This window comes from Prionailurus viverrinus, chromosome A1 (assembly GCF_022837055.1).
Source record: "Prionailurus viverrinus isolate Anna chromosome A1, UM_Priviv_1.0, whole genome shotgun sequence".
Lineage (NCBI taxonomy): Eukaryota > Metazoa > Chordata > Mammalia > Carnivora > Felidae > Prionailurus > Prionailurus viverrinus.
The window spans coordinates 89,076,531-89,220,709 of record NC_062561.1 but is presented as its reverse complement, the minus strand read 5'-3'; positions in this window follow the sequence as shown (position 1 = coordinate 89,220,709).

The window sequence follows — 144,179 nt, the reverse complement described above, 5'->3', positions numbered from 1 at the left end:
TAATGAAAAAGAAGGTATTTCAATTTTATAAAATCTGAGACCAATTCCTGAAAGTTGTAAGGTTAAAAAGCATGGAATGAAAAAAGTTGGCTTAGGGGCGCCTGGGTGGCTCACTTGCGTAAGCATCTGACTCTTGATTTCAGCTCAGGTCAGGATCTCAGGGTTTGTGGGTCGGAGCCCCCTGTTGGGCTCTCTGTGGACAGTGCAGAGTCTGCTTGGGATTCTCTTTCTTGGTCTCCCTACAGCTCCCCTGCTCTCTCTCTCTCTCTCTCAAAATAAATAAATATTAAAAAAGAAAGAAAAGAAAAAAGTTTCTTTAAAAACCAAAAAGAGCACAGAGTACATAGACTTTAACACTAGTGAAAGAATTTAAATTTTAAAAATATTTTTAAATGAATCCAATCAGCATCATATGGCCACTTTATAAACTCAGCACATGAGGCACACCTGGGTGGCTCAGTTGGTTAAGTGGCTGACTTCTGCTCAGGTCATGATCTCACGGTTTGTGGCAAGCCAGGCATTGGGCTCTGTGCTGACAGCTCGGAGCCTGGAGCCTGCTTTGGTTTCTGTGTCTCCCTCTCTCTCTCTGCCCCTCCCCTGCTTGCACTTTCTGTTTCTCTGTCTCTCAAAAATAAATTTAAAAAAACATTAAAAAATGTTTTTAATGAGCACATGAAAAGGCACTCTAGTCACCAGGGAAATACAAATCAAAAGCACAAGCCACCCCTCGGGCCTGCTGGCACAGTGGTAATGGAAAAGACAGACACTAACAAGTGCGGGTGAGGACTGCTGGGGGAGCACGAAGGGCTCCGATCTGGTTGCAAACCAGCCTGGCAGCACCCTCCTTACATGCACAGCCGCCATGGGACCCCACAACAGCACTCCCAGGGATACACCCAAGAGAAGTGAACACGCACGACCACACAATTACTACACACGGTGGCACTACCCGTCACCGCCAAACTGTGGAAACAACCCAAACGTCCCTCAGTTGCTGCATGGACAGAATGTGATCCTACCCATACTGTGAAATATTATTTGGCCTGGCTTTCTGACTCACGCTACAACCTGGATTAACCTCAAACAGATGACCTAGGTCAAAGAGGTCAGTTGCTACAGGCGACATGTACAATTCCAGACATTGTATGAAATGCCCAGACTAGGCAAATCCACAGAGACAGAAAGTAAACTGGAATTTGCTGGGGGCTGGGGGAAGGAGGGCTGGGGACTGACCACTGATGGGCATGAGGGTTTTTTCCTAAGATGTGAAAAGGTCATGGTCACGCAACTCTGTGAATACACTAAAAGCCATTGAATTACACACCTTAAAAGAGACCCAGGTGCCTATGTAGGCAAGTAGGTGGACGGACTGATCAGTCAGTCACCATACCAGACTGCCTATACCAGCAGGGGACAGGAAGAGCTGATTTAGTATCCCCTTTTCAATCCCAGTCCTGCTCCGGTCCTGGCCAGCCAGTGGTGAACTCCATTGTCCCATTCTGATGTCCTTGACAGGTGGAAATTTAAGGCCTCAGCTACAAGACAACTTTGTTCTGAGCCGGTCTGTGTTCAAGGAGATTCACTGCAAAGCTGTGTCACCTGCAGAGAAAACACAAAGCAGCTCCCATGCCCGGCTAAGGGCTGTGGGGCTGATGACAGGTGGCCCACCACCGCCAGCTCTGGTGTGGGGGGCGACGAGGCTCATTAGTTGCATGGAGACAGCGGCCCATGGGGAGGCTGGGAGGCTGGCCTCCGCCGGAAGTGAGGCAGGCAGCTCCCCTCGAGTACGTCTCTCTCCTCCTAATTACAGTCAGCTCCCTCCTCCTACCTAATTCCTTTGCTCTGACACCTGCAGACGTCCTCTGGCTTCTGTTCAACGCCACTCTCCTGGCAACGTCAGAACGCATGCTCGCCTTCTGTGTGGTCCCAGAAGCACAAAGCTTTCCCACCCTGCGGTTCTGGGTGAACGTACCTCTTTGTGCACGCTCTGTCTGTATTTTCATCAACCAACAGACACCTAATCTTCATAATGAAATGAATTTGTCTCATGTTCAGCCCCAAAATAGACTTACCAATGACAGATACTTCATTTCTTCCTCATATTTCCATTGCCCTTAAGGAAAAGTTTCATAAGTAATTAAATTGATTTTCCTTTCTGCTTGGGACACAGATCTATTCAGGAGCAGCAAGGGGAGAAAAAGCATGATTTGTCGGCGAGGATGCCCCCGGGAGGCTGAAGGGCCGAGTGCTCACAGTAAGCCTCTGCAGACGGGGAGCCAAGTGTGCCCCGTCTGTCTTCCTAATTGACATGTGCTGTATACATGGCATCCAGAAGGGTTTCGTGGGCGCTTTCTGGATCCAAAAAGACTCTTAAATATTAATATCACTTGAATCCTTCTTGAATACTATTCAATTCCTATTATTGAAGCCCGACCTTAGATGCCTGACATTAATGGCATTGCCAGGCAGCCACGAGTGTAAGCAGAGTAACCATTTCTAATTACCCACAAGAGAGTCCCTGAAACTCCCCAAAGAAACCAGCAGCGGTGGGGATGTTTGGGGCCTTCAGAAGTCAGTAAGACATCTTTATAAAGAACGAGGAAAGAAACACCTCAAAACAAATTTAAAACAAAGCTGGCTCCATTGCTGATATTTAATGTGACCAGCATCCAGAGCAGCCTGATTTCCAAATGCAAAAGGGAAGAATGAAAGATTTGCGGTATCCCTGACTCCTCCCAGGCCTGGAGTCCAACCTGCTGAAAGGCGCCATGACCTTGGCCAGTTGTCTTCACTTAATGAGTCTGGCTCTCCCGGCTGGAACACGGAATCCTTTTCCAGACTGAATCCACATACCACACTGGGCACAGCCCCTGACATGCCTGGAGTGGGTATTCCTGCTGAAACAATCCTAAGGTCTCCTTTTTCTTCCAGGGAGTGGGAAGAAGAGGGAGAAAGGGCTGACCATCCAGGTCTGGGTTTTGTAAGTTAACTTAGCACAACATCAGTGTTTAACTGTGAAGAATCAGCTGGCTATCTGCAAAGCACACACAAGCCCCAACCCTACAGGAAGTAGCCCGTCTGCAGAGGACCACCCACCTGGGTCCCCCAAAGCCAAAAGGGTCACCAGCTCTGACCTGAGTTCAGGAAGGCGACACAATCCCTCTCTGCCACTCACCGTCTTAGAAACAAGAACTGGGGGTCACCACTGCCTTCAGGAGCCTAGCCACATCAGAGGCCATGCAGAGACACCCCTCAAGTCCATATGACACTGACCTGCAGTGACGCTAAGTCCACATTTCCAGAAGGCTCTTGGACACCCCAGGGGACCCCATGGAGACTACTCACTAGACCCTCCAGGAACCCACAGCGTATCAGGAAACGTACCCATCATTCGTCATCTGAGTCCAATAGACCCTCTTCATTTTTCTGTATTGTTGAGTCCTTTTACAGAGAATTCACAGAATTAAAAAAAGAGGGAGGGGAAAGACCTTTGTATGATTCTTAACATGGTGCTAAACACAGGACGTCCAACTCTCCCCACACTTTCCTAGCTGTGAAATAGGCAACCTCCCCCGCAAGCAGCAACTCTTCACCCTGGTCAGGCCTGGGGCAGTCACGCTGGTATCGGAAACACTGGTGACGACGTCCAGACTCTTCCCCCGCGGTGCCTCACTCGTCAGAACTCATGCTTCTTCCTGCTCTTACCCTGTGGAAACACCACCATGGCTCCAGGTCCCACCGTCTTCTCCCACATGTTCTGACATGTCCCGGCTTCTGGTTCTTTCATTTGCTTTGTTCAAACCCAATCAGAACCTGAGATTTCAAATGCATCTCCAAAAGGTTTTCCCGGATTGTTGCCTGTAGTTCTTGTATTTGTTTTCAACATTCAATACTTTTGAAATTGTTGTGGCTTTCAATTTTGTTGAAGAAGACACCACCACATTCTTTGCTGCACAATTGCCAAGAATTTTCACTTTTGACTTATGGACACCAAGTGAGTAGACTGATCAGCCAGTGATTTTCTGCATTTACATGGCTTCTTCTTCCCCCTTCCAATCACCTCAGTTTGTCAGTGACATCCAAGTGTGATCCACAGATCATGGAAAATAGAATACGGACATATCTTTTTAGCAGGAGGGACTGTCCTCATACTCGCCACAGATTATTATGTGATGAAGTCCTTCCTGCTGAATGACTAACTGGACGAGAAAGCATGCTTCCTTCATGTCATGAGAATTCTACCATCAGCTCACTGACGCCTGCACCTGAGAGGCAATCACTGAACGTGGCCGGGAAATCTAGACGGTGCTCTCCGCCTTTCTGCACCCAACCTCCAATTCCCAGCACAGAGGGAAGGGTCTTCCTCTGCCACCTTGCTCTTCATCATGAAGGTGGAATACAAATAATTCTAAATGCGCTACGTGCAGAGGCGTCTGGGGGGCTCAGTCGGTTAAGCGTCCAATGGGTCACCATGCCAGGACACATCCAACAACAGAGTCCTACCCAGCAGCATTGTGTGACAATGTGGACAAGCATCTAAGCACTAAGAGAAGGCACTCACGAAGTCTGGAATTTGGAATTTGTGTGATTCTGTTTGCATGCAATTCTTTTTTTTTTCAATATATGAAATTTATTGTCAAATTGGTTTCCATACAACACCCAGTGCTCATCCCAAAAGGTGCCCTCCAATACCCATCACCCACCCTCCGCACCCTCCCACCCCCCATCAACCCGCAGTTTGTTCTCAGTTTTTAAGAGTCTTATGCTTTGGCTCTCTCCCACTCTAACCTCTTTTTTTTTTCCTTCCCCTCCCCCATGGGTTTCTGTTAAGTTTCTCAGGATCCACATAAGAGTGAAAACATATGGTATCTGTCTTTCTCTGTATGGCTTATTTCACTTAGCATCACACTCTCCAGTTCCATCCACGTTGCTACAAAGGGCCATATTTCGTTCTTTCTTATTGCCATGTAGTACTCCATTGTGTATATAAACCACAATTTCTTTATCCATTCATCAGTTGATGGACATTTAGGCTCTTTCCATAATTTGGCTATTGTTGAGAGTGCTGCTATAAACATTGGGGTACAAGTGCCCCTATGCATCAGTACTCCTGTATCCCTTGGGTAAATTCCTAGCAGTGCTATTGCTGGGTCATAGGGTAGATCTATTTTTAACTTTCTGAGGAACCTCCACACTGTTGTCCAGAGTGGCTGCACCAATTTGCATTCCCACCAACAGTGCAAGAGGGTTCCCATTTCTCCACATCCTCTCCAGCATCTATAGTCTCCTGATTTGTTCATTTTGGCCACTCTGACTGGCGTGAGGTGATATCTGAGTGTGGTTTTGATTTGTATCTCCCTGATGAGGAGCGACGTTGAGCATCTTTTCATGTGCCTGTTGGCCATCTGGATGTCTCCTTTAGAGAAGTGTCTATTCATGTTTTCTGCCCATTTCTTCACTGAGTTATTTGTTTTTTGGGTGTGGAGTTTGGTGAGCTCTTTATAGATTTTGGATACTAGCCCTTTGTCCGATATGTCATTTGCAAATATCTTTTCCCATTCCGTTGGTTGCCTTTTAGTTTTGTTGGTTGTTTCCTTTGCTGTGCAGAAGCTTTTTATCTTCATAAGGTCTCAGTAATTCACTTTTGCTTCTAATTCCCTTGCCTTTGGGGATGTGTCAAGTAAGAGATTGCTACGGCTGAGGTCAGAGAGGTCTTTTCCTGCTTTCTCCTCTAAGGTTTTGATGGTTTCCTGTCTGACATTCAGGTCCTTTATCCATTTTGAGTTTATTTTTGTGAATGGTGTGAGAAAGTGGTCTAGTTTCCACCTTCTGCATGTTGCTGTCCAGTTCTCCCAGCACCATTTGTTAAAGAGACTGTCTTTTTTCCATTGGATGTTCTTTCCTGCTTTGTCAAAGATTAGTTGGCCATACGTTAATGGGTCTAGTTCTGGGGTTTCTATTCTATTCCATTGATCTAGGTGTCTGTTTTCGTGCCAATACCATGCTGTCTTGATGATGACAGCTTTGTAGTGGAGGCTAAAGACTGGGATTGTGATGCTTCCTGCTTTGGGCTTCTTCTTCAAAATTACTTTGGCTATTCAGGGCCTTTTGTGGTTCCATATGAATTTTAGGATTGCTTGTTCTAGTTTTGAGAAGAATGCTGGTGCAATTTTGATTGGGATTGCACTGAATGTGTAGATAGCTTTGGGTAGTATTGACATTTTGACAATATTTATTCTTCCAATCCATGAGCAGGGAATGTCTTTCCATTTCTTTATATCTTCTTCAATTGCCTTCATAAGCTTTCTGTAGTTTTCAGCATACAAATCTTTTACATCTTTGGTTAGATTTATTCCTAGGTATTTTATGCTTCTTGGTGCAATTGTGAATGGGATCAGTTTCTTTATTTGTCTTTCTGTTGCTTCATTGTTAGTGTATAAGAATGCAACTGATTTCTGTACATTGATTTTGTATCCTGCAACTTTGCTGAATTCATGTATCAGTTCTAGTAGAGTTTTGGTGGAGTCTATCAGATTTTCCATGTGTAATGTCATGTCATCTGCAAAAAGTGAAAGCTTGACTTCATCTTTGCCAATTTTGATGCCTTTGATTTCCTTTTGTTGTCTGATTGCTGATGCTAGCACTTCCAACACTATGTTAAACAACAGCGGTGAGAGTGGGCATCCCTGTCGTGTTCCTGATCTCAGGGATAAAGCTCTCAGTTTTTCTCCATTGAGGATGATGTTAGCTGTGGGCTTTTAATAAATGGCTTTTATGATGTTTAAGTATGTTCCTTCTATCCCGACTTTCTCGAGGGTTTTTATTAAGAAAGGGTGCTGAATTTTGTTAAAGGCCTTTTCTACATCGATTGACAGGATCATATGGTTCTTATCTTTTCTTTTATTAATGTGATGTATGACGTTGATTGATTTGCGAATGTTGAACCAGCCCTGCATCCCAGGAATGAATCCCACATGATCATGGTGAATAATCCTTTTTATATGCTGTTGAATTTGATTTGCTAGTATCTTATTGAGAAGTTTGCATCCATATTCTTCAGGGATATTGGCCTGTAGTTCTCTGTTTTTACTGGGTCTCTGTCTGGTTTAGGAATCAAAGTAATACTGGCTTCATAGAATGGGTCTGGAAGTTTTCCTTCCCTTTCTATTTCTTGGAATAGCTTGAGAAGGATAGGTATTATCTCTGCTTTAAACGTCTGGTAGAACTCCCCTGGGAAGCCATCTGGTCCTGGACTCTTATTTTTTGGGAGATTTTTGATAACCGATTCAATTTCTTCGCTGGTTATGGGTCTGTTCAAGCTTTCTATTTCCTCCTGATTGAGTTTTGGAAAAGTGTGGGTGTTTAGGAATTTGTCCATTTCTTCCAGGTTGTCCCTGTTGGCATATAATTTTTCATAGTATTCCCTGATAATTGTTTGTATCTCTGAGGGATTGGTTGTAATAATTCCATTTTCATTCATGATTTTATCTATTTGGGTCATCTCCCTTTTCTTTTTGAGAAGCCTGGCTAGAGGTTTGTCAATTTTGTTTATTTTTTCAAAAAACCAACTCTTGGTTTCGTTGATCTGCTCTACAGTTTTTTTAGATTCTATATTGTTTATTTCTGCTCTGATCTTTATTATTTCTCTTCTTCTGCTGGGTTTAGGCTGCCTTTGCTGTTCTGCTTCTAGTTCCTTAAGTGTGCTGTTAGATTTTGTATTTGGGATTTTTCTTGTTTCTTGAGATAGGCCTGAATTGCAATGTATTTTCCTCTCAGGACTGCCTTTGCTGCATCCCAGAGCGTTTGGATTGTTTTATTTTCATTTTCGTTTGTTTCCATATATTTTTTAATGTCTTCTCTAATTGCCTGGTTGACCCACCCATTCCTTAGTAGGGTGTTCTTTAACCTCCATGCTTTTGGAGGTTTTCCAGACTTTTTTCTGTGGTTGATTTCAAGCTTCATAGCATTGTGGTCCGAAAGTATGCATGGTATAATTTCAATTCTTGTATACTTATGAAGGGCTGTTTTGTGACCCAGTATATGATCTATCTTGGAGAATGTTCCATGTGCACTCGAGAAGAAAGTATATTCTGTTGCTTTGGGATGCAGAGTCCTAAATATATCTGTCAAGTCCATCTGATCCAATGTCTCATTCAGGGCCCTTGTTTCTTTATTGACTGTGTGTCTAGATGATCTATCCATTTCTGTAAGTGGAGTGTTAAAGTCCCCTGCAATTACCACATTCTTATCAATAAGGTTGCTTATGTTTATGAGTAATTGTTTTGTATATTTGGGGGCTCCGGTATTCGGCCCATGGACATTTATAATTGTTAGCTCTTCCTGATGGAGAGACCCTGTAATTATTATATAATGCCCTTCTTCATCTCTTGTTATAGCCTTTAATTTAAAGTCTAGTTTGTCTGATATAAGTATGGCTACTCCAGCTTTCTTTTGGCTTCCAGTAGCATGATAAATAGTTCTCCATCCCCTCACTCTCAATCTGAAGATGTCCTCAGGTCTCAAATGAGTCTCTTGTAGACAGAAAATAGATGGGTCTTGTTTTTTTATCCATTCTGATACCCTATGTCTTTTGGTTGGTGCATTTAATCCATTTACATTCACTGTTATTATAGAAAGATATGGGTTTGGAGTCATTGTGATGTCTGTATGTTTTATGCTTGTAGTGATGTCTCTGGTACTTTGTCTCACGGGATCCCCCTTAGGATCTCTTGTAGGGTTGGTTTAGTGGTGACGAATTCCTTCGTCAGGTTTGGGATAGACCTTTATCTCTCCTTCTATTCTGAATGACAAACTTGCTGGATAAAAGATTCTTGGTTGCATATTTTTTCTGTTCAACACATTGAAGATCTCGTGCCAATCCTTTCTGGCCTGCCAAGTTTCAAAAGAGAGATCAGTCACGAGTCTTATAGGTCTCCCTTTATATGTTAGAGCACGTTTATCCCTTGCTGATTTCAGAATTTGCTCTTTATCCTTGTATTTTGCTAGTTTCACTATGATATGTCGTGCAGAAGATCGATTCAAGTTACGTCTGAAGGGAGTTCTCTGTGCCTCTTGGATTTCAGTACCTTTTTCCTTCCCCAGTTCAGGGAAGTTCTCAGCTATGATTTCTTCAAGTACCCCTTCAGCACCTTTCCCTCTCTCTTCCTCCTCTGGAATACCAATTATGCGTATATTATTTCTTTTTAGTGTATCACTTAGTTCTCTAATTTTACCCTCATACTCCTGGATTTTTTTATCTCTCTTTTTCTCAGCTTCCTCTTTTTCCATAAGTTTATCTTCTAGTTCACCTATTCTCTCCTCTGCCTCTTCAATCCGAGCTGTGGTCATTTCCATTTTATTTTGCATCTCGTTTAAAGCGTTTTTTCAGCTCCTCCTGACTGTTCCTTAGTCCCTTGATCTCTGTAGGAAGAGATTCTCTGCTGACCTGTATACTGTTTTCAAGCCCAGCGATTAATTTTATGACTATTATTCTAAATTCACTTTCTGTTATATTATTTAAATCCTTTTTGATCAGTTCATTAGCTGTTGTTATTTCCTGGAGATTCTTTTGAGGGGAATTCTTCCGCTTGGTCATTTTGGATAGTCCCTGGAGTGGTACGGACCTGCAGGGCACTTCCCCTGTGCTGTGGTGTATAACTGGAGTTGGTGGGCGGGGTCGCAGTCAGACCTGATGTCTGCCCCCAGCCCACTGCTGGGACCACAGTCAGACTGGTGTGTGCCTTCTCTTACCCTCTCCTAGGGGTGGGATTCACTGTGGGGTGGTGTGGCCCATCTGGGCTACTTGCACACTGCCAGGCTTGTGATGCTGGGGATCTGGCATATTAGCTGGGGTGGGTAGGCAAGGTGCACAGGGGGCAGGAGGGGCAGGCCTAGCTCGCTTCTCCTTTGGTGATCCACTTCAGGAGGGGCCCTGTGGCAGTGGGAGGGAGTCAGACCCGCTGCGGAGGGGTGGCTCTGCAGAAGCACAGCTTTGGGTGTTTGCGCAGAGCAAGCAAGTTCCCTGGCAGTAACTGGTTCCCTTTGGGATTTTGGCTGAGGGATGGGCGGGGGAGATGGCGCTGGCTAGCGCCTTTGTTCCCCGCCAAACTGAGCTCTGTCTTCCGGGGCTCAGCAACTCTCCCTCCCTTTGTCCTCCAGCCTTCCCACTTTCCGAGCAGAGCTGTTAACTTATGACCTCCCAGATGCTAAGTCGCGCTTGCTGTGGGAACACACTCCATCTGGCCCCTCTGCTTTTGCAAACCAGACTCGGGGGCTCTGCTTGGCTGGCAGGCTGCCCCTCCGCCCTGCCTCCCTCCCGCTAGTCCATGCAGCATGCACCGCCTCTCCGACCTTCCTACCCTCTTTCATGGGCCTCTCGTCTGCGCTTGGCTCCAGAGACTCCATTCTGTTAGTCTTCTTGTGGTTTTCTTGGTTATTTAGGCAGATGTAGGTGGAATCTAAGTGATCAGCAGGACGCACGGTGAGCCCAGCATCCTCCTATGCCGCCATCTTCCTATAGATCTCATTTTTATCCCTTTTTAGAAGAAATGTTTTCTGAAGTTTTAAATTATTTTTTGTCACCTATATATTTTTCTGTAACATTAGCAAGTATACAGTTTTATTAATGATGCAAAAAGTATAGTATTGGGACAGAAAACACATTTGGTTATCATAATGCTTGTAGACTTATTTCTTCTATTAAACTGATCATGTTGAAGATCTTTTAATGTTGCATTTGGCTTCAGTTTCAGTATCATTGCTCGGTGTCACTTTTTTTAAATTTTATTTTTTATTTTTTAAAATTTACATCCAAATTAGTTAGCATATAGTGCAATAATGATTTCAGGAGTAGATTCCTTAGTGCCCCTTACCTATTTAGCCCATTCCCCCTCCCACAACCCCTTCTGTAACCCTCAGTTTGTTCTCCATATTTATGAGTCTCTTCTGTTTTGTCCCCCTCCCTGTTTTTATATTATTTTTGTTTCCCTTCCCTTATGTTCATCTCTTTTGTCTCTTGAAGTCCTCATATGAGTGAAGTCATATGAATTTTGTCTTTGTCTGACTAATTTCACTTAGCATAATACCCTCCAGTTTCACCCACGTAGTTGCAAATGGCAAGATTTCATTTTTTGATTGCTGAGTAATACTCCATTGTATATATATATATACCACATATTCTTTATCCATTCATCCATCGATGGACACTTGGGCTCTTTCCATACTTCGGCTATTGTGGATAGTGATGCTATAAACATGTGGGTGCATGTGTCCGTTTGAAACAGCACACCTATATCCCGTGGATAAATGCCCAGTAGTGCAATTGCTTGGTTGTAGAGTAGTTCTATTTTTAGATTTTTGAGGTACCTCCATACTGTTTTCTAGAGTGGCTACACCAGGTTGCATTCCCACCAACAATGCAAAAGAGATCCTCTTTCTCCACATCCTTGCCAACATCCGTTGTTGCCTGAGTTGTTAATGTTAGCCATCTTGACAGGTGTAAGGTGGTATCTCATTGTGGTTTTGATTTGTATTTCTCTGATGATGAGTGATGTTGACCATTTTTTCATGTGTCGGTTGGCCATCTGGATGTCTTCCTTGTAGAAGTGTTTATTCATGTCTTTTGCCCATTTTTTCACTGGATTATTGTTTTTTGGGTGTTGAATTTGATAAGTGATTTATAGATTTTGGATACTAACCCTTTGTCTGATATGTCATTTGCAAATATCTTCTCCCATTCTGTTGGTTGCCTTTTAGTTTTGCTGACTGATTCCTTGGCTGTGCAGAAGCTTTTTATTTTGATGAGGTCCCAGTAGTTCATTTTTGTTTTTGTTTCCCTTGCCTCTGGAGACATGTTGAGTAAGAAGTTGCTGTGGCTAAGGTCAAAGAGGTTTTTGCCTGCTTTCTCCTCGAGGATTTTTATGGCTTCCTGTCTTATATTGAGGTCTTTCATCCCTTTTGAGTTTATTTTTGTGCATGGTGTAAGAAAGTGGTCCAGGTTCATTCTTCTGCATGTCGCTGTCCAGTTTTTCCAGCACCAGTTGCTGAAGAGACTGTCTTTATTCCATTGGATATTCTTTCCTGCTTTGTCAGAGATTAGTTGGCCATAAGTTTGTGGGTCCATTTCTGGGTTCTCTATTCTGTTCCATCAGTGTCACTTTCAATTATAGATACTAGAAACCTATATGTGTTAAGAAGGACAGAAGGATGTCAATATTTTGCATACATATTTTTAATAAAGTCACAGCTTTGTCTTTGAGTCAAGGAATAGTACAATCTTAATTGAGTTTCAGAGTAGGTGTTAATTTTACTATTAGAAAAAATTTCATCCTTAGCTGGAATTGACTTTTCTGATTATAAAATTTATTGTAAGTGCGAAGGCTTGCAATTATTCATTGATGTTATTTACCATATGGGAATATGATAATTTTTACTTTTATATTTCACATTCATTTAATGGGACTCCGAAAAGAAATTTCTTTTTTTTCAAACTCTGAAGAAAATACTTTTTATTTGTCATGTATATTTGAGAACTGTTGATTGTCAACATTTGAGTCTCTAACCAGGCTTTCAAAACAATGTACTTGAATGTCAACTGAAGGAAAACAAAACAAGCAAACACAGAAAGACTCCTAGAATTTACTATAGGATTAAAAACTTGTATAGAGGACTGTAAATTCCTAAATAAAGACTTTCAACAATGTTATGGGGAAGAAATGTCTGAGCTTTGGTGGAAGAAATGGGAAAAAACAATCTGCCATCATTTATAGCTTGCTGCATTTTTTCAGAAGTTTTAGAAGTCATTAATTGTAATATATTAATCTCTGTGTCATGGACTTTTGGAAGAAATAACTATGTTGTGGACTGTGTTATTCATTTTTCGAATTATTCCTGTAAAAATATGTATTGAATATCTACTGTATGTCAAGCATTGTGGCAAACTTTGGAAATTCAGTGATGATTTATACATAGTCCCTGCCTTCAAGGAGCTCCAATAATAGTAGAAGGATGGGGCTAGAAAATTAGCATCCTGGCAATGGTAGAAGTTGTACACAGAATTCTGAGGCTAGATAATAGTTCTCTGACACCTTGGGGATGGTGGTAAGAGTAGTTCAGTAAAGCTTCCTGGAGGAAGAACACATGAATTGAGTCTTGAATGACAAGGGGGAATTATCCCAGTGCAGGTCGTAGGAAGAGGGACTGGGAGTAGAGAGGAGGAGAGGAGGGCAGAGAGAGCAACATATGCCCAGGAAAGTTATGTGGTTGGAGAATTAAACTTATTGAGAACATTGCTGGTATTGATCATCTTTTAACATAGCTAAAGACTGTATTTCCTATTTATTTATTTATTTATTTATTTATTTTGCTTCTATTGGCCATTAAATATTTCTGGGGTGATAGATCCCTCGAAGTTGATATATTATGAATAGACAATGAATTATTTCTCATGAAAATGCATGCTGTGTGCATACACATGAAAATCTGAAAAGAATTTCAAGAGATAATGTCCATCCCAGAAACCCAGGTTAAGAAACCATCTATTTGTTAGTAATAGAGTTACATTTCAGTTAGTAATAGAGGTTGCAGTTAAGAATCTGAAATCTTTAAATTAGGAATCCTTTGGTGAAGGGGGTTGATCTAATAACATCTGTGCTAGACAAAGCAAACACTGGTTCCAAAATTGTTTAGTCATCAGTTTATGTCCTATTTTTAGCTTCTTTATAATTTACTTCCTCATTTTGCCTCACAGTAGGCATGAAGAAAGATTCCAGGATTACATAGATGTATTACAGAGAGATTAAGTGATGAGTTCAGGTTTATGTGGTTAGAAAGCAGGTCTGATTCCAAAGGCAATATTATTTCCATTTTTGTTCTCCTAAGTAGAAAATACGTGTATAAGATTAGAGCCTCCAGTAAGAGAAGTGTGAGTTTTTATCTTTATATTGAATGTTAGAGGTTAGGTGACCTAACCAGGGTCTCACAACTAGCAAGATGAGGAGCCAGAACTATTACTTACATCCTGATTTCCATTTGATAAATAAGAATATACTGCCCTAAAATGAAGAAGAGAGATAAATAACTAGGTATTACAGTAATGGCCTTGAAAAAAAGTTAGTTACTTTAGTAAGCCAATATTTTGTCATTTGCAGAGTACCTACTTTCTTTTAGGCACTTTATGCATATCTTGTTTAATTCTCACAAAATTCCTGCAAGGAGGTATAATTATCTCAGTTTTATATATGAGAAAATTGGGATTCCAAAATAAGGGGTAAAGCTATGGTTCCACAACCCATAAGTAGTAGAACTGGAACTGCAATCCAAGTCTATCTGGCTCTGTGTCCATACCGACGGGACTACTCCACTCTGCCTCCTAGTAAGTTAAAATAACTCAAACTTTCTTTTGTTATTGAGGAAGAGGTAATGCATATTTTAATTTTCAGACAAATGAATGGAACAAACGTGCACATTTATTTCTAATTACTGCAGAAATATGGGGTTAATGAAGTTTCTCATCTTGGGCATGTCTATGCACTCATTGAGTAAATTAATGTTGAAGAGTAAGGACTAAAATAGCAATTAGTATATGCTTGTCTCCTAGTAGGCATTCAATAAATATTTGTAGTCCAAATGAGTGGAAACATTTTATGAATACATTTTAGGTTGAAATATTAGAACGTAGGCTATTGGAAGCTGACTATGTAAACAGAAATAAAGGAGAAAATGAAGAAACTTTTGACATTTCACAAACAAGATGTCCTAGCTGAATAGGGCTTGAACACAGTTAATGTAGTGGGAATGGAACAAGCTCATTAAAACCTCATTTGGGATACTTCTGGGGAAGGCAGAAGAGTAGGAGTATCTTAAGCTTACCTTGTCCCATGGATCCAACTAGATAACATGTACATGAGTGTAAATAACCCAGAAAACAACCTGACGTCTGGCATAACAGACTCCCTGCAGCTAAGTGTGAAGAAGAGGCCATATCAAAGAAGACAGGAAAGGCAGAGACATGACTGGGAGCTATATGGATCTGCAGGACGAAAGAAGGGAATACTGCTGCAGGCGCAGAAAGGAGAAAGAAACAGATTCTTCTATTCCCAGGGGTGGAGAACCTACATGAGGAAGATGAGTCCCCATAATATTTGGCTTTGAAAGCCAGAGAGGCTGAATTTATGAGTTTTTACAATCAGTGGGGATTAACACCTGGAACTTTAAAAATCAGTGGGCTCAGCTTTGGGAGAGCCAGGAGGACTAGAGGAAACTGAATCCTTTCCCTTAAAAAGATATCAGAATCAACAGCTCCTTACAGATACAGTATAGAAGCATTTTGAAAAAAAAATGCCTAGGGTATATAGGAGAGAGATTTGTTTAATAATCTCTGCATGTGTACTGAAGGGGCAGGGATTTCTGGGAGACTTCTCCAGCAACAAAGGAGCTGGTGGGTGCCATTTCCATCTCTGCCTCCCAGACTAGACACAGGGACATCTGCAGGAACCAGCATGACACCATCACTACTAACTTGCTAATGGCATGCCCTGCCTCTGAGTTCTGTGGTCACGCTCCTCAAGCCAGGCCTTGCCTTGGTTCCTGGTCTCCTCCCATGGAAGACCCATGCAAACCTTGAAAACACCGTATACACCACCACCTCCAACTTTGCCTTGGTCCCTGTTTGCTGGAGGTCCCCTCTCACAGCGGACTGTGTTAGAGACCTTGCTGGTACAGGGTGCCCCACTGCTTTATTCTCCTGCAGACCTGCTCCCTCCAAATTGCTCTTGGCTGGAGCCCATCTAGAATGCCACAAGCCTGGCAGTGTGCAAGAACCTTAACAGTGACTCTTTCCCTGGGGAGAAGAGAAGATAACCACACACACCAGTCTGACTATGGTCCCGGCAGTGGGCTGGGACAGATGTTTGGTCTGATTGCAGATCCCACCCATCAGTGAAAACTCCTCAGGGGACAACACAAGAAAAGTGATATAGTTTGGTTCTGTTGCATCTCTGGCAAATTCTTGGTCTGATTAACTCAAGCTTAAGATGGCCCCAGATTGGCTCACTAACAACACAAGGACCAAACACTGCCTACAATGGGCAAAGAAAGCCATGCAGATGACTGGACTGAAGGCAAATTCAGGTCAGCCACAACAGCCAGGCACATGCAGTAGACATAGGAGACCCCTTGAGCACCAGATTCTAGTGAACATGGGATATTGCATTGCTGGGCACTGTAATGCCCTTCATAAGGCCACTACTTCCAAGAAGAGGGGACATAGCTTTTCTAACACATAGAAACAGACACAGAAAGTTAGACAAAATGAAGACACAGAACAATATGTCCCAAATGAAAGAATAGGACAAAATCACAGCAAGAGACCCAAACCAAATGGAATTAAGTAATATGCCTGATAAAGAATTTAAACTAATTGTCATAAAAATAATATATTTGAGAAAAGAGTAGAGGAGTTAAGTGAGATCCTTAACAAAGAGATAGACAACGTAAAAAAGAACCAATTAGAGATGCAGAGCTCAATAACCGAAATTAAAAGTAACACTAGATGAAGTAAACAGTAGACTAGAGATGGCAGAAGAATGTGTCAGCAACCAGGAGACAGGGTAATGGAAAGCAGTCAAGCTCAACAAGAAAGGGAAAAAGATGATAAAAATGAAAATAGACTCCAGAAACTCAGTAACAGCATCAAACATAATAATACTTATATTCTAGGGATCCCAAAAAGAGAAGAGAGAAATGGGGAAGGACATTTCTTTGAAGAAATAATAACTGAAAATATCCAAAATCTGGGTAAGGAAACAGAAACTGAGATCCAAGAGGCACAGAGGGCTACCAATAGAAACTGCCCAAGGGTGTCCACCTTGAGACACATAGTAATTAAAATGGCATAAAGTGTTGATAGAGAATTTTAAAAGCAGCAAGAGAAAAGAAAAATGCTACATATAAGAAAATCTCATAAGGCTATCAGCTGACTTTTTTTTGGCAGAAACCTTGCAGGCCATGAGGGAGTGGCATGACATTGCAAGTGCTAAAAGAAAACCTTGTAGCCAAGAACACTCTATCCAGCAAGGCTATAATTCTGAATAGGAGAGATAAAGAGTTTCCTAGACAAACAAGAGTTAAAAAGAAATTCATCACCCTAAACCAGCATTACAAAAATTTAAAGGGGACTCTGAGTGGAAAGGAAAGAAAGACCAGGGGTAAGGAAAGGAAAAGAATGGAACATAGAAGTAAGAAAAGTGGGAAGCTCAAAAGCAGTAAAAATAAGTTTAGCTATGAAAATCAGTCAAGGCATTCACAAAGTAAAAAGATATAAAGTATCTGATACCATGTACCTAAAACATGAGTGGGAAAGGAATAAAGAATGTGTTCAAATGTAAGTGACTATCAACTTAATGTAGATTTCTATATGAAGAAAATGTTATATACAAATATAATGGTAACCACAAATCTAAGTGCAGTAATAGATATGCAAAAAAATGAAGATAAAGGAATCCAAGTGTATCACTAAAGAAAACCACCAAACTGTGGGATGAAAGAACAAGAGAACAAAGAGAACTACAAACACAAACGCAGAACAAATAACAAAGTGGTAATAAGTTACATACCTATCTATAATTCCTTTGAATGGAAATGGACTAAATGCTCCAGTCAAAAGACATAGGATGATGAAATGGCGAGAAAGCAAGACCCATCATATGTTGCCCATATGAGACTCACTTTAGATCTGAAGACACATGTAGATTGAAAGTGAAGGAATGGAGAAGCATTTATCATTCAAATGGAAGTGAAAAGAAAGCTGAGGTAGCAATACTACTATCAGAGCAAAGACTGTAACAAGAGACAAAGAGGGACACTACATGATCATAAAAGGAACAATCTAAGAAGACGATGGAACAATTGTAAATATGTATGCACCCATAATGGGAGCACACAAATACATAAGGCAGCTAATAACAAACATAAAAGAATTAATAAACAGTAATACAATAATAGTAGGGACTTTCATACACCATTCAGATCAATGGATAGATGATTGAAACAGAAAATCAAAAAGGAAATAGTGGCTTTGAATGACACTTTGGACCAGATGGATCTAACAGATATATTCAGAACATGCCATCCGAAAACAGCAGAATACACATTGTTTTCATGTGCACATGGGACATTCTCCAGAATAGGTCACATATTAGGCCACAAAACAAGTCTCAACAAATTCAAAAAGATCAAAATCATACAGTGCATCTTTTCTAACCACAACACTGTGACACTAGAAATCAATCACAAGAAAAAAGTCTGGAAAGAACACAAATACATGGAGTTAAATAGCAGGCTGCTAAATAATAAATGGGTAAACCAAAAAATCCAAGAAGAAACAAAAAAATACATGGAGACAAATGAAAATGAAAAGACAGTGCTCCAAAATCTTTGGAATGCAGCAAATGTGGTTCTAAGGGAATTTTATACATATACAGGCCTACCTCAAGAAACAGGAAAAATCCCAAATAAATAACCCAACCTTATACCAAAAGCATCTAGAAGAAGACCAAACAAAACCCAAATCCAGCAGAAGAAAGGAAATAATAATGATTAGAGCAGAAATAAATGATACAGAAACTAAAAAACAAAAAACAAAAAAAAATAGTAGAACATCAATGAAACCAGAAACTGCTTCTTGGGAAAGAACAAAATTAAGCCTTTAGCTGGACTTATCCCCATCCCTGAAAAAAAGAGGACTCGATAAACAAAACAGGAGGGGCGCCTGGGTGGGTCAGTTGGGTACGTGCCAGACAGCATATTGTACACCTGAAACTAATATAATACTGTATGTCAACTATACTAGAATTAAAATTAAATTCAAAAAAGGGAATAATGAAGGTTTTGTCATTTTGAGTGTGAGGTGTGGCAAAAAGGCCAAGTAGAAATGACTAGTGGATGGCTGAAGCTATAATTCTGATTGCTAGTCCTTCTACTGCGTTGCTGTCCTATTCATACTCTCTTTGAGAGCTGTCAACATCCCCTTCTCTGTTGAGGACCCTGGCACATGTGAGTGTTGTGGGACACACAGTGGTGATATGTGCCTCTGTCTCACATGGATGTGATTTTACACACACCAACTGAAGGACATGAGTGTGTGGGGAACAGACAGTGTGGACTTCCCTGATCGACTTGCCTCCAGATGAGGCAGCATCTACAGATCCTGAAACTCATAGTTGGAAGTGGTACCCTGAGGTGACCCCGTATTTCCCACAGCATTATTGGAGGTTCACGGGACCCGAGGACATTGGATTCTCCCAATCAGATAGGGATCCTATAAGCCCCCTCCCCATTTATACTGCATCTACTAAGTGCTCCCAGGGATGCACAACTAGGCAATTTGAGCAGTTGTACCATCTCAGGTTCTCTCCATGACCAGGAATGAAGCCTGTGTCATCCTGCCCATCCTCCAGGCCGTCACTCTCCCCATGACTGGGCGGGATGTTGCCTAGGTCCCTCCTTGCAACTCATACTCCGCGTTCCCCTTCCTCTTCCCTTCCCAGATATACTCCGTTTCTATTCTTCTGACAGCCTCCACAATTATACTGTTCTCAAATACGAGGAAAGAAAGATGATTTCCTGGCACCACTCAATCAATCCCTGATCTCTCCTGTTTGGAGAGCACCTGTCATGCATCTGGGCTGCTGGGTACTGAGAGGGAGAGAGTACTGACAGCATCCACATATCCAGTGTCCATTCTGTCACTGAGATGACCTTCTTTAGGACACATTTTAGCCAAAAACAACCTCAATATTTCCCTTAACCTTAAAATATGTTAAGCAAACCTGTTGTCAATCATTTCTACTATTTTCAAAAAATCTGGAAACACTATTGCATGGGGAGATCTGTATTGATCTCAGTTCAAATGGTAGCTAATGCACATACATTCAGGTACTAGACACTTGTGTACTATTCAACATGGATCTTGTGTTGATATAGAAATGTTTCTTAATTTCTATAGTTATTATACTATGATTGACTTAAGGAATTTAAATTTGTATACATTAAATCACTGAAAAAACTGCCTAACATTTTATACTGTTCTGGTTGTACAGGACAGTGAATGAAAAAATTATTCTCAATCAACTTAGTGAGTAAATTTCCATGGTACCTTCCTCTGGTACGGGAAGAGTGTGCACCTGATGTGCGACCAGAAGAAATCTCCTTTCTTTATGGATATGGTTGTCCTGGGTGGCACATCTTGTGCTTCATTGCTATGGTAATTTCCTGGGAAATGCAAAGAATTAGAGAGTAAGTTTGGCATCTTGCTGGCAGAAGACCATAGAACAATTCATCATACTTTACACATATTCGACCTCCCCACTATCCCTACTCGCCAGCTTCCCAACAAATCTCATGCTTTCAAAATGGACTTAGGAAGATGTCGATCTTTGGTTTGCATTGAAAACAGCCAACAACCAGGTTTGGTGGGCCAATCCTGTAACTTAGCAGAGAGACATTAATAGAAATGCAGTAAAGCGCAGTCACCACACCTGATGGCCAGGGTTGACATCACATTAAGAATCTGCATGTACCTGACAGAGGTAGGAGAGGGCTCTGTTCCTCAGTTTCCTGTTCTCATATGTGAACATGTTAATATGCTATGCTCACTTGTGTGCTGTGATGGGGCTGAAAGTGATGTACTACAAGTGAAACCTCAAGAACAGTAAAGTGTGCTGCTTCACAATTCACAAGATTTGGGTCTAAATTAAACTCGAGTCATAATTTGACTCTGTTTATATGCATAGTGTCTTAGGATAACTACCTTAAGTTGTTCATTTGCCAAAGCCTTCAGACTACATCAAGTCCCTCTTTCCACTGGCAGATGGACATGAATGTGAGTGGGGATTCTCTCAACACACTGGTGAGGTTCTCTTTCCCCACCTTGCAGTACACAATGTACCCTTCTCTGTTCTTTGGAAGAGAGCCAAGTGCTCACAGTGATGCTCAGTCTCTGAAGACGTTCATCTCTTTGAATTACACTTTTTGCCAAGCAAACAGAACTACAACTATGGTCAGTGGTGGGTGCCTGATTTTCCATCTGAGAAAATCAGGTTTATTCTCCGCAACAGTACCTGAAGATAAATGTTAGAATCCCATTCTAAGCAGGTGGAAAAAGGAGAGACTTCTCCCCAGCTAGACTTGTCAGTTCCTGCTTTCTCCAATTCCTACTGGATCTAGGTGTGGCAGGTGGCTGCATGGCAAGCCACCTGCAGAAGGAAGAGACCCTGCCCCACCACACTGTGACTCGAGTGATGTTGGAAAGATTCACTGTGGAGCCTCAGATGAAGAGTGCTGTGTGTGAGGAAAGTGGCAAGAATGATGTACCGTGACCAATCATGCCACAAGACCTGCCAGGAGGTGAGGTCCTGTTGTCACTGACTCTGTGACAGATATTGTCCTACATGTGATTTGTTTTCCTGGTACATTGACATCTGTTGGGCGTACAATGAACACATTTAAATTGTACTGTATGATGCACTTTTATATGCATACACATTCATGATGTAATGGTGATACGATTTTTTTATTGAGATATCGACACCATTAATTATAATGTTTAGGGAGGTATATACATCATGGAAACACACTGTACACCAAACTCTCTCTCTCACACACACACACGCTCACACACAGACACACAGACACACAAGCACTGAGAGTTACATAACATGGATTCACATGTAGACACACCTACCTCCCTGAACACAAACATACACCACTTAATGGCACTACCACTGCTTCCACAGATGCTATGTGACCATAGGTCTTTTCTGGGAAAACCCCTTTGGACTGCCATATGTCTTATTCTAATTACAGCAGGAGCTGGAATCAGGGTGGCTCTGCACAAGAAATCTGCAAGAAAGCCACACTATTCTCATCTTCCAGATTTCTCCTCCCAAGTGAGGGGCTCCAGAATACATACCACTTTCACATTCCAGTGGGGTGCTCTGCAATGTCATAAAAGAACACACTGTGAGGGTCAGATCATGCTGTGTTTTGTTTGCACAACTCTTTAGTTATCTTAGTGACATGAGCAAATGAGATGGGAAAGAGCAATAGAGGCCAGCGAACCCCAAAGCAAGAGCAGAGCAAACATAATCATAGACAAAGGCATCAAAGATTCCTAGAGGGTATACGTCCCAAACCCTTTTTAAAATTTTTAAATGTCTATTTATTTTTGAGAGAGAGACAGAGTGAAGCTGGGAGAGGGTCAGAGAGAGAAGGAGACACAGAATCCGAAGCAGGTTCCAGGCTCTGAGCTGTCAGCACACCCCCTTATGTGCTGCTCGACCTCATGCTCCGTGAGATCATGACCTGAGCGAAATTTGAACACTTAAACGACTGAGCCACCCATGTACTCCCCTAGTCGATTTGGAAAAATGATATCCAAGAATGAAAATTCGCTGCTGGTGAAGAGCTCACTATCCTGCAGATGGTACCTGATTCCGCTATTTTGAAACACCTTTGTAACCATGTATCTGTTGGTAATGGACTGTCACTGGACATTGTCACTTTTAACTAAGTGGTATATACCAATCAGTGTGCACACACTGAGAGTCATGTACCTTAATTCTATTTAAGGAGAAATAAAATAATCTTCATTCTTACACAAGGAAAGGCAAGCTTACCTCCGAAGTCAATGTGGTATCTCCGTCTCTGCTGTCAATGGAAACTTCTTCTGTCCAGTCACTGATGGAACCTAACAAGATACACAGATAGTTTCAGGACGCCAGTGGGACTGCTCAGGAATTTTTTCTGGGTTTTTGCTTCATGGAGTTATTGACACAAGTATATGGAGATGGGTGGTTCCTGAGTATCAACTGACCTGCTGCTGGGTCATCCTTGGTAGATAAAGAAAGGTAAAGGAAAGGAGCAAGGAAGGAAATAGAAACAGGGACTCTGAATTTTAGCTGCAGGGAATCTCACCAATGTGAAATATTGGAAACAGTGAGATGCATGCTATGCTTTGCTGATGGAGTCCTATGACCCAATGCCTATTTGAAGTTCAGGAAATGATCCTGCATTGTGGACAATTTGAAGACAATGTGTGTGCCCTGGCTGTGCTGGAGATATGCAACCAGGGTGGTGGGAACAATCCTCACTACCAAAGTTTACTCTGCGTTCCTGTTTACCAGGGTCCTTTTAGTGTGCACTACAAGGTTTGAGTATGTCTTAAGGCTTATGATACTGTTATGACATTGACTAGAAATCTTCCTGATTCTTCTCTGCCCGGACTCCATATGAGAGACGATCCTAGGTGTGAAAGATATCTGGCCAGTTATTTTTCCTCCATCTCCATCTCCAGAAAGGGAATATGAAACAAACGTACAGGTACAGCAGTTCTGAGGGAAGAATGTACTGTTGTAGGCAGTGTGTGCAATAGTGACTTAGAGTCCTGGAAATTGGACACCTGCATTCTGTGTAAGTAGCACTTGTCTTCTGAAGAAACACAAATTCCACACACATCACATCACATCACAGGGAAACAACCCACGACCCTCATACACAAAAAACACACCACCTAAATGACCTCCGTGCTGTCAGGAACTGTGGAACAAGGTTACATTTTTACCATACAATCCGTTTTTCTCACAAAACCCCATCCGCCACTCCCAGCAGGAACCCAGAAATCAGGGATTCTCTCCAGACCAAAACAGATGTGAAAGCCTCACCCTCAGAGTCAGCAAGAGTTGTTCTCAAGAAGTTTCCAATTCCAGAATATATACTATGAACCATTACTGTGGTCTCACCCTGCAATTACAGAAAAGGCAACAGTGTGAGGTTCGCATCATCCTGTGCACAGGGTTTGCATGTGGATTTTGTTCTCAGGGTGATGTTAGCAGCTAGTCGGAATGCAGGTTTTGAGTCAATGACTTCAAACAATCATACAAAGGTGACCTGTGAAAAGGCTCCTGTTTTCAAGGCCACATCTCGCAAGTCACTTTAATCAGCACATACAAAATTCTTTTCCACAGAGGAAAATTATCTCCTGACAAATGCTGACTACCATACAGTTTCTCACTGGTAGTGTCATTATTACTTTTTTCCCTTGGGAAAATCATATCAGTTGGTGATAGAATCTCAGGAAAAACCTTGAGCAGTAGTAAATTGGATATAACCTCACGGATGGCCAAGCACAGATGTTCATATCTTAATTCCTTTGAAATCGAAGTAAAGCAATAGTGCTCTTTCAGAAAATATCTTTACCTGAGGAAGAGTTATGGGTGCTTCCTCCGCCTTTGTGCTGGGAAGCTCTTGCATCAGGCCCTCGGGGGCAGCTAGGAGGAATCAGAGCAACTGTCAAGACACTGGTGGGGCAGCTCAGGAACTAGTCAGAGGTTTTACTGATTGAACATGAGGCGAGTGTGTGCATGTGGGTGAAGAGTAATTATGGACTGTGCTGCAGCTGGGCATTCTCTAGGGGGACCAAGGATGGCACAGAAAAGGAGCAGGAAAGATATGGGCAACAGGGCTTTTGTCTTTCTAGCAAAGACAATCCTGATGAAGGTGAGATAGTTAATGAAAGTTATGGAAGCCGTGAAGTACCTTGTATATCAAGATTGAGTCTCATAGCCTCTCTTGATGGCTTGAAGGTCAGCCAGGTTATCACTGTCTTCCTCTTTGAAAATCTGTTCTTCCTCCAGAATCCTCATCGTGTATCTGCTAGGATTTTATATTCAGCATGTCTACTTTGCAATTTGTCATTGATGAAAGGCAACTTTGAATGTGAAGCTGTATTTCATCCTAGGAAATAATCCTTTTAGATTTCCTCATGAGTCATTTGTCATAAAAATTATTACATCTACAAGCCTTGAAAATACTGACATCCCACCATGTGAAAGAAAACACTATCAATCTCCTAATATACTCCTCCCACTTTCTTTGGTGTATACAATTTATGTGTGTCCAGTGAGTCAGTGGCTGTCCATCATGGCCCATGCCATCCAACACATGAGAAGTTCCTTACTGAGGGGAGGCCTGGAATGAGCACTGAAAATCTCTACCATTGCCATGCAGGAGGTTTGAAATAAGAGTGCTAGACACATAGCTTACCACCCAGTTTTACTTTGAAGTCCTGTTTCAGAATGGCCTGTGCTTACAGTATTATAGTATTTATTTCCTTTTGTGTTCAGGTTTATTCCCTTAGTTTGAGAAAGTTCATGGGCAGGGGAAGAGCACAGAGAGAGAGAGAGAGAGAGAGAGGGAGAGAGAGAGCATCCCAATCAGGTTCCATGCTATCAGCACGGAGTTTGACAAGGTGCTCGATCTCCAGAACCTTGACAGCATAACCTGGGCCATAATAGAGTCAGACACTGAACAGACTGTGCCACACAACAGCCCCCAGAATTGGAGCATTTCTAATGCTTATGAGAATGTTATCAAATACACTAAGTGATCTCTCTTTTCCTTTTCTGCTATTGCCCATGTGTAAGCAATGACCTCATCTATGAGAGATGTGGACCGACACTGTCCTCCATGCAGCATCACAGCTTCCCGAATCTCTGGGCTGACCATAAGAATGTAGCCTTTCTATGTGCATTTGAGACCAATGGCATGCCCAAATTATCTGCACCTACTTTTGTGCCCTGCTTATGTGACCATTTAGGCCACTGTGTAAGTTTGGGAAGTGATTGGGCCTTGTAGAGTCTAGCATTTCCAGGCAGCTACACATTGCTAAAATTCATTTCCTCTGTGACTAATGGTGTCATGGCTGAGTGCTAGGTGTATATTAGTAGTCCAGAGCAACTGGGGACTGACTCCTGGGTTCAGACCTTGGCTTTCCATGTAATAGGGCAAGGGTTTGGGTCATACAGAATACATGATCATAGTGCTTTACTGGACATTCTCTCTCCATACACCTTAACCATCATAACCAGGAGGAACCCAGAACAAGGATGCAACCTTCTTTATCCCTTAGAGTTTTCAACAAAGACTGATTTTCCTGAATATGTACACTTTTCCTTTGCCCCAGTGTCAGTCTGTAGTTGAGAAAATAAAACACGATGAAGATCACACCATCCTATACACTTTGGCACAGGTCTTTTGTTTGGTGAAGATCAGGAATTAAAAGATTGGGTACACTGGTTGCGTTATTGCCCACCCCCAAGTTAAGGAGGACACATGTAAGGATTTTGTGCTTTTTATGGAAGATGTGTCAAGTTCATTCTTATTACCAAAGGCAAAATTCTCTTTAGGAGGAACACGCCCTGCTGAAGAAAGTGTTCACTTGCATATGGTTTGAAATGGGGGATGTCATGTTTTATTGCCCCTTCATAGCTGCTGTCACTTGGTAATAGACTTTCACTCAGCATTCCCCCAAGCAAGGAAACTGCATATCTCATCGTTAAGGTTATTAGATTTCCCTCCCTGTATTCAATTGAAGAGGTAAGAAAGGAAGTAACATTTCTATCTCAGAGAAAGTGGGGCGAGATTACCTCAGAAAGAGATGGGACTACTTCCTCTTCCCTACCTCTAGGAAGGTCCTCAGATGGCCCCTCTCTGGCATGTAGGAGAACACAGAGTACCCGTCAGGACATTGGTTGTGCTGCTCAGGAATGACTCAGTGTTTTGCTTGAGTGGACATGGAGCCACAGTGCATGAATGTGATTCCTGAACAAGCAAGGCCTGAGCTGCTGGTCCAATGTCCTTGGTGTACAAAGAAAGAGGAGAGGAGAGGAGCAGGAAGGAAAGGAGAAAGAGAGCCTTTTCTTTCAAGCCAAAGGGATCTACTTGGTGTAAAATCATCAGTCTCAAATAGGGAAACAATCAATGCACACTGTGTTTCAATGACAGAGTCCCCTGACTTGTCCTGCCCACTTGAAAGGACAGCCACATTCCCACTATTTCACCTGTCACAGGACCATTTCATGTTCCAGGCCTGCATATATGCCACTACTGAATTTGTCTTCTATTTTGTTGCGTTATTAGGTTTGTATAGGATGAAATACACATCAATTTGATCCTTCTATGACTGTGCAAGCACACACTGAGTGGTATTCTTTACACAAATAACGATATGGACTCAGTGCTAACATCTCCAACACATTTCCATTCTATCTTAAATACCCTCTCTCTCCCTTCCCACTTCTCCAGCCATCCTACTTTCCACTTTCTGAGTTTATGCATTTGTCTACTCTAGTTTCCTCATGTATGTGTATGTCTTTCCAGGTGTGTCTTCTTTAAAAAAACATATTACTTTTTCAAGGTCCATCCATTTTGTAGCATATTGTAAAAATTATGATTTTTTATTTCTGAATAGTTTTCCATTGTCTGCACGGTTCATATTTTATTTATCCTCTCACCACTTGATGGACTTTTGGATGTTGTCTCTATGGCTACTGGTAAAACTGCTATTGTGGACATATGGTGCATGATTTCTGTCTGTTACTTTAATGGGGATACTTGTCATTCTGCATTTGTCAATCTCATAGAATCCTAAAACACATAGAAGGTGTTTCAACCTAAACTGTGGACTTGACTTCATAAGAAGTATTGATGTTCTTTCATGAATTGTGACATATGTAATATCCTCATGTATGATGTTGTGAATGGGGGAAAGTGGAGGGGTGGTATATTGGAATTTGCTGTATTATCTGTTCAAACTTTATGTTAAGTGAACCTGTTGTCAATCATGTCTACTATTTTCTCAAAATCTGGAAACACTGTTTCAGGGGAAATCTATATTGATCTCTGTTCAAAAGGTAGCCAATGTGCATACATTCAGGTACTAGACACTGTGTACCATTCAACATGGACCTGAATTGATACAGAAATGCTTCCTAATTTCTATAGTTATTGTACTATGATTGACTTAAGGAATTTAAATTTGTAGCCATGAAATCACTGAAAAACCTGCCTAACATTTTATACTGTTCTGGTTGTACAGGACAGTGAATGAAAAAATTATTCTGAATCAACTTAGTAAATTTCTACAGTACCTTCCTCTGGTACAGGAAGAGTGTACACCCTGATGTGCGACCAGAAGCGGTCTCTTTTCTTTATGGATATTGTTGTCTTGAGCGGCACATCTTCTGCTTCATTGCTACAATGATTTCCTGGGTAATTCAGAGAAATAGAGAATAAGGTTGGCATCTTGCTGGCAGAAGACCATAGAACAATTGGTGATACTTTACTCATAGTTCAACCTTCCATTCTCCCTACACTCAACATCTGCTTGATAAATTTCATGCATCAAAAAATGGACTTAGGAAGATGTTGAGCTTTGGTTTGCACTGAAAACGGCCCACAGCCAGTTTGGTGGGCCAATCCTGTTATTTAGCAGAGACATTAAGAGAAATGCAGTAAAGCACAGTCACCACATGTTATGGCCAGGGTTGACATCACAATAAGAATCTACACACACCTGACAGAGGTAGGAGAGGACTCCGTTCCTCCATTTCCTGTTCTCACATGTGAACGTGTTAATATGCTGTGCTCATTTGTGTGCTGTGATGGGGCTAAAAGTGATGTACTACAAGTGAATCCTCGAGAACGATAAATGTTGGGTGCTTCACAATTGCTCTGTAAGTGTTCTGTTACTGCATGTATGCAGAAGGAGCTAGACAAATAATGGTTTACTCCAGAGAGGAGAGTTGGAGGGCTGTATCATGTCGGAGGGTGTAAGTTCAGTCTCTCACCTTCCCATGGGAATGATTCTCTACAGTTCAGAGAGTACGTATATTATCTACTCTAGTCATCCCCATGTCAGCACTGTTGGGAGGGCAAGCAGTGGCTGTCACTCATATTTTACAGTGGTGGAGACAGTAATAAGGGACACAAAGTGACCTGATTGGAGTGTCTGCCATGATGTGTGATGAATCCTGGACTGCAAGGTAGTTAGCTCTCTGGGTCAGAGATCCCTGACCACCTGAGATCTTCCCAGGGTCTGTGAGGAAGTGCTCTGGACCTCTGAATCAAGAGCTGTCCTCACTTACAGACATCCTCCTGTCCCAAAGTTTCTATGGGAGACAGTGGGTGCTTGGCAGGAGGGGTCTGTGCTACAAAAATAATCTGAATCCTAACCCAGCATCCTGCCTCTCTGTTTCAGTTGACAGAAAATATGGTGCAGTTTTTCCAAATCAAGCCCCAATGGAAGACCAGGGAAGTGCACCTTTGGCCATCCTCCCCTAGCTCTTCAGAAAGTCACCTCACTCACCCACGGCATTCCCAATAGCCATTTGACCACTCACATGGACGAGTGATCTTCTTGGTACCAAAGCTGATTCAAAATTTTGGGATTCCAAACCAACTGCCACACTAGGACTCAGACAAGAATTCACTACCCTTCAACTGGCCAACCCTGGATAAGAAGTTCATGGGGATGAACAGGAAAGTTACCATCTGTGCTGGGGCTTGCTAATGAAATGAATTGTCTACAATGCTCAGAGTCTTACTACTGATCTGAGGAAAATCCTGAGGGCCCTGGAATGAGTTCTGGCCTAGAGGCCTAGAGCAAGCTTGGATGCAGTGGCTGCAGAAACACCTCCTTGCTCCTTTCTTCCTCTCCCATATCTAGTCTTTATTCTTAGATCTCTTTATCCTATCTGGACAGTGTACATGCAGAGGGAAGATTCCTGTCTCTTCTTAGAGGTCTCCTCCTTGTGCACAGCCTGGAAACCCCACTTCAGTCTCCCTTTGATGGTTATCAGACAGTCCATTATTTAGTTGCCAAATATTCATTCCACTGACCCAGTGGCATGTTCCCTTCTCCATTGCACTCAGGCATCACCCAGACAGCTCATGGTCTCTTCCATATCATCCCAGGAAAATACCCAAGAAATCCCAGTTTATTTCCTTCTAAAATGTTCCGATTTAGACTACTCATATTTACATTCAGACTTTGACATCTGCATTGAGGAAAGTTGAGCTCAAATGCCCTTCCATGTCATGTCTGTTGCTGGGGTGGAATCAAGATTCTCCTGACCCAATGAGAGCCGTGTGGGTGCATTCACTGTGTGTGTTCCCAGTAAGACTGTGTACATAATAGGCATTCACAAATAGCACAGTTTTCAGTATTGAGGAAGATCTTTATGAAAGCCAGATCCATGGAAAAATCAAATGTAGAACTTAAGTATTACAGCAAAATAAGATACTACATTCATAGAACTCAGTTGAAGGGGTGGAGGTGAACACCAAGAGAAAAGTTCAGTAAAAAATAGCCTACCTGAAAGAACAGAATTCAGAAAATCAATAGGAACATACTTAAAGAACAGCAGTTCACATTTCCTGTCATGGGGAACTTCTTACCAGTGACCAAACTGCAACAGCTCAGCTCGCACAGTGACAGGAAAGGAAGCAAAGGTGCATCATCACATCTCCATGGCAATGAGTTATCAGAGAACTTTCAGAGTGAAGGCACCTCTACATTCTGTGGGTCCAGCTTGCTCCTGTCTGACCTAGTGTGTGTCCTCACAGGCAAGTGGGCCATTTAAGATGGTATGTTTGGTTTCAAAACCTGATTCCTATCCCACACCATATTCTTCTCTGTTTGTGAAGACAGGGATAACAGAAAAAAATGTCCTCCCTTCTAATGAAGTTAACAGTGAAATTTTCAGTTTGGAGAGGAATAAATGGAACATGTTCAGAACAAAAAGAGATTCCTTTCTTGAGTAGAAATCGCGGCTCATCCCATTTCTGCAATTCCTTATTAATGGGACATATTTAGACAAAACAATTCACATTTGTTCTAGAGAGAAAATGAGCATCAATAGGAATTCAATTTTAAAATGTCATATTACTCTTTCAGCACATAACTATCAAGTTATATCTTATCCTGTATTACATATCTTTACATTGTATGAAACAATATCTGTACATTTAGTTAACTCTTCTGAACTCCATGAATATTGTCACTGGTGCAATACATATTCACGGAGCAATTAATAAAGTAAGACTCGATGTATTCAGTAAAAATATAATCAAGGCTATTTTTGTCTCAATGTATTTATTACTGTGTTTATTGATTCCTTTATTTCCTTATGTATTTAGTTATTAATTTATTTGAAGAGCTTGAGATGGGGAGAGGGTATGAGGTAGAGAGGGGAAACCATAGCATGCTTCATGCTAGCACGGAGGTCGACATGGAGCATAGTCCCAGGGTCCTGGCATGATGACCTGAGAGAAATCAAGATTCGGACATTCAACAGGTGGAGCCACCCAGGTGCCATCTGCTAAATGAATAGTGTCACATAACAAAACTATACAATTATATATGTGTTCTGTCTCTTCATTCATCCGGTAATTACCACAATCCTCACCATATGGTCATGAAAGCCATAGGCATGAAGGAGAGCAGCCACACAAAATATGGAACAAGTGAATTTTATCACATAAATGGAGAGTGTTGCCATATTTAAAATGCAGTAGGTACCCTTCAAGGAATAGAATGCTATGCAACAAAACTCTCTCAATGTGGATTCATCCAAGTACCCAGAAGGAATCAATCTAATGGGGCATGAATGAAGTATAAAACTGGCATAATATCCATGGTGCTTATTTTCACCAAGGATTAGCCCATTGAGGGTCAACTGGTTGGTAAAGAACTGCCAATATTACACTGCTTTGAACAAAGGATGTTTTCAATTGGGAGAGAGCTTCTCTGTATCTAATAACTGGTTTAAAAATGAAGTAATAAATGAAGAGTATGTCAGTAAATCTAGGTAAAACCCTCTGAAAATTCTTGTTGTGGTGGCAGTGGCACATGGTTGCTGAATTAATACACCTCAAAGGACATCCAGAAGTGTTAACGCTTCTGACTTCCAGAGGCAAAACCCAGAATACAGGAGAATGGGGCAGATTGAAAACTCTGATGTTAATGTAGGTTCTAAGTTAGCATTTCATTTTGTATGAGTGTGTTTTCAAAAGACCTTCCCCTTGCAAATGCTGGCAGGATACACTCACTTGACTTTGCTCATGGTCATAGATTGAGGAATTTGACAGGGAATGTGGGGATGCATCTTTTCAGCTCTATGATGTTGGGGCCTCAGTAAGAAAAGCCTGCTGGCACTGAGCTGGAATCCTCTGGATGTGACTCCTTCTCATGTTGGTTCCCAAAAATGCATTTGGCTGGAGGACCTCCGTGTGACTTCCCATTGGCCTAGGCTTTACCAGCACATGTAGGCTTCTTAAAGGCTGAGGGCTCCACAGGGTGGTGAAACCAGTGACCCAGCAGGGGCTCACGGAATTTTTCCAGCATAAATGTGGAAGTTACACAGCATTATTTTTAGGGTTCCTGTCCAAGTCATGTAAGCACTAGTGTGTCCTCTGATCCCAGGGAAGGGAATAAACCCACCTTTCACTAGGAAGCATGCCAAAACAATTGCAAGCTGGTTTGTTATCTTGCCACATGGATAGACAAGTCTTACAGCTTACTAGCTGTCATCCCATTCCAAAGTCTGTGGTGCAGGCCATGTTGCCCTTTGGCACAGGGCCCAAGTAGAAGAACAGCATGGGTTGAACTCCTGCCTCCACCCTCATGAGCTGTTTTGGAAGGAAACACATTTAGAAATACTTCCAGAATGGTTATAAGACAATAAAATGGAATGCATATGAAGAATTGTTCTATCAGGGACTCATGTCCTCCACTGACACATCAGGACCTGATCTGTCAGAGGCCCTTCGCATAGATATATGCAATGTGCAGCGTCCACATATCAATTATGCTGCACCGAAGCTAAAAATGAAATCACAGCAATAAAAGCCAAAATCAATCCTCTAGCTTTCTACTTATTGCCCTCATGGTAAATTTCTGCCTTGAACTACAAATTCTGAGACGGTAGTATTCAAAGTGTCTTGCCATTATTTCCATGAAATTCATTATTTGAACATCATAGTTTATTTTGTGTATTTTAAGTTATTATTTAATTTTTGAGAAGGGGAGGGGCAGAGGATCCAAAGCGGCTTCTGTGCTGACTGTAGAGAGCTCGAGTTGGAGCTCGAACCCATGTACCGTGAGATCATGTCCTGACTCAATGTGAGAAACTTAACCAACTGAGACCCCCTGACTACCCCCTGGAAATCTTACTTTATATTTGAGGAAAAGTAGAATTCTGACTAAAATATTTTCACATTTCATTTGATTTCTTTAGGCATTAGAATATGATTTGCAATATTAGTGAATCAGTAAACCTCAAATAGCAGACAAAATATTTAGTTTTTCATTCCAATGCTAAAGTCTTTTGAGCCACACTAGGCCTCGGTTCTCTACCTTGGGCCTTCATGATGCATGTAATTTCCACATGAATATAGGTATTATGTAACTTGTAAGCATTATATGATATGAAGTAATAAATCCACAATATATCATGGAATATAAACATTTGAAACAAAGTTTTTGTCCTTCCAATCCTGTCCAATATAAAAACCATTTTTATGGGTATGTATTCAGGCTTTTTCTGCCGTTCATAAATAAATATATATTTGTCCATATGTATGTGCATTTTATACCAGTGAGATTAACTCACATTATCCTGTTGTGCAAGTTGTCATTTACAGGAAACCATTAAGAGCATCTTTGTAAATCCGTAACACAGTGACCTCACTCATGTGAACATATGCTCAGTATTCCACTGCACACACCATTAGAAGCAATTCACCTTGAACCAGTTTTTTTTGTTGTTACAATTTTGCCGTGTGAGAATCCTCTGTATATTTGTTGACGTATAATGAAGAATTCTGTGGATGAGGCTTCTAGAAGTGGGAATATGTAGTGTCAATTTTGAACAAATCTACTTGTAGAAGTATCCTGGATGAAGACATACGAGGTGGTGATGGTCAAGGACACCAGAGGACATACCAGGTGGATGGCACATGTAAGTCCATGAAATCCCATACTGAGGATGGGAGGCAGAGAGTTGGCTGGAGAACAAAGCAGGCTTGAAAGCATACAGGGATCATGAGAGACTTAGGAGGGAATGATACACAGGGAAATCAGGAGGAGGGAATGAGTGAAAACATGACAAGGAAAGAGAGTATTCAGGAAAGGCAACCAGCTCAGTCCCTGGTGGGTGGAAGGGAGGACAAATAATTATGATGCATGGAGTCTGTTTGGGGAGGCAAGGTGGATGCTGTCACATAGTTTCAAACTGAGTATGTAATTGATCCCCTTTCCTTATTGTCAAAAACTGTGGAGCATATAAAGCACTATGTGGGGATATAATAGTTTGGGTCAATTCTTGGCAATAGAAGGGGAGAGCCGTCCATGAACACGGGTAGCAAACCACGCATAGGGTGTAGGGAGCATCAATTGGAAAGTGGGGTCACTGGAAGAGAAAGCCTGGAGTTGGAAAAAGTGGGGCTTCAAGTCAGTGAAGTCAGATGTGGAAGAGACACAACGCTGAGAGGGTGAGGGAGCCCACTGTCTTCTATTATTTTAAGAGTTTAACTGTCACCAAGGCAGTTTATTTCGATTTTGACTTGATGGAAAGTAAAAAGGAAGGAGGTAGGGTGTAGAGGTACTATCCCCTCCTGTCCAAAGTGAGGGTGTGGTGACTATTCCAGAACAGAAGAGAAACCACATTCGCTCTCACTCTTACCCTGCAGGTTCCTGCACTACATGATACTCCCAGTTCCTCCTCACTTATTTAACATGATTGGTCGCCATTGTTATCATACTCCATCCCTTATACAGCCCCCAGTGTTAGTGCAGCTCCCCTCAGTGACCGCCCTGCCTCAGCAAATCCCCCATGCTGCTTCCTGTGCCCATGAATCCACAGCTGCTTCTGGCTGCAGGTGCCAGTGGCCCTGGGCACTGTTCGTGTTGTGAATTTAGGAGACTCGCTCCAGGGTGTCCCTACTTTAGACCTTCCCTGATCTTTCATTCTTGGACCCCTCTCTGTAATCCATAGTTATGCTTTCTCCTGTCTGTAGTACATACTCACTGTTTACTCAGTGTCCTTCAAGTTAAAAAATATCTTTTATACTTACACAGATAGTAAAATACAAGTTAGAAGGTAGGCCACATCAGATGTCCTACCGCCTTTTTCAATGCTTTCAATGATTTTTTTATACAAGAAAAAAATCACCAGTTTTAAAAAATTTTCATTCATATTCTTCAGTGAGTTTGCATTTTTTTAACACAGAGACTGCACACATCTGAAGAGGTTTACTCAGCCATTTTACTTTTGTGCTGGTATTAGAATCATTTTCATTATTTGTGCACCTGGGTGTCTCAGGCATTTGAACATCTGACTTCACTCAGGTGATGATCTCAGTGTTCCTGAGTTTGGGATCAGGATCAGTGTCTGTACTGATGAGACTGATTCATTCTGTGCCTCCTTCTCTCTCTGCCCTTCCCCACCTCTCTGTCTCTCTCTCACAAATAAACATTTAAAGAATTACAAAAACAATCACTTTCATTATTTTGAAATCATGAACATGTATTCTTATATAATTCATATTAAGACAATGAATAGAAGTGTTATTTTATAAACTTTGATGGTTTTGCTGAATTCTCCTACCAGTATGTTATATTAAGGTAAATACCCTGAGCTGATTGTAATGGATTTCATGTCTCACCTGAAAAACCTCACTACTTCTCACTGCACATTCTTCTGGCAGTACTTACATTCATGGTGTAGTGGTAAGAAAGTGAAAAGAAATATTAAATCATGTCTGTCATTGCAATTACCTTTGATGTTTTACCCTGTATCAATTTTAGATAACAGAAAAGAAATAAAATTATTTACTTTTTAAACCTTCATCTGATTTTTGAGGAGGTAACAGTTTCTTATGATTTTTTGATATTTAAAAGAATATCATGGAAAAGAGTATGTGCTAGGATAATATCCAGCAAGCAAAGTGTAATTACGAAGTATCACTCTTAAAAGCACATGCTCAGGGGCGCCTGGGTGGCTCAGTCAGTTGAGTGTCTGACTTGGGCTCAGGTCATGATCTCACAGCTTGTGAGTTGGTGCCACACGTCAGGCTCTGTGCTGACAGCTCAGAGCCTGGAGACTGCTTTGGATTCTGTGTCTACTTCTCTCTCTGCCCCTAACCTACTAGCATTCTGTCTCTGTCTCTCTCAAAAATAAATGAACATTAAAAAAAAAATTTAAAAGCACATGCACAAGGGCGCCTGGGTGGCTCAGTCAGTTAAGCATCCAAATTCAGCTCAGGTCATGATTTAACAGTCTGTGAGTTTGAGCCCCGTGTCATGCTGTGTGCTGACAGCTCAGAGCCTAGAGCCTGCTTTGGATTCTGTGTCTCCATCTGTCTCTGCCCCTCTCCTGCTCATGCTCTGTCTCTGTCTCAAAAATAAATAAAAAACATTAATTTTTTTTAAATAGCACATGCACAATGACAAGACAAAGAAGGTACACAAAAAGCATAACCTCAGTAAGGCATGACACAGACAAGGTGCCAAATTCCCACAAGCTCTATGTGACACTATCCGAATAACAAAATACAAATGACACAATCCTGCCTCACTACCTCCCAGGGTTACAAGACATATCTTGAGCTTTCCTGGAGAGAAAATCCAATTCCAGAAACGTCTGTAGGAGACTGAAGGGGAAAGCCAGCAGCAGGCCTGAACCAACATCAGAGGAGAAATTCTCCAAGTGTGAAGACAAATATCAGCACATGGGGAGACCTTACCCCTGACCACAGGATAGGCAGGTGTCACACACAGTGCTGTGGGCACACGGGGTTCATGAGTTGACAGAAGAGCTCTGGAGACACTACAGTGAAGGGAAGAGAGACAGGAAGGGGACATTTCACATCTGCCTGCCACAAGGGATAAGGAAAAACCGAAGAAGATACAACCAAACTCTCACTCACAATCATAGAAAAGATCTATGAGATAAAACTAAAAAAATTGTCTAGTTAACACATATTATCATTTTTTTGTAAAAGAACATAACAACCACGGACTAAACTCTTGAAAAAGCTTGAAGGATGCAACGATGTACAAGATAAAGAGTGACAAGGAGACAACAGCCATGAGAAAATAAAGATGAAAACATGTAAATGTACAATTATTTTATAGACCACTAATGCAAAGATAAATCATGTGCATTTTGATAGGCAATGTGTGAAAATTGTAGCCACAGCAATAGATGAACATGGCTTTGCATTAGAGTGATATAAGTGACATGAGCCTCAGTTTCTGTATATTTAAAGACAGTGGTGGTGATGTGGCCACAGAAATGCACACATTCCTGATACCAGGGAATGGAGTGTTTACAGTGGCACATGTTATGTGATACAGTACCCATGAAAATGCACAGTAGCAGGATCACTACAGACAGGAAGGAATTGGAAGGTATGAAGAGTTGAGTGCAGGGGGGACAATGGCCTGACTGCTGGTGCCTCAAGGTTTCTCTGCAGAATGTGGAAATACTATCAACTTCATCATGGTGGTGGTGACCAAAACCCATAAATGTACTTAGCATCATTTAATATCTATTGTTTAAATGTTCTCCAGGCCCTGGTGCTCACATGCATGTGCTCCTGGGACCTCTGTGTTACCTCAGGCAACACTATAATCTGGGTATCACTCCTTCCTCAAGGACTGGTCTCAACACAGAGAGGACTCCCCCATTGGAGCCTCCACAGAAGCTTTCCAATTAAAGAGGGTCAAAGATAAGGTCTATGGGATCAGGGGGTTTTGTCTTACGTTCTCGCTATCAGAGAAACACTAACAGTAGCTGTTCCCACTGCCATGAGAGAGAGCACAGTGATAGTCTTGTCCTCAGGCTGCAGCCCAGAGTTGAGCGGAAGCCCTGCATTGGCTGAAACATCTCTGGATTCAGAGGAGCAGTTGGGGATCCAAGATCCCAACTGTGTACTTGAGTGGGAGTAGTCATACAGGAAGGAGCACATGTGCACACAGGGCAAGCCCTGATCAGCACTGCACTGAGGGGATGGAGCCCTGTGGCCCAGCCTTGATTTGGGGCCAGAAGGACCTAGCTCTTGTCTCCACCATGGCATGGGTCCTCCTCACCCTCCTCCATGATGTCACAGGTCACGTGAGGGGAGTTCTCACTGTCTCCATACCAACCAGTACCCACAGGCCCTACCTGAGTCTTGTCTCCTCCAACAGTGGTCACCAGCCTCCCAACTGCAGCCCTATGAAGAAATTCCTAATAAGGATTGAAAATGAGAAAATGGTGGGCAAGAACAGGAGCGCTGCATGCCCATGTCTGAAGAATGTCATAAAGAATTTACAAAGAATGCCCCAGGGGCTGGAACCAGGCCCTCCCAATATGGTTCAGAGACAACAGCAGGTGAGAAGGGCTGGGTTCCCACACTCAGGCACCTGAAATGTGTGAAGACCAAGGACAGGCTGTTGAAAGAACATGGAGGAGTTCAGAGTTGATGTCCTGTGGGATGTGAGAGGCTCCCAGCAGCCAGCAGTGTGCTCCAGATTCCCTGGGTGAACACAGGATGGGTGGCAACAGCCACATGGAGACATTTCTCTGTGACTATCTTCGCTGTGTGTCCTACACTTGACTTTTTTTCTTTTAAGTGTGTGTGTGTATGTGTGTGTGCGTGTATTATTAGTATATGAACAAACGTCAAAACATAGCCTGACACCAAAGCCAGCAAATCAGTATCTGGGAATGTACTGCCTCTCTGTACTTTATTTTTCCCATTACATGACATGCCCTGAGTAGAGAAGCTGCAAAATGACATACACGAAGCTTTTGTCACGATACCAATTCTCCAAACCATTAATTCTGTAACAAAATGAAGGATTGAAATCAGATGCAAGTTATGTGGCAGTAGGGAAAAACTCTGACATGAATGCATCACACATGGACAAAATGAATGTGTCACCTAAATTACTTACCAATGAAGTAATACGAGGTTTGCACTATTTGACAGAGGTGAAAACACCTTAAGTTGCCGTGGTTGTACATTCTTGCCCTTCCCAAAGATGGGGATTCCTCTTGGGAGTGAGATCCTAAGAGAATCAGAGTGTATTGAAACAACCATATGTAGAAATTAGACAGGGACCTGTGAGCTGCAAAACCCAGGTGGGGCTTTCAAGTGCCTGCCCTGTGACCAGTAGAGGGTGCTGTGCTACCACCCTGAGGCCCCCTACTCAACTGCTTAAAGGAGACCATTCAGTCATAGGAGCCAGGGCCTGTGTGTTGGGCTCTGTGATCCCTGCTGGAGACTCAGCAGGTGTTTCCCCCTGTCCTGGCAGAGTCTCTTGAGCAGGTACGTGTGTGTTGTGTCAGCAGGCACATCATTCCAGGATTCTCCCCATGGGTGAAGACAACCCCCATCCACTTCAGGGTGTGGTGTGGGCTGAATTCCAGCACCAGGGCTCAGAGAGGTATTGGCAGCCATTGAATGAAGCCCATTTGCATGGACAGCCCCTCATATGGCAGGGGATGGAGGAGAAAAGGAGGCCCAGGGCAACCCAGCCCAATGTGGGGACCAGAGGCAGGGTGACCATGGCCTGGACTCCAGTCCTCCTCTTGTTACTCTCTCACTGCACAGGTCCAGCAAGGACTTCGGGACACAAAGACATCCTTGAGCTTGTGAGAGGAGTATTGTCACTATTTTTGAGAAAATTTACTGTTTATTCCCAATCACCCATGAGTGTTTGCGTTTTTAGGTTCTGTATCCCAGTGAGATGACTCAGCCACCCTCCAGGTCTGCAACCCTGGGATCTAAACCCAGCCTCAACTACATGCTGAGCAGGGGCTTCAGTGCTGGCAGCTATTATATCAGTTGGTTCCAGAAAAAGCCAAGTTGGCCTCCCCTGTATCTCCTGTGGTTCTATTCAGACTCAGTAAGCACCACGGCTCCGAAGTCACTAGCCACCTCTCTGAACCCACAGATGGCTCAGCCAATGCAGAGCTTCGGCTCATGTCTGGGCTGCATCCTGACAATCAGGCTGACTGTTACTGTGCTATAGCTCATGGCTGGGGAGCAGCTACCATTACTCAAAGTGTCTCAGATGATGAGGAAGGGAGATAAAATACTTGCTCCTTCAGACCTTGACTCTGAGCTTCTTTTCAGTGAGAAACTGATGTGGAGACACATGCACGGGACGCTGTTCTACTGAAAGACCTGTCAGTAAACTAGGGTAAGAGTGGCACCTGGGTAGTTCAGTCTGTGAAGAGTAAGAATCTGGACTTCAGATCAGGTCACTGTCTCACTACCATCAGATTGAGCCTCACATCAGGCTCTGTGCAGTGTGTGAAGCCCCCATGGGATTCTCTCTCTTTCTCTCTCTTCCACCCCTTCTCAAAATTGAATAAACACTAAAAAACTGGGGTAAGAGGCTCATGTTTGAATGTAAAGTGAGACAGCATAGGACATCCCAGGAAGACAGGGATGGATAAGGTGTCAGAGCCCAACTGCACATCCCCATGGGTTCTGGAGATGAAAAGGAATAAACACTGTCTCTGCACCTGAACGTGTTACCAGTGAAAATTCATCCACATGTCACTTTCATCATGTTGTTGCATACAGTGTGATTTTGTGTCACTATTAATTTATCCATAGCTGACACAATGACAATAACCCTGGTCCAAGACAGTGTCTTCCCTATGCATGATGCTGGACTGTATCCTATAGAATCCCCCTGACAATACAGCTGACACCCTCCCTCCTCTGCTCCCCTGTGCCTCACTGTCCCTCAGGCTTCAGTATCTCCCTTTGGTGCTTCAGGTCTGAACTCCATGTTCATATAAGATTTCAGAGAAAATGGAAATGATATTGTTGCAGTTTCTAGTCTCATGGGCCCATCTCTAGGGAGGAGAATGAGCAGAAAAAAAGAACTGCAAGTTTTCCCCAACATTTTCCTTCCTTGTTTTGTCATTTGACAAGACCTGGGTTACTTCTTTTAAAGATTATTTAATTATTTTCAGAGAAAGAGAGAGAGAGAATAAGCAGGAGAGGGGTAGAGAGAGAGAGAGAGAGAGAGACTATCCCTAGTCATGTGCTGTGCTGCCAGCACAGAGTCCAATGCAGGGCTCTATCTCACTAATATGGAGATCATGATCTGAGCCAAAAGCAAGACTTGGATGCTTAACCAACTGAGCCACTCAGGTGCCCCAAGACCTCGACTTCTGATTCTACACATCGTTACCATGTCTGGTCTCATTTAGTCCTCAAGAAAACCTGTTCCAGGGATAAAGTTTTTGAGATAATTGCCTTTAAATGCAAGATGCATGACAACTATCTCGCAAGATGTTCAGAACCAATAAGAGGAACATTAGGCCATCTCGTCCCATTTTTGATAACACACACACACACACACACACACACACACACACACACACGCATGCACAGAAACACACACAAAATATTCTCTCTCTGAGGGTACGGTATCCTGGATTTGGCAGTTTCTTGGGATTCTCAGTCCTGCCAGAAATCAGGATCAACCTGGGCTCACCCAGCCGTCCTCAGTGTCAGATTGTCCATCATCAGAAAACAATAGGACACCATGTGTGACTGCGGTCCTGACACTAAGGCAGTCAGGACATGCCCTGAGCACCTGCTCTCCCGGGAGGAGGCTAGTGCTCAGGAATCCCAAGGCCAGTCCCTATCCCCTGGTCAGTTAAGCTTCTGACCATCTTTAGGCTCCAGTCAGCACCTAAGGTTGATCAGTACATTGACTCTGGGACAGCAGTCTCAGTGTTGCTCCCAGAGACATCAAGTCTCATGGGGACATGAGATACACATGCCCTGTACACTCAGGGCGGGGCTGTCACTCCATCACCCCACAGTGAGACCTCCAGTCAGGCTGGACTCTATTAATGTTTGTTCAGTCTTAACCTAGGGCCACAGGGCCTGGGACCTCAGGGACACATTATCTACACCTCTCCAACCCTGTAATGTGACCTTTGACAATAAACTTCTGGAACCCATAAGCTTTAGATAATAGAAAATCCGTTCCTTCTTTCAAGGGTGACTGAATGAGCAATTGCTTATCATGAAAAAGCTGGACACAAGTCACAGGGACTGTAGAAGTCCCCACCCTAGAGATCTGTCAGTGTCTGGTAATCCTATCAATGAAATGGCTCTGAATGTCATGGGAACAGTCCTCTCAAGGAGTCCAAGGGACTTCGAACAGAGCTTTCTTCCCTATAGGACCAGAGCCATGATATAAAATTTATAAGTATACACCTATATGTATGTCTATAACGATATATGTATATCTAAGTCCATACCTACATCTACACCATCTACATCTACACCTATGTCCCTATCTATCTATCTATCTATCTATCTAATAAGAACTGGAATAAAGAATCAAAGAAGTTTCCAAAAACTTTGAGATTCTGTTGGATCTAAAAATGTAAGTTAATCCTTTTCCATTCTTGTTCCATGAGTAATTTAACCAAAAATTCCATCCGTATATTCTCTGCAATAAAAACAGATCTGGAAAAGAATATTCACGGTTACACCAGCATCTTCACAACTAATGAGGGAAATACCCTCCTGATGAGGAGGCTACCCACACAAGGATGCACAGGACAGTCCCCACGGTGAGGATCATGAGACCAAACCTTAGCCTGGTTGAGACTGTTGGCCAGGCCCTGAAGCAAACGCTAACCCTGACCAGAAGACTACAATATGCCCTGAAATCAGCCCTCTGGGAAGATCACTGTTCGACTGTTGTTTCAGACACTGTGTCCTCATGTGGCTCATCCTAACCCTAGCCATGGTTCATGCCTTTAGGGGGCCCAACATCTAGGGCTCAGAAAAGAACAGAATGCAGGCCTGTGTCCAGCACAGAATGATTCAGTGAGTAGCACTAAGGTTCCCCATGCTGCTTCCAAGGCTGCCCACACACTCGGCTGGCCCCCAAGCCCAAACCCTCTGACTGACAAGCCCCCTGACACACACCCTCAATTAAGCCTTCCTGGGGAAACACTAAACTGATATTGCTTCCAGACCTTTCTCAGCATAGGATTTAACCCTAACCCTAGGCTTCGCTCTGGCCTTAGAGTTCTCCTTTCCTGGCTCTGAGAAATGAATGGACCTAAGGCTCCTGGATGGTGCCACATTAGTCAGGGAGGCAGGCAGATGATCACCATAACATTTTCATGTCTGGGATAGAGTTCCAGGAAGGAATGAGGAGCTGAAACATAAGCCTGTCCCATAAGACTGGCCAACCCCTGAACCCAACTTTAAGTCTGACCTGCATTCTCACATGTGCCCTCAAGTCATTACATGAGGAGATCACTGCACTGCTCACAGTTTGCACCCTGCAACCACCTGGGACGGAACCCTAACTCTAAGCATGCCTCCGGCTCTAAGGGGGTCCACCAAACATGTGTGAGGAGAGAAGTACTTTGGGGCATTTGACTGGTGCAATATGGTGAGTGAGAAAGCCTGATGTAAAGCATGATATTTCCACATGAGGCTTATGCCAACAGAAGGAGATACTGAGCTCAAACCTCTGCCTGGCCCACACAGTCAGCCTGCCCTTGGAGCCAGATCCTAAGCCTCACTCATGCTCCAATAAGCACCCACCACTCAGGTCTCTAAGGAGAGCCTGCACTGATGTCAGTTCATCCCCTGCCCCCTCCTACTACCTAAATGACTCCTAGCTATGGATCTGGCCTCTAGAGGCACCACACCCCACCTGTGGGCCAGGATCAGAACTGGTGCTCATGGCTACCTGAGATTTCTTCAAGGAGGAAGACAGAGTTCATCATGACATGTACAAGGCCGGAAGGGCCTGCAGAAGAAGATCAAGAGCCCAAACCTGGGCTGCACTGAGACGCTTGGACAGACCCTGGGGCCAAATACTAAGCCTGAACAAACACTATCACACACCCTCAACTCAACCCTCTGGACAGATCACTGCACGGCTCTTGTTTCAGAGGCTGTGTTCTCCAGTGGCTTGATCCTAAGTCTAGCCATGGTTCTTACTCTCAGGGGGCCTACCCTCTAGGTCTCAACAAAGAAGATATTCGGAGCCCATGTATTCACAGAATGATTCAGTGAGAAGCCGAGAAGTTCTCCATGTCACGTCCAGGGCAATGATGGGGATACAGAAGGGGATTCTGAACATAATCTGACACTTCGCCCACTCGACGAACACGTAGTCCAACCCTACACCTTGCCCACACATTCTGCTGGTGTCAAGAACAACTCTCAGCCTAATGCATATCCTGACCCTTGCTCTCATGTCAATGCTCCGTGGGGAACATGGCCCTGATGTCAGTCATGACCTTATTCCTCCAAGAGCTAACTCTAACCCTAACCTTGGCTGTGGTCTTAGGGGTCTCCCTTCCTAGCACTGAAGAAGAATGGACTTGAGACCCTTGGCTGGCACGACATTCATCAGGGAAGAATGCGGCGGATCACCATGACATTTTCATGTCCGGAATGGAACTCCAGAAAGGGATCCCCAGCTACAGCTGAAGTCTGTCCCATAAGATTGGCCAATCCCTGAAGCCAAAACCTAAGTCTGATCCATACCCTGAGATGTTCTCTCAACCACTCCCATGGGGGATATCACTGCACTGCTCGCAGTTCGCCCCATGCCCCCCTGGGGAACTGAACCATGTCCCTATCCATGCCTCTGGCTCTTAAGTTGTCCACCAAGCTGGTGTGAGGAGAGAAGGGATGTGGGGAACTTTACTGGTGCCAAATCACTCAGTGAGTAAACCTGATGTTCACAATAACATTTCCACGCTTTTGAGGCTTGTGTCTGGAGAATGAGATCCAGAGGCCAAACTTCTGCCTAGCACACAGAGTTAGCCAGCCCTTGAAGATATCCCCAAATGCTCACCCATGCCCTATCAGGCACCCTCCACTCAGACCTCAAGGGAGAACTTGGCAATGTAGGCTCATCCCTGGTCCCCTCCCAGGAACTAACCCTAATCCTAGCCATCCATCTGGCCTCTAGGGGCGCCATGCTCCACCTGTGGGCCAAGAACAAAAATGGTGCTCATGGCCACCAGAGATTTCTTCAGGGAGGAAGCCAGAGTTCGTCATGACAAGCACAAGGCTGGATGGGCCTGCTATCTATCTATCTATCTATCTATCTATCTATCTATCATGTATGCATCTGTCTGTCTATCTATCTATCATCTATTGGAGAGATTTCTTTAAAGGAATGGGCCCTTGGGGTTGTGGAAATTTGGTGAATCCAGCGTTTGAAGGGGAAGGCTTGCTGGCTGAGGACTCAAGAGAAAGGTGCAGTTTGAATCCAAAGGCTGTCTACAGTGGAACTAGGAAGAGCTAGTGCTGCAGATGTGCATCATGAGCCCAGACCTCGGCCTCTCTGAGATGCCTGCCCACACGCTGGAGCCAAATGCTAAGCCTGACAACAATGCTAACACACACCCTCAACTCAACCCTCTGGGCAGGTCACCCACTGCATGGCTGTTGTTTAAGAGGCTGTGTCCTCCAGTGGCTTGATCATAATCCTAATGGTTCTTGCCCTCAGGGGGACCACCCACTAGGTGTCAGCAAACAACAGAATCAAGGCCCATGCCAGGCAAACAACGATTCGGTGAGAAGCCCAGAAGTTCCCCATGCCACTTCCAAGGCAATGATGGGGCTACTGAGGGGGATTCTGAACCCAATCCTACCCCTTACCCACACAATCGACCGGCCCCCTAGCCCAAACCCTCAGCCTGATGCTCACCCTGTCCCATGCCCTCAACACAGTTCTCCGGGGGGAGCACAGCCCTGATGTTGGTTCTGACCTTGTCTCCACCAGGGACCTAAACCTAACCCTAACCCTCACCTTGGCTGTGGTCTTAGGGTCCCCCATCCTAGCTCTGTAGGAAGAACGGACTTGAGACACTGACCTGCATGACATTCACAAGGGAAGAATGCAGCAGATCACTATGACGTTTTCATGTCTGGGGTGGAACTCCACAAAGGGATCCCCAGCTAAAGCTGAAGCCTGTCCTACACTATCGGCCAATCCCTGAAGCCAAACCCTAAATCTGATCCACACCCTGATATATGCTTTCAACCATTCCCACAGGGGAGATCACTGCACTGCTTGCGGTTCACCCCGTGCCACCCTCAGGAACCGAACCCTGTCCCTATACATGCCACTGCCTCTGAGATGGTCCACTAAACTGGTGTGAGGAGAGAAGTGACTTGTGGCACTTTACTGGTACAGAATAGCTCAGCAAGAAAGCCTGATGTTCACAATGATATTTCCATGCTTTTGAGGCTTGTGCCTAGAGAATGAGATACAGAGCCCAAACCTCCACCTTGCACACAGTGTTATCTGGCCTTTGAAGACAGCCCGAATGCTCTCCAGTGCCCTATCAGGTGCCCTCCACTCAGACCACGGGGGCGAGCTTGCAATACTGTTGGTTCATCCCCAGTCCCCTGCCAGGAACTAAACTTAACCCTAGCCATCAACCTGGCCTCTAGGGGTGCCATGCCCCACCTAGGGCCAGAAACAGAACTGGTGCTCAAGCCACTTGAGACTTCTTCAAGGAGGAAACCAGAAGTTCATCATGACAAGTACAAGGCCATATGGGGCTGCTATCTATCTATCTATCTATCTATCATCTATCAACTATCTATCTATATACCTATTATCTATCTAATTATCAACCTAACACCAATGTATCTTATCTAGCTTCCTATCACCTATCATGTATCTTTCAATCTAGCTACCTAGCTAGCCCTCTTCTACCTATCTGTCACCTATCTATCTTATCCTTTTATCTGGCTATCTGTCTATCTACTTACCTATCTATCACCTATCATCTTATCTATATATCTAGTATCTATCTATCTATCTATATATCTATCAATCATCTAACTATTGGAGAGATTTCTTTAAAGGAATGGACCCTGTGGTTGTGGAAGTTTGGTGAGTCCAAAGTTTGAAGGGGAAGGCTTGACGGCTGAGGACTCAAGAGAAAGGTGCAGTTCGAACCCAAAGGCTGTCTACCATGGAACTAGGAAGAGCCAGTGATGTAGATGGAACTCAAAAGTAGTCTGCTGGAGAGAGCCTCATGGCCTGTGACAGGCTGACCTTTTCTTTTATGCAGACCTTCTCCTCAAAAGGAGCCATTGGTAACCAGGGACATGGCCAGGTTTTCAGGCCGGAGACATGGCCAGAATGTCCCAGAAGAGAAAGAAGTCACCCTGACTCCTTTTTCTCTCACACACCTGGTTAAGGATGGATGCATCCAGAGACAGGACCAGATGTCCCCCAGCTCAGTGGTTGGCCGGCAGCTGCCTTCACCTGCCCTCCAGCTCACTGGCAGTGGGAACAACTGAATCTTTGCTTTGATGCACCAACAAACCCCATGTCTGGAGCCCCGGATCTCACTTCCTGTTTGTAGAACCTACACCTTGGACCTAGAGAAAGCAACTTATTTGCAGTGGAGTCCAGGATAGCCCAGGTCTCGTCTGTCTCCCACCTGGAACTCCTCTTAGGTTCCTCTCCCAGGGTCTGTGGTAAGTTCTTAGTCATGACTTTGGTTCACTAGCACATTAACCACTCACCAACCCAATGCCTCGACTTACTTCACTCGAACCAGGACACTTGGAGGCCAGAAAGCAAGACTTATCATGGCGTGGATTCCAAAGCACATTAATTGGCTCATCTTCAATTTTTCTCTTTCGCTCATAAAATGGTTGCCATGTGCTCATCCAACCACACTTGGGTTCAGCTATGCACCCTCCCAACCCAGTCCCTCACACATACACTAGAGATCACGGACACAGTGACAAATTCCTTGCCCGCACCTTGCAGGTGGTTGGATTTATGCATCACCTTCAAGAGAAGTCTCTTTGTGGGGTGCCTGTGGGTCTCAGTCTGTTAAGCACCCAACTCCAGATCTGGCTCAGGTCCTGACCTCAAAGTTGGTGAGTTCAAGTCCACCTTAGACTCTGCAACCACATAACAGACTCTGCTTGGTATTCTGTGTCTCTGCCCCTCTCCTTTGGACACCTTCTCTCAAAATATATAAACTTGAAAAAATCTCTTTGCTCCTACATACAGAACACAAACTTAGCAACTTTTGGTGCTCAAAATTCTTACTTTGAAACGGTTGATGATGAAGAAAAAAAAACAGCCTTTGAGTTTTACTTGCTTTTCAAGACTCAATTTTGCTTTTCTGGGCATCACACAGGGTCTTTGACAGTGGCTACAGCCTGGGCGCCCCACAGATGTCGGTCATCTCTCCACCTGCAGGCTGCACAGCCCACCAGGCCCAGATCCACCTGGTCTGGGCCTCCCTGCTTCAGAGTCCGAGCATTAAGGCTCCCACCTTGGGTGTATGAACCCAGTTTGAAACTGTTGTTTCCACTGGGAAACCTTTAGGGTCCTAAAACTCTGCAATCACCTGCTGAAGTGACCCAGACTGGTTCCCCCAGGATGACCTGGCCCTGACCTTCACATTGACTTCCCAGGGTGGCCTGGGTCTCAAGTATCCTGAGCACAATCCCAAAGGCAGGGGAGGGGTTGGGGGGGGGGTGGTGAGAAGGTAGTAGCTCTCGCTTCTCCTAACCATAATAAACCTCAAGATTTTGCCCAGAAACAGAAGAGCCCCCTGACCTGGCAAATGCAAGAACTCTTCAACCTGGATCCAGAACTAGGCTTCCAAGGCCAAGCATGCTGGCTCCTGACACTCACCGTCCTGCAAACACATCCGGGAAATCACAGCCTTCACACAAGGAGCTCATTGTATCAGCACCAGGCGCTGGTGGTCCTGGAAGACGCCCGTGGTGGGGTTGGGGGCGTTGTCGGCGCCTGCCTCCAGGAGCCGAGGAGCCCACCCTGGAGACCACGCCCAGAACGGGACACTGCGTCCTCCTAGCGCCCTCTGCAAGGGCCCCAGCGCTGTGCCGTGGGACTTGATGGCTCTGAGAACCCCCGCGAGGGCCCCCAGTATGGTGCCACAGACGCGATGGCTCAGACACCCTCAAGATGGCGCCCTTGAAGTGGTGGAACTGTGAGACCTGATGGCTCCCATAGCCCTGCGAGGGCACCCCCCAACCCTGTGCGGTGGCGGAAAGTGACAGTTGGGACACCCCCTCCATGGTCCCCAGGGCGGAGCCACTAGACATGAGGGCTCTGACAGCCCCTTGAGTGCACCCACCCCGCTGGGCGGTGCCGGGAAGTGACTGGTTGGACACCCCAGCCTCGGACCCCAGGGCGGAACTGCGAAACTTGATGTCTCGGACACCCGCGTGAGGGCACCCTGGGCAGAACCCTGAGAACTGATGGCTCCTGAAACCCCCGAGAAGACTCCCACCCCATGGCTGTACCTGGAGAGGTGATGGCTCCGAAGCCTCAGCTCCCGCCCAGACAGCGCCTCTAAGATGCTCTGGGCAGCTGTACCCACGAATGGCTGAAGCAGTGCTTGCTCCTCCTCTTTTATATACCCCTCTCTCGGCGCTTATTGAAAACCACACCCCTAAGGTCCGCCTTCTGGCCAGGGCCCTGTGGTGGAGTTCTCGCCCCATCAGGACGAGTCGGGAACTGCAGCCCTGTGTTAATCTGTGGATCTGCAATCCATTCCAAGATCTTTTTTTTTTTGGTATAAAAATTTTATTTTATTTATTTTTAAAATTGTATTATTATTTTAATATAATTGTATTAAGTATTAAAATAATATTAAGTAATTAAAATATTTAATTAATCATTATCAATCAATTAATTAAAATTAAAATTATTAAATTAATGCAAATTATTATTTTTTATTTTTCTTAATTTTTTTAATGTTTATTTATTTTTGAGAGAATGTGAGAGACAGAGTGCAAGCAGCAGAGGGGCAGTCAGAGGGAGACATGTGCATTAAACCAGATTGTAATGGAGGGGTTTATTACTTTCTCTCTGCATTCAATCACTCATGTATTCAGCCCTGTTTATTCAGCATCGCCTATGTGCCAGATCTTATGGGAAACACTGTTCTTCAAGATACCTGGATTTGTAATTCAGGAAGCCAAAGTTTATTTTGGTGAAGGAATATTAAATTCCCTACATCTACTGTGTCAAAAAGTACAGCACACTGGCAAAGATGAGCAGGCCCAAATAAATCCCAGCGTTTGCTGATGTCAAACTTGACACTTTATATGCTCCAATTTCTCGAAATTAACACAATGAATACTCTGAAGAGCCTTTACTATTGTTATTTGTCAGGCCTCAGATTCTTCTCCATTTATTTTCTCCCAAGATATTTTTGCCTATTGTAACAAAATAGGCAGTAATAGTAACAGCAAATGGAGAAAAATGGGGCTGAATGCATAAGGAAACCGCACTTCAGGTGACATTGATTTGTACCCAGGAATGCCTAAAAGGCTCTCTAGTGATTCCAAATACTTAAGAGCATATTGATTTCCTTCTAGAAGAAACCAAAATTACCCAGTAATTTAATTCTTATTGAACAAGAAAGGCAGCCAGTTATAGAGACACACACCCATAAACTCACTGGTTTTGCTTTGCCTGTTTCCATGTGCTTGAGATGGAAGGATTAGAAATATATTTACACAATGTGAAGTGAGGAGGCACACTTCAGCTATTGTTAGTGTGGCCTTGGGCTTCTTGGAAGGTCAACTGATCCATCAAGGAGTTGTAGCCAAATTGCCTCCGACAGAATATTTTCTCTTCGAGAAACAGACAAATGACTTTCACACAAACTTGCTCTTCTCAACAATAGCAATAAAGGTACTGGCCATATAGTGAGTTAATAAATCAAAGAAGGGGTCGGAAAACTTTTCAGAACACACTTGCATTCCATCTCTTCAGTCTTCCTTTTATCTGCCTTTGTTCCTATTCCTGACAGTTGTTTATTGTTTCCTGAAGTGTTGTAGCATGTTGAAAAAAAATTATTTACATCCCTGTTTTACATAGAAAGGTATCTCCTATTGGATTACTGACAGATCTGTTTCAGTAGAACACCATCTGAAAAAGTTTACTGTAAGGTGTAAAAGATAGTTTAGATGCTCTATTTTTAAATAGCCAACACCTTTTCCATATGAAACAAAGATAGTATTAGAAATACACCTACCAGAATAAGAGTGACTTTGCTGGAAAATACTGTCTTAATCTTTTATTCAAAATGCATAGCTTTCTAGTGAGGAAGAGGTCTTTCTGTGGCTACAAAAAACTTCTCCTAATGTAGATTTTCCTCCCAGGTTCTTTGTAGAAAACAACCTACCTGATTTGTACAAAAGAATACTGCTCTCTAGTGGAATGAGGGGAAAGAAATCCATTACCTCATTCACTTGCTTTTCTTGCCTTCTTGGCAGCCGCTTACGAAAGGTGGCTGAGCCTTGTCCTGGACTTATGATGTTATGATATATGGCTACAATTATTGTGATATTATATTGCGAAGCGAGTTTGCTCTTGTAATCAAGCAAAAATCTTTTTCCCCCAAACATTCTTTTGTAAACTGAAACCAGTAGGCCTCCCCATCTTTTACTTCTCAGCTGCTGCCTGTACCAAAAAGAAGGAAAAAAAAATAGAGCCTGCAACTAATAATGATTTAATTTACACAGGAACTCACAATAATTTAACTCACATCAGGTTAATTTGAAAGTGAGTAAGGGCAGCATTTATGGGGCTGGAAATTTTTAATAATGCTTTACTTGTGAATTTATGGCATCGGTGTTCCAGACCATGGGATGCCTTTATTGTTGTGCTCATTGTCTATCTCCCCCATCCCCACACATGATGTTCATCCCTCCCTTTTCTAGGGATAGAAAGGAATAGATTTGCAATGCCATTTCCTGTCTCAGTGGGAAGGGCTACAAAGTTAGTACAAATTTGCTCAGGTGGAGAATTCTTCTCCCCTGGAATTACTGTGCCATCCACATTGTTTTTAATGATACTTGCCAGGATTGTGGGCTCCCTTGATAACTTTGATCACCATGCTCATACATTCTGAGCTGGCCAGCACAGACTGTACTTTCTGGATTTGCTCTAGTGGTTTCCTACCACTGAGCTGACACAAATGTGGTTAGGAATATATAGTAACAGTGCATTCCAAACAGATACACACATTTGCAGAAATTAAACCTGCAGCTGGCAGACTTAAAATTTATCATCGGGGCGCCTGGGTGGCTCAGTCGGTTGAGCTTCCGACTTCGGCTCAGGTCATGATCTCACGGTCTGTGAGTTCGAGCCCCGCATCCGGCTCTGTGCTGACAGCTCAGAGCCTGGAGCCTGCTTCAGATTCTGTGTCCCCTCTCTCTCTGACCCTCCCTCGTTCATGCTCTGTCTCTCTCTGTCTCAAAAATAAATAAACATTTAAAAAAAATTTATCATCAACATGCTTTATTCCTATGGCCCTAAAAAGTAGGATGGTTCTTCTCTGCAGCCTCCCCATCCTTAAGGGTCAGGGGAAGCCCTGATTGGCTCACGATCGTCATATAAAAATGCACATACATGTATCGTACCAAGTATGGATGCATAATTGCCCCTTCTCACCACCACCACTTGTGAACTCTATGCTTCATGTGATTGGAATTGCAGAGAATTTCAGTATAAAACCATAAGTAACAATTTGAGGAAGGAAGCAATAGTTTGTTTCAGAATTGGTTGGGAGCAAGGCAAGTTAGAGGCCTCATACCCTTATACTCCTAGTCTGTGGTATACAATAAGCTCATCCCACAGCCTTCTCAGGTTCCAAGGATCATTGTATAGGGTGGTGAGGAGCAGGAGTCAATAGCAAAATAAAAACAAAAATCAAAAATGATTTTTTGTGAGAGTGAAAAACATACTTTTTTGTTGTCATATCTAATTTTACTTTCTCTCCACCCCTGACATCTGGGAAAAATTAGTAATCTCTAATTTAAAACCCCTTCCCAAAAACAATAGTTAAATTGAGCTGTGTCTGTTATAGAGAAGGTAGTAAAATGATGCTTCAAAAAGTTATTTTCTCCAAACCAGAGAAACAAAGCTAAGCTTCAAAATTCTGGTCAATGGGATGTATTGGTTACCATTTTCATGTGTGTGTAAACAATGGGACCATTGTTCAGGTGGTGAAGGCTGCCATTGAAAGTAGGCCTTGTGGGGGCACCTGGGGTGGCTCAGTTGGTTAAGTGTTTGACTCTAGGTCTCAGCTCAAGTCATGATCTTGCAATTCATGAGTTTGAGCCCCATGTCTGGCTCTGTGCTGACAGTATGGAGCCTGCTTGGGATTCTCTCTCTCTCTCTCTCTCCCTCTCTCTCCCTCCCTCCCTCCCCTAATTGTGCACTCTCTCTCAAAATAAACAAATTTTTATAACAACTTAAAAAAATTCTTATGGGAAAAACTATTTTTATGGGGATCAAATAGTGCAATATATGAGGATTCTGAAAAAAATATACTACACATATTGAAGAGTATGAATACTATCTTGGTTCTATGTCAAAAAAGTCAAGAGGAGCTATATTTCAGAGTATGTGAACTCTGTTTGGTTTCTTAATCTCTCTGAGCCTGTTTCTGCTTCAGGGGAAAAGTAATAATAACTAATTCACTCAGAGGATTGTTGTGAAGTCTGGAGATAATATATGCCAAGCATCTGGAGTAGTACTTGGCATATAATAGGGGCCCAGTAAATAATAAGTGAGATAAAAATATGCTTGATAATAAGAGTTAGAGATAGTGCATGGCAAGTTCTTAGTTCAGTTCTGGTCATACAATAGGTGCACCATAAATGTTAAGTGGGATGATAATGATAGTGACGATAATCAGCTATTGATGATGATGATGATGATGATGATGATGACAGTGATAAAGTTGATGACAGTTATAGAGAAGAAATACTGTATATGATAGTTGAAAATTTTTAGCTGGAGGCAGTGAGGTGTTTTCAAAAGAATCCAATGTATTTGAGATTGAAAACTGATTCCACTTTTTAGTCCTATTTTGACCTTTGAGCAAATTATTAGCTACTCTGAGTCTAGATTTTCTCAGCTATATAAGTTTTGGTGCAGCTTAAAGGAGATATCACTAAAGCATGTGATCCAGCAACTGTTATCTAGTAGATCCTGGATATATATTAGCCTCTTTCCTCCCTCCTTCTGCCTTTAGCACACTTATCCAAAGTAGCTTGTTTTATTTCATTTGCTTTCAAGTTTTGTATATTGGGATGCTCACTTTCTTATTCTGGGAAAGGAAATTGCTTGGCTTTATATATTTAGAGGTTCATATTCCATTGGTCAGCATCGTTTGAGACCAGTTATATGCACACAGAGTAGTGGGAAGAAGAATCCCCAGCTGAGAAGTAATTTTCCAGCAACAAACTCTACAGAAGAGTCTATAGTTGAAAGCAAGTCATATTTGCCACAGCCAGCTTCTCTTCTCAATTATTCATGCCTTTCCTATCAAACACAGTATATACTCCCTATATTCCCAAGGGAGGCAATCAACTCCTGTCCCTCCATCTAACTCAAAGTCCAGGATCTCCAGGAGTTGCATAGTCCTACCATAATGTCTAGACCTAACTTCTCAAGGTCCAGTAGCCTAAGATCTAAAAGAACAAGTTATCTGAAACTTCCTATGGATTTATCATTAAATAAGAATAGAGGAGATGCAGGATACTCGCAAGGAAAAATTAAAAAAAAATTAAAAAGTAAGATTATATTGATAGCAACTGTAAAGTCCCCCTACCTTGAGATAGCCCAGAATTCTTGGACCTTGTTCAAATTCTCCATGAACTCAGGCTTGGGACAATCTGAGGTTTTTCCTCATCCATTATCCTCCATGGCCGTATTTGAAGTGGAAATCGGGACCAATGCACAACTGGGAAACTGTACAATTCCTTCAGGCTGTTTCTTACCCATGAAAATATGAAATATCAAGAGTTGCTTTAAAGTTTCATGATTCAAAGGGAATTTTTAAAAGTTTACACTTGTGGTCTCTTTGGCAATACAGTTTCTTCCACAGTTTACAAGAAATCTGATCCATTTCCTTGCAGAGAATTCTATATTCCAATAACCCCTGATAATGTTCAACTTTACCTGAGACCTGTGTCTCTGAAAAAGAGTGATAGTTAAGAAGTTCTTCACATTGGTGTGTTCTTGAAAACAACTTACTGCAACACTTCCTCATATGACTTTAGATAAGACTCACAGATGCCTCCCCTGATGGTCTATGACAAGCCTCCTGTAGGCCTTTAAAATTCCCATTTTCACCTCATAAATGATTAGCTGAACTGTTTGCTCTCACTGACCAAGCTGAATACTCAATAATTTGACTTGTCCAAACTTTAGTTCAGGCTTCTTTCTTTCTTTTCAGGTCCCCAAACTTTGTCTTGCCCCTAAGTTTCTACAAGCACTGAAATTCAGAATGACTGTCCTTAATGGCCCCTTCTGAGAATCAGCTAACTGGAGAGAAAAATGTTTTCAGTCCAACTTTTCAATCATGCCACTCATCTCACTCCTACTTCTTTCTAGCCTTGTTAACTCCTCTTATAGAAGGAAAGCTTCATGAACATGGACCACATCTCTCCCAAGATTTGGGTAATTCTCAGCCATTATTTCTTTAGGTAATCTTTCTGCCCCCTTTGCCATCTCTTCTCCTTCTGGAACTCCCACAGTATGTAAATTCTTTCACTTGAGGATATCCCATAAGTCACACAGACTTTCTTCACTCTTTTTAATTCTTTTTTCCTTTGTTATCTGACTAGATAATTTTCAATGACTTGTCTTTGAGTTCACACATGCTGTCTGCTGCTTACTCAAGTCTGTTGTCCACACTCCCTACTGCATTTTTCATTTCATTCATTGTATTCAGCCCCAGAATTTGTTTGCTCTTTCTTAAATTAAAAAAAAAAATAATGTTTTACTTTTTCTTAAGAGAGAGAGAGAGAGAGAGAGAGCGCATGAGCAGGTAAGGGCCAGAGAGAGAGATGGACACAGAATCCAAAGCAGGCTCCAGGCTCTGAGCTGCCAGCACAGAGCGTGATGCAGGGTTCGAACCCACAAACTGTGAGATCATGACCTGAGCAGAAGTCAGACGCCTAACCGACTGAGCCTCCCAGGTGCCCCTGGTTCTTTCTTATTATTTCTAGTTCTCTGTTTAACTTCTCATTTTGTTCTTGTATTGTTTTCCTGATTTTGTTGTCTTTTTGTGTTTTCTTGTAGTTCCCTGAGCTTCCTTTTTTTTTATGAAATTTATTGACAAATTGGTTTCCATACAACACCCAGTGCTCATCCCAAAAGGTGCCCTCCTCAATACCCATCACCCACCCTCTCCTCCCTCCCACCCCCCATCAACCCTCAGTTTGTTCTCAGTTTTTAACAGTCTCTTATGCTTTGGCTCTCTCCCATTCTAACCTCTTTTTTTTTTCCTTCCCCTCCCCCATGGGTTCCTGTTAAGTTTCTCAGGATCCACATAAGAGTGAAACCATATGGTATCTGTCTTTCTCTGTATGGCTTATTTCACTTAGCATCACACTGTCCAGTTCCATCCACGTTGCTACAAAAGGCCATATTTCATTTTTTCTCATTGCCACGTAATATTCCATTGTGTATATAAACCACAATTTCTTTATCCATTCATCAGTTGATGGACATTTAGGCTCTTTCCATAATTTGGCTATTGTTGAGAGTGCTGCTATAAACATTGGGGTACAAGTGGCCCTATGCATCAGTACTCCTGTATCCCTTGGATAAATTCCTAGCAGTGCTATTGCTGGGTCATAGGGTAGGTCTATTTTTAATTTTCTGAGGAACCTCCACACTGCTTTCCAGAGCGGCTGCACCACTTTGCATTCCCACCAACAGAGCAAGAGGTTTCCCGTTTCTCCACATCCTCTCCAGCATCTATAGTCTCCTGATTTGTTCATTTTGGCCACTCTGACTGGCATGAGGTGATACCTGAGTGTGGTTTTGATTTGTATTTCCCTGATAAGGAGCGACGCTGAACATCTTTTCATGTGCCTGTTGGCCATCCGGATGTCTTCTTTAGAGAAGTGTCTATTCATGTTTTCTGCCCATTTCTTCACTGGGTTTTGTTTTTCGGGGGTGGAGTTTGGTGAGCTCTTTATAGATTTTGGATACTAGCCCTTTGTCCAATATGTCATTTGCGAATATCTTTTCCCATTCCGTTGGTTGCCTTTTAGTTTTGTTGGTTGTTTCCTTTGCTGTGCAGAAGCTTTTTATCTTCATAAGGTCCCAGTAATTCACTTTTGCTTTTAATTCCCTTGCCTTTGGGGATGTGTCGAGTAAGAGATTGCTACGGCTGAGGTCAGAGAGGTCTTTTCCTGCTTTCTCCTCTAAGGTTTTGATGGTTTCCTGTCTCACATTTAGGTCCTTTATCCATTTTGAGTTTATTTTTGTGAATGGTGTGAGAAAGTGGTCTAGTTTCAACCTTCTGCATGTTGCTGTCCAGTTCTCCCAGCACCATTTGTTAAAGAGGCTGTCTTTTTTCCATTGGATGTTCTTTCCTGCTTTGTCAAAGATGAGTTGGCCATACGTTTGTGGGTCTAGTTCTGGGGTTTCTACTCTATTCCATTGGTCTATGTGTCTGATTTTGTGCCAATACCATGCTGTCTTGATGATGACAGCTTTGTAGTAGAGGCTAAAGTCTGGGATTGTGATGCCTCCTGCTTTGGTCTTCTTCAAAATTCCTTTGGCTATTCGGGGCCTTTTGTGGTTCCATATGAATTTTAGGATTGCTTGTTCTAGTTTTGAGAAGAATGCTGGTGCAATTTTGATTGGGATTGCATTGAATGTGTAGATAGCTTTGGGTAGTATTGACATTTTGACAATATTTGTTTTTCCAATCCATGAGCAGGGAATGTCTTTCCATTTCTTTAAATCTTCTTCAATTTCCTTCATAAGCTTTCTATAGTTTTCAGCATACAGATCCTTTACATCTTTGGTTAGATTATTCCTAGGTATTTTATGCTTCTTGGTGCAATTATGAATGGGATCAGTTTCTTTATTTGTCTTTCTGTTGCTTCATTGTTAGTGTATAAGAATGCAACTGATTTCTGTACTTTGATTTTGTATCCTGTAACTTTGCTGAATTCATGTATCAGTTCTAGCAGACTTTTGGTGGAGTCTATCGGATTTTCCATGTATAATATCATGTCATCTGCAAAAAGCGAAAGCTTGACTTCATCTTTGCCAATTTTGATGCCTTTGATTTCCTTTTGTTGTCTGATTGCTGATGCTAGAACTTCCAACACTATGTTAAACAACAGCGGTGAGAGTGGGCATCCTTGTCGTGTTCCTGATCTCAGGGAAAAAGCTCTCAGTTTTTCCCTGTTGAGGATGATGTTAGCTGTGGGCTTTTCATAAATGGCTTTTATGATCTTTAAGTATGTTCCTTCTATCCCGACTTTCTCAAGGGTTTTTATTAAGAAAGGGTGCTGGATTTTGTCAAAGGCCTTTTCTGCATCGATTGACAGGATCATATGGTTCTTCTCTTTTTTTTTGTTAATGTGATGTATCACATTGATTGATTTGCGAATGCTGAACCAGCCCTGCATCCCAGGAATGAATCCCACTTGGTCATGGTGAATAATTCTTTTTATATGCCGTTGAATTCGATTTGCTAGTATCTTATTGAGAATTTTTGCATCCATATTCATCAGGGATATTGGCCTGTAGTTCTCTTTTTTTACTGGGTCTCTGTCTGGTTTAGGAATCAAAGTAATACTGGCTTCATAGAATGAGTCTGGAAGTTTTCCTTCCCTTTCTATTTCTTGGAATAGCTTGAGAAGGATAGGTATTATCTCTGCTTTAAACGTCTGTTAGAACTCCCCTGGAAAGCCATCTGGTCCTGGACTCTTATTTGTTGGGAGAGTTTTGATAACCGATTCAATTCTTCGCTGGTTATGGGTCTGTTCAAGCTTTGTGTTTCCTCTTGATTGAGTCTTGGAAGAGTGTGGGTGTTCAGGAATTTGTCCATTTCTTCCAGGTTGTCCAGTTTGTTGGCATATAATTTTTCATAGTATTCCCTGATAATTGTTTGTATCTCTGAGGGATTGGTTGTAATAATTCCATTTTCATTCATGATTTTATCTATTTGGTTCATCTCACTTTTCTTTTTGAGAAGCCTGGCTAGAGGTTTGTCAATTTTGTTTATTTTTTCAAAAAACCAACTCTTGGTTTCATTGATCTGCTCTACAGTTTTTTTAGATTCTATATTGTTTATTTCTGCTCTGATCTTTATTATTTATCTTCTTCTGCTGGGTTTAGGCTGTCTTTGCTGTTCTGCTTCTAGTTCCTTTAGGTGTGCTGTTAGATTTTGTATTTGGGATTTTTCTTGTTTCTTGAGATAGGCCTGGATTGCAATGTATTTTCCTCTCAGGACTGCCTTCGCTGCGTCCCAAAGCGTTTGGATTGTTCCATTTTCATTTTCGTTTGTTTCCATATATTTTTTAATTTCTTCTCTAATTGCCTGGTTGACCCACTCATTCTTTAGTAGGGTGTTCTTTAACCTCCATGCTTTTGGAGGTTTTCCAGACTTTTTTCTGTGGTTGATTTCAAGCTTCATAGCATTGTGGTCTGAAAGTAAGCATGGTATAATTTCAATTCTTGTAAACTTATGAAGGGCTGTTTTGTGACCCAGTATATGATCTATCTTGGAGAATGTTCCATGTGCACTCGAGAAGAAAGTATATTCTGTTGCTTTGGGATGCAGAGTTCTAAATATATCTGTCAAGTCCATCTGATCCAATGTCTCATTCAGGGCCCTTGTTTCTTTATTGACCGTGTGTCTAGATGATCTATCCATTTCTGTAAGTGGGGTGTTAAAGTCCCCTGCAATTACCACATTCTTATCAATAAGGTTGCTTACGTTTATGAGTAATTGTTTTATATATTTGGGGGCTCCGGTATTTGGCGCATAGACATTTATAATTGTTAGCTCTTCCTGATGGATAGACCCTGTAACTATTACATAATGTCCTTCTTCATCTTTTGTTACAGCCTTTAATTTAAAGTCTAGTTTGTCTGATATAAGTATGGCTACTCCAGCTCTCTTTTGGCTTCCAGTCGCTTGATAAATAGTTCTCCATCCCCTCACTCTCAATCTAAAGGTGTCCTCAGGTCTAAAATGAGTCTCTTGTAGACAGCAAATAGATGGGTCTTGTTTTTTTATCCATTCTGATACCCTATGTCTTTTGGTTGGCACATTTAATCCATTTACATTCAGTGTTATTATAGAAAGATACGGGTTTAGAGTCATTGTGATGTCTGTATGTTTTATGCTTGTAGTGATGTCTCTGGGACTTTGTCTCACAGGGTCCCCCTTAGGATCTCTTGTAGGGCTGGTTTAGTGGTGACAAATTCCTTCAGTTTTTGTTTGTTTGGGAAGACCTTTATCTCTCCTTGTATTCTAAATGACAGACTTGCTGGATAAAGGATTCTTGGCTGCATATTTTTTCTGTCTAGCACCCTGAAAATCTCGTGCCAATTCTTTCTGGCCTGCCAAGTTTCAAAAGAGAGATCAGTCACGAGTCTTATAGGTCTCCCTTTATATGTGAGGGCACGTTTACCCCTTGCTGCTTTCAGAATTTTCTCTTTATCTTTGTATTTTGCCAGTTTCACTATAATATGTCGTGCAGAAGATCGATTCAAGTTACGTCTGAAGGGAGTTCTCTGTGCCTCTTGGATTTCAGTACCTTTTTCCTTCCCCAGTTCAGGGAATTTCTCAGCTATGATTTCTTCAAGTACCCCTTCAGCACCTTTCCCTCTCTCTTCCTCCTCTGGAATACCAATTATGCGTATATTATTTCTTTTTAGTGTATCACTTAGTTCTCTAATTTTACCCTCATACTCCTGGATTTTTTTATCTCTCTTTTTCTCAGCTTCCTCTTTTTCCATAACTTTATCTTCTAGTTCACCTATTCTCTCCTCTGCCTCTTCAAGCCGAGCTGTGGTGGTTTCCATTTTGTTATGCATTTCATTTAAAGCGTTTTTCAGCTCCTCGTGACTGTTCCTGAGTCCCTTGATCTCTGTAGCAAGAGATTCTCTGCTGTCCTGTATACTGTTTTCAAGCCTAGCGATTAATTTTATGACTATTATTCTAAATTCACTTTCTGTTATATTATTTAAATCCTTTTTGATCAGCTCATTAGCTGTTGTTATTTCCTGGAGATTCTTCTGAGGGGAATTCTTCCGCTTGGTCATTTTGGATATTCCCTGGCGTGGTGAGGACCTGCAGGGCACTTCCCCTGTGCTGTGGTGTATAACTGGAGTTGGTGGGCGGGGCCGCAGTCCGACCTGATGTCTGCCCCTAGCCCACCACTGGGGCCACAGTCAGACTGGTGTGTGCCTTCTCTTCCCCTCTCCTAGGGGCGGGATTCACTGTGGGGTGGTGTGGCTCGTCTGGGCTACTTGCACCCTGCCAGCCTTGTGATGCTGGGGATCTGGCGTATTAGCTGGGGTGGGTAGGCAAGGTGCACGGGGGCTGGAGGGGCAGGCTTAGATCGCTTCTCCTTAGGTGATCCACTTCAGGAGGGGCCCTGTGGCAGCGGGAGGGAGTCAGATCCGCTGCCGGAGGTTTGGCTCTGCAGAAGTGCAGAGTTGGGTGTTTGCGTGGAGCGAGCAAGTTCCCTGGCAGGAACTGGTTCTCTTTGGGATTTTGGCTGGGGGATGGGCGGGGGAGATGGCGCTGGCGAGCGCCTTTGTTCCCCACCAAACTGAGCTCTGTTGTCAGGGGGCTCAGCAGCTCTCCCTCCCTTTGTCCTCCAGCCTTCCCGCTTTCGGAGCAGAGCTGTTAACTTATGACCTCCCAGACGCTAAGTCGCGCTTGTTGTGGGAACACAGTCCGTCAGGCCCCTCTGCTTTTGCAAGCCAGACTCGGGGGCTCTGCTTGGCCGGCAAGCCACCCCTCCGCCCCGGCTCCCTCCAGCCAGTCGGTGGAGCGCGCACCGCCTCGCCGCCCTTCCTACCCTCTTCCGTGGGCCTCTCGTCTGCGTTTGGCTCCGGCGACTCCGTTCTGCTAATCCTCTGGCGGTTCTGGGTTTTTAGGCAGGTGTAGATGGAATCTAAGTGATCAGCAGGACGTGCGGTGAGCCCAGTGTCCTCCTAAGCCGCCATCTTCCTAAATTCATTCTCCCTGAGCTTCCTTTAAAACAACTATTTCAAATTCCATGTCTGACATATTGTAGATAACCATTGCTTTGGGGCCAATCTCCGAAAAATTATCGTAATCATTTGATGATGTCATGTTTCCTTGAATTTTCATGTTCCTTGAAGTCTTATATTGCTGTCTTCATAGGTAAAGAAGGAGTCACTTCTTCCAGTCTTCTTTACTGTCTGGCTTCAGGAGAAGAATATCTTCACCTGTCAGCCCTGCAAGAGATTCTAAGGCTTTCTAAGACCTTTTCTACAGATACTCATGCTTCACAGGGTGGAGGTAGGGATGATTCTTAAGATTGTATTTTTGGGGCACCTGGGTGGCTCAGTTGATTGAGTGTCCAACTTCAGCTCAGGTCATGATCTTACGGTGCGTGGGTTCAAGCCCCAAGTCAGACTCTGTGCTAACAGTTCAGATTGGGGACTGCTTTGGATTTAGTATCTCCCTCTCTCTCCACCCCTCCCCTGCTCATGCTTATATAAATAAACGTTAATTTTTTTAAAAGATTGTATTTCTTCTCTTGATCCTGCAAAGCCAGGGTGGGTGCTGACAGCCTCCTGTTTGCTTTCTCTAGGGTGCTTACTGAATGCTCAAGTTTGTGTGCTTTCTCCCAATCCCACTGAGTTGGGCCAGCTTTCTGTGCATATTCACTAGCTTTCTGCACAGGAGAATATTCATTGTCCTCTAGGGCCTACACAGAGAGCCAGCTGTGGGATATATGTGTGTGTGTGTGTGGGAGTGAGGCATGCAGAACATTGAAAATGCCTGTGGGCCATTTGGTGCAGGGGACAATCTGTAGCTGAATCATCCTGGCAGCTCATGGGCAGGCTTCCTCAGGAAGTGCATGAAGTAGTATGGTCCATATGTCTTTGATGTATTCTGAGCCTTTCCTGCTATATCCCCAAACTCTCTCTGCCTGTTAGTCATGTGGATCACCTCAGTATTCTGAATCAGGTGAGAAAGAACTGGGCCTCTTTGGCAGCATTTCACAGATAGGAGGAAGCTAGGCACTCACTCACATACTCCCACCCTCCCCTGTGGGAGGAATCATGGGTCAAGGCATCTCTCTTGGCACTGAGCTGTGCCATCTTGGAGTAGGGTGGTGGGAGTAAAGTGAAACTGTTCCTTTTACTCTATTCAATGTCCAATCTCAGATTGTTTTGCTCCAGTGGTGTAGTAGAACCTTTCTGCTAGACTCTTTCACTCCCACAAAAGTACTCTTGTGTGTGGTGATTGTCAAAATCAATGTTTTTTGTTTGTTTGTTTGTTTGTTTGTGGGGAAGAAGGTACAAAACTCTTATTCAACCATCTTGCTGGTGTCACTCTCCAGAAGGCTAGTTTCTCAATCTGATCTTGGCCATGAGACATTTTATCCAACTAAGAAGTGTAATAGGCCTTGGAAGTTCCAGGACAAATGGAAAATCTCATATATGTTAATCCCAGTCCTTTTATGAATCTGAGTTAACCTATCCACAAGGTGTCACACTGAGCTCCTAAATACTTTCTACAAACTGGCCCTAAAATGAAACCTGAAATAGCACAAGACGATTCATAGTGATGAGATAGCATGAATAGCATTGTAGTCTATATAAGAGACATTGAAAAAGTTCTTGGAATATATATGTAACACATACATAAGATATATGCTTATATATGAATATACACACACATATACACAATAAAAAAAACAATATAAACAATAAAAAAATAAAAAAAAATTATTGACCCATTACTTTCAAGAAAGTATTTGAGCTGCATAAAATAAAAAATAAATCAACTTAGGTGAGCGTAAAATCATAGGAATCTTGTAATAAAACAGGATGAAGATGAAAATACAAATATCTATGGGTGCCTGGGTGGCTCAGTCAGTTATGCATCCAACTTTGGCTCAGGTCGTGATCTCATGGTTTGTGGGTTCATGCCCCACACTGGGCCCTGTGCTGACAGCTCAGGGCCTGGAGCCTGCTTCAGATTCTGTGTCTTCCTTTCTCTCTGCCCCTCCCCTACTCATTCTCTGTCTCTCTCTGTCTCTCAAAAATAAATAAACGTTAAAACATTTTTTTAATAAAAAAAATACAAATATCTAAAAGCATGGATTAAGAAAGGGTCGTTAGCTTTGATCTCTTAAAAACATAGACAAAAGGAGAATTGGTTTGGTTTGATCACATAATTCTAAATATATAATAAGAGTAAGCGTTATGAGTAACAGGAAGAAAAAATAATTTAGGATCTGTAACCACAATTCTTTTGGTAAAAAGTGAAGCACCGATAATGGAAGGTCTTTTGTTCTGTAGAGCATATTGACAAGTTGGGGCATTCGTGTTAGGGAATAAGAAATGTGTAAAGCTTTGTTCTCCCCATAACAGAAAAAAAAATGTGGAGCTCATGAAGCCACCTGGGTGGAAGGTAAGACAGTAAGATGACAAAAGGCTTTGTGCACATGATCTGAACCATCTCTGACCTCCAAAATTTTGAATAAAAGTTACTAAATTCAAGAAAAGCTTTTGTTTCTTGAAGGAAACAATAAAAGTGTTTTTATTGTTTGTAAGTGTGCAGAGTATAAGAAAGATAATACTATGAGTCTAAGAATAACCAGAGCAGATATGGCAATACATCTAAAGAAATAATGTACATGAGTTTTGGGGTGGTTAAAAATACATACGTCCCAGGAGAAGGGGCTATTCTAGGAATAGGAACAAATCTAGGAAGTCTGCAAAGAAGGCCAGATCATGACAGATTTACTGATTTATTGCCATTCCATGAGGTCTCTTGGGAAAGAACATATAGAAATTCCCCTATGACCAACTCCCCAAAACTCCATTGAATTCTCTCTTATGTCTTACAAATGCTTCCTGCACAAACAACTGAGAAAAACAGATCACCTCATTTACTATTATTCCTAGTTTGCTTTTATAAATGGAAACAGATTTGTTTTTAGGTAATAAAAAATATACAAATTTCACTTTCTTCTTATGAAATAGTTCAGAGTACAGGGTTTAAAGAAACAAAATCTTACAGTTGAATTTTTGAGTGCTGCCCTTTTAAAAACCGAGTCACTGTTCTCTCGCTTACTGGTAGTACCAGACCCTTGTCATTGGTTTTAATAACCATTGTCTGGTTCAACTTATTCCAGTTATCAGAGCAGAGATGCTAAATACCTTATTTGTCCCTTCGTGTTACTGTATTGAAAACACTTAGCACAGTGAAAAGTGTCAGGCAAAATCTTAAATGGGAATCTGCTCTTCCATCTGATAGGCTTTGAACAAGTTATTTAATCCCTTATATTATCAGTTTTCAAGGCTTAAAGTATGTCAGGACACATTTAATAAGTCTTCAAGTAGGGTTTCAAATTCCTGTTCTATCTGACCCCAAAGTTCATGATTTTTGCTAGAATTTCTCCATGAGTCCTGAACTGGCTTAAAGGTAAATGGCATTTTCTCTCTCTGTCTATTTAAATTACATTGAGTGATGTGCTTGCAGTGAAGGTGATGTTTTAACTTTCTGGGATACAGCAGTGCACGAAGAGATGGGCGCCTTGCTGAAATGGGGCATATAAAAGCTGGGAAGGGAGGAAGACCAGACAGTAAGAAAATCAATATGTGACATTTCTAGGAGTATGAAGTGCTATGAAAAAAATAAAGCACAGTAATGGGTTAAACACTGATGGTGGGAAAGTGCTCTGTAGTCTAAAGACTCTCTAGTGAGGTACCTTTTTAACACAGATAAGAATAAAATGAGGGATGACAGCAACCATCCAGCAGAGAAGGTTTACAGGCAGAGCATATGCAAAGGCCCTACAGCTGAACTATGGCTATCATGTTTGAGGAACTGAAATGAGGCCAGCAGAGTTGAAGCAGATTGTCAAAAGTGGAGAGTGATAAGTGGTGAGGTCAGAATTACTCTTGCCAGAGATTATTCAGACTGTGTAGGTCTGAATGTTAAGGATTTTGGATTTAATTCAAATGAGCTGGGAAGTCATTGGAGAATCTGATGAGAGGAGTTACATGATCCGGCTTAATTTTCATGGTTTGACTGCGGCTGATGAGAAGAAAACAGATTGTGAAGGGGACAAGAAAAAAAGCTTAGAAGACTAGTACGTTACTGTGGTACTTCAGGTGAGCTTATTTTCTTCCACTCATTTCCAGATCATCATTCTTTCACTTTGTAATTCAACCAAATCTCACACTGCTCATTTCCTCTGATGCCTCCAACCCATAAATATTGGGTACTTTATCAAATATAAAGATGTATTATAAAGTCTGAAAATTAATAGTGTATCACTGATGTAAATTTTTACATCTGGACCAATGCCATGTTAATTGCTCTAGCCACATTGGTCTCCTGGCTGATCCACATGTATACAAAAACAAAAAATGACAAAGGTAGCATCACATGTTAGTGGAGAGAAGATTGACACATCGATAAATAATCCAAGACCATTACTTGGATTATTGGGGGAAAAATGATCCCTACCTTACATCATTCATAAAAATAAATACCAAGTAATTTAAAGAACATAAAAGAATAATTTCCAACAAAACTGGAAAATTCTTAGAAAAATATAGAAGCATATCTTTAAGATTTCAGGGTAGGAAAAGATCTGCTTAAATAAGATGCCCAAAGTTATAAACCATGAAGGAAAAAATAAATAAATTTTGCTCCTCCTCCTTCTACCACACTTCATTCTTTCAAACCTTATCTCCCAAATTAGTAAAGAGAGGTACTTGTCTTCATTCTGGAACATGGAAGATTTATCCATTGTACACAGAAACTGTACCAGTAAAATGTCTAGTCCTGGGACCTTATGCTCATTGTCAATATATATAACAATTCAGACTGCCTTTTATTAAGGAAAAGGAAATGTTTCCCAATGGTTTCCCAGTGGTTCTGGCAAACCACTGAAGCATAGAACTAAATACAGACTCTACACCTGACACTTAAAACACTTTCAATTTTATTTATAAAATGTAGCTGATAATATATTTTCCACCTACTTTATAAAAATTAGAACAAAATAAGATTATGTAAGGTTAAATACTTTTAAATCTTTCAACATAATAAAAATACCAATTTTATTAACATTAAGTCAGATATAGTCTAACACAGTAAAGACTGAGGGCAAATATTAGGAAAATGGCAATTTTTAAAACTCACTTCTACATAGATGTTCTGTTTAGTTTAGACAAAAATGGGAAATCTTGATTTATCAAATAAATTGTTTTTCTGCTGCATTTCATTCAACTACAGTAGACTTGGGGATTTAGTATCTTGACAGATATGTAATCTCTCTGGATAAAATGTAACCACAATGATTATTCACATTAAGCCTTAGATTTTACAGAAAAACAGAAAACATAAGAGAGGTTTCTAAAAGCTTAGACTCCTGGGAACGAGAATTTTTCTGAACTCTATTTTCTTTTTTTTTCCCTAAGGTATTCAAACTGCTTTGGAGGGGATATTGTTCTGTGCATTTGAGTGAGATAAATCACTCAGGTAAGCAGATGATCCCAGAATGCAGTTAGATGAATGACCACAAAGTATCAGGGGAGAAAATATATTGATAAAAGAAAAAAATGTATATATATAATTACGGAAAATATGTAACTGCCTACACACACACACACACACACACACACACGTGTATATGTATCTGGTCTCTATGTCGGAACAAACCAGCCAACACTATAAAGAACTGAGACATTTACTGAGATGTACATTTAGTAAGATTAGCAAAACGCTCTCCACTTTTGTTGATATCACTGATATATTTTAGATAGAATTGTCATGTGTGCTTGAATGATAATGTAGATATGAGAAAGTCAGAAAAGGAAGAAACCAAGGCATGCAGAAAAGGGCCACTGAACTAATTGTGGGTTGCGACAAACCTGGGTTGTAATATACCCAGGGCATATTAAATTCAAGTTTCTGAGTAGCCTCCATTGCCATCTAGGTATATCCATTCTTGTGTGATGGTACCCAGCAACAGTATGGGGTCACTGATGGTATTGTCCTGTAACCCTGAGTACCAACTGATACAAATTTCTCTAAGTAGTAAGATGTATCAAGGATAATAATTTGTGATTCCAGGTAGAAAAGTTTGGTGTGGTTGTTGTCAGATACTGCTTTATCACTTCATCTTTATTAGTAGTTCCCTAGCCTTGTTCAGAGAGAAAATGTGCAGAAAAAGAATTACCTGCCACAAAGCCCTTGTATTCTGACCAATGAGATGGAAATCACCTGAAGAATAAGCTATGTATTTTTTCATGTTAGAAAGGAAGACTTGGCAGGCTGCTCTTTGCCTTTCACCTTTTACTTGTCTTTCTCTGTGGAGGCTTAGGTGGAGGAGCAGAGAGCTAGAAGGAAGCTGAGTCATGGACCACTTTCTCACACACCTGCCCCATCCCTACACTCTATCTCCAGATTTCAATTGATGTGAGAACAAATAAAACACCTATTTGATTAAGCCACAAGAGTAGAATTATGGCTACATGCAACTAAACACAATCCTATGTGAGGCAGCAGCCAGTGGGTCAGTATAAGTAAGTGTTTCTCATTATCTTATAGTGTGGCACTCTTACCAGTGGAGATAATTTTGGCTAATATTAAGTTACATGTTAGACAAATATTTTCCGGTTATCATTTAGTCTTGATTACTCCAAGGAGGAAAGTCTCAGTTCACTGCCAGTGTGTCTTAATAGCTCTCTAAAACTTGTTTTCTCCCTTGTAACAAACTAAGGTGCACTTTAGGCTAAGAGCCTTTGTTAAGCATCATTATCCAGCTAAAATTTAATAACATTGTTCTATTTCCATTAAGTTTGGCTTATAGTCACCGTCTCGTTACGGCACAGAGTTATCATGAATTTCCATTCATGAAAATGACATAAAGTTCCCTTGCAAAACAAATTCAAATAAAAATATGAATTGATTTAAAAATATTAAGTAAATACAAACAGAAGTGATACAGAAGGGGGAAATTTTTGAAAAAAAAAAAAGGAAGGGCAATAGTATATAAATGGTTATACTTTGATAAATTGAGTCCTCGGTATATTCAAATCTGATACTAGGCCCACAGGAATAATTGCAGGCTCACTAACAAATTGGGGCCATATTTCCCTTGCCAGTTTAAACCAGCCTTGACAGAATTTGGCCTGTTGGTCAAATATCCTCAGTACTGAAAGCTAATCAAGTTAGGAAAAACTGTATGCAAAATTTCTTCACTTCCTGCTTCACTTGTAAATATAAACAGGATGCTTGGGCCTATGATGCATTGATCTTCACTCAGTTACCAAAATCTCAGTCCAAATTTCATCCTTTTCACCCTAAAAAATATTCCAGAATATTTTCTGTACAGATGATCAATGAATATTTATATAATTTCAGTTATTGCAGAGAAGGGTAGCTATTTAGAAATACTCAGTTGAGCTAAACTTGCAGCCTCATTGCCTCAGATCATTTCCTCAATAACCTGAAATTTATTAAAACTTGATAATGAATGCTGAATGTCAACATTCTTGGTGTCTCTCTATTCATTTGTGCACAGCAGAAAGTTTGGCTGCTCATAAGTATTATTTGCTGTTGCAAGTTCCCTTGTTTGAGAAATTGTAGGTTTCAGTGTTTGGGCATAATCTTATAGAAGACAAATCAGAGCAAAGGTCAAATTGTGTAGGAAAATTCAAATCCAAATCTCTGCTATTGTGGAAAGGGAAAGCTCGGAATTATGAATAACAGATTCTTTGATTTTATAGTTTTCCCAGATATCCTCTCTATTCATTGCAATGTCCAAATAATGATGACAGGAATTTCATCACAGAGGCCTTGAAAATCCTGGACATTTGTCAGTGATTACAATATATACTTTTGTTAATTTTATTACAAAGGTGATTTGTTCTTATATAAGCTATGTGCTTCTTCCTCTTGGTAATTCTAGCCAGTCCACCTTAAAAAAAAGTATGTAGACATCCACCGTCAAGTTACAGGCATGGAGTGATCATGGATTGTTATATAAGGAAAGAGTATAAGAAAGTAATTCAGAATTCATGGGAACAATGTTAAAAATGTGGCTTGGATCTGAGGAATTCAGGTCCCCCACAAGATGGGGCCAGCACAGAGGACAGCTGGCAAATTAATGGGGCTAATGCAGGAGCTGAGGCCACGGGCAGGGCTGGGGAATATTTCCATAACTTCAGAGCTGTTGTGCAAAAGCACAAAACTAGATACGTTCTCCATGGGGCTGGCTTATAGATTATATCCTAATTATAAACATATTGGCTTTGAAATATCCAGTTTGGTAAGGCGTGTGCAATAAACAAGGGAATATGGGTTGAGTGGAGAATGAGATACTATGATCTGCCCACCCTGGGGTGCCTAGCCCTGAGGATAGTACATTAAGTGTTAGGTCTCATGACTATCAGCAGGAAAGAACTCTGAGTGAATTCCACCATTTCAGACTGGGCCAAGATATTCCAGGCTAGAGAGCATTCCTGGGCCATTCTAGATTAGTCCAACAAGTCAAAGCATAACCTCATCTTTGCTCCATTTATCTTTAGGCATTATGTGGCAGGATATATGCAGAAATGGGGATTTGGGCACATGTATCTGAGAGATAGGTAGCTGGTACAGTGGTAAACAATAATCACTTCTCGGGGAAAAAACACAGCTTAGCACAAAGCATCACTAAAAACCAGTAAGGAAGTGATTTGGCTGAACATGTGCCACAGGGAGATCACAAATAGCAATAATAATGCCAAGTGGGTTTCTGCAATTCAAGACAACTTTTCATGTTTCAGCTAAGCTTGCAGTGGCTCTTAATCTAGGGTGCCTTAAAAAAAAAACCGAAACAGGTCAGAGCACTGCCTCTACTACATAATGCTCAAAATGCCCTAATACACCTAAAACTATTATAAAGTAACAATATAATACACACTCAGCCTGCCTCCGAACTCCTCTCCCTGGTAACCAACTGTTGGTTTCCTGTAACAATAAGTCTGTTTTTGTTTTGTTTGTTCATTTGTTTAGTTTTTTTGGACTGCGCATATAAGTGAAATCATATGGTATGTATCTTTCTCTGACTTATTTCACTTGACATAATGCCCACTAGGTAGCAATATTGTTGCAAATGTAAGAATTTCTTTTTTTTTATGGCTGAGTATTATTTCATATTGTGTTTCTGTGTGTGTGTGTGTGTGTGTGTGTGCGCGCGTGCATGTATGTGACATCTTTATTCATTCACCTATGAATGGACACTTACATTGCTTCCATATCTTGGCTGTTATAAATAATGCTGCATTGAACATAGGGGTGCATATATCTCTTTCGATTGGTGTTTTCATTTCCTTTGGATAAATATCCAGAAATGGAATTGCTGGCTCATATGGTAGTTTTTTTTAATTTTTTGAGGAACTGTCATACTGTTTTCCACAGTGGCGACACCAGTTATGTCCTCACCTACAATACACTAGGGTTCCCTTTCTCTACATCCTTGCCAACAATTGCTATTTTTTGCTTTTTTGATACTAGCCAATCTGACAGGTGTGAGGGGATAGCTCATTGTGGTTTTGTATCTTCCTGATGAGTAGTGATGTTGTGCATCTTTTCACGTGTCTGTTGGCCATTTGTATACATTCTTCGGAAAAATGTCTACTCAGGTGCTCTGCCCATTTTTAATTGGGTAATTTGGCCTTTTGATATTAAATTGTGTAAGTTCTTTGTATTGTTTGGATATGAATGTGAGTTCTGAAAGAAATCTAATACGTATGAATAGATGAGAACGGCATTTTCTTTTTAAACCTTCACATTGCATAAAAGTGTCATTGCTGAGTAAATGTGCTGCTGCTGACTGTTGGAATGCAGAGCCAGTTTTGAATACTGAAGCAATAATTGACACTGTCTTCAAAGCGATGAATGGCTCCCATGTTGAGACCGCATATTGCTATATTTACTTAGAGGCTGAGTTGATGATAGGCTTTGTTACGTGCAGGAAAGAAATGTGAGTATCTGAAAGATGTTTCATACTAATATTATTGTCAACACTCAGAGAGATTCTGGTTTCTGATGTGAACTTTACAGGTTTTGAGCTCTTTGTGAGGAAGTAGAGTTGTAAGTTTTAATCAAATAGATGATTAGCATTATTCAAATATATTTGGGAATGGATTCATCAAATAGAAATTTGTTCAGATAAATGTTATAGGGAAGGAGGAAGTGAAAAAAAAATTTTTTTATGTTTGAAAGGAGAATGTTCTGACAGTAGGTTTTTCTACCATTCTTAAAAATCTATAAAATGAGGGGTGCCTGGGTGGTGCAGTCGGTTAAGCGTCCGACTTCAGCCAGGTCACGATCTCGCGGTCCGTGAGTTCGAGCCCCGCGTCAGGCTCTGGGCTGATGGCTCAGAGCCTGGAGCCTGTTTCCGATTCTGTGTCTCCCTCTCTCTCTCTGCCCCTCCTCCGTTCATGCACTGTCTCTCTCTGTCCCAAAAAAATAAAATAAAATAAACATTGAAAAAAAAATTTTTTTTAAATCTATAATATGATCAGATTTTTACAATTTAAGTTTTAGGTAGTAAAAAAACCATGACTGGATCATTTCTAAGTGTTTTCAGCCAGGAAGCTTGGTCCAAGAAGTTGGGCAAACATAGTTATATAGAGGAACCTAGGAAAGTTTTCACTGAGTGAAGTAGCTAGTGTTTTCCACATTTTAGAAGGGACTGGACATTCTTATTTATCTTTTGGATAGCTTTCCAACTACAATCTAGCCTATTCACTATATTTTGGTTTTATATCCACTGTGTAGTAGATTGGGTGTTATTATATGCCAAATTCTTAAATTCAAGAATGTTAGAATTAAAGTTTGGGCAATCTAAGACGATTCCCCAAATGCATAGTAACTAATCAGTAAGTGAAAAATTAACAATATAAATGGAAAATTCTAAAGAAAGAGGAAAAGAGTGAGCCATAGACCCTCCAATGTAAAAAAAGGCTGTTTTCTCCATTTCATAGGCATGAATTATCAAAAAATGGTGAAGCAAAACTTCAGTTTCAACTTTAGATGTATCTATGGTGAGAATATGAGTATGAAAATGTGTGGTTGGAATGTTCTTAGGGAGCTCATTGACCCTCGCTTTTCTTCTGAAAATGTAATTTATTGGGTGTTGTGAATTTAATCCACCTAAAGCTCCTGAGTGTATCACCTATCTTTCTGTAACTCAATTTGGTCAGCTCACTCTCTCTGTTGAAACCATGAATATCCTTTTAAGTCTCTTTATTCTCAGAACATGGAGGCATTTTATATCTTCTTTAAAATGGCCATATCTATTTTAGGTGCAGCTCTATCTTGATATGTAGAGTTTCCTGTAGGCAAATAGAAGTTAAGTGGGATTCTTTGGAACTGATTCCTTTTTGAAAGTTTTTATATCCATGACATTAACATGAAAATATAATCTCTATCTAAAATGCCCTACTATTGATCCTCAAATAAGATAAGAGAACATAGCTTTATATTTATTCCAAAGCTGTCAAATATCGAACTAGTGACAAAAAGCAGAATAGGGCTACTCCACAAATTTTGATAATCTAATAAAAAGTATCTTGACTGAGAGCTACCCAACCAGAACAATTTTAATTACTGCCCATAAGTTATAATATTAAGCAAAGAGCTCCAGGAGGCAAGTTTTTGGTTCAGACTAGTTACCTCTCTCCCTTCCGTTCCTTTCTCTCATGTTCTATGTTGAGTCATCCTTACCAGGTAGTTCTTCCATTTTCCTACTAAATGAGGAATGGTATTCTCTCCAAATACTGCTCGATCCTTGCACTTCTGTTTCAATCACACATTTATTCTTACCTCCTCTCTCCTGATTCCCATCAGTCTGCTATCTCCAAATTTCAAGTTGCCTTAACATGACAGCATAGTGTAAGGAAAGCCTTCCCCTAAATTTCCGCAAGAAGTTAGCAAATAAAATGGTCTAATAGGGACCAATTTGCTACATGTGAAAGCTTATTTTGCTACTTCTATAGAATGTGCATGCCTGTAGGATTGCCTTCTATCTATTATCCCATAGGTACAGAAGCACCTCACAAGGACTGCAGCATGTATACAACAAGCCCAAGTTTCTTGATCTGAGAAAGCATTGTAGTTTCCCCTCAAATTTTCTCCTCTGGTTACAAGGAATCAGTACCTGTGAATCACTTTTTCCAAACATTTATCATTCAACTTATTGCCACTCTTTCTTTTGTTTAATTTATCCCCCCGTAGGAGTTGTGGAGAAGAGGGATCTCCTGCTTCATTGGCTTCCAGAAGAAAATAAAAGGAACAAGAATTTGCTTATTGTAGGGAGTCATTTAAAAACAACTCTAAATCAGTAATTTCCAAGTGAAGGCTTCACTCAACCAACCATTTTCCAGTGTAGCATTTTCTGGCCACCCTTGACTATAGACCCAATAATGCCTTTCCATAGCAGCGCAGCCCTACTGGTCTGTACCTAGGAAAGTGCTCATTAAAACTCTCAACCATGAGGGCATCCAAAGTCGGCTCAGGTCATGATCTCACAGCTTGTGAGTTCGAGTCCCATGTCGGGCTCTGTGCTGACAGCTCAGAGCCTGGAGCATGCTTTGGATTCTGTGTCTCCCTCTCTCTCTGCCCCTTACTCACTCGCATTCTGTCTCTGTCTCTCTCAAAAATAAATAATTAAAAAAAACCAAAAACAAAACCCCTCAACCATGGTAAGCATGTGAAGCCTGAAATTAGCAGTGTTCCAGAGGTCTGACATCTGGGCTGTCTGGATTAAACTGTGCATCTATAGGCTGGCTGAGCTGCTTTAGCCATGAATACCCCTCCTAGACTGATCTTAACTATGTTAGACTGTGACCTTGAGAAAGTCCCTTAACCTCTCTATCTCCTTGGACTTTATCACTAATAACAACATAACATCTCCTAGGTCCTAAGACTTGATTATTTCTTATTTACATATTAACATTTATGAAATGGAAATTCATCATATAGCCAAATACATTTTAAGTAGCATCTCTCCATTATCTCAGTGCGCACAACTGTCAGTAAGCCAATAGTGGATTCTATCCTCATCAGAACCTTCGATGTGAGAAAATATCATAATAATAATTTGAAAGTATTTGAAAGACAAATATGGGTATCTAGGGTAGGGTAATAATTTAGCAAATCTTCAAAAAAGCAACATTTAAATATTGTTTATTTAGGCATTTATTTTGTGACATTAAGGGAATAAATGAGTTTCTTAAGGTTGTTGGCATGGATAAGCTTTAGGGACTTTTGCAACTTTCATATGCCCATGGTCAAAATACCCACCCAAGATTTGTCAGTACTGGCAAAGACTTTTGTTTCTTTCTTTTCCTCTTTAATTTACTGTTACCTTTGTTGGAAGAGTATGGTAGCCAGGATCTTTTGAGGGCTCCCATGATTTCCTGGTGTACATGCCCTGTATAATCCTCATGAGTATGAGTGGCCTATTATCATGTTAAGGCATTGTTCCTATGTAATGTTCCCATGTAATCATGCTGTTAGATGGCAAAGGGAGATTATGCTAGGTGACCCTAACCTCACCAGGTGAGTCCTTTAAAGGAAGAGTGTTTTCACTGGCTGGCCATAGAAGAGGAAGTCAGAGACATGTTCAGGGTCCCATGGAAGAAAGCAAATACCCATGCTGTGAATTGTCTAACTGGGGCCACATGGCAAGGAACTTCAGCTAGTGTCTAGCAGCTGAGAGTGGTCCCAGCTGACAGCTAGCAAGAACATGGGAACTTCAATCTAAACTGCAAGGAATTACATTCTGACAATACCACTGATTTTGGAAGAGAACCCTGGGCTCTAGACAAGATGACAGCCCCAGCTTATGCCGTGATTTCAGCCCCGTGAGACTCTGAGCAGAGAATCTAGTCATACCACGTCTAGACTTGTCACCTACAGACACTAAAGATAACACATTTGTATTGTTTTAAGCTGTTAGGTCTGTGATCATTTGCTACATAGCAGTAGAAAATAAACACAGGGGGACAGAAGTTTACATTTTTTTCCAGTTATGCAAATAGTCAGGTGTAAGAAACTGAGTTGGGACCTAGTGATGTTTTAGCAGCCTGAACGGATCTATGTCTTGGAAAAGATCTTATCTGGCCTGTCTCACCTTGACTCAAAAATTTCACTAGAATCTCAAAGAAGACAAAGTCCAATAAGAGTTGGGCTGGGTGACTCCTACAGTTCTTTGTATATGGGGGTTGTACTAAATAACACCTATGGCCCCTTTGTCATGGGATGATATTGTCAACCCAAATGTCATGGGATGATATTGTCATATTTATGAGGTTTGTATGGTTGACTGCCACATGACTTAACCACAAGTATACACAACACCAAATAAAGGATAGAGTTGGAACATGAGTATAGAGTAAGAGAGCTAATATTTCTTTGGTGCTTAACATATGCCAGATAGCATGTTTTCAGTATGCATTAATTATTTTAAGCCTCATGATACTTGGAGGAATAGATGCTATTGTCTATTTATAGATGGAGAAACAAATACTTGAATGATTTATATAAACTGCTTGTCATCTCCTAGCCATTCAAAGGTAGAACCAGAATTCAAACCCAGGACTGTCTGATTTCAAAGTAGAGACATTTTCAATACATCTATGAAAACTTACAAAATGTCCAGAAGAGATGTAAAATGAAGTATTTTGAAAAAGTTGTTTCCTGTTTCTCAGGAGACATTGTCCCAATCCCGCTTTAATAGGTCATGGTTTGTAAATGTTTGCAGTGAATGAGATAAAAGAAGATGCCAACTCCAGAAAGAATTTTAAATGATTTTTTTAAATATTTCATTTCACTCCTAAATATTTTTTACTTTTTTCTTTCTTGGTTCCTACAAGTATGCACATTAGTAAAATCTCTGGGTACATGTAAAACTGTTTAATGTTATTAATATATTTTAAAATATTCTAATGTTTGAAATAGTATCTTTTAGGAAAAAGTAAACATTTCCTCTTATTTTTTTCATGGAGTTAGTAAAATATTGACATTTTTAATCAACAAGTTCATCTGTGTTTTTTTAATTCTCCTGTAAGATCACGCTTTTCCTTTTTTGAGAGAGAAAGCATGCACGTGCACAAGCAGGAGAGGGGCAGAGGGTAAAGGAGAGAGAATCTTAAGTAGGCTCCACACTGGGTGTGAGATCCTATGAACGGTGAGGTCATGATCTGAATGAAAATCAAGAGTCAGACACTTAAACGACTGAGCCACCCTGGCACCCTTTTTTACTGCAAGATCAAGAAACAGCACCTAGAGAATAACTGACAACACTGAATACAGTACTTAAGAAAATAAGGAAGTCAAAAGTTTTGAATGCAGATACTGATAAAAGTTGAGAAGTAATAACTGAAATAAATGTCAGTTTTTTTCTGGACTTGAAATTGATATGGTACAATGATAATTTGAGGCACACTATAATTTAGGGTTTAAAAAAAATTTTTTTTTTAAATTTTTTTTTCCACGTTTTTATTTATTTTTGGGACAGAGAGAGACAGAGCATGAACGGGGGAGGGACAGAGAGAGAGGGAGACACAGAATCGGAAACAGGCTCCAGGCTCCGAGCCATCAGCCCAGAGCCCGACGCGGGGCTCGAACTCACGGACCGCGAGATCGTGACCTGGCTGAAGTCGGACGCTTAACCGACTGCGCCACCCAGGCGCCCCTAAAAAAATTTTTTAAAATAAAATAAATGTTTGTAAGTTCAGAAGATAAATGTACATCTGTAAAACTATTACATATGTACATTTATCTTCTGAACTTACAAACATTTATTTTATTTGTTTTATTTTTTTTACATTTATTTATTTTTGAGAGACAGAGTGAGAGGGGCAGAGAGAGAGGGAGGCACAGGATCAGAAGCAGGCTCCAGGCTCTGACCTGTCAGCACAGAGCCCAACATGGGGCTGGAACCCACAGACCATGAAATCATGACCTGAGCTCAAGTCGGACGCTGAACCAACTGAGCCACCCAGGCACCCCTGAACTTATAAACATTTAAACAATATGCATTTCAGTAATAGAAAACAGGTGTTCTGGCACAAAAATGCAGGTGTAATGTGGCATATTGTCAAGTATTAAATTCATTTGCAGACCTTTGAAATTTCTTTGGTGTAAGTTAAGTAAACATTAAAGTTAAAAAATGTCATTTGTCAAAAAGGGAAATGTAAGTTATTCTGGGTGTATTTTTTTTTAAGGATCCACATCAGCATCACTATCTAAAAACTATGGTGTTTATGCTTAACTTGAATATTTGTTCCATTCCTTTGAGGCATTATTGGCTGGCAGCCTCTGCTTTGGAGAATGGATAAATTGGTTTTAGCTCCACTCTGGTGGTTAGATGTGAAACCTAGGCCAGATACTTATACTGATGTCTTTCATTATGTGGTCTTCAAAATTCTGTTTATGTCCTCAGAGGAATTAATGTAATTATCATTTTAAGTTGGTTTCTTTCTTTTTCTTTTCTTTCTTTCTTTCTTTCTTTCTTTTTCTTTTTTTTTGTTGTTGTTGTTGCTAGGGACACTTAAATCTATGCAAGGAAAGGCATTCTGAGTGCTTAGCTTGGCTTTTGTTTGAAAATGTGTCCTTGAACCTTTTAGCCCCCCAGACCAAGTTTGGTAGCGGCCATGTGGGTCATGGCAGAACCAGCCTTGGGTATGGGAGCAAAGTAGAGTGTGGATCAGTTTCTTCCACCTGTAGGCTGGGAGATGGGGGACAAGCATCTGGGCCAGTTGTGCTCAGTTTTCTCATTTGCCAACTGGACTTAAGTAATACCTTCCTGACAGGGTTAAAATAAAGTTTAAATGATCCGTATGTGACATTTCCTCTTATGTAGGAAATAGCTAATGAACCTCGTTTTCTTTCTGTGTTGGGGGCAGAAGGGACAAAAGGCATTCTTTTGCATTTCATTTTCTACTGGATGTCTGTGAATATATATTTGTATGCCCACCTCATTATTACTGTTCAACACTATAAAGAAGATTAGCACATCATTTATTTCTTGCATGAACCTACTACAAAGTATGAACTTCTGTTTTATGAATACACTTTACGTCTGAACCCCTATGAGAGCTCTGATGTAGTTAGTTTGCAGTTGATGGGAAAGGGGGAGGACTTTGCCCTCACTGTTGCTATCATAGGAGATGTGTTTCTTTTTTTTTAAAGTTCTGTCCTAGAATATTAAAAAGCCAGACTTTCATGAACTGGCCTACAAAATTAAGAACCATTTACAATGTTATTTCCATGGAAAAGTGTTCTAAATTTCCATTTAGTAATATAGGACAAACTTTTGTACAAAACCACTCAGATGGGAGGCCCTTAATTTTGTATACTGGGTACATATATTTTTCAAACAATATATGTCCAGCAGTGCATTGATGCTATTAAAAAAAACGGACAGGAAAGGCCTGGGAATTATGAAAGTGCAATTAAAGCTACATACTTAACAAAATGCAAGGTTATTTTCTCAGAAAAAAAAAGGTAAGTTCTTTTGTTGCCAATGCCATGTTTTTTTGTTTCCTTAAATACATGCCACATTTCATAGATAAATGTTTCTATAGATTAGAAGCCTTTTGTCATTTAAGTAAAACATAGACCCTGCTCTTAACATTATGGAAATTATTTACAGTAGTATGTTTACAAAGACAGATGTTTTTTAAGTCACTTTTTTACATTTGTTCTTTGTTTTTCACATGTATTATATCTCCAACACTTGACTTAACTCAAAGTCTCTATAAAAGTTGAAGTAGTGCCTGAAAGCCTCTTTACTGCATGTTAATTAAATAAGGCAATGAGTAGGAGTGGCACAAGGAGAGAATGGAGAAATCGAGTGGCTTCACAGAGTTCTACTTGAAAACTATAATGCCATATTCAGGCAGGGAGCATGTCAGAGTCGGAAGCAGCCTGTAGCGGAAGGCAGGCAGCGAGCAGCCCGGGCATCTGTGCAGCCGTTCCTCAGTGTCACCATTTATGCCCAGAGAGATGAATTAGGCAACCCTGGAAGTCCTTCACCTCTATAAACTATATGAGCAGGCAAACCATTTAAAGCCATATAAAATTGAGACCTTTGGTGTCTCTTCAGCCATTTTGGAATGAGTTCCCTGCGCCATGATGAGGAAGAAACATGTCACAGTGAACAAGTTGGCATATGGTATCATTTGTGATTGCTTAGAATAGGTATTTGCTTTTGAGCTTAGGTCTTTGGGCAACAAAGTGGTTTAATTGTTTGTAATCTCCTCAAGAAAGAGGAATGAGTAAATGGGTTAGGTTGATTTTTTTTTTTTTTTTACTAAAATAGAAATTAGGCTTAGCTCTAAAAATAAAAAAGCTCTCCCCACTTTTAGATATATATTTTGCTAAAAGATGATTAGAGGACGTCACACTTAAGAATTTTAAAGCGACAAAGGCAAGCATAGTGGATTGCATCATTAGCTGATTAAAGAAAATGTTAACGAAAACATCACCATCAAGCATATGGACTGATCTAATTAGTTGATTACTAATTCAGATTTAGTGCTGAGTACCTTTTCTTTGAACATCAATTTCAGCTTAATAGGAAGCTCTTCTTGCTTCTCTGTCATCACAGAAAACAAGGCTTGGCAATTGGGCAATTAAAGAAATGAACAAATGAATATTAGATTAAAGCCTTTCCTGACATCCATTTCAGAGTGCCAAAAAATGTTGTTCACAGCAAATTCATTACAGAATAGGAAGTTATTTCTCCTTTCCAAACAAATGGCATCTTTCAATGATATCAAAATCTCCCACCATCTAAATCCATATTGTATTTTTTTTTTAATTTTTTGGACACTAGTAAGTGCCTGACCCTTTGTTCTACTCTGTGGATCTAGAGACAAATAAGATACAGCATCTGTCTTTAGGTATCACAGTGTAATGGATAAGAAAGTAGTATTAAAAATCTCCTGTGATTAATGATGTAAGGAGAGTAGACACTAGAGATTACATGGAGAACAGAGGAAACACGTATAACCTAGTCTGAGTTGGGTGGTACAGAATTAGTGAAGACAGGTTTGTATTAGAACAAGGGGAAATGGAGGAACTTCTTGCTGTCTTTCTTACTTACTCCCTTTATCTGGGTTTTTAAAGACTCATGTCATTACTTGGTTCCATTTCCAATCTCTCTCTCATTTCATGAATGTTTCTTTCTCTCCCTGCTCAACCCTCCCATTCCTTTTCCTCTAGAGGCCAATAATCTTATCCTAGCAGTGACAATGGCCTGGAGGTCTACTGACTAATAATCTCATTAGTTCTCATGATATTTTTTCAAGAAAAATAAAAATGTCAATTATTACTTCAGTTTTACATATGTAAAACTTGAACCAGAAAGAATGAAACAGATTTGCCCAGGGTTACACAGAAAATGGAGGAGTCAAGGTGGGAATGAATGAAACACTTCCTATCATACACAGTCACCTTGGGATTCATTAATAGGCTTATTATTATAATAGTAAATGTCAAATTTCATCTAGAAATATCATAACCATATACATGCTCCAGAATAATGCAGTATAAATTTAAAAATCAGCATTCTAAAGATTTGTACATATCAAATTTTATGCATTTAGTTTTTGCTATATCCATTATCATTCAGTAAAGTTATAATATTGTAAAACAAAAATGCAATTCTTGGGTTGAGCCTGTGAGTGTGTGTGTGTGTGTGTGTGTGCGCGCGCGCGCGCATACACATGCGTGCATGTGCATGTGCACGTGTAATGTTTGTCTGATTGTAATGGCAATTTGAATGTTTGACTGGTCTATAGAGATTGGTAGTAGTTAGCATGACAGACAAAAGGAGCAAATGTAGTCCATTTATGCCTTGAGCTGAACTAATTTCAGTGTTAAGCATGAATCTAATATCCACAAATAGGGAATAGTTATTAGCAAATATTGAAGTCAGAATCATATTTGTAGTTTTGCAGCAAAAGTAAGAATTACCTAGCTTCAACAAGATCATGGGTTTTGCTATTAAAGATAATACTATAAATATATTGATTGGTTAAAACCCTGCTAAGAAAGTGAGTGTCTAACAATCCATAGACAAAGTTTGAGTTAGTTTATCCTTTCTAATAAATGCCTATATATATATATATATATATAAGCATTCATTGAATCAAGAAACAATATAAGCTTTGCAGCACAGTGGAAAACAGGATCTTTATAAAATATACATATATGTTAGTAAACTATCTCTTTCTCTCCAAGTAGTAAATCAATTTGTTTCTGGCTTTAAATAAACAGACCGTGCCTCAGTCCAAAAGACATTGAAGCAATTCAATGGCATCAGATGAACTGGAGATTTGGGAATTTGATACTAGTGACTTTTTATGATCTATCATTGTCATGTTATCACACTATTGGAAGAAAAATTTTGTCATGTCACTTCTAGATTAGCAGAGAAGTGTAGGCAAAATTGCCTCTCTCCCAACATATCCCAGTCCTATGCCATTTTTACAACTTCATTATTGGGGCCTCACATATGGGAAGAGATCACTGAAAGTATATGTAGCTGAAAGAGATCCACAACTGTGTTGTCATTTGGATAGACTAGTTATTTATACATGAGAACTTAAGTAACTTAACCTCTCAGAACTTTGTCATTACAATTGTAGAGAAGATATAGACCTAACCATGTCATGACATTATTTTGAGTATCTTATTGATAACTATTAAAAACAAGTAAGTAATACTCTGGACAAAAATACAGCATTAAAAATAATATTAATAATGGACATGTGCTAATAAAAACTAATTCAAACTAAAGAAAAATTCTAGCAACATTGCAGGATGCAGGATTACACCCAAATCAACTGCATTGCAATGTACCAGCAATGAAAAGTGCAAAAATAAAATCAAGAAAAAAAACATTTTAATAACATAAAAAGAATAGAATATATCAGAAAATATTTAATTAAAAAGTACATGACTCTTACATCAAAAACCACAAAACATTATTGAAGTAAATTAAGGAGGATCTAAAAAATAAAAAGGTGTTCTATGTTCATCGACTGGAGGGATTAATATGGTTAAGATGGCAATATTCCCCTAGTTGATCTTCAGATTCAGAGTAATCTGTATCAGAATCTAAGCTTTGTTTTTCTTTAAAAAAAATTGACACACTGATCTTAAAAATCATATGGGATATTTCAGAATAACATTTCATGAGGAACTGTTCAGAATAACCAGAACAGTCTTTAAAAAGAAAAAGAAAGTTCAAGGACTCACACTTCCCAATTTCAGTACTTATTACAAAGCTACAGTAATCAAAACAATGTGATGCTAGCTTAATAAAAGAAACTGAAATTAACACCTCAAAAATAAACTTCTAGATTCATGGCTAATTAATTTTTGCCAATAGTGTCAAGGCAGATTTTCAATAGAGGAAAAATAAGTCTTTTCTATAAGTGGTGCTGGACAATTTGATATTTACATATATAAGAATAAAGCTGAACCTCAAACTATATACAAAATTTAAATCAAAATGAATCAAAACCCTAAATGTAAAAGCCAAAATGACAAAAAATCTTAATAGAAAACCTAGGCATAAATTTTCATTAACCTGGATAAGCAATGGTTGCTTATACACGAAAAGCACATGCCCAAAGACAAGACAAAAGATAAAATTAATTGAACTCCATCAAAATTAAAAACTTTTGTGCTTTAAAGGTTACCATCCAGAAAGTGAAAAGACAGACAACCTACAGATGGAAAAAATATTTGAAAATCATATATCTAGTAAAATCTAGTAAGCTGAATACATAAGGAACTATTAGACCTTAAACATAAAAAGACAACTCAGTTTAAAGAATGGTAATAGGATTTCAATCAATAATTCTACAAATAGAATATGTAAATGATCAATAAGCACATGAAAAACTACTCAACATCATTAGGTTAATGCAACTAAAGTCATAATGAGATATCACTTCACACTCATTATTGTGGCTAAAATTTAAAAAAAATTAAAAGGATAATAAGACATATTGATGAGAATTGTATAAACTGTAACCATCATAATCTTTGGAAAACAGTCAGGCAGTTCTTTAAAAGTTAAACACAGAATTACTATATTATCCAGCAATTTCACTCGTATGTATATACACCTTAAAATTAAAAACAATGTTCACAAAACAACTGTACATAAATGTCCATTGCAGCATTATCCATAATAGCTAAAAGTTGGGAAAAACACAAAAAACAAATCCACTACTGATTGGTGAAACAAATGTGATACACCTTCACAAAGGAATATTATTCAGTCATAAAAAAGAATAAAGTACAGATACATGCTATAACACAGATAAATCTTGGGTACGTTATGCTTGCTAAGTGAAAGAAGCCAGACACAATAGGACATATAGTGTTATGATTGTATTTATGTGAAATGTCCAGAATAGGCAAACTCATTGAGACAGAAAGTAGGTTAGTAATTGTTAAGGGATGATGGGAGGGGGGAATAGAGAGGGAATGCTAATGGGTATAGTTTATTTTTAAGGTAACTGAATGTTCCAGAATTAGGTAGTGATGATGGTTTTAAAACTTTGTGAATACACTAAAAATCATTGAAGTTTACACCTTGAAGTGATGAATTCTATGGTGTGTGAATTATATATCAAGAACACAATAATAATTCATAGGCACCTGAGTAACACATTCACAGCAAGAAAATTCCCAACAATTTTCTATCACATCTGAGATTCTCACTATTAACTGGAGTTGAAAACAAATGTTAACATTAAACATTATTTGGAATGAGTAATTTTTTAAATTAAATATTTAGTTTTCTGAGATGGATAAACAATTTTGTGATTGGAAAAGACTAAAGATCTGGGGCTTGAACCAATGTCCATTACTGGGGCACAAAAGTGAAAAGCTATGGGTCACCTATTATGGATAGCCTGAAAAAGTTGTCATCTTTTGACAGAGGAAGAGATATTAATTAAAGAATATAGCATTTGGAAAAAAAATTACTTGATTTTTTAATTTGTTTTAAAGTTTATCCATTTATTTTATTTTTTTATTTTATTATTTTTTTTATTATTTTTTTAAATTTTTTTTCAACGTTTATTTATTTTTGGGACAGAGAGAGACAGAGCATGAACGGGCGAGGGGCAGAGAAAGAGGGAGACACAGAATCCGAAGCAGGCTCCAGGCTCTGAACCATCAGCCCAGAGCCCGACGCAGGGCTCGAACTCACGGACTGCGAGATCGTGACCCGGGCTGAAGTCGGACGCTTAACCAACTGAGCCACCCAGGCGCCCCTATCCATTTATTTTAAAAAAGAGAGAGAGAGAGAGTGGGCAGGGCAGACAGAGAGAGAGAGAGTGAATCCCAAGTAGTCTCTGCAGTGTCAGACCCTCAAGGGGCTCGAACTCACAAACCATAAGATCATGACCTGAGCCAAAACCAAGCGTCGGAGGATTAACCGACTGAACCATCCAGGGACCCTCTGAAAAAAAATATTTTAAAACGAATGAAAGAGAATACACTAGAAAGTAGTCTTCACCTTCACCAAAATATTGCCCAGACCTAGCACTGCTCAGGAACATTATCCTCACAATGTCATGCCTTATGTTTTAAGAAGCAATGATTTTAGGGGTACCTGTGCAGCTTAGTTGGTTAAGCATCCAACTTTGGCTCAGGTCATGATCTCATGGTTCATGAGCTCGAGCCCCACATCAAGGATCTGTGCTGACAGCTTGGAGCCTGGAGCCTGCTTCACATTCTGTGTCTCCCTCTCTCTCTGCCCCTTCTCCACTTGCACTCTGATCTCTCTGCCTCTCTCAAAAATAAATAAACATTAAAGAAAGGGGTTTTTTTTGGTGGGGAGGCACCTGGGTGGCTCAGTCAGTTAAGCATACGACTTTGGCTCAGGTCATGATCTCACAGCTATGGGTTTGAATTTCGTGTCGGGCTCAGAGCCTGGAGCCTATTTCAGATTCTGTGTCTCCTCCTCTCTCTGTCCCTCCCATGCTCATGCTCTATCTCTCTCTGTCTTTCAATAATAAATAAACACTAAAAAACTTTTTTTAATAAAAATATAAAAAAATTTAAAGAAGCAATTATTTAAAAATGTCTTTCTTACTATATTCTCTTTTGTATATTACAAACATCACACATCACATTTTGTTTGAGTCTCTGTAAGTTTATGTCCTCTACCCTTGTCTCAAATTCTGCAAACAGAACCTTAACCTCAGGTGTAATAAGACTGTGGAATAATTACACAGGTATAAAAGCTAAAATAAAGGAAATTTACCATAATGTCCAATTCATAAAAAATTGTTTTATACCTATGAGGCTCAGACTATGTTTATCAGGGAGGCTTGAAGGAAAAATTTCCCTGGGCTGTTCATTCATCATGAATTACACAAAATCATATCATACTTCTGTGACTAATATGCAGTAGTAATATTATATTAGAGTTATACTCTTACAGAGAAATGTCCATTTAGAGAAATAAACTTTTAAGTCATGTCTATATGAACATAAGGAGTGTGAAAAATTGTATCATATCTGTGGGCTATCTTAATTAACATTCTCCAAGTAGTAATACCAAGTCACTGTCCTTGGAATAGTCACAAAGATGTAACACAGCAAGGAGAAAGCACCATTTTTGTTTGTTTGTTTGTTTGTTTTCCCCAATAAGATGATGTTATAGTTATACAGTCACAGCCTAACAGACCAATTCAGTAGAACATTTAGTTATCCCAAAGGAGGATGCTGATTATTAGAGGAGGGAGTATTTTACTTGGATTCAAACAAACTTAGTGCCAGTGTTTGTCATTAAAATTTAATATGGCACTATATGTGAGAAAGGCGCTAACACATAGAAAGTTTCCACCTTCTTTCCTCCCTTCCTCCTTCTCCCTCCCCCTTTCCTTTTGTCTTTTTTCTATTCAATTACTGTCTAAACCTTCCTCATCATAAGAATACTTTGTTGAAAGTGTCATTGCCATTATCTGTGTCTTAAAGGAGGCATGGACTACAGTCTAAAGATTCAGTACTGGGGTGCCTGGGTGGCTCAGTCAGTGGAGCATCCAACTTTGGATGTGGTCATGATCTCATGGTTCTGGGTTTGAGCCCCACATCGGGCTCTGTGCTTACAGCTCAGAGCCTGGAGCCTGCTTTGGATTCTGTGTGTGTGTCTCTCTCTCTGCCCCCTCCCTGCTCATACTCTCTCTCTCTCTCTCTCTTTCTCTCTCTCTCTCTCTCTCTCTCTCTCACACACACACACACACACACAAATAAACATTAATTTTTTTTTAATTTAAAGATTCAGTACTTCTTCAGTGCATCTTCAAGAGTCTAGAATAGAGCCATCTCTCTCTCTGTCTTTTAAATCGCCATCTAACAGAACTTTCTACAATGACAGAAATGTTCTAAATCTACACTTTCTGTGAATTCCACTACTGAGCATCTGAAGTGAGACTAGTACAATTTAGAACTCAAATTTTTAATGTAATTTAATTTACATAAGGCTTCCATATTGGACACTGCTAGTTTGGAATTTTCTTTTAATCTTAATATTGAAATATCTATGGGGAGTGAAGCTAAGATGGTAGAGCACCACGGAAGTTTTTTTTGTACCTCATATCCATGAAATATAGCCAGATCAACAATAAACCATACTGCACACCTAGACTACTTATTTGAGGATTAACATAACAATCTGCACAACCTGAACCACAGAACTCAGCAGGCAAAGGTGCCAGCAGACCCCGGAGAACAACCATATTCACTGGTGCTGGAACAAGGTTGTTAAGGGTGAAACCTGGTGCCAGATGTGTGTTGAGATTTTCCATAATCCCTGAAACGTTGTTGCTACATGATCATGTGAACATTTTCTGGGGTGGGCTGGCACCCAGCTGCAGTCTCTGGGCGTTGGCAGCAGCACGGTGCCCAGAATATTCCTGGGTGCATCCAGCACCTGGCCATTGCTCAGCGAGATCCTCCTCCAGAAGGTCAGAGCAGGACAAAGCCACAGTCCCTCAGAAGTGAGGCATTGGGAAACACAGCCGAATCTGAGATAAAACTCAGGAGGGAGGTGCTGCCTGGCCACCTGACAGCTTGGTCATGGACAATGTAAAAGCAGAGACTGGATGGAAGCCAGGGAAAAGGGACAGGTGCATGATTGCTGACATGGGAGAATAGAGTTCCTATGCTAGAGACTGGGTAGCTAGGTGATGCCATTTTCATCCCTTGGGTGCATGCACATATACACCTACAAGTGCCACAACAATCCACCCCAGTAAGTTAAGCAGCACCATCTAGTGGAGAATGGAGCCACTACACTAAGCCCCTCCCAACTGGTCCAACCTCGCTCTTCAGGAAAACCACAAATCTCTCTACCTGCTTAGTTTATGGACTATAAATTGCTTCATAGGTTGACTTCTAGGGGAAAACGATGTAATTTCAACCATATTTCAGTCTGTTTGCTGGTCCATCTATACAATTTTCTCCTCTTTTTCTTGAATACAGAAAGAGAAAAAAATATTTTTATTTTTAATTTTTATTAAAAATATTTTTTATTTAATTTTTTGAGTATAATTTTACCTTTTTGTAATTTTTTTTCAAATTCTATTTTACTTCCATCATTTCATTTTATTTTACTTCATTGTATTCATTTTTTCAAAATTTAAAACGTTTTCTGTTTTGTTTTGTTTTTTGTCTCTTAATCTATCAAGCTCCTTTCAACAACCAGACCAAAACACACCTAGGATCTAGCATCATTTATTTGATTCTTCTGTGTGTGTGTTGTTTTTAATTTTTTAATTTCAATTTTTTTAACTTTATTAATTCCTTTTCTTCCTTCAAAATGATGACAATGAAGGAGTTAACCCCCCAGAAAAGAGCAGAAAGAAATGACATCCAGGAATTTAATCAACACAGACACAAGCAATATGTCTGAACCAGAATTTAGAATCATGATAATAAGAATACTAGCTGGGGTCAAGAAGAGATTAGAATCTCTCTCTGCGGAGACAAAAGTAGTAAAAGCTAGTCAGGATAAAATGAAACATGCTATAACCGAGCTGCAATCCCAAATCGATGCCACACAGGAAGTATGGATGAGGCAGACCAGTAAATCAGTGGTACAGAGGACAAACTTATGGAGAATAATGAAGCAGAAAAAAGAGGGAGACTAAGGCAAAAGAACACAATTTAAGAATTAGAGAAATCAGTGACTCATTAAAATGAGCAACATCAGAATCATAGGTGAAGAGAAAAATGAAGAGAGAAGAGAGAGAAAAAGGGATAGAAGGGTTATGTCAGCAAATCATAGCAGAAAACGTTCATAACCTGGGGAAAGATACAGATATCAAAATCCAGGAAGCACAGAGGACTCCCATTAGATTCAACAAAAACTGACCATCAACAAGGCATATCATAGTCAAATTCATAAAATACTCAGGCAGGAAAGAATCATGAAAGCAGCAAGGGGAAAACAATCCTTAACCTACAAGGGAAGACAGATCAGGTTTGCAGCAAACCTATCCACAGAAACGTGGCAGACCAGAAAGGAGTGGCAGGACATATTCAATGTGCTGAATCAGAAAAATATGCAGCCAAGAAGTCTGTATCCAGCAAGGCTGTCATTCAAAATAGAATAAGAGATTAAAATTCCCCAAACAAAAATTAAAGGAGTTTGTGACCAAGAAATTTTAAGGGGGGACTCTCTGAGGGGAGAAAAGATGAAAAAAAAATACCAAAAGCAACAAAGACTAGAAAGGACCAGAGAACACCAGAAACTCCAACTCTACAAGCAACATAATGGCAATAAATTCATATCTTTCAGTTCTCACTCTAAATGTCAATGGACTAAATGCTCCAATCAAAAGACATAAGGTAACAGAATGAATAAGAAAACAAGATCCATCAATATGCTGTTTACAAGAGACCCACTTTAGACCTAAAGACACCTTTAGATTGAAAGTATGTGGATGAAGAACCATCTATCATGCTAATGGTCGACAAAAGAAAGCTGGAGTAGCCATACATATATAGACAATCTAGACTTTAAAATAAAGACTGTAACAAGAGGTGAAGAATAAGGGGTCTATCCACCAAGAAGACCTAACAATTGTAAACATTTATGCTCCAAATGTGAAAGCACCCAAATATAGAAATCAATTAATAACAAACATAAAGAACTCATTGATAATAATATCATAATAGTAGGGGACTTCAGCACCCCACCTACAGCAATAGACAGATCATCTAAACAGAAAAACAAGAAGGAAACAATGGCTTTGAATGGCACATTGGACCAGATGGACTTAACAGATATATTCAGAACATTTCATCCTAAAGTAGAAGAATATACATTCTTCTCCAGTGCACATGGAACGTTCTCCAGAATAGATCACATACTGGGACACAAATCAGCCCTCAACAAGTACAAAAAGATCGAGATCATACTGTGCATATTTTCAGACCATAACGCTGTGAAACTCAAAATCAACCATAACAAAAAATTTGGAAAGATAACAAATCCTTGGAGACAAAAGAACATCCTACTAAAGAATGAAGGGGAATAACCAAGAAGTTAAAGAGGAAATTGAAAAGTACATGCAAACCAATGCAAATGACAACACCACAGCCCAAAACCTCTGGGATGCAGAAAAGGCAGTCATAAGAGGGAAGTATATAGCAATCCAGGCCTTCCTAAACAAGGAAGAAAGGTCTCAAATATACAACCTAACATTACACCTTAAAGAGCTGGAAAAATGACAGCAAACAAAACCCCAAACCAGGGTGCCTGGGTGGCTAAATCAGTTGAGCGTCTGACTTCGGCTCAGGTCATGATCTCACAGTTTGTGAGTTCGAGCCCCATGTCGGGCTCTGTGCTGACAGCTCGGAGCCTGGAGCCTGATTCAGACTCTGTGTTTCCCATTCTCTCTCTCTCTCTGCCCCTACCCTCTCATGCTCTTTCTCTGTCTCTCTGTCTCTCTCTCAAAGATAAATAAATATTAAAAAAAAAACCCAGCAGAAGACAGGAGATAATAAAGATTAGAGCAGAAATCAATGCTATCGAAACCAAAAACAAACAAACAAACAAACAAACAAACAAACAAAACAAAAAAAACCAGTAGAACAGATCAGTGAAATCATAAGCTGGTTCTTTGAAAGAATTAACAAAATTGATAAATCACTAGCCAGTTTGATGAAAAAGGAAAGGACCCCAATAAATAAAATCAAGAATGAAAGAAGAGACATCACAACCAATGCAGCAGAAATAAAAACAATAAGAGAATATTATGAGCAATTATATGCCAACAAAGTGGGCAATCTGGAAGAAATGGACAAATTCCTAGAAACCCATAAACTACCAAAACTGAAACAGAAAGAAATAGAAAATTTGAACAGACCCATAACCAGTAAAGAATCGAATAAGTAATCAAAAATCTCCTAGAAAACAAGACTCCAGGACCAGATGGCTTTCCAGGGGAATTCTACCAAACATTTAAGGAAGAATTAACACCTATTCTCTTGAAGCTGTTATAAAAAATAGAAATGGAAGGAAAATTTCCAAACTATTTCTATGAAGCCAGCATTACCTTGATTCCAAAACCAGACAAAGACCCCACTAAAAAGGAGAACTATAGACCAATTTCCCTGATGAACATGGACACAAAAATCCTCGACAAGATATTAGCCAACCAGATCCAACAATACATTAAAAAATTATTCACCATGAGAAGTGGGATTTATACCTGGGATGCAGGGCTCGTTCAATATCTACAAAACAATCATTGTGATTCATCATATCGATAAAAGAAAGGACAAGAACCACATGATCCTCTTAATAGACACAGAGAAAACATGTGACAAAATACAGCATCCTTTCTTAATAAAAACCCTGAAGAAAGTAGGGATAGAAGGATCATACCTCAAGATCATAAAAGCCATATATGAAAGACCCAATGCTAATATCATCCTCAGTGGAGAAAAAATGAGAGTTTTCCCCCTAACGTCAGGAACAATACAGCAATGTCCACTCTCACTACTGTTATTCAACATAGTATTGGAAGTCTTAGCCTCAGCAATAAGACAACACAAAGAAATAAAAGGAATACAAATAGGCCAGGAGGAGATCAAACTTTCACTCTTTGCAGATGACATGATACTCTATATGGAAAACCCAACAGATTCCACTAAAAACAACTGCTAGAACTGATCCATGAACTCAGAAAAGTCACAAGATATAAAATCAATGCACAGAAATCAGTTGCATTCCTATACACCAATAATGAAGCAACAGAAAGAGAAATCAAGTAATCGATCCCATTTAAAATTGCACTGAAACCCGTAAAATACCTAGGAATAAATCTAACCAAAGAGGTGAAAAATATATACACTGAAAACTATAGAAAGCTTATGAAAGAAATTGAAGAAGACACAAAAAAATGGGAAAAGATTCCATGCTCCTGGATAGGAAGAACAAATATTGTTAAAATGTCAATACTAACTAAAGCAATCTACATATTCAATGCAATCCCTATCAAAATAACACCAGCATTCTTCACAGAGCTGGAACAAACAGTCCTAAAATTTGTATGGAACCAGAAAAGATACCAATAGCCAAAGCAATCTTGAAAAAGAAAACAAAAACAGGAGGCAACACAATCCTGGACTTCAAGCTGTATTACAAAGCTGTAATCATCAAGACAGTATGGTACTGGCACAAGAACACTCAGATCAGTGAAATAGAATGGAGAACCAAGAAATGGACCCAGAAACATATGGCCAACTGATCTTTGACAAAGCAGGAAAGAATAGCCAATGAAATAAAGAGTCTCTTCAGCAAGTGGTGCTGGGAATACTGGACAGCGACATGCAGAAAAATGAACCTGCACAACTTTCTTACACCATACACAAAAATAAACTCAAAATGGATGAAAAACCTCAATGTAAGACAGGAAGCCATCAAAATCCTCGAGGAGAAAGCAGGCAAAAACTTCTTTGATCTTGGCCGCAGCAACTTCTTACTCAACACATTTCCAGAGGCAAGGGAAACAAAAGCAAAAATGAACTACTGGGACCTCATCGAAATAAAAAGCTTCTGCACAGTGAAAAAAACAATCAGCAAACCTAAAAGGCAACCAACAGAATGGGAGAAGATATTTGTAAATGTCATACCAGATAAAGGGTTAGTATCCAAAATCTATAAACCACTTATCAAACTCAACACCCAAAAAACAAATAATCCAGTGAAGAAATGGGCAAAAGACACGAATAGTCACTTCTCCAAAGAAGACATCCAGATGGCTAACAGACACATGAAAAGATGCTCAGCATCACTCATCATCAGGGAAATACAAATCAAAACCACCATGAGATACCACCTGACACCTGTCAGAATGGCTAACATTAACAACTCAGGCAACAACAGATGTCAACGAGGATGTGGAGCAAGAGGATCTCTTTTGCACTGCTGGTGGGAATGCACACTGGTGCAGCCACTCTGAAAAACAGTATGGAGGTTCCTCAAAAAATTAAAACTAGAACTACCCTACGACCCAGAAATTGCACTGCTAGGTATTTATCCAAGGGATACAGGTATGCTGTTTCAAAAGGACACACATACCCCAATGTTTATAGCAGCACTCTCAACAATAGCCAAAGTATGGAAAGAGCCCAAATATCTATCGATGGATGAATGGATAAAGAAGATGTGGCATATATATACAATGAAGTATTACTCGGCAATCAAAAAAAAAAAATGAAATCTTTCCATTTGCAACTATCTGGATGGAGCTAGATGGTATTTTGCTAAGCAAAATTAGTCAGAGAAAGGTAAATATCATATGACTTCACTCATATGAGGACTTTAAGATACTAAACAGATAAACATAAGGGAAGGGAAGCAAAAATAATATAAAAACAGGGAGGGGGACCAAACATAACAGAGTCTTTAAATATGGAGAACAGAGGGTTACTGGAGGGGTTGTGGGAGGGGGGATGGGCTAAATGGGTAAGAGGCATTAATCTACTCCTGAAATCACTGTTGAAGTATATGCTAACTAACTTGGATGTAAATTAAAAAATACATTAAATGAAAGAATATTTAAATATCTAAATATATATCTATGAATACATATATAGTTTATATACATTATAAATAAGTACATATGACATGTGATATATACTTAATATATTCAACACATATAAATACATATTTAATATGCATTATCATTCTTGGGACATGTAGACGTGATACAAAAAGAACAGAAATGTAATTATTTAGAATATAAAAGAAGGGGCGCTTGGGTGGCTCAGTCAGTTGAGCATCAGACTCTTGATTTTGGCTCAGGTCATGATCCTGGAGTGTGGGATTGAGCCCTGAGTTTGGTTCTGTGCTGAGTGTGGAGCCTGCTTAAGATTCTCTCCTCTCTCTCTCTCTCTCTTTCTCTCTCTCTCTCTCTCTCTCTCTCTCTCTCTCTCTCCCTCCCTCCCTATCACCTTCTCCCACCCTCACACCCTCTTTCTCTCATGTGCTAAGAAAAAAAAATGAACCCATGCAGGAGATAGAAGATGTAATTTATTAAGGACAAAATAAACTGCAAAAATTCTGTCTAGACAATTTTTTAGGTTTATTTATTTATTTTGAGAGAGAGAGAGAGAGAGAACGTGAACAGGGCAGGAGCAGAGAGAGAGAAAAAGATAGTGAATCCCAAGCAGGCTCTGTGCTGACAGCACACAGAGCTGGACACTGGGCTCAAGCTGAGGCACCATAAGATCATGAACTGTGCCGAGACCAAGAGTCCTATGTTTAACCGACTGAGCCACCTAGGCACCCCTTGACTTTTGATTCTCTTTTGGTTTTGTAGTTTAAAAATCTCCAATTCCAAAGATGTTCAGATTATATGAGCTGCAGGTGGTTTTCATATTCTTGGTCCGTTGAAGCTGCAAGTTGAACCAAGTTGTTGGGGATAACCTCAGGAAGTTTGCTATGAAACACGACAGAATACATATAGGACTAATCCCAAAATCAGGGGGACCCAACAGAGCAGGCCTAGATTGGGCAGGTTTTCTCGCTTCAGTTTGGCCAAACCTAAATCCTTTGGAGCCTAACTTGTAATGAAAATGCTCAGAATAACTCTAAGAAACTTGCAGATACAAAGATTGAGCAAGTACAGGCTTACCTTTTTTGTTAAGGTGTGCTGCAAAACAAAGGTGAGAACAAATTTAGAGACGTTCTCTAGCAACAGTGAAGAACTACAGGTGAATATCGACTCTCCACAGCAGGGTAAAGATTTTAATTATAAAGCTCCCTAAATCCTTAGACCATATCAGCCATGGACTTGGATAGATTTCAGCTCAGCTCTGAACCTCTCTCCCGCCCTGCTTGCCTTTAATCAAACTACTATGTTTCAAAATGGAACATATCATTTTATTAGTGACTGTTTTCTATCGTTTTGTAATATTCCTCCAAACATATGAAGCTACATTGAGAAAATTTTCTCTCAATTCTTGCAGTTAATATGAATTTTTCTTCAAAATCCACGTAGCACTCCAAATAGCAATTGGTTTAATAAGCAGAATTTGGCACCCCAGAGCACTGTGAAGGCATGACCAATCTTATATCCCCCAAAAGCATGGTTTCAACATATTCAGAAAATATAAACCTACTGGCTGTTAACATATCCTCTGGAATTTAAAAAAAATCAATCCCATAAATTATTTTACTCAATGTGCAATCATTATAACTGAGATTTTATCAGTCTAAAAGCTTTAGAAAAAGGGGAAATAAACATTTTCTGACAACTTTCTTGCCATGCCAAAGGCTTTAAATATGTTGCATATTTAATCCTCTCAACAAACTGTTAGGTAGATATTATGAACCCATTTCATGAATGAAAAAAAAAAGGCTCAAAACAGTTTTAAAATGTGCTCTAACTCAAGCAGCTGGTTAATGCCTGAGTTAGAATAAGAATGCAAGTAAAGCTCTAGGAATTTATAGCAATTTCAACCAGAAGAGAGCAAATTCAATTGCTGGTGAATTTGTTTTTGGACAAGTATGTCCAAAGCTATCTGATTGGGTTAGTTTCCACACTTTACTTTTTAAGGGTGAATATATTATTATTTATTGCTATGTAACAAATAACTATCAAAATAGAGTGGTTTAGGGGCGCCTGGGTGGCTCAGTCGGTTAAGCATCTGACTGTTTCAGCTCAGGTCATGATCTCACGTTTTCCTGTGAGTTTGAGCCCCACATTGGGCTCTGCATGGACAGTGAGGAGCCTGCTTGGAATTCTCTATTTCTTTCTTTCTCTCAGCCCCTCCCCTGCTCACGCTGTCTCTGTCTTTCTCAAAATAAATACACTTAAGAAATATAGTGTTTTAAAAAATAATAACCACTTATAATCTCTCAAAATTCTATTGATGAGGATTCTGCACAGTTGGGGGCTATGTCTCTAGGTCTAGTATGAGGCTCTAGTTAGATATTGAGTGTGGATGTAGTTATCAGAGCACTTGACTGGAGCTAGAGTGTCCACTTACAATGGGGCTTTTTCAAATGTGGCTTGGAAAATTGGTGCTGGCCATTAGATTGGAACTATAGTTTCTGTCTACATGCACCTTTCTACAGGGCTACTTGAATATTCTCATGGCATGCTAGCTGACTTCTCCTGGAGCATGTGGTTCAAGAGACCAAGGCAGAAGTTGTAATGTCATTTAGCTTCAAAATTCATATATCATGACTTCCACTTTATTCTATTGGTTTACCCAGAGCAAACCCTGATTCAACAAGGGAGAACAAGAATTCCAGGAGAAGTGGACCATTAGGCACCATATTGGAGTTACTGCAGTTCTTTTATATGAACCTTTTAATGGCAATCTTTCTAAAATGTGTTATTCATGTTCCTGCAATAGAAAATGGTATACTTCCAAAAAATCATCTTTCTTTTTTACGAGGTCAGGACATCATGAACATCAGTGTAGTACTGTGTTGTAGATCAATGGAAATTTCAGACATAATTAAGGTATGAAGGGACAAGTCGTCCTTCATGGAGCAATCAAAAGAGATAGCTACTGAATTGACATTCCTTTGTTATATGACCTTAATAACAGAAGGGTGTTTAAGTGTGCCCTTTCACTACATGTCCCCAAACTACATTTCTGTTTTTATTAATACGTTTTCTCCTCTTTTCCCCAATGGTAATTTATGTACTTCAGTGTCACTTTATATGGCTATCTGTAGTTCCATATCTTGCACGTCAGTTGTTTCTATTTCTGTTTGCACTGTCAGCAATTACTTCTCTGTAGCCTTTATGTTCACTTCTTTCTCTTTTCCTGCCAATTAAACCATTTATTAGCTTTGGAAAATGCAGGAATTAAAATATCAAACTCTAATTCAGGGTTACATTTTCTTACCTGTTCCATCACATGATAGCCTTTATCAATCTTCCAGTCATCTGTTTTTTTCATGTTTTTCATGTTTTTCATAAAACAATGAAAGTTGGGAATGTACTATTAAACCATTATGTTGAAGAAGTATAACCTTCAAAGTTCAATAAGGAAACAGCTTAATTCTCCCACCTCCCTCCTCACTGACAGTACCTATTCAAATCTACTTTGTGGATTCAATTTGTTACCTCCTTACATGAGTCCTGGGCATGACTTGTCTGATCACTCACAGATCATCTTCATCATCATCATCATCATCATCAATATCATTCTCTGGTAATTCTGACTCATCAACTATAATGTTCATTTCACAATAATGATCGACTTTGAATTTATTCAAAGTAAAAGCCTCCCTTTGCCCTCAACTCAACGTGGCTCTAGGTGGGAATTTTAAAATAGGACAATAGGAGAAAATGATTCATTCTTCCCTGTTTCCCTAGCCTGTATTTCTACCTTCCTTTCTAGCTTGTCATCAGAAATTTCTTATCCTTGGGGTCATGGAAAGAGAAATAGGGGCAGGAAGAGGCAGAAAATGTCTTCTTTGATTTTTACTCTTTTGAGCTGGTACCAATATTCTCTTAGCCTGGCACTGTTTAAAGTTGATTCTTCCTCTTGTGGTACTTGGTGGGTTCTTGAACTACCTTCCTTCACTGGTAAGGCACACAGAAGAATAGCACCCCTCCCCCGAAGATATCCATGTCCTGATCCCCAAAACCTGTGAATATGTTGCTCTACATGGTAAAAGGGACTTTGAAGATGTGATTAAATTAATGATCTTGAGATAGGGAGATAATCCTGGATTATTCACGTGAGTCCCATGTCATCGTAAGTGTCTTTATAAGAGGAGGAGACAGTAGGGTCCAACCCAGAAGGCAATATGCCAATGGAAGAAACGGGACAGAGAGAGAGAGATTTGACCTTGGAAATGAAGGAAGGAGCCACAACTCCACACAGGTGGCCTCTAGGAGCTAAAAAAGGCAAAGAAACAGATTATTCTCTGGAAGTCTCCAGAAGGAATAGTTTGATCACACCTTGATTTTAGACTTCTGACCTGCATAACTGTACGAGAATAACTTGGTATTTTTTTAAGATGCTAAATCTGTGGTAATTCGTTACAGCGACAATAAAAAAACTAACATAGTTGAGGATCCCTGAACGCCACTGCTCTGATGCGGATGAATGAATCTTCTCCAGAAGATTGTTTTAAGACTCCTGCCTCACCCTTGGAGCAGTTATTAGTATGGCTATTAATCAGGCTATTTCTGCTGAGGCCTACTTACCTCTCTAGGTAGCCTTCTTGGCTGAGACACAGGACAATCCCAAGGTGCCTCTCCAGCATTATACCCCTCTGAAATACACCTTTGTCCCATAGATGGAAGTACAGTGATTTCTTAGCTGTAATTTTCCACTTTATTTGTATAGCCTGATTGAACCACCTTCTTGTCTTTCACCGTTTTCCAGTGTGACTCCCCAATACTCTATGGGCCTGGTATCAGAACACCTCTACTAGATCTAAAATAGGAATAAAGAAATTCTTTCCCTCTTCACTGACAACTTCCATTGAAGAAAATTCTCTCTTCAAATTATAACTTCTCCCTCAGTCTCTTCAGTTTAAAAGAAAAGTTACAAAATGTGTTTTTAACATATGTAACCTATCCCCTTACTATGGAATATCAAATTCCTTGCCACCTATGTTGTTGGTTATATAACTGAGACTGAGATGTAAAGAGCCTTATCTTAACATCCTGTTATGATGATCCCATCGTCAATCTGGATCAGCTAATAAGAAAAGCAACACACAGACAGAACTCCCTCAAATTAAAAGGCAATCCTTGATCTCTAACTTTATCCAGAGAGAATTATTCTTTCACAATTCTAAAACAAGCCAATGATTTAATTTCCCCAAAACATATTATATCAAAGATAGCAAGCTATAGTATATCTCTGGCCATCAGAGATAAATAAAAGGATAAACCTGGGAAGTAACAGCTGACAGTTAAACTGCAGAGAGGAAGCCATTTTTATTTTTTTTATTGTTTCCAATTTTAATGAGATATAATTGACAGTTACATTGTATAAGCATAAGGTATACATACTATGACTTGATATATGTACATATGCAAAATGGTTACCACCACGAAGTTATGTAACACATCCATCACCTCACATAGTTACCTTGTGTGTGTGTGTGTGTGTGTGTGTGTGTGTGTTGAGAACTTTTAAGATGTACTCTCGGGGCACCTGGGTGGCTCAGTCAGTTAAGCTTCCGACTTCAGCTCAGGTTTTGATCTCATGGTTCGTGAGTTCAAGCCCGTGTTGGGCTCTGTGCTGACAGCTCAGCATGGAGCCTGCTTCAGATTCGATCTCCCTCTCTCTCTGTCCCTCTCCCACTTGTGCTCTCTCTGTATCTCTCTCTCTCTCAAAAATGAACAAATATTAAAAAAAATTAAAATGTACTTTCTTAGCAACTTATAAATAAACAATATAATATTGTTAACTAGTGTCACCATGCTGTACATTATACCCCCCAAACTTATTCACGTTATAACTGGAAGTTTGTACCCTTTGACTACTTTCATCCATTTCCCCCACCTAACCTCTTGCCCCTGGCAACCACCAGTCTGTTCTTGATTTTATAAGTATTTTTTTTTAGGTTCTACATATAAATGAGATCATACAGTATTTGTTTATCTATCTCCAACTTATTTCACTTAACATGATGCCCTCAAGTTTAATCTATATTGTTGCAAATAGCAGGATTTCCTTATTTTTAAGGGTGAATAATATTCTATTGTATGTATTGAATACAATTTATCCAATGCATTGTATGCACATTTTCTTTATCTCATCCATCAGTGGACACTTAGGATCAAACAAGACTACTATGAACAACACATTAGACAACCTAGAAGTGGATAAATTCCTAGGAACATATAAACTATCAAAAATGAATCACTGGGGCACATGGATGGCTCAGTTGGTTAAATGTCTGACTTCGACTCAGGTCATGATCTCATGGTTCGTGAGTTTGAGCCCCACATGGAGCTTTCTGCTGTCAGTGCAGAGTCTGCTTCGGATCTTCTGTCTCCCTCTCTCTCTCTGCCCCTCCCTTGCTCTTGTGTGCTCTCTCTCTCTCAAAAATAAATAAACATTTAAAAAAATAATCATGAATAAATATAAAATCTAAAAGACAAATTACAAGAAAGAACTGTGAATCAGCAATCAAAAACCTGCCAAAAAACAAGTCTAGGAGAAATGGCTTTGCTGATGAGTTCTACCAAACATTTAAAGATCTTTCTCAAACTTCAAAAAAATTGAAGAGGACAGTACACTTTTAAACTCATTTTATGAAGCCAGCATTACCCTGATACCAAAGTCAGATAAGGACACCACAAGAAAAGAAAACTACAGGCCAATATCTCTAATGAATATAGACTCAAAAATTCTGAACAAAATACTAGCAAACTGAATTCAACAGCACATTAAAAGGATCACATGCCATAATCAAATGGGATTCATCTCTGAGATGAAAGGATGGTTTAAGATATGCAAATAAATAAGTATGATACATCACATTAATAGAACAAAATATAAACATTATGTGATCATCTCAACTGATGCATAAAAAACATTTGACAGAATTCAACATCCATTCAAGCTAAAAACTTTCCTAAAACTGGGTATAGAAGGAATGTAACTCAACATAAAGGCAATATATGGCAAACCTACAGCTAATATCATACTCAATGGTGAAAGGTTGAAAGCTTTTCCTCTACAATGAGGAATGAGATAAGGATGCCCACTCTCTCCATTCCTGTTCAACATAGTACTAGAGGTCCTAGCCAGAGCAACCAGGCAAGAAAAGGAAATAAAAGACATCCAAGTCAGAAGTAATATATTCAGTAATACATAATCAACATACAAATATTGGTTACATTTCTATACCCTAAAAATGAATTACCTGAAAATCAGAGGGGGAAAAATCCCATTTACAATAGCATCAAAAACAATAAAATTCTCAGGAATAAATTTACTCAAGGAGGAAAAAGATCTGTATGCTGAAAACTATATACATTGATTAAAAAAATTGAAAAAGACACAAATAAATGGAAGATATCTTGTGTGCATGAATTGAAAGAATTATTACTGTTAAAATGCCCATCCTACTCAAAATAATCTACAGATTCAATGCAATTTTATCAAGACTCCAATGGCATTTTTTTACAAAAATAGAAAAAAAAACCTTAAAATTGATGTGGGATCACAAAATACCCCAAAAAGCCAACTCAATCCTGATAAAGAACAGCAAAGCTGTAGGCATCACCCTTCCTGATTTCAAACTATATTACAAAGCTAAAGTAATAAAAAATAGTATGAAACTGGCATAAAAACAGATACATAGACCAATGGAACAGAATAAAGAGCCCAGTAATATACCCACACATATATGGTCAACTTATATTTAGCAAGGGAGCTAAAAATACTCAGTGTAGAAAAGATAGTCTCTTTAACAAATGGTGTTGGGAAAACTGGATGTTCAAATGCAAAAGAATGAAAATAGACCCTTATCTTATACCACACACACACACACACACACACACACACACACACTGAACTCAAAATGGACCAAAGACTTAAATGTAAGACCTGAAACCATAAAACTCTAGGAGGAAATATAGGGAAAAAGCTCCTTGACATTGGTTTTGGCAATGATTTTATGGATATGACACCCAAAGCACAAACAACAAAAGCAAAAATAAATTGCACTGAACCAAAAAGCTTCTCAACAAAATGAAAAGACAACTTACAGAAGGGGAGAAAATATTTGCAAACCACATATCTGATAAGGGGTTAATATCCAAAATACATAAGGAACTCATAAATCTCAAAAAAAAAAAAAAAAACAACCCTAAGCAATCCAATTTAAAAATGGGCAAAGGTCTTGAACAGACATTTTCCTAAAGAAGATATTTAAGTGACCAACAAGTACATGAAGAGGTACTCAACATTACTGATCATCAGAGAAATTCAAATCAAAACCACAATGAAATATCACCTCATACATGTTAGAATGTCTATTACCAAATAAACAAGAGATAACAAGTGCTGATGTGTAGAAAAGGGAAACCTTGTACACTGTTGGCAGGAATGCAAATTGGTGCAGCCACTATATAAAACAGTATAAACGTTTCCCCAAAATTTGAAAATAGAATTACTATATGATCCAGAAATTCCATTTCTGGGTATTTATTGAAAGGAAATGAAATCACTATTTTGAAAATATATCTGCACCCCTCTGTTCATTTTCATATTAATTTTAAAAAATTCATCTCAGAGATGGGAAGTAGTTTGTCCAAGACCCTTAGCTAATACTTGACTAAGCAGGTTTTGGCTAACTCCAAGGTAATATATTTTTAATTATAGATAGATAGACGATAGATAGATGATGATGATGATGATGATGATGAAAGATATATAGATCGATAGATAGGCCTTGCTAATTTATATGATAAAAATTGTTTTATTTTTTTCTGCTTATCAGTAAAAATATAATCTTAGTCCTAAAATTTTAATAAATAATTGATAATTTTATATTTAAATCACCTTCCGTGCATGTGCTCAAACCAAAATTCTGGGAATTAGTCTTGATTTCTCTCTTAATTTTACCCACACATAAGCCGTTAGCAAGTATCTTTAGCTCTGGCTCCCTAACATCTCCTACATCTTTCCATCTCCCACCTCCACCATTTCTAGCCTAGTCTAAAACACAATCACATTTCACCTAGACTATATCAATAGCCTCCTAACTTCTTTTTATATCCCCCTACAGTTTTTCTCTACAGATTTCATGGCTCAAAATAAACAAAAGCTATCACTCCTCAAGGATGGGTATATGTTTTTGTGAAGGATCAGATAGTAAATATTTTAGGCCATGTGGATCATACAGTCTTTGTTGCAAATACCTAACTCGGCCATGTAGCATGAAAGTAGCCACAGATAGGGGCGCCTGTGTGGCTCAGTTGGTGAGCGACTGACTTTGGCTCAGGTCACGATCTTACAGTTTGTGAGTTCGAGCCCTGTGTTGGGCTCTGTGCTGACAGCTCAGAGACTGCAGCCTGCTTCAGATTCTGTGTCTCCCGCTCTCTCTGCCCCTCCCCTGCTCACAGTTTGTCTCTCTCTGTCTCTGAATAATAAATAAACGTTAATTTTTTTATTTTTATTAAAAAAAATCTTTTTTAACGTTTATTTATTTTTGAGACAGAGAGAGACAGAGCATGAACGGGGGAGGGTCAGAGAAAGAGGGAGACACAGAATCTGAAACAGGCTCCAGGCTCTGAGCGGTCAGCACAGAGCCCAACGCGGGGCTCGAACTCCCGGACAATGAGATCATGACTGGAGCTGAAGTCGGACGCTTAACCGACTGAGCCACCCAGGCGCCCCCGTTAAAATTTTTTTTTAAAAAAATTTAAAAAGTAGCCACAGATAATACACGAAGGTAAACAAAAGTGTGTGGTAGCATTTCAATAAAACTTGTTTACAAAAATTAAGATGCTGCTGAATTTGACCCACCCCTTCCCTAACTGAAGACTAACCAAACGCTTCCCTTTGCCTTAGAATGAAGTACAAGTTCTTTAACTGACCCATGAGACTTTACATGATCTCGCTACTGTCTTATCTTCCCAAACTTTTCCACCATTTGTCCTACTCTGTATTCTGTATACTCCTCCTTTCCCTCACAATTGTTTGAACCTGAAAGTTTATTGTCAGCATTTAACTTATACATCAACTCTTTATTCTGCCTGCAGTGCTCTTCTCCCAGACTTTTTGCACAGCTGGTGACTGATAATTTGGAACTCTTCTTCAACACAGCACCTTGTAAGGAAAGGCCTTCCCATGCCACAGAATCCAAGTGTTCCGGCTCTATGACGGGCAGTATAAATGACCCTGCTTTATTTCCTTTAAGACATTTGCATTTATCTGAAATGATTCTGTTGGCTTGTTGTCCAGAGTGCATATTCACCTCTACCCTACCTCCCCAAAATAGATTGTAAGCTTCAAGAGTAAGGGCCTATACCTTTCCTATTGCCCGTTCCATCCTCCACCCCTACAATGGTTCCAGGCATATAGCAGGTGCTTGCTAAATTATTCGTAACAGAAAACATGAAAGAAGTGTTTATGAGAGATTTTTATATGTATCTACTGGGTCTTCAGTTGAATGTAGAATAACTCATGAATGCCATAATTCAACACTTCAGCAAAATTCCCATAGATCATCTCCACTGACAATAATCCCAATAAGCATATTTAATTATAAACACAAAACTAGTCTGTTTTATACCCCCCAAAAAAGTACATAAGTATGAAATTAAAGTTTAGCGATGTCATCACTCATCTTATAAAATCTTTCAATAGTTCCTAAATATTTTAGCTTAAAAATATTGTGCTCTTGTGATATTATAAACAAGCAAATGATGAGAAATTACATTAAATACACAAATATGATATAACCACTATTCTTGTTTTATTTCTTAAAGGTCGATGCATATGTTAACTTATTTTTACAGTTTAATGTATTTGTTTACACATCACACAGTTGTCCTTTCTTTATATTTACATTTAAGCTAATTTCAAAGTAGGGACTTTTCCATTGAAATGGTGCTTGCATAATATAAACACATGATTTCCATTCACAGATTTAAATATATAATTATTAAAATAACAACTAAATATTATCTGTCTGCTCATAAATTCTAACTTCAGAATAAACAAATGCTCTTGAATCCGTTTTAGTTCTGTGTTTTTACCAATAGGTGGCAATGAACATTCCTCCCTACATTTGCTTTATCATAATTTGAGACAATGTAAGTCCTGTCTCCTAACAATACAGGATTTTACTAAAGAGTAGTTACAGGAAAGAAATGTAATCTAAAAGGCAACCCATCCTTATTATCCACCACCTCCAATTTTTAAACTTTTCTTTAGATGTCAAGCTAAAATCATCAAGCAACATTTCTGTAGTAATCCCCGGTCTGTCTGGTGAGACCATGCAATGTAATTCTCTAACCATTCTGTATGACAGTTCTGAAGCTAATAGAGAAGTTATCTTTTCTGATGTAGCATTACAAATGTTATCAGCCTTTTCTCCTGAGACACGGTATGGCTTCAGATGCTCCATGCTGTTTAACCATTTTTTTTTTGCTTATTTATTTATTTAGAAAGAGAGAGCAAGTGGGGTGGCAGGTAGGGCAGAGAGAGAGGGGGGAGAGAGAATCCCAAGCAGACTCTGCACTGTCAGTGTAGAGCCCAGTGCAGGGCTCGAACTCACAAACTGTGAGATCATGACCTGAGCCAAAATCAAGAGTCAGATGCTTAACTTACTGAGCCACCCAGGCACCCCAACTGCTTAACCTTCTTTGACATCTTCCAATTAGTTTGTGTCCATTTTAAAATACAGCATCCAAGTGGAATTGTAGTGTACAATGTAGGCAATGCAAAATTCAGTGGGACTATTATTCACCTTTCTTAAGGATACTATATTTCTATTAATCCACCTCAAAACTTCATTGTCTTCCATCCGGTATGTCACACTAAGATTTTTTTACTAGGATCATATATTTTTAAAAAGATCCTCAGATCTTATTCACATCTTGCATTTTGAAACAAGTTCAAGCTTGTTTCATCTTTGGTGTCTTAATTTTTTATCTCAGCCAGTTGATATCAGTTTGAATATTGATTTGGTCTTCTGTTGTGTTTGACCATCTCTCCCAGATTTAATATCCACAATATAACAAATTTCTCTTTTTCTTTTTACCCAAATTATTGTTTTAATTTTTTAAGAATTCTTAACTGAGTTAAAAACTTCTTAAGTTCCAGAATCTCCACCAGACATTTTATTGCTTGATGTTTTTACATTGGAAATTGTGATCCACAACAGAAGACACCCACCTATATACTTAACCATGTGAATGGCATAAATCAAAATTTTGGTAATCAGGGATGTCAGTTCTGACTGAGGCATTTCTGAAATAGAGTGCACCTGAGTTGTATGTTAGGCTTTCATTGTGGACTTGACGTATTACATGTAATTCTCACTATATACCACAAATATCATCAAAAGCTACTTTACCATCAACATAATCCTTAGATCATAATTTTGACCATTCCCCCAGTCATACTCATTCATATCTATATCAACTTCATTGCTAAAATCACATGAGGAGTTAAACTTTGTGAAAAGTCTTTCAAATGTAACTTTTCAACCATCACTTCAATGGCCCACAAAGAGTCAATATCTGTTTCAATCTTTATTTACTTATTTTAGCTCTACCTCTATTATAGTTCTTTTTATTATTATTTGTAGCTTAAATCATGAAGGAGATACCTCACAGCAAAACAAACTCCTGTCAGATTTTGTACCACATGTTTACAAAGGCATCATCCCCTAATTACAGTTGTGTTGGTCCACAAGCCACAGCTCAGAATTATTCAGTATGAGGCAGCAAAGGAGGCTTTGATGTAGAGCCCTTAACACAAGACAATGCAAATGACATTTACTAGGAATTTTTTCCCCCATTAATGAACAGTACTTCAGGGAGTGTAAAGGCAAGAGGCATATAATTTCTGAACTATTTAAATTGCTAATTAAATCTGTACAAGAGGTGTATTCCTAATGCAGACAATTACAATGGCTCCTAAGTGTTTGCCTTACAGTTGCTAATTACTGCAGAAGCCAATTAATTACCACCTCACTCCCCCACAGTCCCCACGCAGTGGCCCTGCTGCTTGTATACAACTGCCACAGGCAGCCAGAAATCTATATACCAGTCACCGGTGGCCAGAGGGAAGTCCCAGTGGGAGGCTAAGGGGCGGGGCTTTGGGGCCTCGCCCTTTGCCCTTTGCTGTAGTCACTTGCCATGCTGCGCATGCACGCCCCTGTTTGCGCCATGTTCCGGGGAGGGGTCACAAGGGCCTGGCTCAGTCACTCAGGCTCAGTGCTTGACTGCCAGAGGAGTCAGAAGCTCAGGAGGCGCTCTCCAGCTTTTTTACTCCCATCTTGCAATGGTTTGGTGCACAACCAGCCCAATATGGGCAACCTGCTTTGTAAGTTTCATTTCCCACCCTGCCACCTCCCTGCCTGGCCGTGTTCGGCCCCTGCCTCCACCCCCCCCCACCCCCCCCCACCCCCCCCCCCCCGCTCCCGTGATGCTGTTCCACCACCTTGCCAGGACCACTCCGCTGCTCCTTCACTTGCCCTGGGCCCTGGGCACTGGCTATTCCACTGGGATCGTGGGCCTTTACCAGCTAGTTTATACATCCAGCCAAAGAGGCGGTACCCCATGCGGCAGGCCGCATGTACCCCTCTGGGGATCCTTCCCTTGGTGAACTGGAGTAACTCTCTGAAAAAACCTGTGCTGTCTGCTCATAATTCCATGATGTTTGGACACTCCAGAGCCAAAAGGATCCCTCCTATGGGGCGCAAATTCACTCTCCCACATTCACTATCTGAGAAGGTAGAGGAGGCTGTGGAGCCAGTACCATCCAGGCACCTCCCACTTTTGTGCCCATCTTGGGTGGAGGAGAAGGTCCAGGAAGATCCCTGAAAAAAGATGGAGGATCTTGTAGAGACCAAAAGGCAGAATGGTGGGAACAGGGTCCCCCATAACGTTGGGGACATACCATTTAAATGTCCCCTGGAGACCGGTGGACTTCTCAGTTCCTTGCAGTGCAGCCCTGCACCTTTGGACCTCCATCCTAATCCTCCAGAAGACGGTTTGAGGGAGAACACCCAGAAGTCTCTGATGAACTGCTGCCCTGAAGGCTGCGTAGTCACCTCCTCACATGGCCCAGCCGGAAATGTCGTGCCTGATACAGATGCAGCAGTGCTCTCCGACCCAACCCCGTGCTGCCCCTTACTGCAGGAGACATCAACAAAGGAAGTGTTGGGTGAAAACCATCAGCCTGTTGGGGACACATCATACCTATCCAGGAAGGAGATACAGGCTAATGAGCCTTCAGGCATCTCATCAAGGAGCTCTTTTTCCCCTGTATCTGCCAGCAGTAGGCCCTGCAAACGGAAAATATCCATGTCACATTCTTGCCTACTGCCACCGCCCCAGTTGTGGGGCCAGGGCCAGTTGCCCCCACTTCCTAAGTTTCCTTGCATAGCTATTGACAAAAACCTGGACACCTTCAAGAATTCAAATGTCAGAGGAATAAGATCTTGGAAGACAAAAGAGAGATCAAAGGAGACTGCTCAGATGCTCAGCCTGCCACTTCTTTATCCCTACTTGCCTCAGAGACTGCTAACTCTCTGCTTTTGGGGAGTCACACTTTGCAAGTCCCTATTTCTACTGATGACTTGGCTGACCAATCTGCCAAGTCCTCGATTCCCTCTGTCCCTCCATTTTAACACCAAACATTGGTCAGGAGACAGCACAGATAGTTTCTAAATCTTCTCCACAGATGTTAGAGTGGGGGAGAGCCAAAGCATAAGAGACTCTTAAAAACTGAGAACAAACTGAAGGTTGATGAGTGTGGGAGGGAGGGGAGGGTGGGTGATAGGTATTGAGGAGGGCACCTTTTGGGATGAGCACTGGGTGTTGTATGGAAACCAATTTGACAATAAATTTCATATATTGAAAAAAAATAATAAAAATGTTATTACAGCTTAAAAAAAAAAACAAACTTCTCCAGCTGTTCCTGCTGGTTTTGTTCCTCATCTTAGTTCCAATCTCATTTGTGGAATTCCTGTGAAGAAAGAAGGCCTGCTTCAGCCAGTCACTGCTGTAACATATCTTATTTCTGACATCACCACACTTCCTAACACCTCCCTCCTTACAGCCACCCTCCTGCGACACAGAATCCCCAGTGCCTATGTGTGTAGATTCCCCCCCTCCTATCCTACCCACCCCTCTTCCATATCCTTCCACACATAGCCCTGTTTCAATTGTCCAGCCCATCAGTTCTAAGACAGTTGCTTCTACCATCGCAGCCAATGCATCTACATCTACCTCCAAGCTTACGTCAGGTCCTGGTGTCATCAACATGGACACCACTCTCCTTTCAAAGGCTGTTATTTTCAGATCTCCCCAAGAATCCGGAATGGGATCTCCTTCATTTCCCCAGGGCCATTGCAGTTTGAAGCAGAGGTGCCCTGCAAAGTCTCCAGTTTTCACCAGCCCACCTAGAGATCAGAAGACAGCCCTTCTTGCCAGTGTTGCTGTTTCCACTAGCTTGCTCCTATGGATTCTAGAGTCACCTCCACTCAAGTAGGCAAGCCCTCTGCAAACTGCAACTCGGCCTGTAACAGTGAAGCCATGGACACTACATCACCATCTCAAGCTTCCATCTTCTGTTCCTCCCCTGAGTCCAGGGACAACCATTTCCCACTTAACATGGTGTTTTCTGGTTCTGATAACACACCACCCTGTGGCAGCACTGTGGTGGCCCATGACTCTATCCATTTACCTAAAAAGTCATCCATTGGACAGACCTCAGTTTTCAACCACTCTGACCCAGGAATCACCTCTCAGCCCACAACTGGACATCATAATGGGCAGCAGCCTGACAATTCTCACCTGTTAGGAACACAAGTAGCCTCAACACAAGCTATGGACCCAACTGCTCTTGTAGCCCAGCTACCCAGAGACAACACAGTGAAGGCAGGTTTGCAGGTTCTGCATCCATTACCACTCTCAGTATCCAGCCGGCCTCCAGTGACAAGCCAGGCATTCTGCCCATTGGTGTATCTACCACAACAGGCTTTGGAGTTGCCACGGGGATGCCCAGCACCAGGGATGGTGGCTCACCATTAGCTGACAGTACTTCAGGCCAACATGTGTTTTCGGAACTGCAGCCCCTATGGGCAGTGGTGTGTACATCCCAGGCCCCATTCATTCACAGGCATCCAGAGCATTCAACCTTGAGGCAGGACTGAACGGGGTACCAAGAACCATTTCTGCCCCAACTTTAGGTCAGACAACCTGGAATCGCTGTGGTGATGGCAGGGCTGCTGGTGTAGGAGGAACAAATATCGTCCCAGTATTTGGACAAAATGCTAGTTCCACCTTGAATCCAGGCACCACCTGCCAAAACCCAGGGAGTGGAGCAGTGGGGCAGGGTTGCACTGTTCCCACAGGTGGAGACTCCACAGTCCCCACTACCCATAAGTGCCCCGGGGGCTCATCCCGACAGAGAAAACTTTCCTCATGTAGAGGAGATGCTACCATGGAGAAGAGGACTAAGTCAAGAGACAAGGCAGCCTCCCCCTTAATCTGAGCAGCAAGGGGCCAACCATCAAAAACCCAGGTGATGGAGTGGTGGAAAAAGGCCACACCATTCCCTCGGGTGGATACTCAGCTACTTCTCATACCTGTAAGCACACCCAGTACGCATGTTCACAAAGAACACTTGCCCCACATGACCAACCCACCAGCATGGAGAAGAAACATATGTCAGCACACGAGCCAGCCTCCTAAAATCTGATCGGCAGGGGGCCAGCAGTAAAAAACCCAAGTGATGGAGTAGTGGGAGAGGGCCATGCTGTTCACACAGGTGGAGACTCAGCTGCTCCTCCAACCTGTAAGCACACCTGGCACTCAACTACAGAAAGAAAACTTGCCCCACATGACCGAGACACCAGCATGGAGAAGAAATGAGTGTCAGGACACAAGCCAGGCTCCCCCTTAAGTCTGAGCAGCAGGGGGCCGCCATCAAAAATCCAGGTGATGGAGTAGTGGGAGAGGGCCACCCTGTACCCTCACGTGGATTCTCTAGTATTCCTGTTAGCCTCAAGTGCACCCAGAGACAATCTGCACAAAGAAAATTGACCCATGTGACTGAGCCACCAGAACCAGGAAGGAACGTGGGTCAGGACACGTACCAGCTGCTTCTTAAATCTGATCATAAGGGGACCAGCCGTCCAAAACCCAGGTGATGGAGTAGTGGAGGAGGGCCAGTGTTCCCACAGGTAGAAGCCCTAGTTTTCCTGTTAGCCCCAAGTGCTCCCAGAGCCAATCTGCACAAAGAAAACTTGCACCACGTGACCCAGCCACCAGCACGGAGACGAAATGTAGGTCAGGACACGTGCCAGCCTTCTTCTTAAATCTGATGGGCAGGAAGCTAGCTGTCCAAAACCCAGGTGATGGAGTAGAGAGAGAGGGCCACACTCTTCACTCAGGTAGAATCTCTAGTGTTCCTGTGAGCCGCAAGGGCACCCAGAGCCAATCTGCACAAAGAAAACTTGCCCCACGTGACTGAGCCACCAGCACGGAGACAAAACATGGATCAGGACACGTGCCAGCCTGCCCCTTAAATCTGATCGGAGGGGGAGAGCCATCAAAGACACAGGTGATGGACTAGTGGGAGAGGGCCATGCTCTTCGTGCAGGTAGAAGCTCTAGTGTTCCTGTTAGCCCCAAGGGCACCCAGAGCCATCTGCACGAAGAAAACTTTCCCCACAAGACCGGGCAACCAGCACAGAGATGAAACATGGGTCAGGACACATGCCAGGCTCCCCCTTAATTCTGAGCAGCAGGGGGCCAGCAATCAAAAATCCAGGTAACAGAGTAGTGGCAGAGGGCCACAGTGTATCCACAGGTAGAAGCTCTAGCTTCCCTGTTAGCCCCAAGCGCTCCCAGAGACAATCTGCACAGAGAAAACTTGCACCACATGACCGAGCCACCAGCACAGAGATGAAGGTGGGTCAGGACATATGCCAGGCTCCCCCTTAAGTCTGAGGAGCAGGGGACCAGCGATCAAAAATCCAGGTGATGGAGTAGTGGGAGAGGGCCACCCTGTACCCTCACGTGGAATCTCTAGTATTTCTGTTAGCCTCAAGGGCACCTAGAGCCAATCTGCACAAAGAAAATTGGCCCACGTGACTGAGCCACGAGAACCAAGAAGAAACGTGGGTCAGGACACGTGCCAGCCTGCTGCGTAAATCTGATCAGCAGAGGGCAAGCAGTCCAAAACCCACATGATTGAGTAGTGGGAGAGGGCCACAGTGTTCCCTCAGGTAGAAGTGCTAGTGTTCCTGTTAGTCCCAAGGGCACCTAGAACGAATCTGCACAAAGAAACCTTGCCTCATGTGACCGAGCCACCAGCACCAAGAAGAAACGTGGGTCAGGACAGGTGTCAGCATCCTTCTTAAATCTGATGTCCAAAACCCAGGTGATGGAGTAGTGTGAGAAGGCCACACTCTTCGCCCAGGTAGAAGTTCTAGGTAGCCCCAAGGGCACCCAGAGACAATCTGTATGAAGAAAACTTGTGCAACGTGACTGAGCCACCAGCACGGAGATGAAATGTGGTCAAGACACGAGCCAGACTGCTTCTTAAATCTCATCAGCAGAGGGCCAGCTGTCCAAAACCCAGGTGATGGAGTAGTGGGAGAGGGCCACAGTGTTACCGCAGGTAGAAGCTCTAGTATTTCTGTTAGCTGCAAGGGCACCCAGAACCAATCTGCACAAAGAAAACTTTCCCCACATGACAGAGTCACCAGCACTAAGAAGAAATGTAGGTAAGGACAGGTGTCAGCCTCCTTCTTAAATCTGATCAGCAGGGGGCAAGACGTCCAAAACGCAGGTGATGGAGTAGTGAGAGAGAGCCATGCTCTTCACGCAGGAGAAGACCTAGTGTTCTTGTTAGCCCCAAGGGCACCCAGAGACAATCTGCACGAAAAAAACTTGCCCAACGTGACCGAGCCACCAGCACGGAGAACAAACGAGTGTCAGGTCACATGCCAGGCTCCCCCTTAAGTCTGAGCAGCAGGGGGCCAGCAATCAAAAATACAGGTAATAGAGTAGTGGGAGAGGGCCACCCTGTTTCTTCAGGTGGAGTCTCCAGTATTCCCGTTTGCCTCAAGGGCACCCACAGCGAAACTGCACAAAGCAAACTTGGCCCACATGACCGAGCCACAAGAACCTAGAAGAAACATGGGTCAGGACACGTGCCAGCCTGCTTCTTAAATTGATTGTCAGGGAACCAGCAGTCCAAAACCCAGGTGATGGAGAAGTGGGAGAGGGCCACAGTGTTCCCGCAGGTAGAAGCTCTAGTTTTCCTGTTAGCCACAAGGGCTACCAGAGCCAAACTGCACAAAGAAAACTTGTCCCACAGGACGGAGCCACAAGCACAGAGACGAAATGTGGGTCAGGACAGGTACCAGCCTGCATCTTAAATCTGATGGGCAGGGGGCTAGCTGTCAAAAACCCAGGTGATGGAGTAGAGAGAGAGGGCCATGCTCTTCACCCAGGTAGAAGCTCTAGTTTTCCTGTTAGCCCCAAGGGCACTCAGAGACAATGTACATGAAGAAAACTTGTCCCATGTGACTGAGCCACAAGCATGGAGACGAAATGTGGGTCAGGACATGTGCCAGCCTGCTTCTTAAATCTGATCAGCAGAGGGCCAGCCGACCAAAACCCAGGTAATGGAGTAGAGGGTGAGGGCCACGTTGTTCACGCAGGTAGAAGCTCTAGTGTTCCTGTTTGCCACAAGGGTACCTAGAGAAAATCTGCACAAAGAAAACTTGCCCCACGTGACCGGGCCAACGGAACAAAGCAGAACCTTGGGTCAGGACTCAGGCCAGTCTGCTTCTTATATCTGATCGGCAGAGGGCCAGCCGTCCAAAACCCAGGTGATGGAGTAGTGGGAGAGGGCCACCCTCTTCATGCAGGTAGAAGCGCTGGTGTTCCTGTTAGCCGCAAGGGCACTCAGAACCAATGTGCACAAAGAAAACTTTCCCCAGGTACTGAGTCACCAGCACTAAGAAGAAACGTGGTTCAGGACAGGTATCAGCCTCCTTCTTAAATCAGATTGCCAGGGGGCGAGCCGTCCAAACCCCAGCTCATGGAGTAGTAGGAGAGGGCCATGCTTTTCATTCAGAGAAGCTCTAGTGTTCCTGTAGCCTCAAGGGAACCCAGAGCCAATCTGCACGAAGAAAACTTGCCCCATGTGACTGAGCCATCAGCATGGAGACAATAGGGGTGTCAGGATACATGCCAGGCTTCCCCTTAAGTCTGAGCAGCAGGGGGCCAGCCATCAAAAATCCAGGTGATGGAGTAGAGAGGGTCGCCCTGTGCCCTCATGTGGAATACAGGTCTAGTATTCCTGTTAGCCTCAAGGGCACCCAGAGCCAATCTAGACAAAGAAAACTTGGCCCATGTGACGGAGCCACGAGATCCGAGAAGAAACATGGGTCAGGACACGTGCCAGCCTGCTTCTTAAATCTGATGGGCAGGGGGCCAGCTGCCCAAACCCCAGGTGATGGTGTAGGGGGTGAGGGCCATGCTCTTTGCCGCAGGTAGAAGCTCTAATGTTCCTGTTAGCCGCAAGGGCACCCAGAGACAATCTGCACAAAGAAAACTTGCCCCACGTGACCGGGCCAACAGCACAAAGAAGAAACTTGGGTCAGGACATGGGCCAGCCTGCTTCTTAAATCTGATGGGCAGGGGGCGAGCCTTCCAAAACCCAGGTGATGGAGTAGTGGAAGAGGGCAATGCTCCTGGTGCCGGTAGAAGTTCTAGTGTTCCTGTCAGCCCCAATGGCAACTGGAGACAATCTGCATGAAGAAAACTTGCCCCAGGAGACCAAGCCACCAGCAAGGAGACGAAACATGGGTCAGGACACGTGCCAGCCTGCTTCTTAAATCTGATCGGCAGAGGGCCAGCCGTCCAAAACCCAGGAGATGGAGTAGTGGGAGACGGCCATGCTCTTTGTTCAAGGAGAAGCTCTAGTGTTCCTGCTAGCTCCAAGGGCACCCACAGCCAATATGAATGAAGAAAACTTGGCCCACATTACCGAGCCATCAGATAGGAGTGTCAGGACACATGCCAAGCTCCCCCTTAAGTCTGAGCCACAGGGGGCCAGCCATCAAAAATCCAGGTGATGGAGTAGTGGAAGAGGGTCACCCTGTGCCCTCACGTGGCGTCTCTAGTATTCCTGTTAGACTCAAGGGCACCCAGAGCAAATCTGCACAAAGAAAATTTGGCCCATGTGACCGAGCCACAAGAACTGAGAAGAAACGTATGTCAGGATACGTACCAGCTTGCTTCTTAAATCTGACCATCAGGGGACCAGCCATTCAAAACCCAGGTGATGGAGTAGTGGGAGAGGGCCACAGTGTTCCCGCAGGTAGAAGCTCTAGTTTTTCTGTCAGCCCCAAGGGCTCCCAGAGACAGTCTGCACAAAGAAAACTTTCCCTACGTGACCCAGCCACAAGCACAAAGAAGAAACTTGGTTCAGAACACGTGCCAGCCTGCTTCTTAAATCTGATGGGCAGGGGGCAAGATGTACAAAACCCAGGTGATGGAGTAGTGGGAGAGAGCCACGCTCTTCACGCAGGTAAAACCTCTAGTGTTCTTGTTAGCCCCAAGGGCACCGAGAGCTAATCTGCACAAAGAACACTTGCCACACCTGACGGAAACACCAGCATGGAAAAGAAACGAGTGTCAGGACACATGCCAGGCTCCCCCTTAGTCTGAGAAGCAGGGGGCCAGCCATCAAAAATCCAGGTGATGGAGTAGTGGGACAGGGGCCACAGTGTTCCCGCAGGTAGAAGCTCTAGTGTTCCTGTTAGCTACAAGGGCACCCAGAACCAATCTGCACAAAGAAAACTTTCCCCATGTGACCGAGTCACCAGCACTAAGAAGAAATGTAGGTAAGGACAGGTGTCAGCCTCCTTCTTAAATCTGATCAGCAGGGGAAAAGACGTCCAAAACACAGGTGATGGAGTAGTGAGAGAGGGCCATGCTCTTCACTAGGTAGAAGCTCTAGTGTTCCTGTTAGCCCCAAGGGCACCCAGAGTCAATCTATACAAAGAAAACTTGGCCAACGTGACTGAGGCACGAGAACCAAGAAGAAACATGGGTCAGGACATATGCCAGCCTACTTCTTAAATCTGACCGTCAGGGGAATAGCCCACCAAAACCCAGGTGATGGAGTAGTGGGAGAGGGCCACAGTGTTTCCTGTTAGCCCCAAGGGCTCCCAGAGCCAATCTGCACACAGAAAACTTGTCCCATGTGACCGAGCCACCAGCACGGAGACAAAATGTGGGTCAGAACAAGTGCCAGCCTGCTTCTTAAATCTGATGGGCAGGGGGCTAGCTGTTAAAAATCCAGGTGATGGAGTACAGGGAGAGGGCCATGCTCATTGCACAGGTTGAAGCTCTAGTGTTCCTGAGGGCACTAGAGGGCCAGAGGCACCCAGGGCCAATGTACACGAAGAAAACTTATCCCACGTGACTGAGCCATCAGCACGGAGACAAAACATGGGTAAGAACACGTGCCAGCCTACTTCTTAAGTCTGATTGGCAGAGGGCCAGCCGTCCAAAACCCAGGTGATGGAGTAGAGGGTGAGGGCCACACTCTTCGCGCAGGTAGAAGCTCTAGTGTTCCTGTTAGCCACAAGGGCACCCAGAGACAATCTGCACAAAGAAAACTTGCCCCACGTGACCGGGCCAACGGAACAAAGCAGAACCTTGGGTCAGGACTCAGGCCAGTCTGCTTCTTATATCTGATTGGCAGAGGGCCAGCCGTCCAAAACCCAGGTGATGGAGTAGTGGGAGAGGTCACGCTCTTCAAGAAGATAGAAGTGCCAGTGTTCCTGTTAGCCGCAAGGGCACCCAGAACCAATCTGCACAAAAAAAACTTTTCCCACGTGACTCATTCACCAGCACTAAGAAGAAACCTGGGTCAGGACAGGTGTCAGCCTCCTTCTTAAATCTGATGGGCAGGGGGCTAGCTGTCAAAAACCCAGGTGATGGAGTAGAGGGAGAGGGCCATGCTCGTCACACAGGTAGAAGCTCTAGTTTTCCTGTTAGCCCCAAGGGCATCCAGAGCCAATGTACACGAAGAAAACTTGTCCCACGTGACAGAGCCATCAGGATGGAGAGGAAACATGGGTCAGGAAACGTGCCAGCCTGCTTCTTAATTCTGTTTGGCAGTGGGCCAGCCATCCAAAACCCAGATGATGGAGTAGTGGGAGAGGGCCACGCTCTTCATGCAGGTAAAAGCGCTAGTGTTCCTGTTAGCCGCAAGGGCACCCAGAACCAATCTGCACAAAGAAAATTTTCCCCACATGACCGAGTCACCAGCACCAAGAAGAAACATGGGTAAGGATAGGTGTCAGTCTCCTTCTTAAATCTGATCGGCAGGGGGCAAGCCGTCCGAAACCTAGCTCATGGAGTAGTGGGAGAGTGCCACGCTCTTAATTCAGGGAGGAGCTCTAGTTTTCCTGTTAGCCCCAAGGGCACCCAGAGCCAATCTGCATGAAGAAAACTTGCCCCACATGACTGAGCCATCAGGATGGAGATGATAAGCATGTCAGGACACATGCCAGGCCTCCCCTTAAGTCTGAGCAGCAGGGGGCCAGCCATCAAAAATCCAGGTGATGGAGTAGTGGGAGAGGGCCGCTCTGTGCCCTCACGTGGAGTCTCTAGTATTCCTGTTAGCCTCAAGGGCACCCAGAGCCAATCTTGGCCCATGTGACTGAGAAACACCAAAGAAAACTTGGCCCATGTGACTGAGCCACGAAAACCAAGAAGAAACATGGGTCAGGACACATGCCAGCCTGCTTCTTAAATCTGATGGGCAGGGGGCCAGCTGCCCAAAACCCAGTTGATGGAGCAGAGTGTGAGGGCCACGCTCTTCGCCCAGGTAGAAGCTCTAATGTTCATGTTAGCTGCAAGGGCACCCATAGATCATCTGCACAGAGAAAACTTGACCCATGTGACCGGGCCAACAGCATGAAGAAGAAACTTGAGTCAGGACACGGGCCAGCCTGCTTCTTATATCTGATCGGCAGGAGGTGAGCCTTCCAAAACCCAGGTGATGGAACAGTGGGAGAGGGCAATGCTCTTCGTGCAGGTAGAAGTTCTAGTGTTCCTGTTAGCCCCAAGGGCACCCAGACACAATCTGCATGGAGAAAACTTGCCCCACGAGACCAAGTCACCAGCACAGAGCCAAAACGCAGGTCAGGACATGTACCAGCCTCCTTCTTACATCTGATTGTCAGGGGACCAGCCATCCAAAACCCAGGTGATGGAGTCAGAGAGGGCCACAGTCTTCGCATTGGTAGAAGCTCTAGTTTTCCTGTTAGCTTCAAGGGCACCCAGAACCAATCTGCACAAAGTAAACTTGCCCCATGTGACCGAGTCACCAGCACCAAGAAGAAACGTGGGTCAGGACAGGTGTCAGCCTCCTTCTTAAATCTGATCGGTAGGGAGCAAGATGTCCAACACCCTGCTGATGGAGTAGTGGGAGAGTGCCACGCTCTTCGTTCAGGGAGAAGCTCTAGTGTTCCTGTTAGCCCCAAGGGCACCCACAGCCAATCTGCAGGAAGAAAACTTGCCCCACGTGACCGAACCACCAGCATGGAGAAGAAACAGTGTCAGGACAAATGCCAGGCTCCCGCTAAGTCTGAGCAGCAGCGGGCCAGCCATCAAAAATTGAGGTGATGGAATAGTGGGAGAGGGCCACCCTGTGCCCTTACGTGGCGTCTCTAGTATTCCTGTTAGCCTCAAGGGCACCCAGAGCCAAACTGCACAAGGAAAACTTGGCCCACATGACTGAGCCACAAGAACCAAGAAGAAACGTGGGTAAGGACATGTGCCAGCCTGCTTCTTAAATCTGATGGGTAGGGGGCCAGCTGCCCAAAACCCAGGTGATGGAGTAGAGGGAGAGGGCAATGCTCCTCTCGTAGGTAGAAGCTCTAGTGTTCCTGTTAGCCCCAAGGGCATCCAGAGCCAATGTGCACAAGGAAAACTTGCCCCATGTGACTGGGCCAACAGCATGAAGAAGAAACTTGGTTCAGGACACGTGCCAGCCTGTTTCTTAAATCTGATGGGCAGGGGGCAAGCCTTCCAAAACCCAGGTGATGGAGTAGTGGGAGAGGGCCATGCTGTTCGTTTAGGGAGAAGCTCTAGTGTTCCTGTTAGCCCCAAGGGCACCCACAGCTAATCTTCACGAAGAAAACTTGCCGTAGGAGACTGAGCCACCAGCACAGAGACGAAACCTGGGTCAGAACACGTGCCAGCCTCTTTCTTACATCTGATCGGTAGGTGGCTAGCTGTCCAAAACCCAGGTGATGGAGTAGTGGGAGAGGGCCACAGTCTTCCCATAGGTAGAAGCTCTAGTTTTCCTGTTAGCTGCAAGGGCACCCAGAACCAATCTGCACAAAGTAAACTTGCCCCATGTAACTGAGCCACCAGTATGGAGAGGAAACGTGGGTCAGGACATGTACCAGCCTACTTCTTAAATCCGATCGGCAGGGGGCTACTTGTCCAAAACCCAGCTGATGGAGTAGAGGGAGAGGGCCACGCTCTTCACGCAGGTAGAAGCTCTAGTGTTCCTGTTAGCCCCAAGGGCACCCACAGCTAATCTGCACAAAGAAAACTTGCCGTAGGAGACTGAGCCACCAGCACAGAGATGAAACCTGGGTCAGAACACGTGCCAGCCTCTTTCTTACATCTGATCGGTAGGTGGCTAGCTGTCCAAAACCCAGGTGATGGAGTAGAGGGAGAGGGCCACGCTCTTCGTGCAGGTAGAAGCTCTAGTGTTCCTGTTAGCCCCATGGGCACCCACAGCCAATATGCACAAAGAAAACTTGCCCCACGTGACCGAACCATCAGCATGGAGACGATAGGGGTGTCAGGACACATGCCAGGCTCCCCCTTAAGTCTGAGCAGCTGGAGGCCTGCCATCAAAAATCCAGGTGATGGAGTAGAGAGGGCTGCCCTGTGCCCTCACGTGGAATCTCTAGTATTCCTGTTAGCTTCAAGTGCACCCAGAGCCAATCTGGACAAAGAAAACTTGGCCCAGGTGACCGAACCACCAGAACCAAGAAGAAACGTGGGTAAGGACTCGTGCCAGCCTGCTTCTTAAATCTGATCGTCAGGGGACCAGCCGTCTAAAACCCAGGTGATGGAGTAGTGGGAAAGGGCCACAGTCTTCCCGCAGGTAGAAGCTCTAGTATTCTTGCTAGCCCCAAGGGCACCCAGAGATAATCTGCATGATGAAAACTTGCCCCACATCATGGAGCCACAAGCATCGAGACAAAACCTGGGTCAGGACAGGTGCCAGCCTCCTTTTTTTTTTTTTTTTTTTAATTTTTTTTTCAACGTTTATTTATTTTTGGGACAGAGAGAGACAGAGCATGAACGGGGGAGGGGCAGAGAGAGAGGGAGACACAGAATCGGAAACAGGCTCCAGGCTCTGAGCCATCAGCCCAGAGCCTGACGCGGGGCTCGAACTCACGGACCGCGAGATCGTGACCTGGCTGAAGTCGGACGCTTAACCGACTGTGCCACCCAGGCGCCCCATACCAGCCTCCTTCTTAAATATGATCAGCAGGGGACTTGCTGTCCAAAACCCAGGTGATGGAGTAGTGGGAGAGGGCCACAGTCTTCCCACAGGTAGAAATTCTAGTGTTCCTGTTAGCCCCAAGGGCACCCAGAACCCATCTGCACATAGAAAACTTGCCTCACATGACCGAGCCACAAGCACCGAGAAGAAACGTGGGTCAGCACACGTGCCAGCCTGTTTCTTAAATATGATCAGCAGGGGGCAAGCTGGCCAAAACCCAGGTGATGGAGTAGTGGGAGAGGGCCACAGTGTTCCCGCAGGTGGAAGCCATCTTCTTATTGCACCCGGAAGCCATGTACACAAGAACTAATTGCTTTCCGTTGAAGAGCCACTACCAAGGAGAAGACATGTGTATCAAGAGGCATGCGTGTTTACCCCCTACATACTCCTCTCGGACTTGCCTGGCCACACTGCCTCTGCTGCAGTGGCAAGTGGCAGCACCAGCTCTATGCTTGGACTCACTTGTAGTTCCACCATCCTTCCATGCAAATGCGGTCCTCCCGCCCAGCATACAGATGGTATGCACGGAGGGGACAACGTCATTCCCATGAATGTAGAACCTAGTAGTTCTTCACATCAGAATAATTGCAGCCGACCCAATGCGAACGCAGAAAGTGCCATTGTGGATGCAGACAGTATCACATCTATGATGGCATGCCTCTATATTGGCACCCCCCATAATAACACTGGGAGCTCACTTACCCCTAACACAGGTGGTGCTCTGGGGAATAGCTCTACACCTGCTATGACTGGATACACTTATGGTCCCTCAGCCACACAGAGCACATGTGCCCCCCCCCCCCCCCCCCGCCCATAAGCACAGCACTGGTGTTGCAATGGGGGATAGCACCAGGAAATTTTAAACAGAACTTGGACTTGTCCTAGTCAGGTACTCCTCTGACTTTGGAGGATCAAACACTGTATGTGTCCTGGTCAACTGGGCCTGTGCTCTGGGCATGACTGAAGCACCTTCAAAACATGACTAGGATTTCACCTACACATTCCTTTCTTTTGTCATGAATAAGGACCTAATATTCCTCTGCAAATTGGATATAACCAGAAATTGACTTCTTTGCATCAGAAAGGGGCCCAACCCCTTTAAGTGAAAGTTACCCTGATCTCTTCGCACAGAAAGTGTGTACATTGTGTGCATACATGTATTGATGTGTATTTCTCTGCATGTGTATGTATTGGAGGGCAAGGGGCACATGAGCCCCATTTAGAACTACACCAGAAAGACACCAGATTCAAGAAGTTCTAGTGGAGAATGGAAGAAAGCTACATAAATCATCAACCGTGCCATCCCTGGCGTGACTGTGAACTTGGCTGACCCAAGCTCTGGGCCAGTTTTCTCTGGTCTTGGAACAGGCAGGATACCACTGCTGCCTGTAGCGGCTTCCTTTACCCCTACCTATTTGCCTCGATGGGCTTTTATCCTTTCCACATTGTGTACTTAACGTGCATAAAACTTTGTTATTAATCTGCCTTTGCTCATGTGTCTTTTTGACTCAGCAGTAGAGAAAGAATTCACCTGTGTGAGTGGTGATGGGCTGAGCCAGACTTAACCATGTTGAATTTTCCGCGTTGCAGTGACTGGGATGTAGAAGTGGCCACATGCTCTAGCTTCACACACTGACTCCTGCAATCTGCATTTTGAATGTAAGGGATGACAATCCAGGAGGAAGTAAGGTCCAAAGGAGGGAGAGATGAAGTGGCTCACCCTTGCTTCTTCCCTCTGTGTTTCGCTCTTCTCTCACCCCCCTCTGACCTTACTAGAGGCTAGATAACCTCTGATGTGTCAAAGGAAACCACTCAGTGATTTTTTTTTAGAAATGTTTAAATGTTTTCTTGTGTGTCTTCTTATTTAATTTAGACTTAGGCCAGTCATTCTTACACATTCCCATATCGCCCAGAGAGGATAGATTTGAGCCTGGAGGAACAAAAGGAGAAAGGGCACATACCCACTCTGTAATTGTTGGAAATTTCAGTTTCTTTGAATGTATTGTGCTGCTTAAATGCAGTAGAAGAGATGCTCTTCAGTAAGTGGCCCAGCTCTGATCTAAATTACTAAAATATCAAATCACACAAGTTACAACTGTGCCCAGTTCTGGCTGACACTAGACTTTTTTGCTGGATCTCCACTAGACTTAAAAAGGCAAAATTCATGACTCTGTGGAGCTTACATTCTAGGTGGATGGGAGCAAAAATACAAACATGGAAATTATCTGGTAGGTTAGCCAGTAACTAATGTTATAGAGTATAAAGCAGCATAGGGAGCATTGAGATTTAGGCAAAATCACAGCTTTCAATTTAAACAGTGGACAGGATAAGCCTCACAAGGAAGGTGGGATTTGGACAGGCTAGGGAGGTAAGAGGGAAGGACAGAGAAGATGTGGGTTGGATTCCCTGCACCATTTATTGGTTGCACAATGAAAAACGGTAGAGCCATCCTTCAAGTGTCTCAGTGAACTCAATGCTTTTACATGGCCTATTTACCTTACAAGATTTTTGGAAGGCTAAACTAAAATAAGGTAAGGAAGTAATTTAAATTATTATTGTTGTTTTGTTCTATAAATAAGGATAGATGCATGATAGATAGATAGATAGATAGATAGATAGATAGATATGTAAATACATAATACATGGATAGAAATGGGAGATATAATATATCTACACTTAATGAGTTCCTTAGGCAATAATGCTTCAGTTGCCTTCACCAGGAAATTTGAACAGGAGATCCCATTTTAACATGAGCATAAAAGTGCCTACTTTTATGAAGTAAACACGTGGAAAAATACGATAACTGAGTCTAAAAATGAACAGCATTGAGCCTACTGCAACATTTATGAGATTAGCCTTGTAAAAACAAAGAACGCCAGCACATAGAGGCTGCCGGATCCCTCCTGGCACTCTCTGCCTGATTCATTTACTCTGAGTTGTTTATTACAGTTCCAGAGGATCAAAGCTCCTTCTTTGTGCTCTGTGACTGCAGAGAATCATCTGCCCTTTGTAGAGAACTGACTCTCAGAAGCAGTGTTGAAATCCAGTTTGCTTCTAATAGTCCTGCACCCTCTCTCATCCATGCCTGGTAATATTACCAGGGACAACTTGTAAACATTTATACTTCCTGATTTCTTAAAAGCCTTCAAACTAAAAGTAATATCCTGATAAGACAAACAGCTAACAAATATGTAATAGATGTAAAGATTTTGAATTTTATGTTTTGTTTTTTTTAAATATTTTGGAAAGAGAGCACAAGTTGGGAAGGGCAAAGAGCCAGGGACACAGAGGATCTGAAGCAGGCTCCGAGCTGACAGCTGAGAGCCTGATGCGGAGCTTGAATTCAAACCATGAGATCATGACCTAAGCTGCATTTGGATGCTCACCCAACTGAACCACCCAGGTGCCACTTGAATTTCATGTTTTGAAGCACTTACACAGTAGAAGCAATTTCTTTTTTTTAAATCTGTTTTAATGTCTATTTCTGAGAGAGAGAGAGAGAGAGAGAGAGAGAGAAGCAGAGAGAGGGGGGACACAGAACCTGAAGCAGGCTCCAGGCTCTGAGCCATCAGCATAGAGCCTGATATGGGTCTCAAACCCACGAACCACAAGATCATGACCTTAGTTGAAGTTGGACGCTTAACCGACTTAGCCACCCAGGCGCCCCATAGTAGCAATTTCTAAATAAACAGAAATATTTTCTTTTTATGAAAATAATACATAAGCACAATAACAACTTGAATCATATTGAAATGCAGCCCTTTTCTCCTGACTTCCCCTCTCCAGAGATAGGTTTTTGCTACTTTGATGTCATCCCCTTAATTCTAAACATTATGCTTATCTTGCTGTATCATGACATACTCACTTTAGACAATATTTTTACTGCTCTAACATTATGGAGGAAGATAAAACTCCACTACCACTGTTTTCCCTCCCTCTTCCTTTCCAATATGTCATATTCAATTAATTTTCCTGCTTCTCTCTGGTAACTTCATGTAATTTTGCTGGCTTTCTTGGTGAGGAAAGTAGTAGCAGCAGGCTAAAAGCACTGGTTCTGGAGATGGACTCCTGGAGTTAGAATCCTTGTTCTTCAGTTTTTATTAGCTCTGTATCCCTGTGAAATTTACACATCCTACCTGTACCCATTGTTTTCTCATCCACAAACCAGAGAAAAGGATACCTCTCTACCTTATGGGATTGTTTGTGATAGTGCAAATAATAATGCATTTGTAGCCTTTAGTGTCTAACACACAGAAGAACTCAAGAAACTTTAGCTATTATTCTTTATGTCTTGTGTTATTAATTTTCACCCTAACCTCATGATTTTCTCTATGCACGAGGCTGTGCCCTGTAGTCCCTCTACCTTTCCTTTCCCCTTGTACGAATCACCTTCTGTGAATATGTGCTTGCTTTTGTTTGTCTGTATTGTTAGCATTGACATGTTGCCAAACAGTTGTAGCAAAGTGCTCTGCGTTTTATCCACAGGTTGGCTCTAAGGGTTGAAAACCAACAAACTGTATTGATGAAGTATTGCTTAGTTCTGGGGAAAGTAGTGTGAGAGGACTGTATTTTCTGCTCTGTCAGTATAGTGCTCTGTCTTGTCTTTAACATCAGTTGTTCAAAATCATGCTACGTTTTAGTTTGGTTTATACTTCTCATGTATTTTAAATTATTTTTACTAAAATTTGAACTATTTCTCTCTTTTAATCCTTGCACTATTTGCACATTAAAAAATATTTTATTTTCAAACTTGATATTATTTTCTTTACTTGGCTGGATCCCTTCCTTCTTTTTCTAGAACCCTTGTACCTCCCCTCCTCAGTTTGGAAGCTATAACACCAAAGGATATGATCCCAGAAGAAAGGGGGCCAAAGGGACTACTCAGACTGCCTTTAGGCTAGGCCAGAAATGCTCACTAATCACTAATTATGAGAAATGCATCATTCTGGCCCCATCATCCTAATTTTGTAGCTTTGTAGGAGAAACAGCACTATGGGTTTCAGCTAGCACTCCAGGTAGTCCACATTTCATATTGTACCACACTGGACTAGGCCTTCAGTGAGAGCTCACCAAAGATCCCATATGTTTTACAAGATTAGAAATTTTCTATAGCATTTTGGGCTAAAACTCTTAGTGATAAGCAAGACTTTTTCCCTGCATCTGTTTCTCAAGAACTAAAAGGTAGCTTGTGAAAATTTTCAGTAGTTCAGACTCCTTGATACATGTCTTTCTTGCCCTAACTGCATTCATTTTAGAGACCTTGAAACTACCTGTGATGAGCCTGTTCAGGCCCTTCCTGAGCCAATCACTGCTAGGATCCTGGGGTGATGTGATATAACCAGGCTTCCTGGCAACAGTTCATACCTAAGCTGGAAATGTTCTTTTCAACATCCCCAAAGACAGAGCATTTCTCTCAGATACCCCTTCCAGGTAGGATAACTGAGCTCACATAATCAAACAGGGGCTAAGAATTAGAGTCACGACGTGGATCTTTGGATTTTTGTCCGAGGCTGCCGGTGGGAGGAGGGCAACCAAACAAAGCAAGACAAAACAACTCCTGAAAGCTAGTGTCTCTCGTGCAAATAGTGCCTTTGTTTTAATTTTTTTTTGTAACCTTTATTTATTTTTGAGAGAGAGAGAGAGAGACAGAGTGTGAGCAGGGGAGGAACAGAGAGAGAAGGAGACACAGAATCCAAAGCAGGCTCCAGGCTCTGAGCTGTCAGCACAGAGCCTGATGCGGGGCTCCAACCCACGAAATGCAAGATCATGACCTGAGCTGAGATCAGATGCTTAACTGACTGAGCCACCCAGGTGCCCCAACAGTGCCTTTGTTTTAAATCCATGCTAAGCTGGATGTCAGAGACTTTCTTAGAAGTAGATTTTCATAGCATGGAGGACAAATGAAAGTTGATGGGCAAAGAGATGAGGGTGGGAGGCCTTAAGGTAAAGGGTTTAAAACAGAAGCTCAAGTTTCTAATTTTTCACTGGACTAAACCCAGGCTGTCATAGAGAAATTTGGAAACACTGGTAAAACACCCAAACTAGCCACATGGACAATCATTCACAACAATTTTTCTTGATAGAAATATCTTGTGTGTCCCTTGAAAAGGCTTATATTGATTTCACCAAATACATATCTCAAAGTTATGACTGAAAGTTGAGAAAAGTATATGCTTGGACTTTGCATTTATCATTGCTCGCAAATACATTTGTGGTGCTTACACTGTGACTATAGTGCTATGGTAAGAACTTGGCAAATATTAACTCACTTATCTTCATAATAGCAGTAGGTATTATTCATAATAGCCATTTCTGGGGGGAAAGCAGAGAGGTTAAATAGCTTGCCCAGCGTCACACAGTAAGTGGATGACAAAACCCAAGATTTGAAACAAGGCCATTTAGACTTTTACCACTTCGCTCTGTTACCTTATTAAAAACTGTGTTTAAGGAAAGGACTAAGTTGTCAAGAATGAACTAAAAGCAGAGGGGAGAAATGAGAAAATGAATGACAGCAGAAACTGAGGAGGAGCTAAGTTCAGAAATTTCTGGTGATGAGGCCTAGAAATAATAAGATGCTTGTTGGGATGTTAATTAAGATAGCACCTGAATCCACTGAGAAATGAGTTTGTTTAAAGTTCGGAAAGACTGGTTGAATGAAGAGTAATACTACTACTATTACTAATAATAATAAAGTATAAAAGAAAATAATAATGTGATTTGAGTGAGGAGAAGGAATCTTTCCCCTCTATTAGGAGAAGTGGAGCATTGTGAGGGAGTATAGAGATCTTTCTAGCAGGTGTCTAGGCATTTTTACCATGATGAACGTGGACAAAAATGCTGACCATTGGGGGCGCCTGGATGGCTCAATTGGTCACGTGTCCAACTTCAGCTCAGGTCATGGTCTCACAGTTTGTGGGTTTGAGCCCTGCCACAGGCAATGTGCTGACAGCTCAGAGCCTGGAACCTGCTTCTGATTCTGTGTCTCCCTCTCTTCCCTCCCCTGCTCCCACTCTGTCTCTGTCTCTCAAAAATAAATAAAATGTTAACAAATACATATTAAAACAATGGTGACCATTGTACTGGTTTCAATGATCCCTTAAACCAAGCTTCAGTTTCCAAGAAGGATATACATTTACAGCATCCCTACTGTATGTTAGACATGTTACTAAGTGTATTTCCAGTTACACATTTTTTTAAGCTTATTTATTTTGAGAGTGGGGTGGGGCAAACAGGGAGAGAGAGAATCCCAAGCAGACCCTGTGCTGTCAGCACAGAGCCCAATGTGGGGCTTGAACCTACGAACTACAAGTCACACATTTTATCTGGAGTAACAGTTCCTGTGAGGTATGGGTTCCTTATGGCTGCCATAACAATTCACCACAAACTTGGTGGCTTAAAACACATTTTCTCTTACTGTTCTCGAAGTCAGAGGTCCAAAACCATTTTCGCTAGGCTGAAATCAGGATTTGGCAAGGCTGTGCCTCCTCTAGAAGCTCCATGCCCTTACCTTTTCCAGCTTCTGGTGGCTGCTACCATTCCTTGCCTTTTGACCACATTAATCTAATTCCTGTTTCATCAACACATTCTCTTTAATTGTAGTAAAATCTCCTTCTGCCTTTCTCTTAGGACACTTGAGGTTATTTTAGGGCCCATCAGATAATCTGAAATAATATCTCCATCTTAAGATCCTTAACAATCCCATCTATAAGATCCCTTTTGCCCTTTAAGGTGACATTCTCGGGTCCTGGGAATTAGGACATGGACATTTTACGGCAAGGGTATTATTTTTCTGAGATGCAGGAAAAAAGTTTAGAGAAGTAATTTGTCCCAAGGTCTTATGTTTCAGAGTGGCAATTTAAATTCTGGCATGCTCGGGCACCTGGGTGGCTCAGTCGGTTAAGCCACTGACTTTGGCTCAGGTCATGATCTTGCAGTTAGCGGGTTTGAGCCCCGTGTCGAGCTCTTTGCTGACAGCTCAGAGCCTGGAGTCTGCTTTGGATTTGTGTCTCCCTTGTCTCCCTCTTTCTCTGCCCCTCCCCCACTCATAGTCTCTCTCTCTCTCTCTCTCTCTCTCTCTCTCTCTCAAAAATAAACATATAAATAAATAAATAAATAAATAAATAAATAAATAAATAAATAAATAAATAAATCTGGCATGCTGACTTTAGGACACACTCCAAACCAATATTACCCTGTGTTTTTAGCCACTGTGTATCCTTGGTTAAGAGTCACACTGCATTGATAAAAGGCTAGGTGCAGTCTCCTTCTTCTCACTTTGTTCTCCTGGTGTATTTATGAACATTTCCCAGAATAAAAGAGCTCAGAAAACTGCTATTCAGGCTTCCTAAGATAAAGCATTTACTGTTTGGTTTGCACTTGGTAATGGAGGGTTTTTTACTTATTTTTTAATGTTTATTTATTTTTGAGACAGAGAGAGAGAGAGAGACGGAGCATGAACAGGGGAGAGTCAGAGAGAGAGGGAGACACAGAATCCGAGGCAGGCTCCAGGCTCTGAGCTGTCAGCACAGAGCCTGATGTGAGGTTTGAACTCACGGATGGTGAGATCATGACCTGAGCCAAAGTTGGACGCCCAACCGACTGAGCCACCCAGGCACCCCATGACAATGGAGTTTTTTTTTATTGAATATGCCACCAAGTAGTGTTATTGCTACTTAATATGTACTCAAATAACAAAACAACAATAACAAATACTATAGATGCAAAACAAAAAGTCTGAAGCCATCCTAGAGGACAGAGAAAGAGCTAGTACCAAATGCCAGATGCCCAACCTGAATGCATTCTATCCAGTCCTGATTAAGCACCTGTTCAAAGGGATTGTAACTGATCACCTAGCACTTGAGACTTTATACCCCAACTTCAAGATGGAAATTAGCTGAGGGATCACAGACGCTTGTACTCATCACTAACCCATAATTGGCTATCCCCATCCTTTGTGGGAGAGAACTTGGCACTTAGAAGACCTTTCTCTGCTTGAGAAAGAGCAGAGCAGCCTTTGCTCCTCCGGCCGTGACCTACTGTGCTTTGCAAAGGTGATTTGACAAGTGCAGCTGCAAACCGGTCTCCAATATCACACACCTATGGAAAATTCCAGTCAGGTTTTAGACCCAGTCACAGTACATTTTTCTGAGGATCAGTAATGATTTGCTGAGGATCAGTAATGCTCTCCGTATGCTGGCTGACAAGGGCATAATCTCTGTGCTTACTATACTCCATTTGTCAGCTGCACTCTGACACAGTTGTCCGCGGGATTCCTTAGGAACATTTGAGGTATTTTGGCATGAATTCAGGACCTGCTCCTGCCTGTAGCCTCTCATTTCTTAATCAACATTTTCCCACTGATACTATGAATAAATCAACCTCTGTAGGTTATCAGAGGCTTTCTTTCCTCTCTGCTGCATTTGAATCTCTATGCCCTATAAGGTCCCCAGACCTGGGCATCTATTTCCCATCATCCTTATTTTCAGGAGTCAGGGCTATAAGGGTAATTGGCAAGTTCATTAGCTTTTTCATTTCTTCCCCTCTTGATTGTTTAAGAGTGATTTGCTAGAGACCATGGATTTCGATGTTTTGCAAGGCTCAGTGGTGCAGAGACAATAGTGGAATTCTGCCCCGGGGAGAAACAGCCATTCTGTTAATTATTCTTTTCTTATAGAACAGAAAATAAATTCATCTAACACACAGTTACTTGATGTTTCTCTAAGTGCATTGCACAGGACCTCGATGAGACTGGAAATACTCTGCATTTTCTGTTGGAAAGTTCTTTGCATTCCATAAAATGAAGTCTGTACCATAAGAAATTGAGTTTAACCTCTCAGCTATTGATTGATCCATGAAGTTTGACTCCTTGAGATTTCCCCATCTTTATACTGTTGCGGAGGAAGGAATGGCTGGCCAAATTCTTAGGATATTATATTTCCTAATTAGTCACTTGTCTTTTAACTCTGTTTAGATTATCTTTGGCCATGTAGAATTTTTTTTAGCTTTTACAAAGTCAAATCTGCGGTCTTTTTCTTTATGGTCTCTCACTTTTGTGTTCTGCTTAGGTAAAGACTTCATCGTAACAAGAATAGTACTCCTCATCCTACCTTACATTCTTGTACGTATTTTCTTATAATAAACTACCATCAAATGCATGCTATACAGGCAGTCCTTGCTCTGCACAGGACACCTATGCATGAATTTCAGCTACCATGATTTAGTTAAAGAATCCCAGTCCTGGAACAACACCATATATTAACAGTTAGAAAGTTTGCAAAAGTACAAACTTCACAGCCAGTCCTTCAGAACTCAAATCACTATGCAGATCACAGATGTGTGTCATGATCAGTGGTCACTTCTGTCTCCATCTGTCAGTGCTGGGTCACCGTGCATGGCATTCAGTTCACACAGAGACAGCAAAACGTATCATTGGGCCGTTTCCTTGTTGTCCTAGTGAATGTCCATATCACCGTTCACAAAACTGGATAATCACAAGCAGGGGCAAGGGGCAACAAGGAAAGTAAATTACATCAGCCAAAAGGTTCACATTCAAGGAACTCTCAGCTATATTTCCCCACAATGAAAGCACAAAGGGTAAAATGTCAGAAGCTGATAACAAACTCAGAAAGGAGTGTGAGAATTTGCAAAAACATGGAAGAGATTCCTGCTCTTTATGGTAAGCTATGCAACAAGAGGAGGGCAATCACTGTGCAGACTAGTCTGGAGAAGTCTTTTCTCCTTTAAAATAGACTTTATTTTTTAGAGCAGTTTTAGGTTCACAGCAAAATTGAGCAGAAGGTAGGGAGTTCATGTATACCTTCTACCCCTGCATAGACACAGCCTCCCTATGATCAACTTCTCACACAGGAGTGGCATATTTGTTACAATCGATGAACCTACATTGAAACATTATGACTCAAAGATGACAGACAGCCACCTTAGGGTTCGTTCTTAGCGTCCAGTATTCTATGGGTTTGGACAAATATATAATGACATATATCTACCTCTGTAGTATTATACAGAGTAGTTTCACTGCCCTAAAAATTCCCTTTGCTCTGCATATTCGTTCCTTCCTTGACCCTAATCCTTGGAATGCTTTTATCATCTCTGTATTTTTTGCCTATTCCAGTGTGTCATAGAGTTGGAATCATACGTGGCATCCTTCAGATGGGCCTCTATCACCTAGCAATATGCATTTAAGTTTCTTTCGTGTTTTTTCATGGCTTGATAGCTCATTTTATTTTAACACTGAACAGTATTCTGGTGTCTGAATGTACCACAGATATTCATCCATTCACCCACTGTGCTGGCAATTAAAACTGCTATATACATCCTGAGGCAGGTTTTTATGCGGACTTAACTTTTCAACTCCTTTGGGTAAAGACCAAGGAGAGCAAATTGCTAGGTCGTATGGCAAGGGTGTATTGAGTTTTTTGTTTTCTTTTCAATTTTCTTGTTTGAGTATAGTTGACACACAATGTTATGTTGGTTTCAAGTATACAACATACTGGTTCAACAGCTCTACAGGTTATGCTGTGTTCACCATAAGTGTGGCTACCATTTGTCACCATGCAACAGTATTACAATATCATTGACTATATTCCCTATTCTGTGCCTTTCATTTCCTTAACTTGATGCATCTCATAACTAGAAGCCTGTATGTCCTACTCCCCGTCACCCATTTTGTCCATCTACCCACCATCTTTTCCTCTGGCAACCACCAGTTGTTCTCTGTATTTATGGATCTGATTCTGTTTTCTGTTTGTTTATTCATTTTATTTAATAGCATGTTATTATTATTATTATTATTTTAATGTTTATGTATTTTTGAGAGAGAGACAGAGAGAGACAGAGCATGAGCAGGGGAGGGGCAAAGAAAGAGGGAGACACAGAATCCAAAGCAGGCTCCAGGCTATGGGCTGACAGCTCATAGCCTCATGCAGGGCTTGAACTCACAAACTGTGAGATCATGACCTGAGCTGAAGTCAGATACTTAACCGACTGAGCCACCTAGGTGCCCCATGTTTAGTTTTTATATAAAACTACCAAACTATTTTCCAAAGTGGCTGTACCATTTTGTACTCACTCACAAACTCACACTCAGAGTTTGTGTTGCTCCACATACTTGTTGGTAGCCATCATTTGGTGTTGTCTGTGTTCTGGAGTCTGGCCTTTCTCACAGGTGTAGAAGGTGTGGAGCAACCTTGCTATAATCATTTATTGGTTTCAGCAGTTTTCCGATATTTTTCTCATTTTTTTTTACGTGGATGGTCATGCCATCTGCAAAAACAAAGAATTTTATTTTCTCCTTTTCAATCTAGATACATTTTTATTTCCTTTTCTTATCTCATTGCATTAGCTAGAATTTCCAGTATAATGTTGAAAGGGAGTGTTGAGAGGAAACCTCCTTGCCTTGTTCCTAATCTTGGTAGAAAAGATTTTAGTTTCTCACCATTCAATATGATGTTAAGGTAATGCTGGCCTCATAGAATGAGTTAGGAAGTATTCCCTCTGCTTTTATTCTCTGATAGATATTGTGGAGAATTGGTGTAATTTCTCCCTTAAATGGTAATCAGTGAACACATCTGGGCCTCATGTTCTCTTTTTTTTTTTTTGAAAGTTATTAGTTGTTGATTCAATTTTAAAAATAAATATAGGTTTATTTAGATTGTCTATTTCTCATTGTGTGAGTTTTCAGATTGTGTTATTCAAGGAATTGGTCTGTTTCATGTAGGTTCTCAATTGTGCGGGCACAGAGTGGCTCATAGTGTTCCTTTATTATCCTTTTAAGGCTCATGGGATATGTATTGATATTTTTCCCTCCATTTCTTTCTTTTTTTTAATGCTCCTTTACTTTTCAGAGAGAGACAGAGCACGAGCAGGAGAGGAGCAGAGAGAGAGGGAGACACAGAAGCTAAAGTAGGTTCCAAGCTCTAAGCGGTCAGCACAGAGCTGGACATGGAGCTTGAACTCACAAACTGTGAGATCATGACCAGATCTGAAGTTGGAAACTTCACCAGCTGAGCCACCCAGGCGCCCTTCCATTCCTCCATTTCTGATACTAATGATGTGTCTTCTCTCTCATTAACCTGGAGGTTTTTTAATTTTATTTATCTTTTCAAAGAATCAGATTTTGGTTTTATCAATTTGTCAATATCCTCTTTTCAGTTTCTTTTCTTTTTGCTCTAATCTTTACTGGTTCTTTTCTTCTGCTTACTTTGAATTGTATTTGATCTTGTTTTCCTAGTTTCCTAGGTAGAAGCTTAGGTGATTGATTTTGAGATCTTTCTTATTTTCTAATCATGCATTCAATGCTATAAATTTCCCCCATACACTGTTTTTGCTGCATTTCACAAGTCTTGATGTGTTCTCATTTTCATGTCGTTCAAAATATTTAAAACTTTCCCTTGAGGTTTGTTTGTTTTTTTTTTTTTTTTTGGCCCGTGTATTATTTAGAAGTTTGTTGTTTAATCTCTAAGTATTTGGGGATTTTCTAGCTATCTGTTGGTCTTGATTCCTAGTTTAGTTTCAGTGTGGTCTAGGAACAGATATTATTGTGGTAGGGTCCCCTCCCTAAGGAATGTGGAAGAAAAAGAAAAAAAACACCTCAAGATAAAGGAAGGCAACCTGGCTATATGTATACATGACATCCCTCATGACTCTGTGACATGAGACCACCTAGTCAGACCTCATGTTTGTGCATTACCATATATGGGAGACAAAGAAGTAGAAAAAAATGTATAAAAAAAATATGCCACTTGGCCTTTAGGACTCAGTTCTTTGGGTATGAACCCAACTGAGCCAGTGTCAGCATGAATAAAGTTGCTTCCTGAAAAGAAAAACCTCGGTGTCCCTTTCTGTGTGAGAATCCTGCTACACACTACGATTTCTGTTGTTTTAAATTTGTCATGGTGTGCTTTAGGGCCCGGAATGTGGCCTGTCTTGGCGTATTTTCCACATGAGCTTGAGACATGTGTGTTCTTCTATTGTTAAATGAAGTAATCTGTAGATGTTACATCCATTTGTTTGATGGTGTTGTTGAATTCAGCTATGTTCTTACTGATTTTCTGCCTGCTGGACCTGTCCATTTATGATGAATGGATGAGGAAATCTCCAGTTATAATAGTAGATTCATCTCTTTCACCCAAAGAAAGAGATGTTTGTTTTGATTAGTTTTAGCATGGTATATATTTTTTTAATTTTTTTTAACGTTTATTTATTTATTTTTGAGACAGAGAGAGACAGAGCATGAACAGGGGAGGAGCAGAGAGAGAGGGAGACACAGAATCTGAAACAGGCTCCACGCTCTGAGCTGTCAGCACAGAGCCTGACGCGGGGCTTGAACTCACGGACCGTGAGATCATGACCTGAGCCGAAGTCAGATGCCTAACCGACCAAGCCACCCAGGCGCCTCAGCATGGTATATTTTTATCCATCCATTTACTTTTAATCTATATGTGTCTTTATATGTAAAGTAGACTTCTTATGGTTGGATCTTGTTTTTTGATCCCCTCTGACAATCTCCCTCTTTTAATTGGTATATTTAGACCATGGGCATTTAAAGTGATTATTGATGGGGCACCTGGGTGACTCACGTGGTTAAAGGACCAACTCGGGCTCAGGTCATGATCTCATGCTTTGTGGCTTTGAGCCCCATGTTGGGCTCTGTGCTGCAGCTCACAGTCTGGAGCCTGCTTTGGATTCTGTTTCCCTCTCTCTCTGCCCCTCCCCTACTCACTCTGTCTCTCTCTCAAAAATAAATAAACATTAAATTAAAAAAAATAATTGAAGGTGCTTATTAATATAGCTGATTAATGTCTACCATATTTCTTACTGTTTTGTATTTGTTGCCCTTGTTCTCTATACCTATTTTTGTCTGTCACTCTTTTTCTGCCATTAGTGGTGTTATTAAGCATTTTATATGATTCCAGACCTAATGCACTGGATGAAATTAACTGTAGTTAATGATGTGATGTGATGTTTAGTGATGTGATGTTATAGTGTGGGAGAGAAGATTTCTAGAGTCCTACAATTAGATTTCAGTCTAGTAGTGAGCCTGTGCCCCTCAGCTATGAGATTCACAAGTGTCTCTCTGTTTTACCCCCACCTGTTGGCATGGACAGAATGGCTAAATAGGGCTGGAGTTAGGTACTTCCCTTTCTCCAGGTCAGGTAGACTTTGACAAAACTCCAAGAAGTTAGGCCTCTGGCAAAACAGCTTGTCTTGACGATAGGCCTTAAGAATGATGGAATGCTCTGGTAGATTTCAAAATTGTGCCTTTTCCCCTCCCCCTGCCAGAACCCCTAGGGGGATTTTTCTCTGATCTTCAAAATGACAATCTGGTAGAGCTCCAAGACAGAAACACACAAAAGTATGGGAACTTCCCTGGAGTTTTTAACTCATAGCCTTTTTTTTTTTTTTTTTTTTTTTTTTTTTTTTTACAGTGAGCCTCTAGCAATTCACCAATTACAGTTCAGGGTTTCCTACCTCTGTACTGGTTTCTATATAGATTTTTGGTCTTGGAGTTTCTACTCCATTAAGTTGTCATTCTCCATATCTGCCTATTTGCTTCTCCAATTTTGTGGACAGTGATTGGCCCTGTGATCTCACTCTTATAATGAATCTAAGAAGAACTGTTGATTTTTTAGTTTGTTCAGCTTTTTACCTATTAGGATGGAGTTGACTTCTAAGCTCCTTACATGCTGGACTGGAAACTGGAAGTATCATGAGGTTTTTACAATGAAATAAACTATGTTAATTCCAAGTATGTATAATGTTTTAATTACAGTATATTCACTAAATATAAGGTTTACTATTTTTTAACTTTATCTGTACCTTTATAACCAACAGCAAGAGAGTTTCTGGGTTTTTTTTTAAATTTTTTTACTGTGTATTTATTTTTGAGAAAGAGAGAGAGAGAGAGAGAGAGAGAGAGAGAGAGAGAGAGAGATTGAGGATAAGTAGTGGAGGAGCAGAGAGAAAGGGAAACACAGAATCCAAAGCAGACTCCAGGCTCAGAGCTATAAGCACAGAGCCTGATGCCAGGCTTGAACCCAGGAACTGAGAGATCATGACCTGAGCTGAAGTCAGACACTTAACCAACTGGGCCACCCAGGCACCTCAGGAAGAGAATTTCGCATGTTTTGTCAGAAAATGTTTAAGGTAATGGAACAATCATATTTTTCTCATTGATCATTAAGATCACTTCAAACAGATGCACTTACATGATCATTTCAGCGGTTCCACAAATAAGGACAGCCTATACTTTATTTCTCCTATATTTTATTTCCCATGTATACATGGGTTCCTCTTCTGATTCAATGCTATATTGATGTATTGTTGCAGCTTGTTAGATTTTTAAAACTACTGAAACTTTGGAGTATATTTTGATATTGGATATGGACATTGCTTTCCTCATTCCAACTATTACTTTACTTTTACAAATCTGCTTTATGGTGACAAATCATACTTGGTCATAATGACATATTTTTTCAATATGTTGCTGGAAACCATTTGCTAATAGTAATTATGTTTTAAGGTCTATTTATTTATTTTGAGACAGACAGAGAGAGAGTACACACAAGCAGGGGAAGGGCAGAGAACGAGGGAGAGAGAGAATCCCATGCAGGTTCCACACTCCTTGAGCAGAGCCTGAAGTGGGGCTCAATCTCACAAACCATGAGATTGCAATCTGAGCTGAGATCAAGAGTCAGATGCCTGACCAGCTGAGCCACCCATGCACCCTAATATTAATTAGAACTTAAGAGCTTAAAAGAAACGTACTCTAGCAACCTCTGTTTGCTTTTTTTTTTTGATATATTTTCCATGTCTGATGTCTGTATTAGGGGTCTCTAGCTTTTTTTTTTTTTAATTTTTTTTTTCAACGTTTATTTATTTTTGGGACAGAGAGAGACAGAGCATGAACGGGGGAGGGGCAGAGAGAGAGGGAGACACAGAATCGGAAACAGGCTCCAGGTTCTGAGCCATCAGCCCAGAGCCTGACGCGGGGCTCGAACTCACGGACCGCGAGATCGTGACCTGGCTGAAGTCGGACGCTTAACCGACTGCGCCACCCAGGCGCCCCTGGGGGTCTCTAGCTTTTTAAAAGAATTGGAAAGCAACCAATGTTTCTCTAAGTTGTAGATACTTAATTATGATTTTTAATTTCATAAAACTATTTGTATTTTCTGCTCAACATGTAAGTCAATATTGACTACATATAATTTATTCACTACTCATCCACCTTGTCTAGATTTTCAAATGTGTTGGTATAGAGTTTACATGGTATTCTTTTGTAATTAAAAAAACCCTCTGCTTTATGGCTAAGCACGTCTGTCATATTTTTCAAATATTGCTTACTTTAATGGTCTTTTTAATTTTTTTTTCAACGTTTATTTATTTTTGGGACAGAGAGAGACAGAGCATGAACAGGGGAGGGGCAGAGAGAGAGGGAGACCCAGAATCAGAAACAGGCTCCAGGGGCGCCTGGGTGGCTCAGTCGGTTGAGCGTCCGAGTTCAGCTCAGGTCACGATCTCGCGGTCCGTGAGTTCGAGCCCCGCGTCGGGCTCTGGGCTGATGGCTCAGAGCCTGGAGCCTGCTTCCATTCTGTGTCTCCCCCTCTCTCTGCCCCTCCCCCGTTCATGCTCTGTCTCTCTCTGTCTCAAAAATAAATTAAAAAAAAAAAAAAAAAAAAAAGGAAACAGGCTCCAGGCTCTGAGCCATCAGCCCAGAGCCCCACGCGGGGCTCGAACTCACGGACCGTGAGATCGTGACCTGGCTGAAGTCGGACGCTTAACCGACTGCGCCACCCAGGCGCCCCTTTAATGGTCTTTTTAAAGAACAAGATTTTGGTTTTATTTGTCAAGGTTACAGCTTTTCTTCCCTATTTTGGCTTTTCTGTTTATTAATTTTGTACTTTTATTCTTTGGATTTACCTTGTTGTTCTATATCCACTGTCCAATTCCTTCAGGAGCCATTTTCAACAACATAACCAACTCTGCCAGCTGTGTCATAGCCACTTCATCATATGCCATTAAAACTTAATCTCATACACTGGGTGAAGCCTCGGCAGCCTTATTTTGCTTTCAAAATTGTTCTATGGCCTTAGACCCTTTTCCTGAATTAGCACTATCATCAGGGAAAATTCTAGTGGGCCTTCATGCTGCTTATAAGGCTTCCTTTTCTTCTAGTTTCATAATAAGAGAAAAAAATATTTCTTTTTTTGGTGTTGATCAAAAACTTAGCAAGACTCCTTTGCAGTCTATTCAAACCCAGAAAAATAAGCAAGTCTTCATACACAGGCTTACTGAAATGTCATAATTTAAACTATATATAACCTTGAACAATGGTCCTTTCAAACACTCCATAGTCCTTCTTTCTAGGTATCCAGAGTTTTTCATTCCTACAACATCTTTTATGCATGGTCAGTTTGTGTCATAAAGTCTTCCTCCCATTTCTGGCTATACAGTCGACCCTTGGAAATCATAGGTTTGAACTGCGCAGGTCTACTTATATGTGGATATTTTATAGTACAACATTATAAGTGTATTTTCTCTTTCTTACTATTTTCTTAACATTTTCTTTTCTCTAGCCTACTTTACTGTAAGAATACTGTATATAATACATATAACCTAAAAAATATGTGTTAATTGACTGTTATGTTATCAGTAAGGCTTCCAGTCAACAGTAGGCTAGTAACAGTTAAGTTTTGGGGGAGTCAAAAGTTATATGCAGATTTTTGACTGCACAAGGCATTGGTGTCCCCTAACTGCTATATTGTTTAAGGGTCACCTGCATATTCAAAGGAAACATAATCGTTATTTGAAGAGTTATCTGTACTCCCACGTTCATTGCAACATTATTCCCAATAGCCAAGGTATGAAAACAACCTAGGTGTCCATGGATAGATGAAAAGATAAAGAAAAGACAATATATAGATATGTAATGGAATATTATTCAACCTGAGAAGAGCAGGAAATCCTATCATTTTCAACAACATGGATGCAACTGGAGGGTGTTATGTTAAGTGAAATAAGCCAGATAAAGAAAGACAAATGCTACGTGGTATCACTTATATATGGACTCCAAAACATTAAATAAGTCTTTCTTGCCCAGACATTTTTCTTTAACAATTTCAAGTACCCTATATCATGTGTCACATCATTTTCTTATTGTTTGCACAAGGTTACAATCCCAGGGAGCCTAACGTATTTACTAGTATATCTAGATTACAGTTTACCATTTTTTTTCTTTGTAATTTATTCCTTCCACTTCTGGCACCAGAACCTCATTTTTCCTTTGGTGAAATCCCTGTGATTCAAGTAGGTTGCATGTCCTTTTCCTACCCCTATAACTTGGACCTGATAAATCAAAGTATTTCATACATACTCCATATGTCTTATATGCTTAGCTCTCCATTTTATATAATTTTTCCTCCAAATTTTAGTCTGGTTATTTTTTTAATTGAGCTTATTAATCCTTTCTTATGTTTGACTAATGTAATATTAAATCAATCAACTGAGTACTTAATTTCAGCTGTTCCTTTTTTAATTCTAGAATTTTCCTTTGGTTTGCTTTCCAAAGATAATTTTGCTAAAATTGTATATGTTGTCCATGAATTTTCTTGAATACAGGAATCATAGTTTTTAAATAATACCTTCATGGGATGCCTGAAGCTAACTGAGCCAGTTGACCATCCAATTTCAGCTCAGGTTATGATCTCACAGTTCATGAGCTTGAGCCCCACATCGGGCTCTGTGCTGACAGCTCAGAGCCTGGAGCCTGCTTTGGATTCTGTATCTCCCTCTGTCTCTTTCCCTCCTCTGTTCACACTTGTCTCTCTTTCTCTCAAAAAAATAAATAAATATTAAAAAGTTTTTTGAAAATAATAACTTCATTGAGATACAATTTACTTTCCATACAATTTAAAATGTACAATTTAAATTGTGTTGTGTATCTATTGCCACAGTCAATTTTACCACATTTTTATTCCCTTCCTCCTCCAAAATAAAATGAAACCTATTAGTAGTCACTCACTCCCCATTTTCCCCAATTCTAGAAAACCACTAATATACTGTCTGTCTCTACAGATTTACCTCTTCTGTACATTCCATACAGATGGAATCATACAATATGTAGATTTTTGTAACTAGCTTCTTTTATAGCATGTTTTCAAGGTTCATTCAAATTGTAGCATATATCAGCACTTCATTTCTTTTTATGGCTGAATAATATTCCATAGTATGAATATATCATATCTTATTTATCCATTCATCAATTAATGGACATTTGCATTATTTCCACTTTTTGGCTATTAGGAATACTCCTGCTATGGCTATATTTTGGTGCAAAGTTTTGTGTGCAAGTCTAGCAAAATTTTTAAATTAATAGGCTTTTTTTTTTTACTGATTTTTGGTTTACAGAAAAATTAAGCAGACAGTACAGAGGCCTCACAAAACCCCTCACCTCTCTGCCTAGTTTAACCTTTATTAATATCTTACATTAGTATAAAACATTTGTTACAGTTAATGAATCAGTATTAATACATTATTGTTAACTAAAGTCCATAGTTTACTTTAGAGTTCACTTGTTTTATACATTACACAGTTTCAGACAAATGTGTAATGACACGTATCCACCCTTACAGTAGATTTACTGCTCTAGAAGACCCCCTCTGCTCCACTTATTGATCTCTTTCTCCCTCCCCCAACCTTTGGCAACCACTGATCTTTTTACTATCTCTATAGTTTTACCTTTCTTGAACTTCATATTGTTGGAATCATGCAAGATGTAGCCTTTGAAGATGGCAATTTTCACTTAGCAATATGCACTGAAGCTTCTTCCATCTCTTTTCATGGCTTGATAACTTTTCTTTTTATTGCTGAATACTATTCCTTTGTATGGATATACCACTGTTTATCCATTCACCTACTTAAAAAAAAACATCTTGGTTGATTCCAAGCTTTGGTAATTATGAAAAAAAGCTGCTATAAACATCCATATGCGTATTTTTATATGGACATTACTTTTCAACTTCTTTGGGTAAATTCCAAGAAGCACAATTACTAGATCATATGGTGAAATCATTTAGTTTGGTAAAAACAAAAAACAAAACAAAACAAAACAAAAAAAACCAAAACTGCTAAACATCTTGCAAAGCAGCAGTAACATTTTGTATTCCCACCAGCCATGAACGTGAATACCTGTTGTTCTGCACCTTCACCAAGTCCTGCCACCACACGTTCTGCCAATACCACTTTTCTCAGGCAAGTGTGCCTAAAGACCAGCACAGGCATGTCCCTTCCCCAGAAGACCAGTAGAAACCCACATACATAACCACAACTCCAGGCCAGAGAGTTCTGCAAGGCTTCAGTTCTAGTGGAAGTAGCATCTGGTCTCATGTAACAAGCAGACAAGAGCACACCTAGTAAAACCTTGCCACACTGGCCAAGGACCAAACACTGTCCACTGCAGGCAAGACCTTCTAAAGACAACTGGCCCAAAGGATAGAGCAGCCAAAACCTAGCAGTAGAGCTCATGCGGCACACATAAGAGACACTCCCTGAAGCACTAGGCCCTGGACACTTTATGACCTCTTCTTCATAAAACCATTACTCCCAGGAGCAGGAAATAAAACAAGCTTTTCTGAAACACAGAATAAGATAGCGACTTGGACAAAATGCTAGGACAAAATGTCAGGAATTCATCCCAAAAGAAAGAACAAGATAAGGTCATGGCCAGAGATCTAACCAAAACAGGTATAACTAATATGCCTGATGGAGAATTTAAAGCAACAATCATAAGGATACTTGCTGGGCTTGAGAAAAGCAGGGAAGACTTCAGGGAGGCCCTTAGTGCAGAAATAAAAGAGTTAAAGAACAATCAGAAATGAAAAATGCAATAACTGAGATTCAAAACTAACTGAATGTAATGCCCACAAGGATGGGAGAAGCAAAGGAATGAATAAGAAATATAGAAGATAAAATAATGGAAAATAATGAAGCTGAAAAAAAGAGAGAGAGAAGAATTATGGATCACAAGTGATCTCCATCACATTTGACTCCATCTAACGTAATAATATTTGTATCATAGAAGTCCCAGAAGAAGAAGAGAGAAAAGGGAGCAGAAAATTTCTTAGAGGAAATCATAGCTGAAAACTTCTGTGATCTGGGGAAGGAAACAGATATCAGATCCAGGAGGCACAGAGCAATTCCATCAAAATCAACAAAAGCAGGCAACACAAAGAAATATTATAATTAAATTTGCAAAATATAACAATAAAGAAAAAATTCTAAAAGTAGCAAGACAAAAGAAGTCCTTAACTTACAAAGGGAGGCTCATGAGGCTAGCTTCAGATCTCTCAACAGAAACTTGACAAGCCACAAGGGAGTGGCATAATATATTCAATATGCTAAGGGAGAAATATGCAGTTAAGAATACTCTATCCAGAAAGGCTATAATTCAGAATAGAAGGAGAGATAAAGAATTTCCCAGGCGAACAAAAACTAAAGGAGTTTGTGACCACTAAAGCAACTCTGCAAGAAATATTAAAGGGGACTCTCTGAGTGGAGAGGAAAGACCAAAAGTGACAAAACTAGAAAGGAACAGAGAAAATCTCCAGAAACAATGATAAAGCAAATAATAAAGTGGCACTGAATACATATCTATCAATAATTACTCTGAATGTAAATGGACTGAATGCTCCAATCAAAAGACATAGGGTATCAGAAGGGATGAATAAATAAGACCCATATATGCTGCTGATAACAGACTCATTTTAGACCTAAAGACACCTGCAAATTCAAAGTGAGAGGATAGAGAACAATCTATCATGCTAATGAACATCAAAAGAAAGCCAGGGTAGCAAAACTTATATCAGTCAAACTAGATTTTAAACCAAAGGGTGTAATAAGAGATAAAGAAGAGCACTGTATCATAATAAAGGGGTCTATCCACCAAGAATATCTAACAATTCTAAGTCAATATTTATGTCCAACATGGGAACACTCAAATATATAAAACAAATAATAACAAACATAAAGGAATTCATTGTTAATAATAAAATAATAAAACGGAACTATAACTCCCCACTTGTATCAATGGACAGATCATCTAAGCAGAAAATCAACAAGGAAACAATGGCTTTGAATGACACACCAGACCAGATGGACTTAACAGATACATTAGAAATATTTCATTCTAAAGCAGCAGTATACACACCCTTTTCAGGGGCACACAAGTCATTCTCCAGAATAGATGACATACTACATCACAAATCAGGCCTCAACAAGTACACAAAGATTGAGATTATACCATGCATATTTTCTGATCACAATGCTATGAAACTTGAAGTCAACTAAAGAAAATTTGGAAACACCACAA